The 144,179-nt window shown below is 37.5% G+C and overlaps 4 protein-coding genes and 1 pseudogene across 5 annotated transcripts; 2 read left to right on the forward strand and 3 right to left on the reverse strand.

Moving 5' to 3' along the window:
• Positions 1–33,798: 33,798 nt before the first annotated feature.
• LOC116131708 (protein DYAD-like) lies at positions 33,799–35,831 on the reverse strand. Its single transcript, XM_031417373.1, is given in 6 exon segments — positions 33,799–33,957; positions 34,064–34,343; positions 34,345–34,469; positions 34,720–34,803; positions 34,891–35,008; positions 35,101–35,831. Coding segments are annotated over 6 exon segments (1,497 nt in total).
• A 683-nt stretch (positions 35,832–36,514) lies between these two features.
• Positions 36,515–39,264, reverse strand: LOC116131747. Of its 2 annotated transcripts, none has more exons than XM_031417419.1 (3): positions 39,120–39,264; positions 38,407–38,651; positions 36,515–37,620 (listed from the first exon to the last, which is right to left on the reverse strand). In XM_031417419.1, the coding sequence occupies exons 2-3, from the start codon at positions 38,542–38,544 to the stop codon at positions 37,387–37,389; spliced, it is 372 nt and encodes a 123-aa protein (XP_031273279.1). In that variant the 5' UTR covers positions 38,545–38,651; positions 39,120–39,264; the 3' UTR covers positions 36,515–37,386. The 2 variants fall into 2 exon arrangements, with proteins under 2 accessions (XP_031273279.1, XP_031273278.1); XM_031417418.1 differs by having other exon boundaries at positions 38,407–38,719.
• A 909-nt stretch (positions 39,265–40,173) lies between these two features.
• On the reverse strand, positions 40,174–40,688 carry LOC116131709. The gene is made up of 2 exons (XM_031417375.1): positions 40,442–40,688; positions 40,174–40,358 (listed from the first exon to the last, which is right to left on the reverse strand). Exons 1-2 carry the CDS (start codon positions 40,686–40,688, stop codon positions 40,174–40,176), a joined length of 432 nt encoding a protein of 143 aa, XP_031273235.1.
• A 6,241-nt stretch (positions 40,689–46,929) lies between these two features.
• LOC116131710 lies at positions 46,930–47,636 on the forward strand (annotated as a pseudogene).
• A 20,433-nt stretch (positions 47,637–68,069) lies between these two features.
• LOC116131711 (probable E3 ubiquitin-protein ligase XERICO) lies at positions 68,070–68,570 on the forward strand. Its single transcript, XM_031417376.1, has one exon. The coding sequence runs from the start codon at positions 68,082–68,084 to the stop codon at positions 68,568–68,570; it is 489 nt and encodes a 162-aa protein (XP_031273236.1). The 5' UTR covers positions 68,070–68,081.
• Positions 68,571–144,179: the final 75,609 nt, after the last annotated feature.

Raw genomic sequence — 144,179 nt, forward strand, 5'->3', positions numbered from 1 at the left:
ATCTTTGGATTATACTCAAGTCAGAAAAGAAATTGTATATCCTTGAAAAGCCATACATGGTTGAGCCTAATCCTGATGCCACTCAGGAAGTAAAAGATACTTATCGAAAGTTCCTTGATGATGCTGATAGCGTTCAATGCTTGATGTTAGCATCGATGACACCTATGCTGCAAAAAATCAGAGAATATGGGATGCTTTTCCATTATTCTACCTCAAGGAGCTTTTCGAGACAAATGTCGACATGAAAGGTACAAGGTGTCGAAAGCCCTGTTTGGGAGTGTCTGACTGAGGGAGCCCAAGTTGGTCCTCATGTACTCAAGATGATCGAGCACATAGAGAAACTTAAGAATTTGGGATGTGGCTTGGATGTAGAATTACAAATGGATTAATTCTGCAATCCTTGCCTGACTCTTATGCTCTGTTCATAATGAATTCAATATGAACACGATGGAGAAAACCTGTTAGAACTTTTGAACATGCTGAGGACTACAAAGTAAGACTTGAAAAAGTCCAAGCCTGTTTTACTGGTTGCTGCCAGTAAAGCAAAGGGTAATGGCAAGGGTAAGGCCAAGGCCAAACCCAAGCCTAAGCCAAAAGACAGGTTGCTCTTGGTCCTGAGAGTGGCATGGGAAGGGCAAGGTAGTCTGATTCTTTTGTGGCAAGCCTGGCCACTGGAGGAAACACTACAGCTTTCCTCGCAAGCAAGAAGAAGTCAGATGCTACGACTTTAGGTATTTTTATGATTGAGTTAATTCTCTCCCTCAACATCTTGGGTCATTGACACAGGATGTAGTACTACAATTTGTACTGATGTACTAGGACTAAGGCAGAGTAGAGATGGCTCACCAAGGGAGAGGTGGACCTACGAGTTGGAAATGGAGCACATGTGGCTGCATTAGCTGTAGGGACTTACTGTTTATCTTTGACATGGGCTTGTTATTGGAACTACAAAATATTATCCACGTCTTCTATTTTTAGAAATATTATTTCAGTATCTGCTTTGGATAATATGGGTATCATTTGAGAATCAATGAGTGTTTGTCTTTAGTTTGAATGGTATCTATTGGAATTGCAAGGTTATATAGGATTATATGTTATTGATTTAAACAATAAAGATATTCTCAATATGGAACCAAGAAAGCTAAACATAGCGATCAAAACTAGACATATCTCTGGCAATTTAGATTGTGTCATGTAAAGACTCGCATTGCAAAGCTTCAAAGGGATAGATTTTTGGACCCTTTTGACTTTCAGTCATTTGAGGTATGGAGTCATGCCTGTTAGGCAAGATGACCAAGTCTCCTTTCACATGACAAGATGAAAGGGCTATTGAGCTGTTAGGCATCATCATGTGATGTATGTGGTCCACTAACAGTTGGGCCAGAGGTGTATATCATACTTCATCACATTTACTGATGATTTCAGTAGATATGGTTATGTCTCTTATGAGACATAAATCTGAAGCCTTTGATAAATTCAAGGAATTCAGGAATGAAGTACAGAATATGTGGGCAAAGTATTAAAGCTCTTCGGTCGGATCGAGGAGGTGAATACTTAGCTCAGGGTTTTTAGAGTACTGAAGGAATGTGGGATAGTATCACAACTCACCCCTCCTATACACCCCAACACAATGGAGTGTCTGAAAGGAGGAAACGACCTTACTTGACATGGTTAGGTCCATGATGAGTTTTAGTGATTTACCTACATCATTTTGGGGTTATGCCCTAGAGGCTGCGATCACGTTTTGAACTGTGCCATCAAAGTTTGTAGTAAGACTCTATATGAGTATGGAGTGGGCGAAAGCCCAACTTGTCTTATCTAAGGATTTGGGGTTGCGAAGCTTATGTTAAGAAATTGACTTTGAACCAGCTGGACCCAAAATGCTGCAATTGTTTTGTGGGGTATCCAAAGGAGACCAAAGGATACTATTTCTACACCCAAAAGAGCGCAAATTTTGTTGCTCGATTTGGTGTCTTCCTAGAAAAGAAATATTTCTAAGAAGTACTAGGGGGAGAAAAGTAGAACTCAATGAAGCATGAACCACAGATATACTAGACGAAGACGAGATGAGATGTGCCACAAGAAGTGGTTGACATCAAGAGGAGGTTACTCCACAACTGTGGATCAAAGCGAACCACCTCAGGTAGCACAGGAGCTATGTAGATCTGGGAGAGTATGCCATGAGCTCAAGAGTACAGTTATCTCATGTAACAAATGGTGAGTACTAGTCTACTAAGACATGAACCCAGAACCTACGAAGAAGCTATATCGGATCCAGATTTCATTAAATGGCTTGAAGCCATGAAATCTGGATGGACTCTATGTACCCGAACAGTGTGGTCTTTGGTGGAATTACCTGAAGGGGTAAAACCCATAGGGTGTAAATGGGTCTTCAAGAAGAAGACTGACATGGATGGCAAGGTGCATACTTAAAGCACGACTGGTTGCCAAAGTTTCAAACAATTCATGGCATTAACTATGGAGAAACCTTTTCGCCGGTTGCCATGATTAAATCCATCCGGATTATGCTTGCGATTGTGCATATCATGACTATGAGATTTGGCAAATGGATATCAAAATAGCTTTCCTGAACGGAAACCTTGAGGAGGATGTGTATATGACACAACCTGATAGTTTCGTTCTTGATGGGCAAGCTGATAGGGTATGCAAGTTGCAGAGATCCATTATGGATCCAAGCAAGTTCAAGGAGCTGGAACATTCATTTTGATGAAGCCGTAAAAGAATTCGGTTTTATCAAGAACGAAGATGACCATAGTTACAAGAAAGTGAGTGGGGACGCGCAAGTAGTATTCCTAGTGTGTATGTCGATGACATACTTCTATCAGGAATGAATACCGAAATTGCAGTCGGTAAAGACTTGGTTATCCATGAAGAACTTAGGGAAGCAGCCTACACTCCTTGGAATAATGATCTATCGTGATAGATCGCGTAAGTTGCTTGGCCTAAGTCAAAGTGCATATATTGACAAAGTACTGAAAAGATTCAGTATTGGAAGAATCCAACAAGGGATTTCTTCCAAGTCACATGGTGTTTACTCTTAAGGAATTATGTCCTAGAACACAAGATGAGAGAGAAAAGATAAAGAAGATCCCATATGCATCAGCAATTGGATCCATCATGTATGTGCATGCTGTACTTGGATTAATGTCTCATGTGCTTTGAGCATTGTAGTAGATATCAATCGAATCCAGGTGAGCATCAAGGATGGCTGTCAAGAATATTCTTAAGTACCTAAAGAGGACTAAGGATATGTTCTTGGTTTATAGAGGGGAAGATGAACTATTGTAAGAGGATACAGTGATGCTAGTTTCCAAACGGACAAAGATGATTATCGATCACAATTAGGGTTTGTATTTTGTCTCAATGGCGGTGCAGTGAGCTGGAAGAGCTCCAAGCAAAGCACTATAGCGGACTCTACAATGGAGGTTGAGTATATTGTGTCAGATGTGGCCAAGGAGGGAGTCGGATTAAGAAGTTCATTACTGAACTTGGTATGGTTCCATGATTGTTGATCCTATAGACATCTATTATGACAACAATGGAGCAATTGCTCAAGCCAGGGAAACACGGTCTCATAAAAGTCCAGACACTACTCAGACGATTCATCTCATCAGAGAGATAGTTGAGAGGAAAGACGTGCAGATTAGTAAAGTGCATACTAACGACAATCTTCAGATCCACTGACAAAGCCTTCGTCACAGCAGAGCATGAAAGGCACTTGATATCATTGGTATTAAATACATGAAGATTGGGCACTAGTGCAAGTGGGAGATTGTTAGAGTGATGCCCTAGAGCCAATCAATTATTGTAGAATTGACTCTTTGTAATAATGTTCTAATCAATAATAAATGGCATTTTATTCTATATTGTGTAAATCAATATTATTGCAATATGTATTGATATATGTCCTTAGAATGGTAGAACCGTGAGGGTATCAAGTGTTCAAATCTTGATAGTGAGAACCTGTGAGCACATTGGTGTCCATTCTGAAACGTTCGTAGCCCCAGTATTATTCTAAAGTAAGAGCACAGATAATACAGTAAGGCTATCATAGTGTTGAACGTCCCTCTCGAAAGGCAGTGACTGGATCACGTCAAGGTTGTTTGGTGACAATTTGGTGCAACATATGGGTGCTTGCTGTAGGCGAATACACCGTAGAGTTCACTGGACTGACCACCAGGGATTCCATGGATGGTAAGCCCAATGTTATGAAACAAATCCTCTAACGAATGGTGGTGCATGTGACCTTAGACTTTAAATCACCGGAGCGCCTTGTGCACTGATTGGTGTAGTTTTACACTAGCCTAAACACGTTCTTTTCAAAGCTGTCAATACGGTGGTGATTGGCTACATCAAGGAGTGTATCAGACTATGGTGGATAGACAGAGGATTCATCACTCGGGTATGGGAGAAGTTATCTCACGACGCAATTCCGTATTTGGCAATGACACTAAAACTGTGGCCACAGTGGGATTGAGTTGTTGCTCTATCCAGTTTATAATACAGCTATTGGTTAGAAACTGAATACATAATATCGAGAGTAACCGAAGGTTGACACCATTTCTATGCCTTCGTCTCATCGGATAACGTATGATGAAAGGATCTAATTGTACGGTAACCAACGTTGACAGGTAGCTACTCTAGAATCCGAATCTATCGGGTGGCCATGATGCCCTGCTAGGGGCCAATCTTGGTCTGTGTATTAGTGAGACGATTAATTGGTGTTAATAGCGATACTACATTACAGTATGATGAGGAGCTATGGGTCACACACATAGAAGATAATTTAAGACTCAGGAAGTTAGAAGGGCGTTTTCGTCTTTTAGGCAAAAGGGTATTTTGGTAATTATAATACAATTAAATTGGTGAGGTCGTAGCCTTTTATTTAATTTGTTAGAAAAATTAAATAAGTGAATACATTTAAATATGTGTTAGCATTATTTAAATAATTATCATATTGTTAAATGTTAATATATATATTAATATATATTAATGATTTTTAATTGAAGATAATGATGAATTAAAATAAATATCTAATTGGGAGTGTTTGGAAATACGGGGTGTTTGGGTTGGAGCCCAAGCCTATTCCATATGGGAATAGGGCAATTAAATTTTACTATAAAAGAAAAAGGTTATTTGTAAAATGAAAGAGTTTTTCATACACTTATTTTTCATTGAAAAAGAAAAACACACACCCTCATTTCACTCTCTCACGCCAAAATTGATTTTTGCCTAAAATCAATTTTTTCATTTCTTCTTTGTTCTTAGGCTAAAGAGGGATTCTAGCAAATCCCTCTTAGTTCCTTGCGATTGTCTTCGTGGGGACTCCGTCGGTTCGACCCTACACTGGGTCGGTAGCAAAATACATTCAGAGACAAATTTGGAGGAGCCTCAAACAACGTATGGTTTCTTACACTCTAGATTAATTTCTGCAGATTCTTATTACGATATAAACTGTAAATTGTACCTTGATCTTGGTTCTATGGAACGATCCTGTTATTAATGTTTGTTTTTCCGCTACCTCAATAGATCGTTTCTAACATAACATCCTCTATAATAAACCATTATATGATCCAAATGCCCCTAAATGTAACTTCTTGCTTGTTTTGCATAACAACAAGATTGGTTCACGACCGAATCTAATAGACTTTCTCTCACAATCTTGATGTGAATACCCAAGATGTCAAAGGTATGTTCCTAACCAAAATAGTCATTTAGATGTTAATTTGTGTAAAAGCATAAAATCTAACTAAGGGCAAAATAGTCGATTCATTTAGAACGATATGAATCAATTATCCATAGAAAGGCATTAGGGGCAAAATGATCATTTTGCCTTGGATAAGCATTAAAAAAGTCAAGGATGAGTAGGCTTCATTGCATTTAATGGCATTAATTAAGTATAATTTGTCGTATGAAGACCCAAATTCCCTTATATGAAAATTATGGACTATGAGTTATACAATTAAAATATGGGCCAATAGCATAATTTTGGAAATAAATGAAATATTTTCTTATAAATGAGATGAAATTCGTTCAAGCCAAGGGAGAGAACATTCTTCAACATTTCTTCCATTTTCTCTAAATCTTCCATGAAACAAGCTTTCTTTCTCTAAGTTTTAAAGGAGTTTTGCTCATTTTTTCAAAGAGGGCAGATAGGAGCCTTGGATCTTCAATTTGAAGGGTTTAAGGTAAGGATTAAAAACTTTACTTTTGATGTGATTTGAAGATTTGAAGTAGATGTTGAGGTATAATGTATATATGTAGGATTAAGGTGTAAAAAAGACAAAGGCAAAGGATTGTTGCAGGAATTCTTAAAAAGGTAAGGAAGAACCTCCCATGACTTTAAGGTTTATGCTGGGTTGTAGATTTTTATGAAACCTTAAATTAAGGCTTTAAGGCATAGAATTGTTGGTGGCAAGTGTAGTTGAACTCATTTATTCTACTTATGCCTTGAATCATTATACATGAAGTTATTGCTATTTAGTTATGAGCTGTTATGTTGATTGAGAAAAAGAAGGTGGATGTTGATGTGGCAAAACTTGTAGTATTGGGGGTCACATGGTGTTGAATGGTTGCTATTAGAAGTGTTGAGGTGTTGTTGCATTAGCTTACATGTTATAACAATAATGGATGATTATGGGAATGAGATTTACACTTCCTTTAAGAGTGTAAAGACTATTAAGGGAGGTTTATTGATCCATAAGTTGACCTATTGGTTGATTGTCAATGGAATGATGTGGCATAGTTACTATGAAAATTCGGATTTAGTAAGCTTAGGGGTTTTGTTAAACTGCTTCAGTATTTCGACCATAAATTGAGTTATAACAATCAGAATGGATGATTCTTGATGCATTAGAATCTAAGACACAGACCTATAACTTTTTGTTTATGCCAAGAGCCAATTCGTTTGAGAAATGGATGGAAAACGGCCTGAAGTATAAACTGGTTATTAAAGTTTAAGATTTAACATGATCAATCTTATGATTAGAATTGATTATTACTGTATTATTGAATTATGCCAGTCTAAGGTTTACCCATTAGTTAGATGATCTTTGAAAGATATACATGGTCATGATGTCAATGCATGATTAATGTTATGAAATGGCAAGAAGATGCAATGTAATGCATGTTTTTAGAGATGTTGATGTGAGCAAGAGGAATGTAAATGGATTAATAATCCATAGATGAATTAAAAGTATTAAGCTCACCAAAATATGTATTTACATGCCATAAGATGTTAGAGATGCATATAGACATGATGGGAAACGCGTAAGCATATCCTCGTATACCGGTTGAGGAAAGATGAATATATGCTTTAGATGTTAAATAACGCGTAAGCACGCCTCTCGATGATATGAGCTCTAGATGAATTGAGGCTAGATGATATGAAGTGCTTAAGACGCTAAGAAAAGTCCGATCAGTTACACGTTAAATGCTTCATATGCATTTAGTTGCACTACATGAGTTATGATGTTATTTACATCATGAGATGATTTATACTCATGTTATATTATATTTAGATGTTATATCATGATATGTAATGTGCGTGTACTATCTTTACATACTTAATTGTACGTGTATGCATTGATGTTTATATAGCCATGGGATAAAATGATGAAAGACATATGAAATAGAAAGGAAAAATAAAAAATAAAATAAAAGGGGAAGTATCCCTAGATGTAAAAGATAAGTGATGTGTTAACAAATATATTTAAATAAATGTCAAATAACACATTCAGAATGAAACGGATCATTCCTTACTGAGCGATTAGCGCTCACCGTTTTATTGTTGATTGCTTTGCAGGTAGACCATAAGCGAAGGATGCTAGAGACAGCAGGGCTACATGTGAGGGGAGATAATTTATTGTCATCTCGATGTTTTTATCTTAATGTAAATAATGTAAATGATAAATATTTGTGAAACACCTTTTGAAATCTTCCACCCTATAAATATGTTTCGATTGTGTATTTTACGGATAAATTCTTAAAGTTTTGAAATTATATGTTTGGATCCTGCATGACATTTTATATGCATGTTTCGGATATTATTATTATTATCCTTACACAGGTGTTTTTTTTTTTTTTCTAAATACAACTCATTCTCCAAACATGTATCTCCGGGATTCTCATTGAGGGATATTCAGAGGATACCTGATTGGAGGGGGGTTTTACACTTGACGTAGAAATTCTTAATGAAGTGTGGTGTGTAAGTTTTGGTGGATGAGAAAGAGCCAACCTTGACTTTGGTTTCATAAGGGAGGTTGAAGGTGTGAAACTGGGAAAAAGAAGGAAAAATACTTGTGTATTTCATGTATTATTGATGAAAAAGTACATCTATATATACTTGTTTACACTTCTCTATAATTATAAACATAATAACCTATAATAATCTAATTTCCTCTTCTATTGATTCATTCCTATTATACATATATTTTACAAATTCATTCCTTGTATAACTCAACACTCCCCCTCAAGCTGGAGCATATAAATCATATGCACCAAGCTTGCTCCAAATAAAACCAATGCGAGGACTCTTGCGAGATTTAGTGAGAATATTCACTAGTTAGTCGTTTGAGCTGACATGACTAGTGGTAATACAACAAGACAAAATTTTCTCTTGAATAAAATAACAATCAATTTCTATATGCGTAGTCCTCTTGTGAAACACTAGTTGGAGGCAATATGGAGAGCAGCTTGATTATCGCAAAGTAACTTCATCAGTGATACTTATGCAAATTTCAACTTTTGGATTAGTTGCTTCAACCAAATGAGCTCACAAGTTGCTAAGGCCATTGCACGATATTCTACCTCTGCATTTGACCTGGCAACAACATCTTGCTTCTTACATTTCCAAGATACAAGGTTTCCCCCAACAAGAACACAAAAACCTAAAGTAGAATGTCTATCAGATGGAGCACCTTCCCAATCAGCATCAAAATACACAACAATCTGTGTATGACCTTTGTTTTCATATAACAAACCTTTGTTGGGTGCACCCTTGATATACCTTAGAAGTCAAACAATTGTATCCCAATGACTATCACATGGAGACTGTAGGAACTGGCGAATGACACTAACAGAAAAGGAGAAATCAGGTTGTGTGATAGTGAGATAATTAAGCTTACCAACCAATCTTTCGTATCTTCTAGGGTCAGCAAGAGGCTTTCAATGTCCAGGTGAGAGCTTTAATTTAAGATCCACAAGAGAGTCTATCGATCTGCAATCTGACATCCCTGTTTCTTCTAGAATATCCAATGTATACTCTCTTTGAGAGATAATAATACCATAACTGGATTGAGCAACTTTTATGCCAAGGAAGTATCTAAGTAACCCCAAATCTTTGATCTAAAAATGGCTGAACAAGTGTTTCTTCAACTATTTAATACTATCTTGATCACTTTTTGTAATGACAATATCATCAACATAGACAACCAGATAGATGCATTGCTCTGGTGATGTATGTTTATAGAAAACCGAATGATCAGACTCATACCGCACCATACTAATTCTTGGATAACGTAAAACATCCAAACCAAGCATGAGGAGACTGTTTCAAGCCATACAGTGAGCGAAGAAGTTTACATACTAAGGCAAACTCCCCTTGAGTAACAAAGCCAGGCGGTTGCTCCATGTAGATTTCTTCCAGAAGCTCACCATGAAGAAATGCGTTTTTAATGTCCAATTGATACAAAGGCCACTATCAGATGGCAGCCATAGATAAGAGCAAGCAGACTGAAGACATCTTAGCGACAAGGAAAAAATTGTCATAATAATCCAACCTATAAGTCTAAGTGTACCCTTTTGCTACCAAACAAGCCTTTAATGGATCAACCTAGCCATCTGGACCAACTTTGACAGTATAAACCCAACAACAACCAACAATCTACTAGCCTAGAGGCAAAGAAACCAGTTACCAAGTGTTATTATTATTCAAAGAAGTAATCTCCTCAACCATTACATGACACCATCTGGGATTAGTCAACGCCTCATGAATATTGGAAGGAACATAAACAGACGAAAGTTTGGACACAAAAGCAAAATATGGTGAAGATAAGCGATGATAACTAAGGAAATTATAGATCAGATGAGGGTTGCGAGTGGACCACATACCTTTACGAATGGCAATGGGAAACTGATCATCAAGAGAAAGGACCTTAGTTATAGAGGCATGTTTTGGTGGAAATAAAGAGAAGAAAGGAGAAAACTAAAAAACTGTAACATCGGCAAATATGAAATAACGATGTGTTGTGGGAAAGTAACACTTATAACTTTTTTGCAGATAAGAGTAACCTAGGAAAATAAATTTGGTAGACTTGGCAGACAGTTTATCCTAACCAAGGGAGAAGACATGGACAAAACTGGTGCAACCAAAGACACGGGGCGGAAGAAAGAATAAAGACTGGTCAGGGAACAAAATAGAATGAGGTACCTTGTTTTGTACGATAGAAGAAGGCATCCGATTGATCAAGAAACAAGCAGTCAGCACAGCATTTGCCCAAAACTAAAAAGGAACCTGATTGTATAAAAGCAAAGTGCGGGCAGTTTCAATGAGATGTCTATTCTTACGCTTAGTAACCCCATTTTGTTGTGGAATATAAGCACAGGATGACTAATGGAGGATTCCCTGGTAGGACATGAATTTTGTAATGGGGGAAGAAAAGTATTCACGAGCATTATCACTCCGCAACACACGAATAATAGTATTAAATTGAGTCTTAGTTTCAGCACAAAAGGATTCAAATATGAAAAATAATTCAAAACGAGTTTTCATTAAAAATAACTAGGTGCAACAAGAATAATCATCAATAAATGTAACAAAATACTGAAAACCCAAAATAGAAGAAACACGACAAGGACCCCACACATCAGAATGAACTAACTCAAAAGGGGATGCAACCCGTTTGTTGACATACTTAGGAAATGAGCTATAAGAATGTTTCTCAAGCTAACACGACTCAACTTAAAGACAACAAATTAGATAGACCTGGTATCATCTTCTGAAGCTACAATAAACTAGGATGACCCAAACGATTATAAAGGAGAACAAGAGATTCAGAAGCAGTGCATGCTATATGGGCAAAAGGTAAATTGAGATAGTGGAAGCCCTGTGACTCATGTCCTACGCCAATCATATGTCCCATGTCTAAGTCCTGGATAACAACAGACACATTATCAAAAGTGATAGAACAATTTAAATACCGTGTAAGTTTACTGACAGACATAAGATTAAAAAGACAATTAGGAATATAAAGAACATAGTCTAAGGCCAATGAGGGAAGTGGATGTGCACGACCCACTGCTTTAACAACTGTTTTGGACCTATTAGCCATAGTAACAGAAGACATAGATGTAGCATTAGTGAGATGAGAAAGTAAACGAGGGTTACCAAAAATATGATCAGAAGCACTAGAATCAAGTACCGAAAGCCTTATAGGGGAAGGCTAAGTGAGGCTTGCAACTGAATTACCCGAGTAAGCTATGAAGGCAATAGATAAGGAAGATTGCTTATTGGCTTGATACTTGAGATATTCTTCATAATTAGCACCAGTGAAAGTCAAGGATGGCTGAATGTGTCCTTCAGATGATTATGAATGAAGATCAGGGTGATAAGTCTAAACAACATTAGTGGCCTGAAAAGGGTGGTCATTCAACTTATAGCATTTCTCTCTCGTATGCCCCCATCGATTACAGTAACTACACTTGGGTCAACCTCCCCTAGCACTATGGTCTCCCTGATCCCTTTTCTAAGTATTCTGAGACTAAGAAGCCAAAACTGAAGAGTCAACAAAGGGAGATCCTGTCACAACACTAGGCGAAGAGACACTAACTAATCGAGAGAACACTTCATTAAGAGAGAGCATAGTGACACTAGCCAAAATCTGATCTCGTATAGGAGCAAGATCAAGACTAACAACAATAAGAGTTAAAACCATATAAAACTTACTTGTTGTGTCAAATCTTCTGTTGCAGACTTACCCGTAGGTAGCAATAAGTTAAATTCTACCTTAAGAGAGGCCATCTTACCAAGGAATTCTGACATGCTAAACTCTTGTTGCTTCAAATTAACAAGGTTTGACACAACATAATATAGTCATCGAATATCATTAGTATAAAGTAATTTGGCCTGACTCCATACCTCAACATAGGTTCTGTAGGTTTTATAAATAGGATGAAGTTGAGGGTCAATAGTCTGCCATAAGAGACTACATAACCAAAGCATCAGTTTTAACCCAATTAGAACTATCCGATTTTACATCTGCAACCTTAATGGTCAAATGATCCTCTAAACCTTGTACCATACACCACATTTCAACAGAGGTAGCCCATGAGGCATAATTAACACTCCCTATTAATTTATCAGTTGTGATTGGAGGGAGAGGAGAGATAAAAAGGAGAAGGAACTTGATTTAGAGCTAGATCCGTCGGATTCCATTATGAGATAAAGGAAACAGATCAGAATAGTAACAGAACAGTAGCGTGATGACACAGTGACGGTGACGATGTCGGGCTGTGTTGGATGGAGATGGAACCTTAGGGGTTTTGCTTGCCGGAGTAGATTGAGTATGCTGGTGCCGAAAGTGAGAAGTCACGCTCGCCAGAGAAGGAGATCGGAAAAGAAAAAAATTCTGCCAGAAAGATGATTGACTCCTGGGGCACATGCGGTGGTGAATAGTGTTGATCTTTCTGAGGTTTTGTTGGCAAGAGACAGACGATCAGGCTGGTGTGGTCAGATTTTTGGATTGACACTAGATGGAGGCGGCCTTAACTTCTCGAAAAAACAGACACCGGGAAATACACGGTTTAAAATTTCTAATTTCCCAACTCTGATACCATGTGAACCAGGAAAAAGGAGGAAAAATACTTGTGTATTTCATGTATTATTGATGAAAAAGTACATCTATATATACTTGTTTACACTACTCTATAATTGTAAACATAATAACCTATAATAATCTAATTTCCTATCTTACAGATTCTTTCCTCTTCTATTAATTCATTCCTATCATTAGGGATGGGCACAGGTCGGGGTAGGGCCAGGGACCCCTCTCTCCAGTCCTGGCCCTAGCCCAAAAGCCCAAGGGGATTCCTTGATCCCGGCATGTATCCCGAACAGGGAATTCGGGGAATCCCCAAATTAGGCCCAATCCCCAAATGGGGAATTCGGGAACCCCCAAAATCCCCGTTTGGGGTTTTACATTATAATTTTTTTTAAAATTTTTAATGATTAAAAAAATTATAATGAATCAAAATATCAAAATTATAATTATGATACATTATACACATATGTAAATATATTATATATTAATGGTATAATATTATGTATTATTGTATTAAGTAGCAAGTATTAACATATGATATTATGATTACAGATAATAGTATATTATATATAATGTATAATGTATAATATATAATATATTATAATAAATTCTAAATAAATTATACCATATATATTACAATGTCTCATTAATATTCTAAATATTACATAATATTATAAATAATGAATTACATATGATACATTATACATATATATTATAACAAATTCTAAATAAATAACTACCATAATATAACAAGGGCAATTAGGTAATGGAATTAAAATAATGATTCAATGAGGGACAAATAAAAATTTATAATGATTTATTGATTTATTATAATCAATCAAAATATCAAATGATACATTATACATAAATAACATATACATTATGTATATTAAATGATACATTATACATAAATAACATATACATTATGTATATTAAATGATACATTATACATATATAACATATTTATTATGTATTACAAATATTTATAATGATTTATTATATTTAATCTACTTTTATTTATTACCTATTTGTATATGGTTTCGTAAAACACTCACACAATTATAATTTGTTCTTGTATAATTTATGGTTTCATTGATTGATTTTCAACTATTAAAATTAATATAGGATTAAATGTTTAAAATTATATATATATTGTACAAGGCGGGGACAGGTCGGGGTAAGACCAATCCCGTCCCCGAATTTGGGGACTGATTTTCAGCCCAGGCCCGACCCAAATCTCGAATAATTTGGGGAAACGACACCCCGTTCGGGGCGGGGCAGGACGAGTCCTCGCGGGGACGGGTATTATGCCCATCCCTACCTATTATACAGATATTGTAGAGATTCATTCCTCTTATATTGATTCATTCCTATTATACAAATTCATTCCTTGTATAACTCAATAGAAGAGATGATTTGAGAAGGAATGAAGTTTCCTGTAAAGATCTTTGGAGACTCTATGGTTGGTGATATAGAAGAAAGCCTATTCTTTGCAGGCTACATAGAGGGTGGACAGGTTGGAGAGGCTTAAAGGCTGAGAAATATCAAGTACAAGAAGCTCTACAGTAGTCTATGATTCAGCAATTAACTAATTTATCAAGATATGAAAATGATGAGGTAGTTTGTTCAGTTGAGATGTGGTGGCTTTTATAGGTAGTTGGTTACCTCAAATTTCTTAAATTATAATATGTCGGTTTATTTTTTAATAAAGAAGATTTTATTAGAAAAACTGTTTTGATCACGTCTTACACATCAAATCATGAAGACTACGTGAGCGTATTTTTAGACTTAAAAAACCAACGTTAACTTTTATTCTCTTATCCAATAGTAGATTTTTATGGGATATATTTTATTTTTATTTTATTTTTTAGAGAGTTGAATAAGAGAAAAACTTCTCTTCTTAAAGGAACAAGTTTAAGTAAAACAAAAAGTTCTCTATATGTTTATTATTGATTTTCAGGTATTAACAAGGTAGTTTGAAGTTCTATATTCTTGCGTTGTGTAGACGTAAAAAGAGTACAAAGATAGTTTGGACTATTGTATCCATAAGACCAGGGGCGGATTCAGCCCCTTTGAGGGTAGGCCCAGGCCTACCCTCAAGTTTTAAAGAAAAATTATTAATATATAAACCCACAAAAATTGATATTAACATATATACCCAGGCTATCCTCCAATTTTTAAAAAATGAGAATTATTATACATATATCTAAACCCACAAAAAACTACTTATTAATATATATATTCCAAACCCACATCATATTAAAAGTTTAAAACTCTCTCCACTCTTTTTTCGGCTCCACCTGCTTTTTATGATTTTATCCCCAAAATTCTTTACTCTCTCATTCTCTCTTTCTCTTCCTCATGCTATTCAATCTTAAAACTTTTAAGACTGAAATTATTGAAGCTTTCACTACTCAAGATGTCACAATTAGCTCTGTTTTCTATTTTATCAGTTTTAGGTATGTATATTGCTTATTTCAATTTAGTTTATTTTAGGGTTGAATCATTTTTTTTTTTTGTTGTTTTTTTTTTTTTTTGAGGTTTTTATTCTAATTGAGGGGGAAAGACATGGATTGCGAGTTTATTTTGGTGTTTGTGTCTAAGAATGAACTTGTTTCCAAATTAAAACCTTAAATATATTTTAAAAGACGTTATTCTTCACCCTTCACCCACCACTTTTCTACATTTGAAACATTACCATCCTGCTACTCAAAATAAATAAAGAAATTTGAGTTACTATTTATGTTTATATCAAGAAGTTTTTTTTTTTTTTAATTAATTCATATTAAAAGCTAACACAATATTGACTTGATTTAAATTTTGGTTGACTTTAGCTTAGGTTAGCTCTGGTCAAAGTTATGAAAATTTATATTATAATCTTTAGAAACCAAAAAAAAAATTAAAAAAAATTAAAAGAAGGTTTTGCTCAAGGTTTACATAACACATTTACTCAAATTTTTACTTCTCCTGAATTTATTTAAATAGGAAAGTATTGCGTTATTGTATTTTTTTTTCTCAGGATTTTGATATTGTATTATTTTCTTTGCTTAAGGTTTCATGATTTTTTTTTTAGTTTTTACTAGTTGTTTAGCAAACAATGACGGAGCCGCGGAGGCCCCCCTCGACAAAAATCCTGGATCCACCACTGATAAGACGCGTGCCGAGGAGTCTACTACACTGAAATTTCAACCGCAGAGGCACAAAATCGTCTTAAGAGAGTGACGTCTGTAATGTGCCTAATCTGTCTTTGGTGGTACTGTTTCAGTAACTTTTTTGGGTTCAAGCGATTGAGGTAAATCTGTATCACTCCATAGTTTATTATTATTAAACTAACGATTTAAGACGATTTCAAGATGGCTATGGAGAATTCTTCTACAAACATGACCACATCCAATGACCAAAATAAACCTTTTAAGTTTTCTGGAGTAAACTTCAAACGTTGGAAATTAAAAATGTTCTTTTATTTAACATTGATGAAAGTTCCTTATGTGTTGGAAGGGGAGAAACCAAAAACAAAGCTTACACCAACTGTTGCTAGTGCATCAGACATTGAAACTGCCACCGTGACTCCTGCGTCCACAAGGTCTGTTGATGATGGAAAAATGATAAAATGGGGAGTTGATGATTACTTGTGCAAAAATTATATTCTCAATTGTTTGACTGATGATTTATATGATTATTATAGTCGAACTTTTACTTCTACTAAATCTATTTAGGAAGGTCTGCAAAAGAAATATGATTTAGAAGATGCTGGTAGTAAAAAATATCAATAATACTATACTTACAAAGAAATCTTACAAAGATTTTCATACAAAGTGAGGTGACAAAAAATAAATAGAAGAGTGAAACAAAAAGTCAAACTCATTAAATTAATTCTTTCATTCATTTTTTGCCACATCACTTTATATGGAGATTATTGTAAAATTTATTTGTAAGTGTAGTATTACTCAAAAAATATATTGTATCAAGGTATTTTAAGTTTCAGATGGTAGACCATAAATCAATCGTGACCCAAACTCATGATCTTCAATTGATTGTGTATAAATATTTTGATTGTAATAAAGTAAGCACTCCTTTTGACCCTAACATTCAACTTTTTCTTACTGAGCATGAATATGAAATTGTTTATCAAAATGGATATGCCAGCATTGTTGGTAGTCTTAGATATATTGTAGATTGTACTAGACCTGACATTGCTTATGCTATGGGTATGCTTGGTAGATTTACTTCTAAGCCTAACTTGAGTCATTGGAATGTTGTTAATCGAGTGATGAAATATTTGAAAAAGACTATGAATTATTGTTTGAATTATAAGAGGTATCCCGTTGTACTTGAATGGTATTGTAATGCTGACTGGAACACCTTATCGGGTGATTCCATGTCAACCACGGGTTATATCTGTACCATGGGTGGTGGGACTGTAACTTGGAAATCCAGAAGCAGCATATTATTTTACAATCGACTATGGAAGCAGAATTAATCTCTTTAGCTTTTGCTAGTGAAGAGCCAGTTGGCTTAGAGATCTCTTATCTGAGATGGCTATGTGAGAAAAACCAATTCCATCTTTTTTAATTCATTGTGACAGCATTGCTTGTACAGGAAGAACACAAAATAAATATTATAATGGAAAATTGAGATCCATTAAGAGAAAGCACAATACTGTGAAATCTTACCTAACGAATGGTACCATAAATGTAGATTATGTAAAGATTGAATGAAAATTTTGCTGATCCATTAACCAAAGCTCTATCTAGACATAAGGTTTGGAATACATTAAGGGAGATGGGACTTAAGCCTGTTAAAGATTAAATTACCTATGAGGATACCCAGCCTGGGACTGGAGATCCTAAGAACTAGGTTCAAAGGGAAAAATGAATCATAGAGTAATTTGTAATACTATGCACATATGACTTTATTATATGTCCATCCCTACTATGCACATATGACTTTATTATATGTCCATCCCTATGGTGTGGTGCATAGGATCCTGTGATGGTAGTGAAAGGTAGAGTATAATCTCTTGATAGTGTCTATAGCTCATTATAGTAGGATGTTGGATTACAGGAGCATCCTTGATAGACAACTACCTATATGAATGATGAAAGTGAGGCCGCTTTCCTTGAGAATCGGGCTAATTTTCTTAGACATTCATGAATTGGATAAAGCACGTGGCCGTAAATGTGCTAGCTTAAAGAACTCCTATGATACCTGAAATTTTATGTGTTCCAAGTAGTTGTTGTGCCCTCAAGTTGTCTTGGTTCAAGAATTGATCACCTTGGCACTAGTGCAATAAGTTCTTATTGACTAAGCAATGGTTCAAGCCATTGGCACCATTGTTATTCATAACATTTCTGTTTATACCCGGTTAATCTATAATGTTTTTTTTTTTTTACAAATTTGTCTTTATTAAATAATAAGTGGGGGATTGTTGGTTTATTTTTTAATAAAGAAGATTTTATTAGAAAACCTATTTTGACCACTGTCTTACTCCTTTAATCATGAAGACTAAGTGAGCGTATTTTTAGACTTAAAAAAACCAACGATAACTTTTATTCTCTTATCCAGTAGTAGATTTTTATGGGATTTATTTTATTTTTATTTTATTTTTTAGATAGTTAAATAAGACAAAAATTTCTCTTTTTAAAGGAACAAGTTTTGGTAAAACAAAAAGTTCTCTCTGTGTTTATTATTGATTATCAGATATTAACAAGATATTGTGAAGTTCTATCTTCTTGCGTTGTGCAGACGTAAAAAGAGTACAAAGATAGTTTGGGTTGTTGTACTCATAAGACGCGTGCCAGGGAGTCTGCTGCACCAAAATTTCAATAGCAAAGTCACCAAATCGTCTTAAGAGAGCGACATCTGTAACGTGCCTCATCTTAATCTGTCTTTGGTGGTATTGTTTCGATAACTTTTTTGGGTTCAAACAGTTGAGGTAAACTGTATCACTCTATAGTTTATTAGTATTAGAGTAACATAATCTGCAAATTTGGAATTACTGGAGTGTGAAAAGAAAAGCAGAAAAAGAAACAAGAATTAGTTATGCAAAACAACATAAACACATGCTTAATAAATTAATTACATTGGGATTAATTAGAGTAACATCTCTGAATTGTTAAGTTACCTTATATTGAGTTTCAGAAAGAGTTTACACGGTTGTAGAATACTCCGACAACCAATTTTAATGAAGTGTTGACTATCTCTTATCTCTATCTCCATGTCAAACAAACATCAAATTTTAGTAAACTAGCCAACTGTTCTTGTTCTCAGAAGAGACAAAACCAGTGTTGTATACTTTAGGTTAGGCAAAAAGTCAAAAATTCAGCTAGATGGACTAGCCTGTATACAATGAAATATTCAGAAGTTGCGATGTCAAATACCATTAAAGGTTTTGACCTCCAAAAATTCATAGACATGGCTGCTGCAGCTGGCATTTAGTACAATGTATAACTGCAGAAGCTTGAGGCTATACTGAGTAATGCTTATTTTGAAATATTCCGTTCGTTTAATTATCTTTTCCAACCCTATTAATACTATTTCTAAAATATACGTTTATTTCTCTATTCTAAAAATATTATTATATTTTATTTAACTATTTTAAATCCTTTAAATTTATTAATTTAACTAAACACCCCTCGAAAAAAAAGTTTAAAACACTATCGTTGACGATCAAATACGGTCAGATCTGACCGTAGATCTGGTCTTTTTCGACCAGATCTACGATGGATCTGGCTAGAAAATGCCATCTCGTCACACAACCGGCCAGATCCAGTTGATCGTGGGCCGTAACGCCAGATTTTGGCCAGATTTCAATAGTGGTGGTGAGAATCTAGCAACTAAGTGTGATGGGGTGTTTTTATTATTTTACAAAATTTTATACATTGGGGTTTTTAGTTAAATTAGCAAACTTAGGGGGTTTTTTGTTAATTTTTAAATTCTACCTCGTAATAATCACCCAATTCTATCTACCAATAGTATTTCAAAAATACTATTCAAAATAATAAAACAAACACACCCATGTAGATCATGCTTGTTAGATTGCATATGGTTGCTACTAGTTCCGTACCAATTTGACATTGATATTAGTAACAGAGAACCACGTACATCATACAAGAATTAAGATTATTAAAGAGATATCCTGCAGAATATATAAATTAAGGCAATTGTCAATTAATTGATCATTTATGGAATAATAGTGTATGGTTTTTTCGTGGAAAGCATATGCATTTTGAGATTGACAATGGCAGAAATGAATTCAGGCGATAGCCAGGGAGGATGTAGCAACAATACAGCCATGTGACTTGATCAAGCAAAAGGAAGAAGAAGTAGAAGATCCATTAAAGTACAATTTAATTGATTACAAAAAGAATAAAACCTTGTTATATAAAATTAACAACCTGTGGCTGCTAATATATATGTATTGTCTCCAGATGTTAACGAAGGGCAAAGTTGCATTAACAGGCAGCATTGAAAACCACAACCACAGGCAATGTGCGAAGCTTCGTAATAGTATCAAGAGATATAGCAAAATGCAAGATGAAGAATGAGAATTGTGTTACCATTAATGAGTTTGCTTTTATGTTTGCTGTTATTATCTAGACCTTGTTGCACAAGATTGTATAGATTGCTGCAAGATCATATATATTCAAACACATGAAAACCATCAACTTCGATTGTGATGAATATTTATAATAAAGTGTTAACTAGGTTGACATAACATTTATAATAACTCATGATTGTTTAAATAAATAAAAAAGTATTTGAAATGTTGGCTGCGTTTGGTAAGTATTTACTATGTAGAGCAGTATTTTTGAAAAAGTTAAGTTGGGTCCTTATTATAAGAATAGAATTTGAATTTGAAAATATATTTGGTAAATTTTTAGAAAACATTTATATTATTTTTTTTATTCTCATACATTTGTTAATTTAACTAAACATCCCCTACAATAAAACATTAAAAATTAATAAAAACACCTACACCCATCCATTAAATGTTGGCAACTGGCCACCATTGCCGAAAGATGGCTGGAAGTCACCGAAATGGCGTATGACCTACCAGATCTGGCCAGCCATGTGCCATTCCGGTGACTTTTGGCCACCCTCCAGCGGTGGTGGCTAATTGTCAGGAATATGTGGGTGAGTGGGGGTATTTTTGTCTATTTATAAACTTTTATTGTTGGGGTGTTTAGTTAAATTAACAAACCTAAGGGGTTAAAAAAATCTAATATTTTGAATTGAATAGAATATGATTGGATTTTGAAAATATTGAAACAAATATGTATTTTAAATAGGATTGAATAAGATAATATTTAGAATAATGAAACAAACACAACCTTAACTTTTCAGGAAATATTAATAAACTGAGTACAGTTGAATAAACTCCAACACAATTTCACCTTCTTCAAATGAAGTATAAATGTTAACCACTTGGTTGTGACCGGATGACAAGACTTTAGGTTATCTAGAGGTTTTGTGTTCGAGTCCTTTCAAGTAGTCACCTACTACATTTGTGACTTCCTTAACCCATTACTCTTGTAAGGTGTTCATTGTCCAATAAATCCTGAGGATTAGTCGAGATGCTCGTAAGTTGACCCGAACAACTTGGTCACAAAAGTAGGGTGTTCGGGGATTAGTTACCGATGATTAATTGAAGTACGCGTAAGCTGATCTAGACAATCTGGTCACAAAAGTAGGGTGTTTAATAGATCTCGAAATTAATTGATATATACGCAAGCTAACTTGGAGACTTTGATCACAAAAAATAATAAATAAATAAATGATATTAAGAAATGATAAAGGGCTTGTACGATTTTATATAGGAATTGTATTGACACTGTACCCAAAACCCCTAAAAAGGATCAAATATGTCTCTCATACTTTTTATTAATATTATAATGCTACACTTTTAGCAAGGGTAATACAAGACTCGAGCCCTTCAATTTATTTAATCTTGCTCGAGTTTGCTCATTATATTCGAATTTTCAATTCCATTTGAATTAACACAACTGTTCTTGTTTTCGTTATACACAAAATACATTTTCGACATTTTATGTTTTTTAATATTATATCATTTAAAAACAAAAACAAAAACCACAATAATTACTACATTTTAATCTTAAATCAGATTTTTTTTTTCGCTTGTATATTGAGGATAAGGATTTTGTGTTATTTGGTGATAAAGACAGAGATAAAATTTAAAATAATAATAATAATAACATAAGACGTCTTACTTAAAATGTTTATTAAATTTGGGTAATTTTTTATTTAACTAATAAAAAAGTTTAAATAATTAAACTATTTAATGATCTGATACAATTTATTTCTTATAAACAGATGTGACAATACATCATATTGATGGATAATCTCTTCTTATTACTAATTTAAAATCAATTAAACATTATTGAACCAAAATATGAACCTCTATAAACCAAGTCAAACATGACAAAGTGAGAATATTTGACTCCACATTAACTTGCGCTGACCCTGACGCGGACCTGGACTCGGCCCAACTTGCAATTACCCAGTTCGTGTCTCCGTCTTTGACAGTTAAGTATGAAAAATGTTATCCTTACAAATGACTTATACAAAAAAAGTTACAAAATAACATCATTCAGAAGAAAAAAATTAAAAAAAAACAAAAAAAGAGAAAAAAAAATACAAAAAAAGTTACAAAATAACATCATTCAAAAGAAAAAAATTAAAAAAAAACAAAAAAAGAGAAAAAAGAAATTATGAAAATCAAGGATGATAATTATCTTTGTATGTGACTATGTAAAACTACCATTGCTCGTCGAGTAAACAGCAGCCAACTCTAACTAAACTCATGTCGAGTAAACAGCAGCCAACTCCAACTAAACTCATCTCTAATTCTTAAACTCTGTCTCTGTTCCGTCCCATTCGTTCTCCATTCATCGTATTTTGCGAAATGGAGACGAACTTGTGGGAGTGGGACCACTGGGTCGAAGCAGCACTCTCAAAGCTTCAAATTTAAAAAGTGCTTCGCTCCCTAAGGCCCATTTACGTCTCCTCCAATGAACGACAGAAAGAACAATCTCCACCCGTCGAAGAACGTGACGATGATTACGAGGTGTTCGATGAAATGCAACCCTGGGATCGATCTGCCGTTGAAATATCAATCTCTGACTCCACCTTTCACAGATGGCTCCATGGCATTCCTTGTTCTGGCACTTTTGCTCCCTTTCTTTGTCTTATATTGATTGGTTTTAATGATATTCATTATACTTGGTTTTGCTTGTTTTTAGCCATTGGTTTTTTGGGGATGATATTGCCAAGATTTTAGTTAACGTTTTGTGGGATTGTACAATGGCCCCATATTCATAGTGAATAAATTAATACATATTGTATTAATTAATACCGTGTATACTTAATGTATATACATAATTCTGTACAATAGGTTTAGGTTGTAAAATTTATTGAAATTAATCAAAAAATACTTTATGATTAAAATATACCCAATATAATATTCATTATAGTATTGCAAATGCTACAGGACAGTTTGGCTTACCAAACATTATCATATAGTTATTGGTGAACGATTTATGCACTAGTGTCGCTCCTTGGATTTTACTTGGACAGGGCTATTAACAATATGAGTGGAGACATGGCTTAGTACTTTATTTGATACCTAACCGTTTCTTTTTGGATTTTCAGGAGATGAGATTGTCTCCAGAGATGAGTATCTAATGGTAAGGCCACCACATGCTCAAGGCAGTTCAAGAAGCTACTTCTGTTAAATCTCCTAATAGGATTGTAAACTTCAGATACATGGCTGACACCATTTATGAGTGTATTATACCTTGGATATTTTGCATCTTGTCTACGAAACCTTACTGCTCTGTGGTTCACAGTCCTCTGAGTGACTTCAACGAGTCTTTTGGAAATATTTGCTAGGTGTTTTGGTAATAAACCATATGTGTGACAGATTGCTGGTCTTACTTTGTTTATATGTTGTGTTATTTTTTTATTTTTTAATGTTTTTACTGCTGAAAATCCTGATGTTTTAACTTCTGGCATATTTTCTTGACGATGTGCTTAATTCTCTTCTTTCTGCAGCTTGTTTAGTATGGATGGAGACCTTACACCAATGGTTGAACTTGTGAAGCTTCGCAAGAAGTATGGCTTTTTGTTAGTCTTAAATGATGTAAGTTGTCTTGATTGTCCAGTGTTCTACCCTTTTGTTTGACTTCAAGGGTTGGGTTAAGCGGTTTAGACTTTTGGAATCAACCAAGAGGTTGGGGGTAAAACACTCCCGAAAGCACTTACTTGGATACATCCAATAAGTTTCTCGTAATCCCCAGTTTAAAATTCATGAACATTTAAGAAAGGTTGGGGAATTTCTAGGCATAAAAGAAAATGTTCAAGTATTTATCACTTGAAGAAATTGTTGAGTTTGTCTTTTACATGACACTTGTTGAGGAATTGGACTACATACTCATTTATCTCTTGCACACTTAAAGCCTTTAAATTATGCTACATAAAAAGGTCTAACATTTCAGTTTTTCAAAAACTATTCTAATTATATTGATTCTTCAATAAATCATTTTTAAGTTGATATATATATTCTCTTTCCTCTCTTTCATATGCTAAAAAGCTTGTCCAAAATTTTATAGTGTATGGCATAGGGAAAGATGTGCATGCCAGCACCAGTACTATTCCTTAACTATTTCAGGCTCATGGAACATTGTCTGTGGCAAAGTGGTGGAGAGTGGCTGAGAATTCAATTGCGAAAGAGATATAGACATATGCATTGGCACTCTGAGAAGGCGGCAGATTGTCATGGTGGTTTCATAGCATGCAGTAAGTACAGAACCTGGCCCTTTTTGTTCTGTTAAGAACAGAAGGCAGAACATTCCCTTACATTGTGCTTTTTTGCTCAAATGTAGGCCCACAACAAGGTTATTTTAGCACTTCAATAGATTTCCTTCGAATTTTCTCTTTATTTTCGCTTTTGGGGATTGAAGAATTGCCTAGCATATTGTCGCAGTGTGACGCGACATCTGGTGTTAAACTATTACAGAAACAAGTGCAATGAAATTGCTTAGAAGAACGACTTTAATCAACTTAATGCTTAAAAAAAATTGCATGAGTTTCCCCAATTTAGTTTACGTGTTTCCATTGTTGGTATCTCAACAGAAGCAGAAGCCATTTTAGCTTGAGAGTATAAGTATTGAAGGTTTTTGTAGGATCAATGATGAAGGAACATAATTCGTTTCTTTGATACAACAATAAAGATATCTACTTCAAAATTTTGGTTTTGATTGCTTCTTTGCAGATTGATGAACTTTTTTTTTTCTTTCGGTGGGACATAGCTTGAAAGTTATTGATTTTTGCACAAAATAGTTACTGATGCATTTTATGATTTCCATTTTCTTTGTTGCTATAAGAGCATTTTGTGCATATGTAATATTTATATGATGATGGTTAGAGATGTATAATACATACAATATTCTGAATGTTTCTATACAGCAAAAGGTGGAAGCAGTTTCATACATCTAGGGTCGTTCTTTTATATTTTCAACTTCTACATCAATTCCTTGCTGCTGCAGCACATGGTACAGACAATACTTTTCCTTGAGTTTATTTAAAGAAAATTAGTGGCTTAACATTTCTGGTTGTCTTACTTAGTTTCCCATTAATGGGTACTAGCACTATGGAATGTAAATAGATGTTTTAAGGAAAGCAATCGTATGATGAATGTTGTGGATAACCAGTTTTACCACTAGATGTGAGTTCCATGACAAGAGTTAATAGTTATTCCAAATTGAGTGAATAGAAGGCCCTCCTAGCTAGCAGGTATCTCCTCTCTTCTCTCTCAGCTCTCTTTCGGGTTTGTGTGCTTAAAGCCATGGCTACAACACTTCATGTCGTTCAATTTTTAAAGCAGGCATCTCTTAGAATCTGGTTTCCATGTGACTACAATCAGACGGCCAACAGTCCCCTCTCACTCATGCAGGTTTGTGCAGTTCCTTATAGTACTTTTTATACTTTCTGTTACATGTCTAACTTAGTTTAGTTGCATGAGTCTTTCTGATGAGCACCAATAAAGATAGTGTACCAGAGGAAGCATGGGAATAGGCAGTAAGGAACATGGCCAATTTTCTGCAAGGCTGAAGTTAGGATCTGTTTTGATTTTGTTTTACAAGAATATTGTTAGGACAGATGGCAGGTGATGGGAACGTATTGGAAATTAGTTAGAATAAAGGATGGCAGGAGAATAAAAGGAGGGGAGCGAAATAGAAAAGGGGAGTTTTAGAAGTAAAGTAAAAAGGAGGCTACTGACCCTCGAAGTCAGTAATTGGAGGTTGTCTGACCCTCGAGTCAGTCTTGTGATTTTCTTTTCTGATTGTATTTTTGCATTCTGTTTTTTCTGAGTTGTTTGCTTGATATTGAGGATAGGACTAGTGGACTCTGACGGTGACTTAATCTGTAATGCTTGTTGAGGTTAATACACTGGGTTCTATTTCTATTTTGGGAAACTTAACTTGTGAGTGCAGATTGTTTGGTATTTTGCTTGAGTTACAGGTCAGGTCTTATCAAGTGGTATCAGAGCGTGAGATCTGGGTAATGGTCGTGACAAGAATGGATTCCAGACTTGATAATGTGGAAAAAGAGGTTACTAAATTGGGCGTTGAAATGGGTACCATCCGGGAGTGTTTGGTAGAATTGCAATCTGGGTACGACGTAAATGAAGAGAGGTGAATACACAACAGAAATTCAATCTCACAATGACGAAATATAAACGGGGCCAGTGGGTCAGGGAGCAGTAACCTAAACCGTGTGAAATAGGGGGAAGGAAGTTGGAGATGCCAATCTTTTCCGGAGAAGACCCTTATGGGGGATATAGAGTAGAAAGGTACTTCAACATCAATGAAATCAGAGGAAGGAAAACTGACAGCAGCTGCAGTCTGCATGGAGAGAAGCTATCAACTGGTTCCAGTGGACAGAATCCGAACACCAGCAAGTTCATGGGCTATGTTGAAATTAGCACTACTTCAGAGTTCAGTGGGTCCCAAGAACTCAACCCTTATGAGTCCCTGATGGCGATGAAGCAACTGGATCAGTGGTGGAATTCCGTCGTCATTTGAAGCAGTAGCAGCGTTGTTGATAGGAGAGAAAGAAGAAATTCTACAAGCTGCGTTTAAAATGGGTTAAAGCAGAAATTAGAGCTGAAGTTAGGCTGGCCCAACCAAACACGTTAATCCAAATGATTGAACTGGCCCAAGAATTGAAAGAACCAAGCCTTAGAAGAGGCCCAAGTGGGTATAAACCGGGTTTCACGCACACAGTGGGCCTGGATTTTCGTATGGATCCGGGGGCTAACCCGATTTGATAACCCTAACCCGACCCGATTCAATTTTAGCCCAAAATTTCCCAATTCGACAGTTTCAACCGAATCCCTAAAATCTAACCCACTTAATTTCTCCCAAAGTACTCGACGACACCCGGAAGCTTCCACGCAAGGATCGACGACGAACTCTCACCCACGCGAACAACGACGACTTCCAGGCCATTCGAACGACACGGATTTCCACGACGAACTTACGTTTCGTCGAATGACAGATGCCGAATCCAGATGAAGCGCAGAAGGAATATGTTTTAAGTGTGATGGGAAATATTCGATTGGGCACAGATGTGGGGAGAAGCAATTTCAAATCCTCCTGATTGATGATAAGAAGATGATCCAGATCCAAATTAGGGAGGAGATGATCGAAACTGAACCGAAAAACCACAGGAAAATGTGGAGCTTTCGCTGAGTTCGGTGTTGGGCATCCAAGGTCCGAAACAATGAAACTCAAGGAAAATCAAAGGTAAGGAATGGATTGTGTTTGATTGATAGTGGGGCTTCCCACAACTTTATTAGCTCAAAAGTAGTGGAACAGTTGGACAACCAGTGGTAAGAACTCAGTCTTTCGGAGTCAGAGTTGGTGATGGATACAGTGTGAGATGTGAGGGAATGCAAGGTGTGTGCATGGAGTTGCAAGGGGTGATATTATCCAGAATTTTTTTCCTTTTGATATGAGCAGCGCCGACGTGGTACTAGGTATCGCGTGGCTTGAGACCTTGGGTGAAACCATTACGGATTGGCGGAAACAAACTATGAGGTTCCAATCGGACACAAAACATCTGTTTGTCGGGGGATCCCTCTCTTACCAAGACACTGGTTTCCCTCAAACAATGATTAGGACACTACAGAACAAGGCAGGGTTGTTTGATGGAATTTGGACAGCTACAGACTCAGTCAAATGTGGGCATTATCGATGGTAAGCTGCTGCAGGTACGGCAGGTTTAGCCAAGTGTTCGAACCACTCTCCAGGTTGCCACCCGTCAGATCCAGAGACCATGCCATTCAGCTAATCCCCGGCGACACAGCCACCAAACCTCGACCATACCGGTACCCTTATTACCAGAAAAATGAGATCGAGCGTTTTGTCAAGGAGATGTTGGCTTCGGGAATTATAAACCCCAGCATCAGTCCGTTTTCCAGCCCTGTTTTATTGGTGAAAAAGAAAGATGGAGGATGGCGATTCTGTGTCGACTACCGGGCAGTTAATAAAGTGACCATTCCGGATAAATTTCCTATTCCAGCTATCGTGATTTTTTGATGAATTAGAAGGGCAACCGTTTTTTTCAAAACTGGTTTGAAATCCGGTTACCATCAGATTAGAGTGCGGTCAGAAGACACACCAAAGACTGCCTTTCGGACACACGAAGGGCACTATGAATTCCTCGTCTGCCGTTCGCCCTCACCAATGCACCGGCAACCTTTCAAGCTGTCATGACGATGTATTCAGACCGTATTTGCGGAAGTTCTTGTTAGTGTTCTTCGATGATATATTGATTTATAGTAAGGAGATGGTTGAACATGCACAACATTTGAGTATTATTTTGCAGGTGTTATGGAGAACCAGTTAGTTGTCAATCAAAAAGTGTCAGTTCGGACAACTACAGTTGGAATTCTGGACATATTATATCAGCTAAGGGTGTGGCCGTTGATCCCAGCAAAATTGACAGCATCACGAAATGGCCGACACCAAAGGACATCCGGGAACTTAGGGATTTCTCGGGTTAACCGTTTATTACCGTCGTTTTGTTCGCGATTAGGTAAGTTTCTCTTCCACTCACTGCCCTGCTGAAAAGATTCTTTTGGGTGGAATCCGGCGGCTCAACAAGCCTTTGACACTTAAAAGAATCATGACTAGTGTCCCGGTATTACGATGCCCAACTTCAATCAAGAGTTTATTATCGAGACCGATGCTTCGGGAAGTGATTGGGGGCAGTGTTGATGCAAGAGGGGAGGCCTATTGCTTTTCTCAGCAAAGGATTGTCTCTCAACTCCAAACTGAAATCCGCATTGAAGGGAGTTAATGGCTGTGGTTTTAGCAGTGCAAAAATGGCGACATACCTTCTGGGCCGACCGTTTTGTTATCCGAACTGACCAGCGGAGCCTCCATTTTTGACGGACCAAAATTACTAGGTGAAAGTCAGCAAAAGTGGGTTAGCAAACTGTTAGGATTGGATTTCCTCATTCAGTATAAACCGGGCCCACAAAATAGAGCAGCAGATGCCACTTTCCAGGATGCCAGATACAGTCGAGCATCATGCCATCTCTATGGTTGTTTTCTGGGTTACAGTTTCGAGGAGGCAGTCCAGCAGACAGTAAGCTACAAAGTCATCCAACACCTTCTGATTGACCCAAACAGTCATCCTTATTTCCGGTTGGTGGGACGCCATTTGCTGTTTCTAACAGGTTGGTTTTACCCAAGTCTGGACCTCATATTCACCAGTTTTACGGGAATTTCACACTTCACCGATTGGGGGCCATTCGGGATTTTTTCGGACATACAAAAGACTATCGAATGTGGTGTTTTGGGAAGGAATGAAGAGGATATCAAGGCCTTTGTTGCTGCTTGCGTATTTGCCAACAAAATAAATACGAGGCTTAAGCCCCGCAGGGTTATTGCAACCCTTACCTATCCCTAACCAGGTGTGGGGGACGTTTCTATGGATTCATTATGGGGCTGCCCAAAGCCCACGGAGTCGACACTATTCTGGTTGTGGTCGATCGTTTCACCAAATACAGCCATTTCCTCACTCTTAAACATCCATACACAGCCAAGATGGTGGCAGACCTTTTATCAATGAAGTGGTCAGGTTGCATGGGTTTCCACGCACTATGTGTCTGATAGAGATCGAATTTTTATGAGCAAATTCTGGACTGAATTGTTTAAACAGTCAGGGACCCATCTGCACAGTTGGCCTATCATCCCAAACGGAGTGGTCAAACAGATGGTCAACCGTTGCTTGGAGCATACCTTCGGTGCTTTGTCAATGGCTGTCCACAGCAGTGGCCAAAATGGTGCCATGGGCAGAATTTTGGTTTAATACTATTTACCATACTTCCACAAGATGTGTCCTTTTAAGCTCTCTACCCCCCGGCAGTGCTACGTTATTCGGATCATACTTCTCCAGTTAAGACGTTGACATACAACTCAGCACCGAACCATATTATTGAGGATTTAAAGGACAATCTTTTAAGGCTCAAAACCGCATGAAAATGTATGCAGACCGCCGTCGCCGAGAGTAACATTTGAACTGATTCGGTATATTTAAAGCTGCAACCATATCGATTACGTTCCTTAGCTCGTCGCTACAACGAGAAGTTGAGCCCGCGGTTTTACGGTCCTTTTGTCATCACAGACAAGATTGGGGCAGTGGCTTATAACTGCCCTTCCTTCTCAGCTCGTATCCACAACGTTTTCCATGGTCCCAACTAAAGAAAGCAACATTTCCAATCCCTAATAGCCAACCTCTACCAGCAGAACTTAATGAGGACCTCCTTTACAATTGAACCCAACAGTTTCTCAAGAAACGGAAACTGCTGAATGGTCAGTGGAGGTATTAATTCAGTGAAAGGGTTGCCCTCTATGAAATACGTGGGAAGATGCAACATTATTCAGCAACAATTTCCTTCTTTTCACCTTGAGGACAGGGGATTCTCCTTGGGGAGGGTAATGATGAGCACCAATAAAGATAGTGTACCAGAGGAAGCATGGGAATAGCAGTAAGGAACATGCCCTTGTCTGCAAGGCTGGAAGTTAGGATCTGTTTTGAGTTGTTTTTAACAAGAATATGTTAGACAGATAGGTGATGGGGACGTATGGAAATTAGTTAGAATAGGATGGCAGGAGAGAATAAAAGGAGGGGAGCGAAATAGAAAAGGGGAGTTTTTAGAGAGTAAAGTAAAAAGGAGGCTACTGCCCTCAGTCAGTAATTGGGAGGTGTCTGACCCTCGAAGTCAGTCTTGTGATTTTCTTTTTGATTGTATTTTTGCATTCTGTTTTTCTGAGTTGTTTGCTTGATATTGAGGATAGGACTAGTGGACTCTCGACGTGTGACTTAATCTTGAATGCTTGTTGAGGTTAAATACACTGGTTCTATTTCTATTTTGGGTAAACTTAACTTGTGAGTGCAGATTGTTGTGGTATTTTGCTTGAGTTACAGGTCAGGTCTTATCACTTTCCAACTTTCCTATAATGTTTCCCTCCTTTCCAACTTTCCTATAATGTTCACTCCCATCTGGTACGGTTGTATTTCCCAAGTGTTCCCTCTAATATGCCTAAAAACGGTTGTTGATATTGTCAGACAACTTTTCATATGTAGAACAATTTTGGTTTGCCAGTGGCTGAACCAAAATTGTCCATTTAGATCCTCGTGAACAATGCATGGTGGAAATACTTCATTGTAACTTATAATGGTACATGTAGCTTTCAAACATATGCAAAACATGTGTTGGGTTAACAATATACCGCAGATTCCTTTAGTCTCCTGTCTCACACACTGAACTTCCTGGCTATGGGTCGTGTTAGAGTTAGATCATGTTCAGTATTCAGTTTAGCGAAGTTGTTCATCCATCAACTAACATACCAAAAATAGATATTGGAAGTATGTATAGAAAACTGAGAACTTATTAAAGAAATCCACGGAGATTCATATTATGTTCTATATGTTGTTGAAGATTGGACCAACTTGGGTTGATGTCTATCAACATTGTCAGTTATATTGTAATATTTTTGTATCGAAATGTTTAAGCGAAGACATCAACCCTGTCAGTTATATTGTAATATTTTTGTATGGAAATGTTTTGCTGATCGCTTACTTTTCTTTTACTTTTTCAGATGAAGGGTAACTCTAACTGCAGTGCATACTACAGATGATATAAAGAAGCTCACGACTGTACTCTCTCGTCACATCAACCTTGAAGACATTCCCAGCAATAGTTCAAATGTATATTCTAAGCTATAGAATTTGATTGATTGATTGATTGATTTATTTATTTTTGGGTTACAAAGGTTTGTTGTAATCTATACTTGAAAAAGTATCTTCCGAAAAGGGAAGTACATTCACCAATAATGCTAGGGACACCGAAAAACCTGCACCGAAATTTTGTACCGGCCTACGTGTAATGCATTTCTAATTTTTTTAACAATTTTTTTCTAGTGAACGGCCGTCCATCAAATTTGGACGACCGTTCACTCACATGGACGTCCGTCCATATACAAGGGACGGGCGTCCCCATGTAAAGGACGTCCGTCCATAAATAAAATTTTTTATAAATATTTGGGACGCCCGTCCAAACATAAGGGACGGGCGTCCCAAATATTTATAATGGACGCCCGTCCCTTATGTTTGGACGGGCGTCCATTCATAATGGACGCCCGTCCATTCACGTCCATTATGAATGGACGCCCGTCCATTATGTTTGGACGGGCGTCCATACTTAAAAAAAAAAAAAAAAAAATACTGCTCAACTTCTACACTTTCGCTTCTCTTCTTCTTCTTCTTCTTCTTCTCTGATCATCTAATAACTGCCCACGACTTTTAACTAATCAGTCTTTTAAGTAAATGCATGTAGATATGCATATGGACCTGTACATCTCCATACTCAATACTGATTAAGATAAGAATACATTATTATTATTATTATTATTATTATTATTATTATTATTATTATTAGCTCGACTTTGCCGCAGTTGCTGGATCTTTTCTGCATCCTTGGACATGAAAGCATAAGTTTTTCGTGGAGTGGGAGTTCTTGTATCAATGGAAGGTGGCTCGTCCTCATCTGGGATCACAAAGCTGTCTTGTACAGGCCAAGCAGTTGAGTACTTTTGCTTTTGAGGGTGCTGGTATAGGCTTTGATATTGATGGTTCAGTGGCTTCTTCCTAAAACCTGGAAATATTCCTCTCAAAATTTTCATAGCAGATGATTCAGTGTTGACAAAAAGCTTTGCAAAGGATCCAAAGAAGCCTTCTTCTTGCTTCTTCTGTTCATCCTCCGTAGGGATTAAAGGCGGCCTGACTGATTTCAGAGCCACTTAGGAGAAAGCTAGTTTTTAGAAAGAAAAAAAAAAAAAAAAAAAAAAAGGAAGAGTATGGACGGTCGTCCATCAGGACGACGACCGTCCAAAATTTATGGACGGCCGTCCTATTGTTTATAAATTTTTTTTTATTGTATTTTAATGAGGGACGGACGTCCTTTACATGGGGACGCCCGTCCCTTGTATATGGACGCCTGTCCATATAATATGGACGGGCGTCCATGTGAGTGAACGGTCGTCCAAATTTGATGGACGGCCGTTCACTAGAAAAAAATTGTTAAAAAAATTAGAAATGCATTACACGTAGGCCGGTACAAAATTTCGGTACAGGTTTTTCGGTGTCCCTAGCATGATTGGTACATTCACATTCTTCAAATAATTTTAATTTGTTCTTTATGTCTTGTCTTATATAAGTAAATCCTAAAAAACCATCTTGCATGCATGTTACCTCTAAATATGATATAAGAGCCAAATTATCATTCTTTCCTTGCTAAAACAACAAATATAAATATGGATTGGGTGGTCATGATGACGATGATAATAATAAATGTTCAACCCCGTTATCGCAAAGGTGGATTCGGGGTGGCTAGAGCCAGCCAAGAAGATGATGATGAAGTTGAGGAGCATCCCCTTCTCTCCTGCTCACAATCCATTAATATTTCCTTTCTTTCACCTCCCACGGTTTGCCTCGTAGCATCCTCTTGCTTGTCAGGTTGCAACTGTAACAAAAAGCGCATGCCAACTTTAATATATATCATCTTCAATACATAGCAAAAAAAACTATGATAACAATGAAATTGAGATAGCAGGTGAAGTTATACATACAAATGAAACAGCAGTGACAACAATGGGGCGCCTCTCAGGCTGTGGCTTGAACAGGGATATTGAATGGTTTTCCATTTGGGGAAGGTTGGGAGAGAGTAGGAGGTGTGGTGGTGAGGTGGAGGAAGAGGAATCTGGGGGAGGTGTTGGGACCATAATGAGATCTTCAAGAGGGACTACATCCTTAGCCGACATTGCCATGTCTGGCCACATCAAACTCCCCTGTGGCCTACAAATCCTGAAGCCGCTCTTCAGTCTTTCTATTTTGGTGGCTTTCTCTTCTAGCTAGTATTATTGCTTTTGTCGTAGCCGCAGGTGATATTGTTGATCCCATTTGTATTAAAGGTGCTGGGGTTGATTTTGATTTGTTTGTTTCCTCCCCTGATGATTTTAGCTTCTCAATTAGAACCTGCATGATTATCATTAATTTATGCAATATATGAAATTAATTAAAGCTTTAAACAGAGACACCATAAATAAACAATCATCACTAAAATATTAACTAATTAATACTAACGAATGTTTGTTAATCATGTCCAGCATTAATTATTGTACCAATAATCACTACATGTTTTCAATTATCGGACAAAGATTCAAAAGCAGATAAACATATCAGAAATAAAAGGAAACTCAGTAATTGAAGGTTTAATAATTGATACCTCCATTCCACGAAGAGAACGTGAAACTTCCATCATTTGTCCTTCAATCTTAGCTTTCTTATTCACCAAATCTGTATACATCTCCTGCTAAAACAATCCAACAAACACCGAAGGAGTTAGATTGACATCACTCTGGGGATCAAATCCCCTGTTCACTAGTTAATCATTTACCTTCAATGGAAGCAAGAAGTTGTCATGATCAAAGTTCTGACTTGTATTACAAGAACTTGGAGTGTTTACAAGAGCCACATCATCCTCTTGCTTCTTTAACAAGAGCTCCTGCATGTTCCTGTAGATTTCCAAACAAACACAGATATATATCAGTATTATTCAACATCAATTTGTTATAAGGAAATTTACAAGCCTCAGGCACGTAGTAACCTTTCCATTTTGGCCATGGCTTCCTTGAGCAGCTTGAACTCCGTGGCACAAACAGGATCCTGAATCGGGTTATCACCAAGGCTCCAACCAGGCGGTGGAATCCAATAAGGATCCTCAACTCCGGCCTCTTTGCGAATATTAACCAAATCAGCCCTCTCCAACCAGTACTCCATGGCTCCGTCGGCGTTATGCCTCCTTCGAAACCTCTCCTGTCCCCCTGGCGCCACCTTCCCCACCATGTGTTTCAACAAATGATCCAACAGACCGGTATCACCGATCAGTTTCCTCGCCTCCATTCTCAACGCCGGCCTCAATATCGGCTTCCCAAAAACCGCTTCTTTCTCCTTCATTATCTTCAACATGTTCACTTCAGCTATTTGATACCTCTCTTTCGACCATCTAGAACTTAAGTTGTTTGTCCCTTTCTTCTTCTTCTTCCTCTTCTTCTCACAACTAGTAATAAATACGTGCGCCGCGCTCTTTCTCTTCCGATTCTCCTTCATCTCCTCAGGTGACCGATCTAACTTCACATCTTCTTCTTCACCGTCTAGTTTCTCCGTCTCATCATTGCTGAGGAACAGAACTTTCTTCCTATTACCCCAGTTGAGCATCCCGCTACTCTTAAGCTCAGTCAAGCAGTGGCCGTTCTTGGAAGGTTCCAATGAGACGTGAATCTCAACAGGTGATGATGAGAGTTCATGACCGGCTTCCTTTTCGTCCAGTGAAGCCATATTCGTCTTCGGCTCTTCTTCAAGGTTACTGTTAAGAGTGTTAGTCTTAAGTGTGTGTGTATGGGGCGAGAGAGATAAATGTGATTTCACTGATTTGTGTTAGTAGATATAGATATAGTGCTTGTCTGCCCAAATGCATCATTTATGCGGCGTCGTTTAAATAACATGATTTTGCTGCCTCCTACAAAACGATAATATGAATTAATGAAAATTGAGAATAAAACTGCAGAGAATAAAACCAAATCGTATAATAATAATTATGTCTAAAAGTGCTCATGCGGCCGCACGTAAAACAGAATCAAAACAAAACTGATTTGGGTAAAACAGGGCAGAAGACGCGCTTGATATTTCAATTTGATGGGGCCCTAGCGTGAATTTGATTGATGTATCCTTGAGAGCGCGTGGGATGACCGTGCGAGTAACAGAAGAAACAGAGTTGTGAGCCCATGGGGTTTAATACTTCAAGCACTAAGATGGCAAAGCTTCAGAGTTGAGAGGACAGAGGTGTGAATTAATAAACGAGAGTGGCAAAGCGTTACTTATAACATGGATACTTGAATTGAATCTTTTTCAAATTACAAATTTAACACAGATTTTCAAGCCTTTACTGTCAAGATGAAATATCACATTTACAAATATATTTGCAATGAGTTTATATGGAATGTCAAAATCAATTGCTTCATCTTCTATATTCACAACCACACTCCATACTAGTACCAAAAGCAAAGTATCATCAACATGATTACAAGCAGAAAAACAAGTCAAATGTCCAGAATTCTACATTTTTATTGCTACCATACTGCAAACACGACTTCTCTTGGTGACCACGTATAGTTACTGTGTTGGTGTGATGGCTTTATACGGTGACGTTTCATCATTAAATGGAGTGACGTCGTTTTAAGCTAATGGTGAGATTAATCCTGAGCGTTGGCTGGCTGAAGATCCAACGGTGAAAAGGAGTCCTCTGGTCAATGATATAAAAGCAGGCAAACAGGGCAGAATCGAAGCAGAATAACAATTGTATCTCTCTCTTCTCTATCGAGCAAAAATTGAGTCTGCTAGGGTTTGGGTTTTTGTGGTCTTGAATCTTGTAACTGTTAATCAAGTGATTGGTTTCAAGTCATTAGGGATACAGGGAATAGTGTCTCTAGGGAAGTTACTGGATCTTGAGAAGATTTGAGGGGGTTTTGATATTCGGTTTGTAATCTGTACTGTGATCTTGATAAATATAGTGTAGCGAGCTCGCTGGTTTTCCGAGCTCAATGTGGACGTAGCTTGTTGAGCAAGTGAACCATGGTAATTCTTGGTGTTTTGTGTGTGTGTGTGATCTGTGTTGTTTGAAATTGCTGTGTGTTTTTGGTTGGAGTTGAGGCGTAGGTTATAACATAATGGACATGGATCTTTGCATACATAGCAAGGCTGACAACACACTTGACCAAACAACCTCTATCTATTCTGTGAAAGATGAAACAGACTGCTCAACTTCATGGTATTAGCACAACCGATCCAGATGTTTTTCGGCTCTCCAGGTCTGCATGTGCCTGTGCTGCTTGTGCTAATGGGCATGTATGATTTGCACGAACCCGCAAGACACCTGATGCAACGTTGGCAAATACCTCCCCACAGTTTCCAGCAACTCATCCCGAGTTGTCGTGTATTGCATGAGAGAAGGCCTCGTCAAGAACAGAGATTTTGGTGCCAGTGCTGATAAGGGAACTGGATTTGGTGTACCAGAAGACTGCCCAAAACTCACCATGTAACCCTGAAGCTTTAAGCATGCCAGTGATCCCTGAATATGGTAAAACTTGGATGTTAGAACTGACTCCCAACAAATTTAAGAGAACAAAGTAGCAGACCTTTTAAACCCAACAACCTTTTACGTCAACCAAAACTCGTAATGGATTCTGGATTACATTTTAGCAACATTTTACAAAAACAACTTCATTATTGATTTAAATTCTTCTAGACAATTAATCAGAATCAGTTCTAGCTTGTGGATCAAATTGCTTTCAATAATATAACTAACGAGCTCCATGTCCATAACCTTATGGGACAACTAGGAAAGATCCCCCGATTTGTCCTCAAGTGGATACAATAAAGTTTTGGTTGTTTAAATTCCAAATCAGTTATCCTAACACAGATGCACTGTTGGCGACTAATATAACACATCTTTACATAATAAGTAGAATAAAGTCACGTCATGCCCATATGCCAAACTTTTTTGTTTTTGCTAGCCATGGAGACGTCCAATTCAAGGATAACCTACTTAAAAGTATGTTTTTCCTAATATAGTTATATTAGCTTACAATTAATAAATCAATTGTTTTCCTCCAGAAAATCATTTTTTATTGCTCTCTTTTCTATGTGGCTCATTCTGCACACATTTATGACAACAACTTTGACATGTACAATCATTGATAAAATGCCAAATATCAATCCTCTTGATACAAGCAGGAATTCTTAAAAAATAGCAACCAACATGAGTTTTTCGTACCATAAGTTTTCTGGCCAAGAACTATTTCATACCCTGGTAATGGAACTTGGAAGAGCAAATGCTCATGCACATGATACCTACCTTGAAGCAACGGCGAAGTAGAAACTGAGCTGTCATTCCCTTAAGTATGACAGAAGCTGCAATAACTGGTGAGATAGAAGAAGGAACAAGAAACACTTTGTTTGCAGGAAGGCTCTGCTCTTCAGAATATGAACCCATTGGATTGCCAGCATAAGCCACGATATCTCCAACTTCCCTGCCTTACAGTAAGCCCAGGGCCCAGAGCAATTACCTCTCCAACAGCCTCCATACCTACAGCCTTGCAGCTGATTTATTCACGATACTGCATGAGCAAATGCCTAGCACCCTGGCTCACCAAGCAGGTATACTTAATCTAACATCATAAAAAACACAGCAACCTAGATTAACTTAGAATCAAATACAGAAAGTAACTTCTAATACCAAAGGAGTTTGCTTGCTACTTGCTTGAAGAACATAAAGCCAACTGAATGTGGCAGTAGGTTAGACCAAAAAGATCACATAACAAAAATGATACTTTAAGAATTGTCATAATCTTCTAGCGGTTATTAATCACATAGCATCTTGCACTAACTTGCACATCACTTACAGTCTACAGAGAAGAAAATAACAAGGGCTATGCCATACTCAATAACTTGCACAAGGTAAATTTATAAAAATTTCATATTCAACGGTAGTATAATATAATAAAACAACCATAAATTGGAATCAATAATACAACAAATTGATCAGGAAATAAGGAACAGACTACAAACCTCAGGTCCGCCAAGCCAAGTTCATGAACGCTTTGACCATATTTGATATTGGAGATGCAGAGTGCTTTTACTTTAGTATATCTAAGTAAGGTGGAGAGGTGAAAGTGGAAGAATCGTGAGAAAGAAGAGGGTTGAATTTTGATTGAAACGGTGTGGAGCAGAAGCTAAATATGATAGTTTTAAGTGACGTTTAATATTCCCATTATTATACCAAAGTATTGACGATTACTAGTGCTGTTGAATACCCATTTTCAGTTTACGTGGATGGAATATAGGGATAGTGAAGACCATCATCTCCATCACTGGGCTTTCGATTTAGATGACTTTTTTTTTTTTTTTTTTTTAAATCCTTCCAACCTAAACATATTGATTTGACACTATCATCTTCGAAAAGATGTTTATACGTCTTTAATTACATTAAATTCATAATAGAAGCTAATAAGACAATATATTGAAATAAATGGCATTACTTTTTTTCTTTAAAAAAAAGCCGTTTGTGTAATATTATACTAGAAATTATTAATTATTGATAAAAATTGTTATTTTTTGAATAATTAATATTTGTCAACAAAATAATTATAAAAGCCCTTAAAAATATAATAAACTTGTAAAAATATTAAAAACCTTTATATATGGTGTTTTTCATTCTTTATAAAAATTGTTAGATCAATTGTATGATAAGGTAAATGAAATTAACCCATACACAAAAGAAGAGTCATATTAATTTTACCCATTGTATATATATATATAGAGTCGTTATTCCATTCCTAAACTAATTATTAAAACTGAATTAAGGGAATATGAGTACATAAACTAATGCAAATGGCAAAAACATGCTATTCAAACCTTCACGTCTACCTCTGATATGGATCTTCAAACTCTCTTTCGAGGAAATACGACTTGCATCTAATATGGCAAACTGGGTTCAAAAACAAAATTCCACAAAAGGAGGGCATGCAATTAAGAGCTAATTATATCTTCAAAATTTGATCATATATAAACGTCCCAAACTTAATTTGATATACGATCACTTGAATGATCTATGTATATACATTCACAGATTTCCCCTCAAAGCTTTCTTTGGTAATTTGGGTGCTGGTTTGTCCATATCCCCCAATTCCACAGGTAAAATGCTCGTTTGAGTACCGTCTACACTATCTGTATCGATGTCTCCTTCGATCGTCAATCCTTCAATTCTTGCTGCCACTGCATCTGCTTTATTTACTCCCACATTTACAACTGCAAATATATTTAAAACTAATTCACTCAAATCAATTTAATTTTTATTAATTAGTGGATGTATGATGAATGGTAAGCCTTACTTGGATTAGATAAGAACCATAGAACTAAAGCACAAAGAAGTAGAACAAATGGAATGGCATGTACAGCATTCTCAGCAAACTTGATACGTGACTTCTCCTTCTTAGCCATCTCCTCAACGGGATCATACGCAGCCTGCTCATCCACTTCCATCGGCGACGACGCCGTTCTCATTCCCGGAACCGGCTTTGGTGATGTGTGCATGAAGTAGTCATTGGCAACTCGGGTAAAGCTTACCGATCTATACATATTCCTTTGATGCGAAGGAAAAAAAAAAAAAAAATTCAACGAAGATCGATCGAGAAAGAAAAATGATTTGAAGTGAAATTATGAAATAATTTAATTTGCAAAAGTTTATGATGTTATGGTGTAAGAAGAGAGCAAAAGTTTGGAGAGAATTCAAGGAAAGCGGCTTGGATAATGGGTAAATCTGTTGGTTTTGACTGTCGCATGTGTTAAATGGTTCTTTTAACTCCCGAAATTAAGGCCTGGTTTTTGGCTTCTTACAGTTATCACTCGACTTTGTCTTATATATTTAGTTAGGACATTATTTTATCATTTGATCTCTAGAATTTTCCTTTTTAGAGATAGACCACTTGATTTTTAATTAAAAAAATATCGGTTTTATCTTATTTTTGTTTTTAATATTTAAAATTAAAAAAAAAAAAAAAAAGGTTTATTGTTTAAGCACATATGTCATCACGATTTTGTAAATTTATATAGAGTAATTAAGAAGAGAAGATAAAGCTTAAATCTAAGGAAAAATAAAGTTTCTTTAAATCATAAAAATAAAAAGATCTAGAATTAACACAAAAAATACAAAATATAATCTTTGAAACGTCACATATGTATGTTATTTTAAGGTGAAGAATGAAATTGATACCAATCCTATCTAAAAAAGTATCACGTCATTTTGATATTGTTCAAATTCATGCATTTTGGACATAGAAATAGTGTAACATGAATGAACAAGATGATAGATGCAAGGTAGAACTTAAACATAATACATAAGCCTAAAAAATTTCAAGGTAAGAATAAAACATTACATACTCCTTTGCTATTCAACACTTGAATCTTCTTTCTTAGAATCTTAGTTCTTCAAATGAACTTGCATAACCTCAAAATGTGATCCATACAAGTCAAGGAAGAAAGAGCTGAGAGAGTGAGAGAGAAAATGAGAGAGTGATTTTGCTTTTAATTGATTCAATTGAATTAAAATTGTATAAAACTTAATTTATACACCATGGGCACAAAGTGTAATTTTAAATTGTTTTGGGAAGGCCTCAAACAATTTAAATTAACTTGAGAATAAACATTTATCTCAAGTCCTTGGTTTTATGGTTAATTCATAATTAGACCAAATTTTAATTCCATTAAATATTCTAACCCTTTAGAATAAAACCAATACACTTTTGCCCCTATCATTGAATCCAATTCAATAATAATATTTAATAAATCCTTATTATCCTTGGTTAGTGCTAGCTATTCATGGATAATCATTTCTCATCAATACATTAATTCGGACGCAACCGTTTACGTACGAACATCATTAATCTGATTAATGATATGTATTACTCTCTCTCCTTGAGTTTGGTTTTATGTGTGACCATTTTGGTTTACTGTGATTTAGCCGTGGGCCCAATATCTGATTTTGATATGTTTCATTATAATTCTTTATAATCGAAACTCCCACTGATTATGGTAAACGTCTAGCAATGTTCCATAACTCCTAAACCACAATGAAATGTAAACTCCAATGAACCTATTATGATCGTATGTACCTTGTAGTCAAATCCTTCTGTTATCTAATCATGATTAAGAATGGTTCATGGTATGTCAAAACCTTTAACTTAATCTTTAATCGAATTGTCAATCGATACAATGGAACTCGTTAACATGAAACTACTTTTCATTTGACATTCATTATACTCTGGCCAGCGATTTCCCTTTTTCAATGTTTATTGACATTTGTTTGGGAACTCAAGGTTGGACTATTTTGAGTTAATGGATCTCATCTTGACCATCACTTGTCCTCGCATATGAATAACATATGACCAAACCGGCTTATTACACAAGACATGACTAGTCTCGTGCTTATACACCATATGAACCATATGCATCCTATGTTGAATCCAACCGTGATGTCTCAGGTCTAAGAATCAGTGGTACACTAGTACGATCCTACGATGCATCATTGACCATATCCATGTGATTTATCGTAATCGGTCATATTCGATAAACAGTTCACTAACCGTTTATCCGTGCTAATGCCTTAGTGACATACCTTTTATAATCACCCACACTAATACCATCACATGATATTCGATGGAGACATTCAGCATGCCTACTATGCAATGTTATTGTCCAATTAACATTACTTGCATAGGGAATTCTTTGATGATTTGATCTTCTGAAGATTCGTGTCATCCAGACATTTCACATGCAATATTAAATATAATATAATATAAATGAAGCAGAAAATCAACATGTGAAATAAGAACACTTTCTTTTATTCATAATACATTTACAAGGTATAATGTCCTGAAACCGACAACACAATTGGTTCTTAGGGCATACACTAACAGATATAAAAGATTTAGAGGAAAAAAATACCCTTTTGGGAGCGTTTAGATCATATAATGTTTTATTATAAGGGTATGTTATATTAACGGAAAGAAAGATCATCTTGAAGATTAGTAGGAATGTTTAGAAAATGTATTTGGTTAGTTCGAATAAATTAGTGAATAATATGTTCGGTTGGGAGGATAAATGAGTGGGTATATAATTGCCCTCCTTTTAAATATTAATATAATAGTATTTTTTATTATTTTTTTTGAATCATTTTTTTTTAACTCCCTACATTTGAAATTTTGCTAAAACACCCCAACCATATGAAACTTTAATTTATTTTAAAAAAAAAAAAATCACCCTCACCCACCCCAAGGCACTACCGACAGCCAACCACCACCGCCAGCCGTCTCCAGCAGTTGACGGAATGGTGTACAACTGGTTGTATACAGTCAATCATGTGTCAGCAAAGCCGAAAATGGCCATGGATCATAAATCCATGGTCGAAAAATAGTCAGATCTATGGCAATTTCACGGCCACATGTTTGGTCGTGAAACAGCCATAGAAACGCCAGATCTGGCCGTTTTCGGCCATGGATCACCGTAAAAGGCCTTACTGGAGCATGACTGGCCAGATCCTGTCGGTCGTGCACCATTACAGTGATTGACGCCAGCAGCTGGCGATGGTGAGTCACGGCCAGCGGTGGTCTTGGGTGGCTGGGGTATTTTGTTAACTTTTTTGTGGTTTAGGTGTTTTAGCTAATTTCTCAAATGTAGGGGGGCTGGGTAATTATTATTTGGTAGATATTTGAGGGCAATTGTGTCTGAAATGGTTTTTAATTAAGGGTAAAATAGGTAGAAAAATCATATTACCTCAATAATATTTTAATAATACCTCTTAACAGGTAATAATATTACTCCCAACATTACCGGCTGCGTTTGTTTCAGTTTTGGAAATACTACTTTTAGTATTCCCAAAAAAGTTAAACAGTAAAATACCCAAAAACTCAGAAATTTTGGAATACTACTCCCAATATTATTCAACTTTTTTTAAACCCCTTAAATTTGATAATTTAATTAAATACCCCTAAATATTTTTTTTAAAATTACAAAAACACCCCAATAATCCACATTTACCAGATTCCGGCCACCACCACCGGAAAATGGCCAGAATCTGGTGGGATGGCGCACTACCGGCTGAATCTGGCCGGTAGTGCGCCGATCTAGCCTTTTCCAGCCATTATCCACGTTGATCTGGCCGGATGCCGGCCAAAAAAAAAATAAAAAAAAAAAAAAAAAAAAACAAAAAAAAAAAAAAAAATTGTCGAAAGATCTAAGCCAAAGATCTGGCCGTTGACGCCAGACTTTGGCCGTAACAGTCGGTCACGACGGCCAACAAACGGTCATCGTTGACCATCAGCGACACCATTTTTTGGCCGTCGTTGAGAGCAAACTGCCAGATTTGGCGTGTGACCAGATCTGGCCGTAGATCTGGCCTTTGTCGGCCAGATCCACTGTGGATCTGGCCGGAAAAGGCCATTGGCGCATGACCGGCAAGATCCAGCCGTCATGCGCCCATAAGGTGACTTCGGCCACCTCCGGTGTGGTGGCCGACTGGGTGTTTTGAGGGTGGGTTAGGGGTATTTTTGTTAACTTTTAATGTTTTATTATAGGGGTATTTTGTAAAAAATAAATATAAGGGTATTTTATTAATTTATAAATCCTACACGTAATACCCGCCCAATTCAACTTTTTTTACTTTTTTCAAAAAACTTTTCCCAAAACCCCCAATTTTGAACCAAACGGAGCCACCAATAGTAAACATTATTTGCAATAAAAAATTATTATAATTTATACTTATAATTAAACACCGGAACTTACAAAATAAACCAAGATTATCCCGTTATCTTATATACCCCAGATCCAAAGAGCCCCTCTATAATAATATTATTAAACTGTTGTGTATGTTTGTGTGTGTCTATATATAATTTTTTTTTTTTTTTATTGCTGGGCGAGACTTTGACCATTAAAAGTTTAAAACTATTGTTTAAAGTTATCCATATGCCTTATTATATTTTTTTCACTATTTAGTTAGGACATTGTTATATTATTTGATCTCCTCGATTTTTGTTTTTAGAGATAACATTTGATATTTTTAAGTAAAATGTCAATTTTATCTATTATTTTTTATTCAATATTAAAAAAAAAAAAAAAGGTTTATTGCTTAAGCACATATATCATAAAATTTTGCCTTTCCTTTGTTGTGAATCAATATACTACAAATACATGCAGTTAAGTTGAAGACAGAAATCAGGACATCTTGAAAACGAGATATTAAGGAGAAGATAAAGCTTAAACTAAAGAAAAATTTCTTTATTAAAAATAATAGTGAAAAACAGAAAGAGAAATGACGTGTTCCCAGCTGTGGTTTAACGAAATCCCAATTCTATAGGGGTGACACGGGTACGAGTAGAACCAGAACCAGGGTAAGAACCGGAACCGAACCTACCCAGAACCTGCACTGTGCGGTAGATCCGGTTCCAATTTTTTGGAACCGCTACTGTGCGGTTTCCGTTTCCGGTTCTTGCATGTGGAGTAACCAGAACCGGAACCTGTAAAAAGGTTACCCTGTTGGAACCTGTAGGGACCCAGTTTAGAACCTGTTTTGGAACTGTTTGGAACTTGTTTTGGAACCTGTTGTGAACCTGTTTTGGAATCTGTTTTTAGAACCTGTTTAAACCTATTTTGGAACCTGGACTATAATGAAATATTTGTGAAATGTAAATAATGGGAGAGTTTCATTTTTTACATATAAAAAATTTAAATAAAAAAGTTAAATTTTTAGATAACCTAATTAAATATATCCGAATACAATTATACTTATTATATATAATTACACCATATTAAAGCTTAATATATTATATCACAGTAATATTAAAGTTTTGATCAATTAAGTGAATAATTGGAATTATGATCCAATTAAAAGTGTTTTACATTTTTAATGTTATTAAAAGAATTATTTTTGAATAAAATAGTATATTTGATTGAGTAATAATATATTTAGTTATTTACTTCAATTATCAAGTTCTAAGTATATCTATAATAAATTAGTAATTAATTAATTATATATGATAAATTGATAAATATTAATAAATTTAATTACTAGTTAAATATCATACTTAATTAATTATAACATTACATTATAGTTAAATGATTACTTAATTAATTATAATTTTATAACATTACTTAATTAATTTATAGTATAATTAATTATAGCATTACATTAATTGGTTACTACTTAATTAATTTACTTATAAGTTATAACATAATTAAATAGTTAATTAATTGACTTATAATTAGAAATTTAATTAATTATAGCATTACATTATAGATTTATAGTATAATTAAATAATCAATTATAACATTTTATTATAAACATTAAAAAAAAATTAATTAAATAATTAAAAATTTAATTAATTATAATATTACATTAAAAATTTATAGTATGATTACTTAATAGTTAATTCACTATAACATTATATTATAGTATGATTATATAATTAATTATAGACCTGGCAAACAGGTGGGTGTACCTGCGGGTCAACGGGTACCCGCACCCAACAGGCGGGTACGAGTAACATATATTTTGACCCGTGAGAATCTGACCCGTACCAGGCCCGCCCGTGACTTTTGTGGATGGACCGGGTACTATCCGAGGGTACCCGTGGACCCGCAAATTTGAAATTTAAAAAAAATAAAAATAAAACTTATCACTCGATATTCCATATCTTTCCACAACCTTCCTATCTTCCTGTGCGCTACCTTATATCTCCTTTCCAATTCTCTCCCCACAATTCCATTATTCACTTATTCAGATTTCTCTCCACGTTTTCTTCACTTCTCTGATCTTTCGCTTGCTGCCATGGCCTCTGAAGCTGAAACTCTTGAGATTTCTTCTTTGTTTGAGCGACTCTTGAGGCACAGAGATATGTCTTTGTTTCTTCCCTTTATTTTGGGTTTCACGGGTAACATCTCCACGAGAGAGAGTAATCCTGAACACACAGATCAAGAAACAACTACGAATTCGAGTGGGAGAATTATTCTAATTAACCCTTTGACTCAAGGAATGGTGGTGATTGAAGGAACGTCAAGTTTGGATTCTTTGATGAGGAACTTAGTATCCAAAGATGGTCAACCGCCAGCTTCCAAGGCGTCTGTGGAGGCTCTGCGGAGTTTCGAGATTGGTGATAGTGAAGATGAAAAAGAAGGGGAAGTGGGTAAGTGTGTAGTGTGTTTAGAAGAGTATGAGGTTGGTGAGATGGGGAAAGAGATGCCATGTAAGCATAGGTTTCACGCTAAGTGTATAGAGAAGTGGCTTGGGATTATGGGTCATGTCTTGTTTGTAGATACAAGATGCTTGTTGATGAAGAAGAAATTGGTTACAAGAGAGATGCGCAAAGGAGAGAGGTTTGGGTCAGCTTTTCTTTTAATAGTGGTAGGAGAAGTGGGGATTCTGATTTTGAATCTAATCAGACTCAGAATCAAACTTCTCTTGCAGCAGATTTTAAGTCTGCTGATGTCTCTTCTTCCCCAAGTGGGAGAGAAAGAGAAAGAGAGACTGTGATTTGAAACAGATTATAGAAAAATAAATTTTCACGGGTGACCCGTACTTGCACGGGCGGGTACGGATCATGAAAATGTCGACCCATGAGATTTTTTCACTCGTGAACCCGCGACCCGTTCCACCCATGACTCGTTGTTACCCAGACCATACCCGCCCAACCCACCTGTTTGCCAGGTCTAATTAATTATAACATTACATAATTAAATGATTACTTAATTGATTATGACATTATATTATAAATATTAGTAATTACTAATTTACTACATAAACATTAATATAATACTTAATTAAATGATTAAAAATTTAATTAATTACAACATTACATTATAAATTTATAGTACGATTATGTAATTAATTGTAACATTATATTATAATTAAATGATTACTTAATTAATTATAATATTCTATTATAAACAAATTAATTATAATATTATATTAAAGACTTATAGTATGATTACTTAATTCATTATAACATTTCACTATTTCATTATAATATGATTAGTTGATTACATAATTAATTATAACATACTAATTAGATAATTATTTAATTGATTATGACATTATATTATAAACATTAATTATAACATTACATTATAAATAATGATTACTTAATTAAATGATTAGAATTAATTAATTAAATATTACATTATAGTTAATAATTACTTAATTAAATTATAACTTATTACATTGCATTATTATGATCACTTAATTAATTATAGTATTGCATAGTTAATGATTACTTAATTAGTTATAAATTTATAACATCATATTATAAACATTAGTAATTTACTACATTATATTTATTACATTACTTAATTAAATGATTAAAATTTAATTAATTATAATATAACATTAAAGATTTATAATCTGATTACTTAATTCACTATAACATTACATTATAGTATGATCACATAATAATTTAATATTACATAATAATGATTACTTAATTGATTATGAGTTATGATATTATGTTTTAAACATTAGTAATTACTAATTTACTATATAAACATTAGCACAATACTTATTAAATGATTAGAAATTTAATTATATAATATACCTTATAAACATTTCATTATCACTTGATTAAGCTTACATTATAATTAAATAATACTCAATATTATAATATTATTATATTACATTATATTATGATCACTTACTTAATTATAACATTATATCGTTTAATGATTACATAATTAGTTATGAATTTATAACATTATATTATAAACATTAGTAATTTACTATATTATTACATTATTTAATTAAACGATTAAAACTTTAATTAATTATAACATTACTTTATATATTTGTAATATGATTACTTAATCAATTATAACATTCCATTATAAACATTAGTATATTAATTAAATGATTTGAAATTTAATTAATTATAATATTAAATTATAGATTTATAATATGATTACTTAATTCATTATAGCATTACATTATACTATTATAGTATGATCATATAATCAATATAACATTACATAATTAAATGATTACTTAATTGATTATGACATTGTATTATAAATATTAGTAATTAATCTACTAATTTACACAATACTTAATTAAATGATTAGAATTTTATTAATTATAACATTGCATTATAAATTTATGGTATGATTACTTAATTAATTATAACATTCTATTATAAACAATATTACAATACTTAATTAAATGATTAACAATTTAATTAATTATAATATTACATTATAATTAAACCCTAAACCCAAATAGTATATTTGTTAGGGGTGTATTTGTAAACTTTTAAGGTATTTTTGTCATTTTTTAAACTAATAAGGGGGTAATTGATTTTTTACAGGGTACCCCGGAAAGGAACCGGAACCTGCATTTTAGGTTCCGGTTCCTTGAATTAAAGAATTTGCACTGTGCGGTTCCGGTTCCTTTTTTTGGGAGCCTGCACTGTGCAGTTCCGGTTCCCCCGGAAAATGGAGGGTACCAGAAACCGCTCACCCCTAGTGCATCGTTTCAAGCTAAGCTAAAGTTTTAGCTTCTTCAATCAAGCTTGAAAGCTTCTTCGATCAAAGATTCCCAACTTCCCACTTCTTCAATCGAAGATTTCCAACTTCCCATAGCTTAAAGCTTCTTCAATCAAAGATTCTCAGCTTCCCGTCTATAATCAAGCTTAAAGCTACTACGATCGAAGCTTCTTGTCTTTAATTGAGCTTCTCATCTGTTCGACTCGTCTTCAATCGAGCTTTTAATTTTTTCGAAACTACTCACGTCTTTAAATTGAGCTTCTCATTGTTCAAAGTTGCTTTCTTTAAGAACCACCACTCAAATGGCGAATGTGACAGATTCAAATTCACTTCTTTATATCCATCCATCAGATACGCCTGGATCAGTGTTAATTTCAGAACAATTGGTTGGAAACGAGAACTATGGGATTTGGAGTCGAGCGATGACTATGTCTTTGCGAGCAAAGAATAAGCTAGGGTTCATCGTTTGTACATGTGAGAAATCGAAATTTGATCCATCTTTACATGCACAATGGGAACGATGCAATTCTTTGGTCTTGGCTTGGATTTTTAATGCGGTCTCAAAAGAAATTTTCAACAGTATTGTGTACTCAACAAGTGTTCATCATGTATGGCAAGATTTACTTGAGCAGTACAATAAAGTCAATGGAATGAGAGTTTTCGAATTACATAGGGAGATTGTCAATTTAGTTCAAGGGACAAATTCAGTAGCTATCTATTATAATAAACTCATCAAGTCACGTTTGTGCCACGACATGCGTTTATTTCTTCTTTGTTTCTTCAACTTGAACCATGTTTGCACGCACCAAAATAGTTTCATTTTTCAACAAATACAAAGGGAAGAAGCCTTACAGTGAGTGTGAACACTGTCACTTGTCAGGGCACAAGAAGGGAAATTGCTATAAATTGCATGGATACCCTGCCGATTTTCAATTCACAAAAGACAAAACTGGAACAAAGGTCAAAGTTAATCAAGTGCAATCACAACAAAACTCAAAGTCTTCAAGGGTGGAACCAGTCTTGGGAATGTACTGTCAACCGAGTAATATAATAAATTACTACAATTACTGGGCAATGAAAATGTAGCAACTCCATTGGAAAATTTGGCAGGTAAAATCGTTTTCCTATATTCTTGTCTAAATGGTGAAAATTGGATATTAGTGTTACGGGCTACTGACCATATGACTCATAACTTTCATAATCTAGAATCTCTAATTGCTAGTGATTCATCCATGACAACCTCTGTAGGCCTTCCAAATGGAACTAAAACCCCTATTGGACATGTTGGTTCTGTCACACTGGAAAATGATTTGTGTCTTGACAAGGTCTTTCATTTACCTGGTTTTAAGTATAATCTTTTGTCATTATCAAAGTTGACTTCATCACGTAATTGCTCTATTACCTTTTATCCTAATTTTTGTGTTATTCAGGATCTTTGGAGTGGCAAGTTAAAGGGGATTGATGAGCAAAGTCAGGGATTATACTATTTTCTGCCTTTTTCAAAAATAAATTCGAACTCCACATTTAGGAATTAATAAAAGTGTTTGTACACCATCTTGTAGTACTAATGTTGTATCTGCTGCTTCATTAATAAAAAAGACCTGTTTTTCTTCAACACCTCCTATACATTCTATAAAAGGTGATGCCACAGTTTGGCATAATAGGCTAGGGCATGTATCATATTCTGTTTTACAGAAATTGCATCATGGTTTACATGAGAAGGACACACTTCATTGTTCTATTTGTCCAATAGCCAAGCAAACTATGATACCTTTTTCAATAAGTAATACACTCACTTCTCATATCTTTGAACTTTTGCGTTTAGATGTATGGAGGCCTTATAAGACACCAACACAAGGTAATGCAAGATTTTTCCTTACTATCGTGGATGACTATTCTAGGATAACTTAGTTATTTCTCCTGCAATATAAGTTTGATATTTTCCAAACTTTTAAAAATTTTCTTCACATGGTCCAGAATCAGTTTAACTAGACCCCCAAATGCATTTGGATTGACAATGGTTTGGAATTTTGTAATAAGCAATGCCATGATTTATTTCTTGAAAAACGTATCATACACCAAAGTACATGTGTTTATACCCCACAATGAAATGGAGTGATAGAAAGGAAACATAGGCATATCCTAGAAGTTGCTAGAACATTCAAATTTCAGTCTCATATTCCAAATTATTTTTGGGGGTATTGTGTTAAGGTTGCTGCCTACATTATAATTAGGTTACCTACCAAAGCTCTTCATGGCATGTTACCTTATGAAAAGTTTTTTCGGTAAACAACCTAAAATTGATCATTTAAGAGTGTTTGGTTCCTTGGCATATGCTACTACTTTGACACCTAAAGATAAGTTATCTCCAAGATCCACTCCTTGTGTCTTCATTGGTTATTCTTCCATATAGAAAGGTTATATATTGTATGATTTACATTCTAAAACTGTTCACGTCACTTGAGATTTGATTTTCCATGAGACTATCTTTCTCTTTACTTGGAAACAGTCTAGTAAACAACCTTTTTTTTTTTGTCAAAAACCTTCATGGAAGATGATTTTTCTACTTTATCTAATTCTGATTTTACTGCTTGTCCTGAAAATACATGCATTTTACTAGAATCAGAACCAACTTCCTCTTTATCTCCTTTGGATTCCTTACCTCTTCATCCTCACAACAACCTATAACTCATTATTCACCTAGAAAGTCCAATAAAACCTCAAAACCACCAATATGGACCACTGATTTTATTTGTCCAACCTTACCTAAATCCAACCTTACTTCTTTGACTCAATACCCAATTCAGAATTATATTTCCTATGCTCACCTTTTCTCATCATATCAAAGCTGTTTGTCCAAAATTTATGCCCTTACTGAACGTCATACTTTTACCCAAGCATTTAAAGATCCTAATTGGGTGGCTGCTATGCAACAAGAGATTCAGGCTTTAGAAAGAAATGACACTTGGTCTTTAGTTCTCTTGCCTCCTGGTAAGAGTCCAATCGGTTGTAAGTGGATTTTTAAGCTTAAATATAAGGCAGATGGTTCTTTGGAGAGATACAAGGCAAGATTAGTTGCCAAAAGGTATACTCAACAGGCTGGAATTGACTATGAAAAGACTTTCTCTCATGTGGTAAAAATGATAACAATTAGACTTGTTCTAGGTCTAGCTTCTATGAAAGATTGGCCTCTTTACCACATGGATGTGAACAACGCTTTTCTGCAGGGTGATCTTCAAGAAGACATTTATATGACTCTTCCTCAAGGATTTTCTAAACAAAATGATAGTCCTTAGTATGTAAATTACACAAATCACTCTATAGCTTAAAACAAGCTTCAAGGGCTTGGAATTCCAAGCTTACTACTGCCTTGATATCTGGGGGTTTTCGACAGGCTTCTTCGGATCATTCTTTCTTTTTCAGAAAATTCATTCACACATTGTTATTTTACTTGTATATGTGGATGATTTAGTTATTACCGGAAGTGATTCTTCCTTGATCTAGTAGACTAAAGACCTGTTGTATTCTCATTTTAAACTCAAAAGACTTGGGTTCCTTACGTTACTTTTTAGGTTTTGAGGTTGCTCGATCCTCTAAGGGTATTGGTTTATGCCAAAGAAAATATGCCTTGGAATTAATTGATGCCTCGTGTTTGCCTGCTGCTAAGCCTGTTGTTGTTCCTTTGGATCAACATTCGAAATTTACTTCTATAGAGTATGACAAGTTGTTTCCTTGTAATGAAGATCTTGCTCTATTTGATCCTTTTGTGTATCAAAGACTTATTGTCAAATTACTATATTTGTGTTTAACTAGGCCTGATCTAAGGTACTCTGTTAACCTTTTGAGTCAGTTTATGCAGCATCCGAAACAATCTCATCTCACTGCAACTCTAAAGATTGTTAGATACATTAAAGCTTCTCTTGGTTTGGGTTTGTTTTTTCCAACTCATAGTTTTATGCAGTTGCAAGGTTTTTGTGATTCAGATTGGGCATCTTGCCTTCTTATCTGCAAGTCAGTTATAAGTTACTGCATTTTTATGGGAAATTCACTTATTTCCTGGAAATCTAAGAGACAAGCCATTTTTATGGGAAATTCACTTATGAGCAATGACTTATGTCGTTTGTGAGGTAGTTTGGCTCACACAACTTTTGACAGATCTTGGTTTTCCATTATTGCTTCCTATTACTCTCTTTTGTGACAATCAATCTGCCCTTCATATTGCTTCAAATCCCATGTTTCATGAGCCTATGAAGCATATTGATATTGATTGTAACATTGTTCATACTAAAATTAAGGAAGGATTGATCAAGACCTCTCATATCTCTACAAGGTTGTTGGTAGTACCCTTCATCAATGTCTCTTATGCAAGTTGGGAGTAATTGATATTCATCACCCGTCAACTTGAGAGGGGTATTGGCATATTGTTTATTTATTTAATTACTGTTAAGTTTGTTAATCAAGTTAGTTAGATTGTGTATCATGGTTAGTTATTGTGTATAAAGCAAAATTACTCTCAATTCATTAACAAGAATTAGACTTATTCTTCTTTCAATATTCCTAAATCTAACAACATAAAAAAAAAAAAAAAAAAAATAGAAAATTTGAGTTGAGTTATGGAATTGAAGTGAAATCTGATTTCAATGATTTATATTTAGAGTAAGTATACTGTTGAAGCAAGATTATAAATGACTTTGGACTTACAGGGAGATGGCCGATGACGTGAAGGTTTGCGGTGGGAGGAGTTTCGTACGGAACCGGAGCAAAATTACCGGAGAGATAGTAAAGAGGCAACGAGGAATTATTATACATGAACTTAACGATCACAGTTTCCAAAAAATCAATGGCTTTAGAAGCCAGACCTTTGTGTGGCTTAGGATTCACCAACACTACGCCATCATCTCCTGCTCCGCCGCTGTACTTCAGCTCCTCCTTCTCCTGCGCCTTCGCTTGTAGTTGTACGGCTCTGTCTAGAGTGCCGTAAGTGGTGGTGAAAACTGGGCTTAACAGACGTTGATTCTTGGAGCGGCTTCCTGCAAAATGATGAGTCATAGTCATTGTAAACTTATCAAGTACAAATGGATGAAGCATTATGAACTTCAATGATGTGCTCTCTCAGGAGCTCTGTAAGTGTAACTCTTGAAGCTCAAAATTTATATTAATAATCCAAATCCATGATTAGTTATGCCACATTTAGGGGTGGAAAAAACTGGTTAACCGAACCGGTTTATCCTATATTTGAACCGAACTGGATTCCGATTTAGGGAAAAAACCAAACCGAAACCGAACCGGTTTTTCACTTAAACCGGTTTGTAACCGAACCAAAAATTCGGTTCGGTTAACCGGTTTTAAACCGGTTTTCAAAAATGGTCTGGACCAGTCGGCCTAATTCAATAAAACCTTTCAATTTGGCCTAATTTACTATAGCTCAGAATGCCACTCACCCACTCCAAACGGTCTTTGATCGGACCAATAAAAAGGAGACCATAGTTTTCTAGGATTTTTCGGATTGGAGGTTAAGTGGCAAGTTGAGATGGTGAAACCAAAGACCAATAAAAGAGAGACCATAGTTTCCTAGGATTTTTTCGGATTGGAGGTTGAGTGGTAGGTTGAGATGGTGAAACCGTGGTTGATGGTGCTTGTACAGATGACTTATGGTTTTGATGATGAAGTTTTATGTGGAATATGGAATATTGGAACTGAAGTTGCAGAGAAGGAAAAGATAGAGAAATTGTGGATGCCTATTTGCATAGAGAGTGACAGAGAGAGGAATTTAATAAAAGAGAAAGTTTAAAAATCAAAGAGAGAGAGAGAGAGAGAGAGAGAGAGAGAGGGGTATTTAATAAAAGTGAAAGATGAAGAAATCGAGAAAGAGAGAGAGAAGTATTTAATAAAAGACAAAGATAAAAGAAATAGAGAAGGAGAGAGAAAGGCATTTAATAAAAGAGAAAATGAAGAAATCAAGAAAAAGAGAGGCATTTAATAGGAGAAAAAGGTGAAGAAATCGAGAAAGAGAGAATAGTATTTAACAAAATAAAATATGGAGAAACCAAGAAAGAGTGAGGGATTTAATGAAAGAAAAAATTATTTTTTCTTAAAAAATCGGTTTAACAATCCGGTTTTGGTTAACCGGTTTATTTTTTTTAAAAACCGAATCGAATATTCGATTTACCCATTATTCTAAACTGAAACCGAACCGAATTCCTAAAAATCCTAAAAACTTATTAAAAAGAAGAAGATTGTCAATGAAGAATTATGGGCGTACATTCACAACATGTTTATTAATATTCTAAATCTTGATAAATTAATATTTGAAGAGTATCGCACATGGTCCGTACATTAAGTTAAAACAAGAGAAAGAGGAAAAAAAAAAAAACAGAGTGTGGGTTCTTCTTGCATCACTCTCCTCTGTGCATGGTAGATGAAGAATTCATTGCATCATGTAGAAAAAAAATCTCTCTCTTCTAGAAGACATTAACTCCTCCATTAAACATTCAATTAATGAGTTTGAACGTAGGTCCGTTTCATATATAGAACGAACATGTGATCGAAATCGATCATTTTCAAATATATACAGATAAATCTCTGACCAAACCCAGAGACTTACTAGTACCGACGTTCTAATGGTGACATTGCCCTGCTGGCCAGCTGGATTTTTCTTTTAGTAATTAAGCTTTAAATAAAAAACGAAAAAGAATTTATGATATAGTCGGTCAACCTATCACATCACAGGATAAATCACTGGGATAAGATCAAAAACAAAAATCTAACTAAAACAAAAGAGTTACACAAAACACTATCTCTCAGTGCACATCTTACCACATGATAAATCCTAGATTAAGACGAAAACAAAAGTTTATACAAGACCATCTCCAAAACATACACAAGACAACCATCACTAAAATAAAACCAAACCAACAAAAATTCACCCTTTAAAAAAATATATTGATAACCCCTAATCCTGAGCAAGACTCTTATTACTAATGGTTCTCTTCGTCTTCCTAATTCATTAATAGAGAATTGGCATATAAGAAATGCAATTAAGAAACTTAATGAAAAGATTGCTTCTATGAGAGCTGATAATGCAGGGACCTTGTTCACAGGTGTGTCATAGACTCATAGTTCTGTAACAGTCCAAAGCTAGAGAGTATATTATAAATGAGGTTAGATTACTACATATGTGTACATATTAAATGTAATTGTGGCAATTAACTTAAACAACCTATAATGAAACATGCTAAATGCAATTAAATTAAGGAGATTATAATGGTGTAAGAGCTGTTAAGACAATAACTGCAAAGCAAATTATTCCCTTTAAATGTGATCCTCTTTTATATATATGTAATATTTTGGATAATTTAATCATTGCTGAACTAATTAATAATACAAGTCTTTGTTGATTTAATACATATGATTTCATGTCATAATCTTAGTTTAGACACATTTTATATTAATTAAAGGTTAATCATTATTAGACTTTACGTGATTAGTGATTATCTCACTTAGAACGAGTAAATTTTAAACATCAATTAGAGATGTAATTAATCTATCAACAAATAAACCTGGGTTTTTAATACACTTTGTTACACATCATAATAACAATAATAATATTATAAATAAAAAGATTGTTTTCCCATCAATGGACCATTTTTTATAATAATAACGGATGAAAACTTTTTAAACGTAACCAAATATCAAATAAATTACATGATAATCATACATTAGTATCATATCACTTTATATATATACATATAAAGAAAAGTGCTATAGACACCTGGTACCGAAATTTTGCACCGATCTATGTGGCATTTGACTCAAACATGCCATGCAGGACACAACACAGGTATTCAGTAAATGAATAGTTGTCCAACAATTATGGATGATCGTTCATCACGAATGGACGAGAGTCCTAAAAATATCAATGGACTCCCATCCATATATTATAGACGGAAATCCCTTTACTATGGACGGTCATCCATATATTATAGACGAGAGTCCATATAATTTTAGATGAAATATTCATTCCTAAAGCATGAAATTTTTAGATGAAATAAAAGAAAAACAAAACTTTGATTTCAAGTATGGATGCCAGTCCATCAAATGAGGATGGCCATCCATATATCAATGGACTCCCATCCATATATTATGGACAGGAATCCCTTTACTATGGACGGTCGTCCATATATTATAGACGGGAGTCCATATAATTTTAGATGAAATATTCATTCCTAAAGCATAAAATTTTTACGTGAAATAAAAGAAAAAAAAAAATTTGATTTTAAGTATGGATGCCAGTCCATCAAATGAGGATGGCCGTCCATATACAATGGACAACCATCCAAATGAGTGGACTATCTCAAGTAATTTTTTTTTTAATTTTCAATTTTTTTTTTTCATTTATAAACAAAATGCAAAGCAAGAGAGAAATGAAATATGTTTTGGGAGGCCTAAATTTTTAAATTCTAATTGAAAATTTTACAGAAGATTTTTTATTAAACTAGAATTTGGGCATGGACGGCCGTTCATCTTACACAGACAACCGTCCATTGTATATAGACGCCCGTCCATATAAGATGGATGACGGACATCCATTTACAATGAACGGGCATCCATATATGGAGATGCCGTCAGTATGAATGTAGACAAAGCAACAAAGGGATTAAGAAAATTCCAACAGCTAGCTAAAGGGAGGAGGAATCTAACCACATTCAATGGCAAACATGAAAGAATATATCAATTAATATATAGTTAATCATCAATGAATATATAGTTAATCCATTATCAATTAATATATAATGCCATTGACATTGAACTCTTTTTCATTATCAATTAATATAAAGTTAATTATCAATTAATATATATTTAATCCATTATCAATAAATATATAATGCCATTGACATTGAACTCTTTGTCATTATCAATTAATATATAGTTAATCCATTATCAATTAATATATAGTTAATCATCAATTAAAAAGCTCTTTGGCATTTCCTCGAAATCATGCTCCATTATCAAAGTTCAATAAATAGAAACATATATGTAGGCATGCTGATATAAATGTTAGTTTAGATTAATTTTATTCTGGTTATGGTATCCTTGATGTTTGTTTCTTTATTTTATTGTATTATTCTTTGATTGTGTGTGAAAGACTTTACTACTTGTAATTATGAAGAATATAATTAATGCGACACATGCATACCTTTCATGAAGTCAATGATAATGTAGAATATTCAATCTATCAACCGAGTTATAATATTCAATGAGTTATAATACCATCGACCTTATTTTTCTAAAATTATGATAAATTCTTTAACTTAACCTCTTAAAGTTAATTCCTGATTTGTCCTTGTATTGGAAATTCCCAGATGTATAATCGTATCCGACGAGTTGTAAAGCCTTCCTTGAATATGCATTGTTTTAAAAACCGGACCAAAGGGCAACCCGCTCTAATGGCCAGGTCACGGTTCAACCAGTCCAACCGGTTGGACTGCCGGTTGGACCGGTGACATCATCACACATCATGATGACGTCAGCACATTTTTAAAAAAACTTTTTTTTTTTTTTTTTAGATTTCTATTTTTTAATAAGAATGTCCAACATGATTTAAAGTTAAAATTCAACAACAATCCTAACATAATGTAAGTATTTAACAACAATTCAAAGATCAAAAGAAGATTAACATCCATTGCAAGAGCAAAATAAAGTTAAATTTGGTCCCCTAGTACAGTTACTGGACCACTTAAATGAAAAATTAAGGAAGTAAAGGCAAAATGGGTTACACAATACTACCAAGTAGAAAGATTTAATGCTCTTATAAGTAGAATTTTCAACTCTAAACAATGAGAAAAACGTGATAAAAAGCATCAGATTCATATCACTTTAAATTATTCCTGTACATTTTAAGGTTAGTGCCTGAATCTTGATCAACAAAATTACTCAACAAGTCATAAAAGCATGGCGTGGAAATTTCAACATTATTGATAATTGCAAAGATTTTAAAGAGATTAGAAAAAATCTTTGGTATTTGAACACATGGCAATCCAATAGCTCTTTCGGATAATGCACATTACCAAGTACTGTAGAGTAGCCCTAAAGTGAATTCTGACTTTTCAACAAGGAGATGAGAACAAATTCAAGTGACAAAGTGATACTAAAACATCCACCTCTGCAGGACCAAAAATTTACCACCCAAGGTAAGGCGAAGATAATTTTTCCGCCCAAAATGTTTTAGAAAAACAATTTCCTAAAACATATATATAGGAATATAAATTATTAGTTTGTCCCCTCTCTTCCACTGCCAGCTTCACCTCCAACCTCACTTTCTCTCCCCGATTCCCATACCTACCCACTTTCTCCGTTTCCTTGCTCCTATCCCCACACCCACTTCCTCCACTTTTGCTCTCCCGAAGTCGTCGATGGCCTTGCAAGGTTGGTTGTGACCTTGCAAGGCCACTATTGTGGCCACAATGGTTGCTAAGCAAGGCCACCATTACCAATCCCGAGAGGTCGTCCACACAAGCCAAACTTCATTTTTTTTTCTCAACCTAATCAATCAGAAACAATCATCAAACAGTCCAAAATCAAAATTAAAAAAAAAGCTTTGTTGATTGTTCTTCTTGGTCAAATGGGTTTGACTTGGTTTGGCCGAGTTTGACCATCACGCACTCCAACCCTACCAATCGTCGTGTTCTTCACAAGTCTCTAAATCCCCTCCTCCAATGCCTCCTCCTCTACCACCACCAAAGCCTTCACCTCCACCTTCACCTCCACCTACACCTCTAGCACCACCACCAACATTTTATTGACAATTTAGATGATCAGTATTAGAATCGCAACCGACCTAGTGTAATCCGATAGAAATCCTAGCCGCCCTAGTGCAATCCAGCCGAAATCGAACCTAACCAAGTGCGATTCGGTCTTAGTTGCACTCTACGAGGGAGGAAGACGTTGTTGATTTTCGATGATGGAGGAAGACGTCGTCGTCGATTTCAGAGAGTTCAGTTGCGATTTGGGTGGGATTTCAGAGAGAAATTTTCGTAGAGAACATAGAAGAATGTGAGAAATTTTCGCTGAGAACAGAGAAAAAGCTGAGAAATTTTCATAAGAAAAAGAGAAAGAGAAGAAGCTGCGATGCATATTAGGGATTTAGGGGTTCTTAAAATTCGATCGGTTTATCTGCAGGTCCGGTTGGACCGACTGTTCACTGAATTTATCCGGTTTTAAAACGGTTTAAAGCGGCTCATTACATTATAGCGGTTTTGGTGTTGACTTGAACCGGACACGTGACCGGTTCCCAGTCCAACCGGACGGACACGTGACCGGTTCCCAGTCCAACCGGTTGGACCGTCCGGTCCGATCTGGTTCAAGTCAACAGTGTGAATATGATTGCTTGTCTTGTCTTCTTCATGATAGGTTGAAATTAATGCATGGATTTCACCTGTCTATAAATATAAATTTGAGATCAAGTATTAATATGAGAATAATACACCCGTTTGCTAGTAATCTAGAGCTTTAATAATATAGTTCATGGCGAAACTGAAACATTTCTTCTTCTTCTTCTTCTTCTTCTTTGTATTGCTTAAGAAAAAAGTGAAAATTAAATATCAAATTAATTTTAACATAAAGTCTATATCGATTGGACTCCACTCCAGCAAATGTAACACAAGAACAAAACTAGACCCCAGTAAGATTCATGTTGGGCCCAATCTAGATTTTATAGAAATATCACCTTTAGTTATACATTTTTTAACACATTTTCTTGCAAAATATATGGAGACGCCGTCAGTATGAATGTAGACAAAGCAACAAAGGGATTAAGAAAATTCCAACAGCTAGCTAAAGGGAGGAGGAATCTGATCACATTCAATGGCAAACATAAAAGAAATTGAAAATAAACAATAAGTAGTCTGGTTCAAAATCTCTTTCTAAAAAGCAGATCAAGTACTACAGAGTAAGAGCATCACTTTTGATTTTGATGTAAACATGTTATAAATGCTGCATTGCATTCTATCTCTCTATTGTAATCAGTTTATCTCCTTTGAAAGATCCAGCTTCTCATTGTACATTAGCCTGGAAGCTTCATCATAACAATTCACAAACTTCTGCAAGACGGTCTTTTCACATAGCTTAAACAGTGTAGCCGAGAGACGTTTATTCTTAAGCAAACCATTGGTTGACAGATACTGAATAACTGAAGCACGAGGAATAATTCTCTTCTCCATGCTCAATTGAAAAAGATCTGGCCGCTCAGCAATGGCAGAAGTCTCCCAACCCATTTTGTTCACAAAAAAGTCCATCACTGCCATAATCTTATTCTCAGATGTCATCATACACCAAGGCTGTTTCTGATATGTTGTTAGAATCTCTTCTTCAGACCAACCCCACCTCTTGTAAACATCAAACTTCTTATCCCACTCAGATTTTCGCGTAATCGACATTATACAAAAAGCTATAACAAACTGTGACATTGAAGGAGTGATACCTAGTTTCTTTGCAAAGTCCACAGCCTCTTTCAAACGAGGGGAGCTTACAAAAACCTTAGGCCAGTTATAAAGAAACGTAAGAACTTTTGGTTCAGGCACACCATTATCTAGCAAATAATTGATTTTAGGAGGAAGACCATTTTGAAGATCACAAGAAATAATAGGTGGAAAACGTTTAACAACCGTAATAGTCTTTTCAGTAGATTGAACCAAGTTACTAAGGTAAGTAAAGGAAGGGATTATACGATTCTTTAAGCTACTTTCCAAGATACGATCGAAACAAAATATTTTTGCAAGATCAAGACTTGAGAAGCCTTTAGAGCAAAAAAACTCAAGTTTTGGCAAAAAGGTTTTCTCAGGATTATACAAAAGCAGTCGTGGACGGACTCTGATGAGATCTGAAATTTGGGTTTCTAAGAAGCCATTGTTCCTGAACCAGGTGAGCACTAAATCTGGTTTTTTTGAAGTTTCGAATTGCACTTTTTCGGATGCCATTAAAGCAGATTCTGGAGACAACCCACATGAATTAATGAGGTATGAGACTGTAAAAGATTGTTCTTTTGAGTTGGTTGCTATGTATTTGACAACTACTGGACACACGAAATCTTGAATTTTATTATGGTTCAGTGAAAGAAAGTAAGTATCTCTACCACGATTGTGAAGTAAAGTTCTGTAGAGAAAATTAAACTATTAAACAATCCAAAGAAATAATAATAAAAAAGAGGAGGCTAGGGTTTCATTGATACTGTACAATTCAATTGAATACAAAAAGTATGATTTAACCTAAATACAAAGATATATATAGGCTAAACAAAGGAAATAATGAAAAGACAGATCTTAATAAACAATAAAAACAAAATAACTCATATTTCTTAACATCTCCCCTCAAACTCACGATGCGGCAGCTACAAGCATCGAGAGTTTGCCAACTAGAAAACGAAAATGGGAAATAGAATGCGACTTGGTAAAGAAATATGCAATCTGCAAAGAAGAAGAAACAAAGGGCAAGGAAATGGTGCCATGTTTGAGATGATGACGAGTAAGGTGACAATCGATCTCAATGTGCTTATTTCGATCATGAAAAACCGAGTTGTAGCAATCTGAATAGAACTCTGGTTGTCACAATACATAGATGGGATGAGAAAAAGAAACGCCTTATCTGCAAGTAACCAATGTAACCAAACAATCTCTTGGTAGTAGATGCCATAGCATGATATTCTCTTCGGTTGAAGATTGAGAAACATGGATTGTTTCTTGCTCTTCCAAGAAATAAGAGAATCACCCAAAAAGATACAAAAACCAGTAACAGACTTGCGATCCGTGGGATCACTGCCATGATCACATCAAGTGTGCACACAGCTCCAAGGAAGAGGTGGATGGAAGTAAAAGACTCTGAAAACTGTACCTCGAGATACTGCAAAATACGAAAAACAGCTACCTAATGAACTGTAGTAGGAGAAGTAACAATCTGACTAACAACATGAACAACATATGCAATATCTGGACAGTAATAGTGAGATATACCAAACTCCCAACAACAGTACGGTATAAAGTAGGATCTGACAAAGGTAAACTTCAGAAGAAGAATACTTTGCATTAACCTCAATCGAGTATCGACAGTCTTATTATCAGTAAGTCTAGCTCCCTCAAGAATATCTGCAACATATTCGACTGAGAGAGAAGATAACCTCTAGGTGAGTAGGCTACCTCATATACCCAAGAAATATCGTAGAGAACCAATCCTTCATTTCAAACTGTTAGCTAACTCTGTCTTCAAAACTGAAATACCACAATATCATCACCAGTATAATCATGTCTCAACATATAAATAGAATGATACGACCTGCATCAGTGCACTTAACAAAAAGAGCAGAATCATGACTACAAAGCAAATCCAAGGGAAGAGATCACAATAGAAAATTTCTCAAACCAAGCACGAGGTGCTTGTTTAAGACCATATAACGCTTTCTTCGTTTGCAAACATACCCGAATCATGTGAAACACCAGGAGGGGCGCCATATAAACTTCTTCTTGAAGATCTCCATTCAAGAAGGCATCTTTAATATCAAGTTGAGAGATATGCCACTAACGAATCGAAGCTACGCAATAAGAGTACGAATAGTAGTTCATTTTTGCAACAAGGAGCAAATGTCCCTCATAATCCATACCAACTGTTAGAGTACCCTTTTGCAGCCAACCTGCTTTGTATCGCTTAATAGATCCATAAGAATTAGTCTTGATCTTATACACCCAACGCACACCAACAACAGTCTTACCAGGAGGTAGAGGAACCAAATCCCAATACCTGTCTTATGCAAAGTAGAAAGTTCCTCATCCATGCTTGCTGCCAAAGAGGATCAAGAATTGCCTCTTTATAGGAAGAGGGCAGAGAGACATGAATAAAAGCTAAAAAGAAGCAAAAGATGAAGAATAACAAGAATATGCAAAATCTGTAACTTTGTGGACTTCGAATGCGTATGGATTGACGTAGAGTGGATCCACAATCTCAGACGAAGCTTGAGTGACCATAGGAGAAAAGGAGCTTTAGGTGTGCTGAGTAAAATGTCAGTACCTACATAATGATCAGTACTAGGAACCTGAGATGACAAACTATCAGATCCTCAGAAAAAGGATCTATACGATTAAGCAAATCTAGTCAAGGTATGAGTAGTGGATGGAATAGAAAAGAAGGTATATACTCAGAAAAACAACATGACGAGACACATAAAGTTCTGAGTTATTGGATCAAAACAACGATACCCCTTTTTACCTTCACCATAACCAAGAAAGACACAAATAACAATCGAGAGATAACTGCTGCGTTCTACATGAGGACGAAGAACGATACAAGTACAACCAAAAACTTTAAAGGAAGAATAATCAGGGGCATACCCCATACAACTTTTCAAAAGGAGAAAAACCTGAAATATGAGAAGATGGAATTGATTAATCAAACCTACAACAGTAAGAACAGCTCACCCCCAAACACACTAGACAGAGGCAGACAATAAGAGAGAACGAGCAGTTTCAACAATGGCCTATGTTTTCTTTCAGCAACACCATTTGCTCAGGAGTATCTGTACACGATGTTGGTGAACAGTTCCATCTAATGCAAGCAACTCACAAAATATTAGAAGTGTATTCTCACCCAAATCACACCTAAAACATTTAATAGCAGAATGTTGGTTTTGACAAGAGCTCGAAGCTGTATTATCTCAAAAATTCAAACGATGTTTCATTAAATAAACCCAACAATAACGAGTATGATCTCAATAAAAGAAACATAATATCAAGACCCTCCTTTTGTGGCAACAGGAGAAGGTCCCCATACATCAGAATGAATCAAATCAATGGAGAAGAAGAATAAATACTTCGATTAAAGTTAAGCTGAAAATTTTGACAGTTATCATCCCTACAATCAAATATCACAAGTTTGCAAATTCCTAAAGCCCCTGTGGATCCAAAAATCTCAAACAGAAGACGAAACAGACCTAAAGAAAATGCCATAAATAAAAACTAGAAGAAGAAGGACTCAAATGAAAATAAGACAAATCACACTAGTAGCGGTAGCATCAGCACTAGTAGCAGCAGCAACTGGCACTTTTAACTCATCCAAAATATATAGTCCCCCCTTCCTACGGCCTGTCCCAATCAGCTTCTGAGACTGTAAATCCGCACATAACAAGAAGAAGAGGAAAAGGTGACTAAATTACCAGAATCACATAACTGACCAACAGAAGCAAGATTTAATGTAAGTTTTGGAATATGATAAACATTAGAGAGAGACAAGTGAGGTGTGACAACAGAACCAACACCTGCTAAAGGCATAGGAGTGCCATCAGCCGTCATGACAGGAATAGAAGACGAAGGAGACACAGAAGTAAAAATGAAGAATCTGGAGACATATGATGTGAAGCACCAGAATCCAAAACCCATACAGAATGTGACACACCTGAAGAATTATGAGGTAACTGACCTACGGAAGAAGAAGTAGACATAGCTTGTGGCTGTAAGGAGAAAAACTTCTGAAATTGCTCAGCCAGAGTACTAGGATCGGTGAAAGGACCTGATGAAACTACTGCTACAGTATTAGACTGTGGTGGTTTGTAACCCTGAGGTGGTCTATAAGCATTAGATTGTGACTGGTTGTCAGGCTTCCAAGCTTGAGATTGCTGCTGCGATTGATTCTGCTGCCTCAACTTAGGACACTGAGCCTTCCAATGACCTTTTTGCTTACAGAAACTGCACTCGTCAAAGGCAACCCTTGTGTAAGGTTTATTCTGATTATTAAAGACTGACTTCGAAGGTACTGCTAACACATAAGGATTAGAAGTAGAAGCAGAAAGAATTCCCTTTTCAGAATGAGACTTAAGACGTATTTCTTCAGCCAATAACTCACTGACAACTGAGTCAATAGAAGGCATTGGAGAACGATGCAAAATTGAACCTCTAAGTCCTTCAAAATCACTGCGAAGTGCCGTTAAAAATTGTACCAACCGTTGCAGCTCCCTATGAGCAATATAGGCACCACATGCCTTTAATTCTGCAGATTCTGTAAGAGCCAATTGATCCCAAAGATCTGTCATAGCTGAATAAAACTCATGAACACTCATATTCTTCTACTAAACAGCTCGTATGTCATTCTCCAATTGATACTGCTTTGCAAAATTTGACTGAGTAAATAACCTTTGTAGATGATCCCAAACCTCCTTTGCTGTCTCATACTTCGCTAATTGTGTACCTATGGAATGCCCAACAGAATTGTTAATCCAAGTACTAATTTTTGCATTGTTTGCTTCCCAAGTATCTATCAAAGCATCATAACCCTCATCAGTATTCTTAGGTTTCACAGAAGTTCCACTAACATATCCCCACATCTTTTTACCCTTAAGAAGATATCTCATCACATAACTCCAATACGAATAATTCTTGTCATCTAACCTCACACTTACAGACTGAAGCGAATCGTCTCTTTCAGTAGCCATATTCAAACAACAAAGAAAACCAGAATGCAAAAGAAAGAAAAACGAAATACCAGATTACCGAAATTGAACGAATACCAACAAAATACCAGATTGCCGAAATTGAACGAATACCAACGAAATACCAGATTGCCGAAATTGAATGAATACCAACGAAATATCAGATTGCAGAAACTAAACGAATACCCTCTCCAAAAATTTTGCTTAAGCTATATTTAAGATTAAGCCTCGTCCCATGAAATTTTGCTCTGATACTATGTTAAACAATCCAAAGAAATAATAATAAAAAAGAGGAGGCTAGGGTTTCATTGATACTGCACAATTCAATTGAATACAAAAAGTATGATTTAACCTAAATACAAAGATATATATAGGCTAAACAAAGGAAATAATGAAAAGACAGATCTACCCTTAATAAACAATAAAACAAAATAACCCATATTTCTTAACATAAACATCACTATTGCAGAAGTTATAGAATATACTTACCTAAGCTTGGGAGTTGAGACAATTTCTTCATTAATCTCGCATACTTGGAGAGCCGTCGAACAAGCTAAAGTGAAACCCTGGTAAGTTGCAGATTTGAAGGCACGCTAAACATACTTAATCTATCCCAAAACGACAGCGTCTCGTTAGAAAGAGCTTTGAGTTTTTTAAATACGACTTTTCGTTCTGACTGTAGACTTGGCAAACGGGCAAGTATGGTTCGGGTCACCCGTAAAAAATTCTGATGAGTCGACATTTGCATGATCCGTATCCGCCAGTGCGGGTACGGGTCACCCGCGGGTCGATATGTTGACTATTTATCATTCAACTCCAAGTTGGGTTCTGTTAGTAAATTCTTCTTTCAGACTGTTTTGTGGAAGTAAATTGCTTGCTTCTTTCTTTTTTTTCTCCTTCTCTGTATCCATACCCACCCACCCACCTCTTCCGAAAAATTTAGTAAATATTTGTTTTTTCTATCTGGGTTTTTGAGAACAAAGAAGAAGAAGATGGGGCTTTCAAATTTTCCTAGTGCAGCCGAAGGGATGCTACATGTGCTAGTAATGAACACGGTTTTATCAGTGGCTTTGTTGAAAAACATGGTGAGATCTGTGATTCAAGTGATGGGTGGTACATGGAGTAATCCTTCAAATCTAGAGGATGAAAGTAGTGATGGATTTAGTAACTTTAACTCCCTAAAGAATGCAAGAGAAAGAAGAATATCAATAACACAGTTCAAGTCTTTGTGTATTGGAAGAAATAATAGGAATACTAGTGTTGGTAGCAGTGTTACAGTGGATTGTTGTGTTTGTTTAAATGGATTTGAAGCTGATGAGGAGGTGAGTGAATTGTCCTACAAGCATTTCTTCCACAAAGGTTGTTTAGACAAATGGTTTGATAATAATCACACTACTTGTCCTCTTTGTCGATCTATTCTCTACTTATGTATATTTAGCTGCCGTGACCTGACTGCTGCTGCTGTTGCCATGAGAGAATGAGCTGTCGTGAGAGAATGGGCTGCCGTGACCTGCTGCCGTGCTGCTGGCTCCTACTGCTGTAGTGAGAGAAGTGAGAGAATGAGGGAGAGTGGAGCTGCTCTGCTGTTGTGAGAGTGAGAGGAGTGGTCGTGGAGCTGCTGTGAGAGGAATGGTCGTGGAGCTCCTATGGCCTGTGAGAGAAGAGAATGAGCTGCTGCGTTTTTTGTTTTTTTCACTGATAATTGATAAGTTTTCGTTTAGATTAGGGTTTGAGAGTGAGACTTTGAGACTGAGAGTGATAAGTTTTATTTTATTTTTTTTAAATTTCAAATTTGCGGGTCCGCAGGTGGTACCCGGTCCACCCGCAAAAGTCATGGGCGGGTACGGGTCAGATTCTTATGGGTCGAGAGGTATGTTATCTATACCCGCCCGTTGGGTAAGGGTACCCATTGACCCGTGGGTATGGATGGGTATTTGCCAAGTCTAGTTCTGAGGCAATTGGGTTTGGGCTAATTCAATATCTTGGCTTGTTTTTTTATTTTGGATTGCACTTTGTGAATAATATTGGGTAGTTGAATAAGGGAGTATTACGAGGTAAAATTTAAAAATTTATAAGAAAACCCCATAGGTTTGCTAATTTAACTAAACATCCCAATATATAAAAATTTTGTAAAATAAGAAAAACACTCCCACCACCCGCAGTGTCAGATTCTAGCCACCACCGTCGGAATCTGGCCAAAAAATTGCGTAACGACACATACCGGTCGAATCTGACGGGTATGACGTCGATATGGCATTTTCCGACCAAATCCACCACGGATCTGGCCGAAAAAGGCCAAATGTGGTCGTCGACAACCGCAAAAGTCTATCTTTGTCGTCAGCAACGGTCAAAGATATGGCCGTCGTTGTCGGTCAACGACATCGTTGACCGTCAATGACGACTAGATCGGTGAATTACCGGCCAGTTTCGGTCATGGTGTAAGCCGTTGTGACAGATAACGATGGTGGTTTTCGGAATCTGACAAGTATAAGTCAATGGGGGTGTTTTTGTTAATTTTTAAACTTTATTTCTAAGGGTATTTAATGAAATTAATAAACTTAAGGGGACTAAAAATAATTAAAAAAATATAGTAATATTTTTCAAATAATATGCCAAACAATATTTGGGGAATAGGATTAGGAATATGGGTAGATATATGCACCCAAAAGTTCTTATTAGCATCACATAAAGGATGGGGGCAAATTTTACAGGAATATACAAAGTATTTTGGACGGACAACTATATTTCATCAATCTATAGTTCCATTCTTTTGATTTAAAATCAGCAAAAGAAATCGATAAATGGTGAAAATAATTGAAAGGTTGCCTGAGACTATCAGACTTACAAATTTCTGGCACCTTTGTTTTACCACAAAATGCATGAATTTGAGTTTATGTAAATTCTGTTGGGGAGGAGATTTAGCTCCACCTCCCATCTTTTCTACTTCTGGGTGCNACATCAGAACTTGTTGCAGTTGAACTCTTCAATGGCGGCAACAACAAACTCTCCTCCATATTTTTATTCTTCTCCGAGTCTCCCGTGGCACAAACCTCAAACTCCTACTACGTACACTCCACAGCCTCCTCAGGCTAATTTAATTTCCAGCCGCCTCTTCTCTCTAATAATTATGTATAGAGAGAGAGAGAGAGGGAGAAGAGTTGTATGACTTCAGCTTTCTCTTCAATATATATGTATATATTGAAAAAATATTTTGAAAATTTTAACGCAAGGAATGTTAAGAAGAATGTGTATAATGGGATCTGTCTGCAGTCTTTACAAGTTTTAGTTTAGCAATTAGGGGCACTTTGTAATCTTTACAAGTAATGATGTAACTTCTGCAATTTGTAAAAGAGCAGCTAATCCGCTGCGTTTTGTAATAAGGGCAATATAAATTGGCCGCCTGGTTTCTGTTTTGGCAGTTAGTGAAATATCAAGTTTCCAGAACTCTTTCTACTTTACTCTTTTGCTTTTCGTGTTTTTCGTTTCTTTTTCTTCCTTCGGTGATCCTGAAATTAATCAAGGAATAAGATATTTAATATGAATCAAACTTATATAGTATTTCATGTGTTTTATAATGAGATTGATACTATTTACTTTTTTGTAATGGGGTAATTTATAGGGATGGGCACGGGCCGGGGACCCCTGTCTTCGGCCCCAACCCGAAAGCCCAAGGAGAGTTCTCGATCCCGGCTCATAGTCTGTTCGGGGAATCCCCGGATAAAGGTCGTTCCCCAAACGAGGAATTCGGGGGTTCTCCGAATTCCCCGTTTGACCCCCGAATTCCCCGTTTGGGGGTTTTGTGTCCTTATTACCATTTTCTCCAAATTATAATATACTATTCAAAAAGAAATTAAATTTATAATGTACATATTAAACATAAAGACCATCATACTAAATTGATAATATATTACAATATGTGACAAATCTATAATCAAATATTCAAGACATGAGCTGCCAAAAAGACTCCCACAATCTACATAAGTAGATTCAATACATCACACTATCAAGATTCAACAACCAGCAAACAGCACCTAACATTCCATTTCCATGTGCAGCCCACGAACAACCTGTAGACAAATTTTAGATTATTACAAACCTAAAAAAAATCTAAACCATATTAAATTGCATACAATTAAAATATGAAGAAATAAACCTATTACATATGAAATCTAAAACTTTTCACCAAAAGTATCCATATCATCAAAATTATACCACTTCAATTTCGTCATAAACAAGTGAAAAATATAAATTAGATGATATTTAAGTAACATGTACACAAATTTTAACTATCATACAAATGACTAAAGAAGAGGAAAGAAAAAGAATATATTACAAACTGCACTGCACAGTAGATGCAAAAGCAAACTACAGTGCAGTTTGCTTGTGCGAACTGTAGTGCAATTTCCTTATCAATCTGCAGTGCAGTTTGCACTTTGCATAGGCAAACTACAATGCAGGTGCAAACATAAATTGCACTGCAATTTGCATAATTGCACTTTACACAATGCACAGCAGGTGCAAACATAAATTGCAAATACAAAATTTTCAAGCACATAAAATCATCAATCACACGAATCAATCTAAACCCTTAAACCCCACATAAAATATTCAATCATAACTCAATTAATCTAAACCCTTAAACCCCACATAAAATCTTCAAGCATAACTGCAATGCATAACTCAATCAATCAATCTAAATGGCACATAAAATCTTCACTCATACAAACCAAAACTGATGAAAGCTTGAAACTTTAAAGGAAAACAAACCTATTTTTCGTGAATCTTGATGCAAAGGGCACAGAGAAAGAAGAGGTGAAGAGCCACCGATGAAATGTGGAGGCCGAAATCGGCGAAGAGACGATGATATTCCGGTGAAGGTTTGACAATGAAAAGGTACACCAGGCGACTACGTTTTTACTAGATAAGGGATTTAGGGTTTCAACTTTCAAACTTTGATTACACTATTCCATCATGAGTTGAGTTGAGTTGTGGATTTGGGCACAATTTGTGTTTATAAATAAAGGGCAAAACTGTTATTATGAAAACATAACAAGGGAAAATGATAATTACGTAATGGAAATATGGAATTGAAAATTTGAAATAATGATTAAATCATTTAAAATGAAGGACAAGGTCCACACTCCACAAGGCATCAAGGACTTTATTTATAATGATTAAAAAAAATTATAATGATTTATGCATTTATTATAATCAATAGCGGATCTAGAAATTTCTGTTAGGGTAGGTCAAAATAAAAACTAATTACACATTAATATTTTTTTTTCAATTAATAATTCTATTAGGATGGGTCAAAGTCCAAAAAATGTACATATTAGTATTATTTTGTTAAAATATCCACCCTCAACTAAGTATTGGATCCACCCCTGGTTAATGATTATAATGAATCAAAATATAAAAATAATAATTATGACACATTATACATATATACAAATATATTATATATCAATAGTATAATATTATGTATTATTGTATTAAGTAATAAGTATTAACATATGACATTATGATTACGGATCATAGCATATTATGTATAATGTATAATTTTTGTTTTATAGCATATTATGTATAATGTATAATTTTTGTTTTATAACATATTATGTATAATGTATAATTTTTGTTTTATAACAAATTATGTATAATGTATAATTTTTGTTTTATAACATATTTTGTATAATTATAATATATAATGTATTATAATAAATTCTATAGATTACCATATATATTATAATGTCTCATTAATATTTTAAATAACACACACACACACACACAGAGATATATATATATAAAAAATAATGTATGATAATACATAATATATAATGTATTATAATAAATTATACCATATATATTACAACAAATTCTAAATAAATAGCTATCATAATATAACAAGGGCAATTAGGTAATAGAATTGAAATAATGATTTAATAAGGGACAAAATAAAAATTATAATGATTTATTGATTTATTATAATCAATCAAAACACCAAATGATATATTACACATATATAACATATAGATATATATTGTGTATTAACATATGATTATAGATAATAACATATTATGTATAATGTATAACATATATATGTTATATACATTATACTTATATATCACGTCCATTTGTAATCTTTACAAGTAATGATGTAACTTCTGCAATTTGTAAAAGAGCAGCTAATCCGCTGCGTTTTGTAATAAGGGCAATATAAATTAGCCCGCCTGGTTTCTGTTTTGGCAGTTAGTGAAGTATCAAGTTTTCGTTTCTTTTTCTTCCTTCGGTGATCCTGAAATTAATCAAGGAATAAGATATTTAATATGAATCAAACTTATATAGTATTTCATGTGTTTTATAATGAGATTGATACTAATTACTTTTTTGTAATGGGGTAATTTCTAGGGATGGGCATGGGCCGGGGACCCCTGTCTCTGGCCCCGACCCGAAAGCCCAAGGAGATTTCTCGATCCCGACCCGTAGTCTGTTCGGAGAATCCCCGAATAAAGCCCGTTCCCCAAACAGGGAATTCGGGGGTTTTGTGTCCTTATTACAATTTTCTTCAAATTATAATATACTATTCAAAAAGAAATTAAATCTATAATGTACATATTAAACATAAAGATTATTATACTAAATTGATAATATATTACAATATGTGACAAATCTATAATCAAAAGATTCAAGACTTGAGCTGCCAAAAAGACTCCCACAATCTACATAAGTAGATTCAATACATCACACTATCAAGATTCAACAACCAGCAGACAGCACCTAACATTCCATTTCCATGTGCAGCCCACGAATAACCTGTAAACAAATTTTAGATTATTACAAACTTAAAAAAAATCTAAACCATATTAAATTGCATACAATTAAAATATGGAGAAATAAACCTGTTACATGTGAAATCCCAAACTTTTCATCAAAAGTATCCATATCATCAAAATTATACCACTTCAATTTCGTCATAAACAAGTGAAAAATATAAATTCGATGATATTTAAGTAACATGTGCACAAATTTTAACTATCATACAAATGACTAAAGAAGAGGAAATAAAAAGAATATATTACAAACTGCACTGCACAGTAGATGCAAAAGCAAATTGCACTTGTGCGAACTGCAATGTAGTTTGCTTATCAATCTGTAGTGCAGTTTGCACTTTGCACAGGCAAATTGCAATGCAGGTGCAAACATAAATTGCACTGCAGTTTGCTTGTGCGAACTGAAGTGCAGTTTGCACAATTGCACTTTACACAATGCACAGTAGGTGCAAACATAAACTATAAATAAAAAAATTTCAAGCACATAAAATCTTCAATCACACGAACCGATCTAAACCCTTAAACCCCACATAAAATATTCAATCATAACTCAATTAATCTAAACCCTTAAACCCCATATAAAATCTTCAAGCATAACTGCAATGCATTACTCAATCAATCAATCTAAATGGCACATAATATCTTTACTTATACAAACCAAAACTGATGAAAGCCTGAAACTTTAAAGGAAAACAAACCTATTTTTCTTGAATCTTGACACAAAGGACACGGAGAAAGAAGAGGCGAAGAGCCACCGATGAAATGTGGAGGCCGAAATCGGCGAAGAGACGATGATATTCCGGTGAAGGTTTGACAATGAAGAGGTACACCAGGCAGCAACGTTTTTACTAGATAAGGGATTTAGGGTTTCAACTTTCAAACTTTGATTACATTATTCCATCGTGAGTTGAGTTGAGTTGTGGATTTGGGCACAATTTGTGTTTATAAATAAAGGGCAAAACTGTTATTATGAAAACATAACAAGGGAAAATGGTAATTACGTAATGGAAATATGGAATTGAAAATTTGAAATAATGATTAAATCATTTAAAATGAAGGACAAGGTCCACACTCCACAAGGTATCACAGGACTTTATTTATAATGATTAAAAAAAATTATAATGATTTATGCATTTATTATAATCAATAGAGATCCAGAAGTTTTGTTTTGGTAGGTCAAAATAAAACTAATTACACTTATATTTTTTTCCAATTAATAATTCTTTAGGATAGGTCAAAATCCAGAAAGTTCATATTAGTATTTTTTTGTTAAAAGTCCACCCTCAACAAGCGTTGGATCCACCCCTGGTTGATGATTATAATGAATCCAATATCAAAATAATAATTATGATACATTATACATATATACAAATATATTATATATTAACAGTATAATTATGTATTATATATTAAGTATAAGTATTAACATATGACATTATGATTACGGATCATACATATTATGTATAATGTATAATTTTTGTTTTATAACATATTTTGTATAATGTATTATAATAAATTCTATAGATTACCAATTATATTATAATGTCCATTAATATTTTAAATAACACATACCAATAATATATATATATATATATATATATATATATATAAATATTATAATATATATATATATATATATATGTATATGTATATGTATTAATTATAATGTATGAAATACATAAATATATAATGTATTATAATAAATTAACCATATATATTATAATGTCTCTTTAATATATAATGTATACATATGATACTATACATATATATATAAGTCTCATTATATTATTAATAACAAACACACACACACACCCACACACACACACAACACACACACACACACACAACACAACACACATATTATATATATTATATATATATATAATATATGTATAATTATAATGCATGATAAACATAATATATAATGTATTATAAAAATTATACCATATATATTATAATGTTATTTAATATATAATGTTACATATGGACATTATACTATATATTATAATAAATTCTAAATAAATAACTACCAATATATTATAAAAATTCAAAATAGCTATCATAATATAACAAGGGCAATTAAGTAATAGAATTGAAATAATAATTCAATGAGGGACAAAAAAAAATTATAATGATCTATTGATTTTATTAATCACATCAAAACACCAAATGATATGTACACATATTAATATATTGATATATATTGTGTATTAACATATGATTATAGATAATAACATATTATATATAATGTATAAACTATATATGTAATTTACTTACTTATTTACCATATATAATGTATAATATACAATATATAATATAATGTCAAATGTATAACTTTGTTTCGTATCATTAACATATTATGTATAATGTATAATACATAACAAATATATAGATTTATTATATTTAATCTAGTTTTATTTATTACCTATTTGTATGTGGTTTCATAAAATATTACACAATTAAATTTGTTATTGTATAATATACGATGATTTTCAAATTTTAAAATTATATGGATATATATGATTGATTTAATTATTAAAATTAATATAGGTATAGGTATATAAATATATATGACTAACTTTTTAATATATATTATATATATATATATATATATATATATATATATATATATATATATATAATTATAATATATATATATATAATATATATATGGCGGGTCGGGCCGAGCAGGGCCGGGGTGAGGTGAGGTGGGGTGGGGTGGGGACAAAACGGGGGTGGGGCAGGGCAAGACCTATCCCAACCCCAACCAGTCCCCAAATTTCGAGACTAGTTTTGGGCTTGATCTCGGCCCATATCCCGAATGATTCTGGGCGGGTCCCTGCAGGGCTAGGTTTTATGCCCATCCCTAGTAATTTCAATGGATATTAAAGCCGATAAAATTTACTTGGAATATTTATAATTAATTACTAGAATTATAATATTCAATGGGGTTGAAGAACTATGTCAAAACTTTAGTTTATCAATTATAATATTGATGCATATTCTATGTGAACCTCACATATAATAAGAGTAAACGAAATGTTCTCACCTAAGGTTTAGCGAAATATCAAGTTCCCACCCCTGGCTTCATAAATTCCAAATCCCCACCCATAAAGTAACACTATTAGTAATTGTTGGGTTCTGACACAGATTCCCACTCTTAAATGAGTGTGAGTTTTGTTTCATAGCCATCCGGATCACATTTCATTTTCAATTGTAGTAATGGTAAGCTTAATTTCTCAGAGCTTCAGTTACTGGGTGTAGTGGCTAGGTGATGGCGTTGTTGTTGGCTTGCCATGAACAAGAGGATACGGTGGCGTCGATTAGGCGGTGGGTGAGAGATGTTTTTGCAGAAATGAAAGTATTAAAATATAATAAATGATCATTTTAGCCTTTAACTATTAAAAGAAACGAAGTGATATTAATTTAAGGATGAGAATCTGAAATTTAGGAATCCAAAGGTTGAAACTTGCCGTTTCGTTAAACCTTCGGTGGAAACATGTCGTTTACTCCATAAAACAACCTTATTTGAGATTAAAAAATGATGATTGAAGTTTGAAAGATTATGATTATTCAGTTTATTAATTTAAAAATCATATTTTAAGTATCTCATCTCAACTACAATAATATTAATGAGTAGGATTTGAAATGCATCGTAAAGGACAAATATATTAATCTCAAAAACGTTGAAATCCTCTTTATAGACAAAACTCCAAAAGGGTAGATGTCTAGATGAGATGTTGTCTAATGAAAACAAAGATTAGAGTACACATAAATGAATAAATAAATTAAAGATGAGCTCAGCCATGTTGTCACTTGTCATTGTGAATCTATGATGCATGTTCTTGGAGTCATGTTGTTTGCCACATTCACTTGTTCTCATCTATTTACTTTTATTAATCTCATCAGTCGACAATATGATATCTACAAGGAAGTTTGTGTTTTGGTCTACAGTCTTACTATTTAATCCTAATAATCTTTTTTCTAAGTTGCTTGGACAAAGAGAAAAGGGAATGAAATAAAAGGTAAGAAAGACATAAGAGGAAGTAAAAGGATAAAAGAAAATTGGGGAGCTGTTTTCATGTCATCCTATTTAATATTATTTACCCTTTTTGAAATGCTATATTATATACAATTTGTATGTGTAATCTTACTCTTATAATTATCATCACGAGTTATTCAGTGATCAATTGTAAGGATAATGAAATCTTGAATAGAGACAATTGTGGATTTAATTGTTATATGCTTTAGGAAACATACAATCCTTTTCGATTTTTCTTTTTCATTGATTCCCCACTAATGCTATCAACTCATAACTTCTTTTAATATTCCAAATTGATTGGAATCCTGAAAGCATACACAGCCTCAATGATAACCTATATGAAAGTATAGTGGGTTTAAGAGTTTATTTCTCCATAATTATGATATAGAAAGGCCTCAACTAGATCATAGAAAAATAATGGCCTAAGAAGACTCAATACTTATATATTAAAAAGCCACGAGGTGTTCCCACACCCAAAGGTATGGGACTAATCCCCGTTTCGGGGTTCATGGGATGCCCTTGGTCACAAGCTGCTTCCAATAAGATTCGAACTCTAGACATTATAGGTAGAGTCTGCCTATTTGAGAGTCCATTTACCATCTGGACCACACCCTCGAGGTTAGATTTGTATTTACTTGTACAACGTAGAATCATATAAAGGTAATAATAAGAAAAAAAAATTATCTCCTGATGACTGTTATCTTAATTTATTTGCTTCCACTTGATCATGATACTTCATAGGACAAATTTTCAACCTAGTGCTACAATCTTTTGTTTAGATATGAAGTTATGCTTAGTCTCCACTAGTTTGCAAGTATAAATTATAATTACATGTCAGTTTGTTCTTTCATGAAGCAAATTATTTTGGATTATTGTGTTGTGTTGTGGTGATTTGATTTGATTTGCAATATATATAACACAATCTGAAAGTGCTTTCTTAAGTACCACAGTTATCAATAATTTTCTTGGCTTGATTGAGGTTTCGAGTCTTGGAAAGTTTTATGAAGATTAAATTTAGTGTTTCAGAGGTGGGTTTTGTTTTGTTATGGTATCGGTTGATTATCATGAATTGAAAGTACTGAGTTATTATAAGTTTTTTATTGGTATCTTGATCCTTTATGGTGATTTTTTTTCTTGGTATGATCTTTTTTATGCTGAATTGGAGCTATTAGATTCTCATATTTACATTTATTCACGTATTTTTTATGCATAAGAGTTAATTAATTTTCTTGAATAACTTAATCTATTAAACAAGTTAAGGTGAATGGTTAAATTTAGACAGTTTTATCCGAAGTTATTGCTAAGGTTCCAGAGAACCAAATCCCATGTGTGCTAATAAATGATCTATAAAATGGGTACGTGGATTCTTGAAGTAGTTTTGATTTGTTCTTGGATTGGTAATTGGTTAAATTATATATATATTCATTGTTCATACATATTTTCATTGTAGACATTTTTATTTAGTTAAATGTTAATTATACATATTTTCATTGTATATTGATTGCTTAAATGTTGCAGGAACAATGTCATCAATTAGAGAAAACATTGAAATTGAGGATAGCCTAATATGGGAGAGTCAATATCAAATAGAAATACGCATGAACGGGGTAAGCAATTTGGAGTGTGGGACCATTTTGAGAAGATTTATAATGAGAGAACCCACAAAGTAGACCAGACAAAGTGTTTCTATTGTGAGAAGTTGTTGGCATACAATGTGAGTAATGGAACTTCCTCTATGCGTAAGCATTTATCAAGTTGTAAGAAATACCCCCCACAATGTAGATAAAAGCCAAACAAATCTCTCATCTTTTAGAAGCACAAACAAAGAAGATACCAAGGAATGTAGTACAGTTACCACTTGGAGATTTAATCAAGATGTCTCTAGACAATTGCTTGCTGAGATGATAATTGTTGATGAAGAACCATTTACAAAGGTGGAGCACCCAAGTTTTAGGAAATACGTAAGTTCATTGCAACCTTTATGGAAGCATATTTCACATTATACAGTGCCTAGGGATTGTTTGAAGATTTATAGGATGCGTTTGGCTTATTGATTTTATCCATATTCCCAATCTTATTCTTCAAATGTTGTTTGGCATGTTATTCCCAAAATATTAGTCTATTTTTTAATTACTTTTAGACCCCATAGTTTATTAATTTCATTCAATACCCCCAAAAAAAAGTTTAAAAACTAACAAAAACACCCCAACCACCAATACTTTCCAGATTCTGGCAACCACTGCCAGTGGTAGCCGGAATCTGTCACACGACCACCGAAAATGGCCGGTAATGGCCAGATCTGGCCATCGTTGACAAACAACGACGGCCATATCTTTGGCCATCGCTGACGGCCAAAGATGGCCTTTTTCGGCCGTCGAAGGCCATATCTGGCCTTAGATCTGGCCTTTTCCAGCCAGATCCGTGGTGGATATGGCCGGAAAAGGCCATATCGATCTAATACTCGCCAGATCCGATCGGTATGTGTGGTTATCCAATTTTCTGACCAGATTCCGGTGGTGGGGGCTGGAATCTGACACTGCAGGAGATAAGGGTGTTTTTGTCATTTTACAATATTTTAATATATTGGGGTGTTTATTAAATTAGCAAACCTTGGGGGCTTTTTCATAAATTTTTAAATTTTATCTCGTAATACTCCCCTATCCAACTATCCAATACTATCCCCAAAATCTTACCCAAAATAATAAACCAAACGCACCCATAATTATCAAAAGATTCCATTGAAAAAACATTTGAGTTCTCTGAAGTCTAGGATTGCTCTAACGACTGCTATATGGACTTTCATTCAGAACTGTAGCTATTTATGCCTCACCACTCACTTTATTAATGAGAACTGGGAGTTACATAAGAGGATTCTAAGTTTTGTGACCATTAGTAGTTACAGGGGTAGGGAGATAGGGAAAATGGTAAATAAATGCATTTTTTAATGGGGTATTGAAGATCACGTGGTCGCTTTAATGGTGGATAATGCTAGTGCTAATGATGTGGCAATCAATTACTTGAAGGATAGATTGGTGGATAGGAATGCCTTAATTATGNAAGATTCCATTGAAAAAACATTTGAGTTCTCTGAAGTCTAGGATTGCTCTAACGACTGATATATGGACTTTCATTCAGAACTGTAGCTATTTATGCCTCACTACTCACTTTATTAATGAGAACTGGGAGTTACATAAGAGGATTCTAAGTTTTGTGACCATTAATAGTTACAGGGGGAGGGAGATAGGGAAAATGGTAGAGAAATGCATTTTTTAATGGGGTATTGAAGATCACGTGTCCGCTTTAATGGTGGATAATGCTAGTGCTAATGATGTGGCAATCAATTACTTGAAGGATAAATTGGTGGATAGGAATGCCTTAATTATGGATGGTTAGTATTTTCATATGAGATGCACTGCTTATATTATGAATTTGATTGTGAGGGATGGTCTTAGGGAGGTAAAGGATAGTATTAGCCATATCCGTAGTTTAGTTAAGTATGTGAGGAGTTCTGCTGGTAGAGCCCTAGCATTTGAAAGATGTGTGAAAGAGGAAAGAATAACTTATAAAGGTGGTGTGTGTCCAAATGTGGCCACTAGATGGAACTCCATTTATCCTATGCTAGATACCGCAATTAAATTCAGGAAAGCTTTTTAGAGTTTGGAAGATGAGGACCCCAACTTTGCTATTGATTTGTCACATGAAATTCCTTCAGCTGATGATTGGGAAAAACAATTGTGTTTGCCAAATTCTTGGAAACATTTTATGAAGCTACTAAGAGGATGTCAGGGATGAAATATGTGGCTTTTAACTATTATTTTGATGAGATATTTTCCATTGTCTTTACTTTGAAAGATTGGGAGAATGACCCTAATCGTTGTCTTCACAACATGTCTAAGAAAATGAGAGAGAAGTTTGACAAGTATTATGGGAGTCTTGACAAAGCCAATGTGATGGTGTTGATTGCAACAGTATTAGATCCTCGGTATAAGATGATATATGTGAACTGGTGCTATAAAAGGATTTATGCCAATTACTTGGCAAAAGCTGAAATGATGACTGCAAACTTGAGAGATGTATTATAACTACTGTTTGGAGTTTATGACCTACTTGTCTCAAGTGTGGAACAAGGTCAAACTTCTAGTTCCTTTCCACCAAAGGGAACTAATCAATCTTCAAATGGTGGTGTTACTTCTAATGCTACTATCAAGTATCACCCATTCAAGGACGCATTTTTGGAGGAGATGGACGTAGGGGTAGTTGATGTTAACAAATCAGAGTTAAAGCAGTACCTTAAGGAGAAACATGAACCCGTGAAGTGTGAGTTGAGTATCTTGGATTGGTGGAAAGCAAATAAAGGGAAGTATAAGGTTCTCTCGCATATGGCAAGAAATGTCTTTACAATTTTGGTGTCCACAGTTGCTTCCGAGTCAGCTTTTAGTACATCAGGTCGTGTAATTGATCAATTTCAGAGTTCTTTATCTCTGAGTGTTGTACAAGCATTAGTTTGTACACAAGATTGGTTAAGATGTGTACCCTCATTTGCTCATTCTAAAGATTACTTGGTGGATGCAGAGACTTATGATTTAGGTAACTTATTAATATGAATGTCTTATATTTTCATTTAGTTAATGTAGTTTTATTCAATTTTTTAACGTACTAAATTACTAATTGATTGATTGACTTCCTTTTTTGTTTTCTTTTTTGTAGTACTGAAAGTATTACCACTGTAGATTTTGGGGGTGAAACTTGATATGTTATCATTTTATTGTGCTTGTGTTATTTAAAATGTTATTTAACTTTAATGTTGGGAGTTTGAACATTGATATGTTATTCACTAATTATGAGATGTCATTGTTTTATTTAATGTGTTATGTAATTTTAATTTTGGGAGGATGAAACTTGATGGTTGATATGTTATTATGTTGTTGTACTTGTGTTATTTAAAGTTTTAAAGTGCTATGTAATTTTAATTTTGTGAGGTTGAAATGGATATTGAAATAGTGCTAATTTTTATAAAGTCTGCAGGATGTATTTGTCATTTTAGAAAACTAATAGGGGTGTAAGTATAATTTTTTAAGGGTTTATTATTTTTAAATTAGGGCGGTAACTGATATTTGATAGGGTACCCAGAACCAGAACCGGAACAGTTCCGATTCTAGTTCCAAATTAAAGGAACCGGCTGGTTTCGGTTCCGGTTCCGATTCCGGTTCCTTCAAAAAATAGCAGGTACCCAGACCCGCCCACCCCTACCTATGGCTGTAAAGGGGCTCCTATTTACTAGGTAAGCAGCTATGGTGAGGGCTTCTCCCCAGAAAGTTTTTGGAAGGTTTGAGGTAATCAACAAGCATCTAACATTTTCTAATAGTGTCATATTCATTCTCTTAGCAACCCCATTTTGTTGAGGGGTGTTTCTCACTATTCTATGCCCCAAGATCCCCTGTTCACTACAGAAACTATCAAACTCCAATGTAACGCCCAACATGGAGGTACATGATTTAAATTATGTTTTATAGCTCTTAGTTAATTTTTATTGAAGTTATTTTAAGAGAATATGAAGAAAATGCCTTAAACTTACATTAAGGGTAAAATAGTCTTTTCACTCAAAATTAGTTAAAAAAGTGAGGAGTGAAAAGAGGTAGAATTTCATAAAGAATACAATAAGAGTGAGGGCATTATGGTAATTAACTAAGGGACAAGGATGGAATTTCTACAAAAGTGTAAGGGCAAAATGGGAAAGTGAGTTTATAAAATAAGATGATAAGGGTTTGTAACCCTTATTTCCTTCATTCCGCCGCCACACTACTCCCCCATTTTCTCTCAAATTTTCATTCAATCCTCCAAGGATTTTGAGGGCTTTTGCATGATTTTTAATAGGGTTTTGATTCAAGACTTCAAAAGGTAAGAATTCATGCTCTTTATGTATGATTTATTTGTGTAAAAGTTGAGTTCTTATGAAGTTTATGCTTAGGGTTAGAAGAAGTTTTGAATCCAACAAGAGTAAAGAGCTTAATAGAGAAGACTCAAGCATAAAGTAAGTAAATTCCACTAAAAATCCAACTCAAGTTAAAGTTTAAGAATTCAAGTGAGTAGACATTTTTTTTAAGTATGCATATGTTATGGTTATTGAGAAATTGAGATGAGATTGATGATGAATTATGTTTGTTGTTGGATATATTTGAATATGAGAAGTGTATGTGATGGTTTGATGATGGGTTGAAATTGGAAGAATTGGAGGAATTTTTGGGAGTGTGTTTGCTGTGTAGGTATGGTGATGCTACAAGAGAGATTTTCTCTCATTTTTGGATGGTTGAGAAACAAATTGAATGATAATTAAATTAGGGTTTGTTTATGCACAAGTAATGTTTGATGAAATGCCTAAGAGAAGTATAAGTTTGAGTAGAAACCTTAATTGTATACAACATTGCATATTTGCATTTCAAGAGTGCAGCCAAGTAAGAATTTCAAGCATGAGCCATCCATATGCATATAATTGTATATGTGTAGAAATTTAAGAAAGAATAGAGAATAAAGACATAAAGAATAAAGAATAAAATACTCTAAGAATAAAGAGAAAGGAAGAATAAGCATTAAAGAATTAAGGAGTGGTAAAGAAGAGAAAAGAATAGGTTGTTCTAATGGGGAACCGTGAGTGCTAAGAAGAAATTCCCATATACACGCCACCTTAATTGAGTGGCATAAGAAGAAGAAGAATTGTACGACCCGTAAAAGTGTATGTGGATGAAGGTTATACCAAGAAGAATTTCCTGCATGCACGCCACCTTAATTGAGTGGCCTAAGAAGAAAGAAGAATTTGTACGGTCCGCAAGAGTGCATGTAGATGAAGACTGTACTCACTCACACAGCCAAAGTTTCAAATTCATACATCAACCGAGACCGATCGGCAAAGAATAAGAAAAGAAAGAATAAGAGAGAAAAAGAAAAATAAGAATAATAATGAGAAAAGAAAGAATGAGAAAGAATAAGAATGAGAAAGAATAAGAAAAAGAAAGAATGAGAAGGCTTGAACAAGCCAAGAAAAGAAAAGAAAAGAAAAGAGAAACAAGAAAAGAAAAAACAAGAAAGAAAAGAAAAGAATAGAAAGAAAAAGAAAGAAAAAGAAAGAAAAAGAAATAGAACAAGAAAATGGAAATAAGAAAGAAAAAGCATTTTATGCATTATTGCATATGCATTTTATTCATGCATATTGCCATGAATTTCATCATAGTTAGGAAGAATAGAAAGAATAAGAAAGAAAGAACAGAGAGAAATAGAAAGAAAGAAAAGAACAGTGAGAAATAGAAAGAAAGAAAAGAACAGTGAGAGTAAGAAACAGAGGAAGAAACAGTGAAAAAAAAAAGAAGGAATTAAGTAAGGAAAGAACCAAAGAAGGAGAAGAGTTAAAGGATTTACTTTCTGAGCATTTTTATGCTCACTCCGTTGTTTTTCCATGTTTTTACAGGACATAGGTGAGCAGCGGTCGAAGGGACGTCGACAAGCGGAGAGGATTGGCATAACTGTCCACCGTTGCTAAGTTTTTGTACTGGTTATTTTGATATATGTAAAGAATTATGTTTTGTAAGTAAAGAAAACTTTGGGCCCAACTATTTTCATATACTAAGTATGTATGTTTTATTGTATATGTTATAAAGAATACTAGTAGAAAGAAGTCATTACATCCAGGTTACAGAACTCAAGCCCATTGTCAGTCCTCAAAGCTTTAACCCTTCTACCTACCTGATTTTCTACTAACACTTTCCAATCTTTAAACCTAGCTAACGCTTGATCCTTTGACTTTAGTAACTAAACCCACACTTTCCTACTATAATCATCTACAATAAAGAGGAAATAACTGTTTCCTCCATGTGATTTTACCTTTTTAGGCCCCCATAAATCAAAGTGTAAGTAATCAAGGCAATTTGTAGCTAAGTGGGTTCCCTTAGAGAAGCTATTTATATGTTGTTTACCTAGAACACAATTCTCACATAATTCTAAAGTAGTAATAGAGTCTTTCCCAAACTGCCCTTGACTATTCAGAACATCCATCCCCCTTTGACTCATATGACTCAACCTCAAATGCCACTTTTCAGTCGCAGATAAATTTGAAGAAATAAGAGCAGTATTATTGCAATCATAATAGAAACTGTTAGTGTATGCCCTAGGAACCAATCGTGTCGTCGGTTCCAAGGCATTATGTTTCGTATATATATGTTAATGTATATATTTTGTATATACATTTTATCTTATCAATAGAAGAAATTGTTTTTATTTCACATGTGGTTTATTACTTCATTTATATATATGTATTATATGTGAAATATCCGGATGAGACAAATCTTTAGAAGATAAAAATCATCAAAGTATTTCCTACATAGGTAATATTAATTGGGCAATAATACTACATAATAGGCATGTTGAATGCCTTCATAGAATATCATGTGATAGTATTAGTGTGGGTGATTATAAAAGTTATATCACTAGGGCATTAGCATGAATAAGCGGTTAGTGAACTATTTATCGAACATGGCCATTTATGATGAATTACACGGACATTTAAAATGTAGTCAATGATTTATCATAAGATCGTACTAGTGTATTATTAATCCTTAGACCTGATATATCACAGTTGGATTCTGCATAAACGCATATGGTTCATATGGTGTATAAACACGAGGCTAATCATGTCATATGTTAATAAGCCGATTTAACCATCTGTTGTTTATGTGTGAGGGCAAGTGATAGTCAAGATGGGATCCATTGACTTGGTATAGATTGATATCAAGTTTCCAGACAAATGTCAAGATACATTAGAAAAGGGAAATCTCCTACAGGGGTATATAAAATATTACTTGAAAGGTTGTTTCATGGTGACACATTCCATATGTATTGATTGCCAATTTGATGTAAAATTAAGATAATGATTTTGACATCCCATGAATCCATTCTTAATTGGGATTAGACAACGGAAAGATTTGATTATATAGTGTATATGATTATAAAAGGATTCGTTGAAGTATATATTCATTGTGACTTAGGGGTTATAGAGTATTGCTAGATGCCTACCATAATCGGTGGGAGTTTTGTTCATAAAGATTTATGACAAAACATATCGAACAAGACTATGATATTGGACCCACGGCTAGGCCACAGTGAACCTAAGAGGTCACACATAAAAACTAAGGAGAATGGAGAAATAGCCAAAGAGAGTTGACTATCCAAGGTTGGCTAGCACCTACCAAGGGTAATAAAGTTATTTATATTATTATCATTGAATTAGATTCAATGGAGGGTTATATTAGTTATTATGAATAATTTAAGAGTTAAATTGCTAATTGGAATTAAATGGAATTCCAATTCATAATTAATCATTTTCTTTATATTAAATTGGATTTAATAATGGGTTGTAATTCTAAACATATGANGAGAGTATATGTGCTATTTCCAAAGAGAAATGAGCTAATCCCACAAACGGTAGAGGAGCCCTCTATTTATAGTGGGATGAATTAAGGTAATGATTACTGAATCTAGGAGTGGGTTAGACTGTCGTGCAAATCCTTCCTTGTGTCCCATTGCTCACCTGCTCGAGTGATTTACTCGACGTGTGCAGGGATTAGACACGTGGAGCACCTCTAGCCTTTTGTCATTCTAGTGCACACCCACTGCACTGGCAGGAGCATGCTGCTCATGTCAGCACACGACGTGACTGCGTCTGAAAGGCTACAGGATCTACCTAAGCTCTGACTGCTTGCACTGATAGGGCTCTGCGTTAGCCCTACTTTTCCAGGCATAATAGAAGTCCCCTAGTTTTTAAGGTTTGAGAATCGAACCTTGGAAACTACATAATTATGCCTTGATTTGATGTGTTTTAAGAGATACTGGTCGATCTGACCTAGTTGCAAAAAGGTTGGGAAAACACTCCCATGCAAGCGACCTGAAATGATATTTATTTTAAGGGTCAGTGACCTACTCTTCGACCTTATTCAGTGCCATAACGATGATTCTGGTCTTAACCGAGGTTCATGACCTGTTTACACTTAGCAAGATTTTCGCTGAAGGCAAAGGATCACGTTGCTTCGCAACTGATATACGTCGAGGTCGAAGAGTCACATCGCCTCGCGACTGACATAAGACGAGATCGAGGAGTCACGTCACGGTGCGACTAACATAAGATGAGATCAAGGAGTCACGTCGCCTCGCGACTGACATAAGACGAGATCAAAAAGTCACGTCGCTTCGTGACTAACACGAGATGAGGTCGAAGAGTCACGTCGCCTCGCAATTGACATAAGATGAAGAGTGTTTTATGTAACAACCTCTTCAGATTTTATCTGTTGCACTTTTGTAGCTGATGCATTGATGGAACACCTTTTGTTCTAACAGACGTGTCTTGTGCACAATAAGTGCTAGCCATGCTTAAAAGACATTCCCTATCAGAGCATTAAATGTGGACGTGGGCGCATTTAATGTGGAGGAGGGAAACAAGTCATTGCTTGAGTGTTTCAATGGAAGAGAACAACAATTTGGTTTCTTGAAGCGTGATGGTCACTCTTCTTCACTGATTTGTGACACGTGGTCACGATCAACGGTGAGATGCATTTTCCGCCCAAACGTCCTTTGACTTCGGGAAACCAAAGCGCCACTTCCTTCGCTATAAAAGCTCAAGCTCACTTTAGGTAATGTCACAATACTCACTTTCTCACAGAGAGCAAGAAACTTTCGTGAGCCTTGGTTCTTTGTCTTTTAGACTAGTTCGCGCTTGATATTTGGAGTAGGAGGATTAATCTTCTCATTCCAAGAGGTAAGGATGGTTCCTCTGCCACTTTTATTATTTTTTCTTGTTTTCGATAGTTGCCATGCGATGACAGTCTTCTGGTAGTTGATCGGAGATGAAATCTTCTCCTTGGGTTTGAGCCATTGATGGTGGCTCTAAAACATTCTTTTAGGGTTTTTCTACAGTTTAAGGGAGGAAACTTTTATTTTTTCCTCCACATCATCGTACTAAATAGTGTACGATGACTGAGTGATTCCTGTATGTCGCTTTTTTTAGACCGCAGAGGAATGTATTCTCCAATGACCAGGACAAATGAAGGGACCAGCTCGCCTATGTAGGATGCTCCTACAGGTCCCCTTCAAGAGATTCTTTCAATGATTACCGCCGAGGAGATTTAGAAGGTGGTAGACCAATATGCTCTCAGTGCAGAGGTCTTCCAACATAGGTCATAAATAGCTCGGAATGCGCCAAAAGGAATTGCTGCGATCTCCGAGAATATCTTTAAGAGTGGAGGTTTGATCCCTTTCCACCCTTTTGTCAGGTTAGTCCTTGATCATTTCTAGATCGCACTGCTATAGCTCACGCCGAACGTGTATATGATAGTCGTGGCTATGTATATCGCATGCGAAAAAAATGGATTAGGCAAGCTAACTGCACTAGAGCTCGGTTGCTCGTACATCCTGAAGAAGAGCAAGGATAAGGACTCCTTTTACCTTTCCAAGCATCCTATGATCGAGCAAGAATACCTAGTTACCCGAGCAACGTGGGGACGTACGAGACGAAGTTCTTTTTCTTTCGATATGATGGCATTTGCCACTTTTAGGAGCCGAGTAGGTTCTCCTTTCTTTTGAGTTCCCGAACTTATTTTTGTTCTTCGCTAATGAGCTCTTTATTTCTTTGTAGTTAACAAAACGACCAGGTTATCGTTCCTCGAGGATCTAGACAGAATCACTACATTTGGTTTTCTACCCAAAGAGAGTTGCGACGCAAGACTGCTCGTGACAACAGCAAATTTGCGGAAGTATGGTTTCTTCAACTCTGAAGCGACCTTAGAGATCACATCAAGTAAGCTTCTTAGCCTGTCTTGACTTTTCATGCAGTGAACTGTTTTGCTAACGATGTTCACATGCAAAGACCATGCCTCCCAAGGTACCCAAATTGCCACGCCTAAGGCAATTCTCCTTCCCCCGACTAGGCGTCACCGGATCAACTAGAGGGGCTCCCAACGGTCCCCCTATCGGAGGGACATTGGCGGGCGCTCCTGTCTGACCTAGGGCCAGCCTTTGGCTGCTCACCGGAAGCAAAAGACCATGGCTCAGAAGTCCAAGAAGCGAAAGCAACTTTGGGCGGAAGAGTCGGAGTCTGAGACTGAGGGTCTGGGCGTCCAGCTCAAGAGCTCGCGGCCTTACTAAGCGTTCCGCTCGGAAGGGCCATCCAAGGGCACGACCGACATCTCCATTGCCCTAGAGGGTCTGCAGACGAGGCAAAGGGAGGTCACAGGTCTTGGGAGAAGGTCAGGCAAGGAGCCCAAGGAAGAGATTCTACCTGCTGCGGGCACGAGCACGGGCACAGGCACGAGCACGGGCATGGGCACAAGCATGGGCGTGACTCGATGGGCCAACTTCCAGACCATTTGCAGCCAGTAGTTTTCACTCTACTGGAGTACGGGCTTGCAGAGGAGTTCGAGTAGTTCGTGGCCTCTAACCCATGGACTTGATGTCCACGTCCTTCCAGCACTTGAGCTAAGTAAAACAAGCTGTCCTCGGCGAAGACTTATATTTGCTTTTCCAATAGAAAATAAACAAAATCTTTATTCTCTTTGTTACGCAGGCCCTGCTCTCTATGCACCTGTCCTTGTAGAAGGTTCAGCTAGGGGAAGAGAATGTGTGGCTTACATGAGAATTAGAAGAGGCACGAGCAGAGAGAGACTTGTCCACCGTTCAGGCGAACCAGTATTTGTTTGAAAGGAATGCTACTTTTAACACGGTGGACTTGAAGAAGGCCGAGCTAGAGAATCGCAGAGAGGAAGTGAAGGAGCTCTAGAGGACAGTGGCCAGACTTACCAAAGAGGCTTGCGAGAAAGAGCAAGAGCTGTAAACTAACTCCGAGTGGGCCTTACGAGCAGAATGGGAAAGGGCCAAGCTATGGGAGACCACCGAAAAGCAGCAATGTAAACTTGAGGCTGAGCTCCAATTCACTCAAGGTCGCGTTACTTCGCTGACCGTGGAGATGCAATAGTAGGAGTTGGAGATCAAGAGGAGGGCTGTAGAGTGGACAATTCAGTCCATTTTCGACCTTCTCGATGAGTACCGGGATTCCCTTGTTGCCATAGCCCGAGCTGAGGACGAGGAAGCGGCTCAGGGACCTAACCTGGAAGAGGAGCATCTGAAGTATGTCCCAGAGGAGCCCGCACCCAAACAGGTGATTGGTGACCAGTCCGAGGATGTTAAGATCACCCCTTCGGGACCTGGGGACAAGGACCAGTGATCTGCTCTTATAGTCTTTTCCCTGTTTACTCATGTACTTTCCTTTTTTATAATAAATAAAGACATCGCTATTTTAATCTTTCATGAGTACTTACAATTTTCGTACCCTATATATGTTACACATGAGATCGCATTCTAACTGTTTCCAATAACATTGGTACAAGTCTATGCGAACAGAATTATACATGTAAAAATGATTACAAAAGAACAGAATCATACACTTGTTATTTAAAAGAATTAAGAAAAGTAAAATCTTTACAAGGAAAAATGAGTTCGAAATTACTGATAATATGGTCAGAGATGTTTAGCATTCCAAGCTCGCGGTACTTTGGAACCATTCAGCCTTTTGAGATGATAAGTCCTCGGTCTTATCACTTTGGCAATGCAGTATGGGCCCTCCTAGTTCGGCCCTAAAACTCCCGCACTCGGTTCTCTTGTACCGAGAAGGACTTCGTTTAGAATGAGGTCGCCGACCTGGAAGTCTCTTCTTTTGACCTTAGAGTCAAAGAACCTTTTCGCGCGTTGCTGATAGGTTGCTATTCTTAGCTGAGCCTTGCTGCGATGTTCTTTAACTAAATCTAGACTTGCATGCATAAGCGCCTCGTTGTTTGTCTCGTTGTACAGGTCTCTCCGAAGTGAACCAGTCCCTACCTCCACAGGGATCATTACTTTGTAGCCATATGCTAGCGAAAAAAGGGTTTCTAAGGTAGAGGTTCTCGGAGTAGTCCTGTATGCCCACAGGACTTTAGGAAGGTCGTCGGCCCAATTTCCCTTGGCTGTGCCAAGCTTGGTCTTCAGAGTGTGCTTGATGGTTTTGTTGATAGCTTCAACTTGACCATTTGCTTGCGGTCTTGCGACTAAGGCAAATTTTTTATGGATACCTAGCTTGTCACAAAACGGCTTGAATTCCTCATTATTGAACTACTTTCCATTATCAAAGATGAGGATATGAGGAATTCCATAGTGGCACACAATGTTCTTGAAGACAAAGTCCTTGAGCTTTTTGGTGGTGATCGCAGCCAATGGCTCTGCTTCAACCCACTTGGTGAAGGAATCTACCGCGACCACTGCATACTTGACTCCCCCTTTACCAATTGGCATGAGACCAATGAGATCGATTCCCCACATGGAGAATGGCTAGGGGCTGGTCATGGTTATCAGCTGGTGGGAAGGAGCTCGCGGTATGTTCGTGAGCCACTGGCACTTGTCACACTTTTTGACAAAGTTGTAGGTGTCTTTTTGAATCAAGGGCCAGTAATACCGTTGACGAACAACTTTGTTGGCGAGAGATCACGTGGCCGTGTGATTACCATAGATCCTTTCATGTATCTCCCTTATAATGTAGTCTGCTTCCTCATCGAATACACATCGAAAGAGAGGGGTGCTGAACCCTCGCTTATACAGTTGGTCTCCTATAAGTGTTTAACGAGCAGCTCTGGTTCGCAAGGTCCTTGCTTCGACCTTGTCTTTGGGCAAGGTCCCATCTCGGAGATATTGGATGATGAAGGTCATCCAGGAAACTGATTCTACCACATTCACGGCCTATTTTGTCGAGCTGACACTGAAGGCCTCTATGAACCGAACAAGAATACTTTCCGGTGCATTTGAATCTAGCGATGAGGCTATCCTTGTTGAGGCATCTGCCACAGAGTTGCTATCTCTATGAATCTATGTGATCGTGAAGTGCTTGAACGACTCGAGTGCGACCTTAGCTTTCTTCAAATAGTTGATCATGTTTTTTTCTTTGGCTTGATATTCTCCCAAAATCTAGTTGACGACCAGCATGGAGTCGCTATGGATGCTAATCGCGCTTGATCCCATTTCTTTGGCCAACCACAACCCAGTGAGCAGAGCTTCATACTCAGCCTCATTGTTGGTCGCTTTGAAGCCAAACCAGAGGATGCCGTGAATACTGTTAGTGTATATTAGTGTATGCCCTAGAAACCATTCGTGTTATCAGTTTTAGAGCATTTTGTCTTGTATCATAAATAATAGAAGAGAGAGTTCTTCAATTCATATATGTAAATTGCTTCCTCTATTTAGTCATGCATTTAAAATAAAGTACGCATATGAATAGTCCAGATGATTCATTTAATCGGTAAATGAATTATCGTTTGAGTTCGCCAACTTACTTTTGTGCTTCGCTAAGAGAGCTATTTGTTTCTTCGCAGTTAACAAAATGACCAAGTTATCGTCCTCGAGGATCCAGACAGAATCACTACCTTTGGTTTTCTGCCCAAAGAGAGTCGCTATGCAAGACTGCTCGTGACAACGCAAATTTGTGGAAGTATGGTTTCTTCAACTACGAGCGACCTTAGAGACCACATCAAGTAAGCTTCTTAGCTTGTCTTGATTTTTCTTGCAGCGAACTGTTTTGCTAATGATGTTCGCATGTAGCGATCATGCCTCCCAGGGTGCCCAAATCGCCATGCCTAAGGCATTCTCCTTCCCCCGACTAGGTGTCACCGAATCAACTAGAGGGGCTCCCAGCAGTCCCCCAGTCAAAGGGGCACGGCGGTGTGCTTTGTCGACCTAGGGCGCTTCCCAGCCTTCGGCTATCACCCAAGCAAATACCATGGCCCGAAGTTTAAGAAGCAAAAGCAACTTCAGGCCGAAGAGTCGGAGTCTGAGACTGAGACTGAGACTGAGGGTCTGGGCATCCAGCCCGAGGGTCGCAGCCTTCAAAGAGTTCCGCTTGAGGCCATCAAGGCCGGACCAGCATCTCCTTGCCCTAGAGGGTCTGCAGATTGCAAAAAGAGGTCGCAGGTCCCGAGAGGAAGTCGACAAGGAGCCCGAGGAAGAGACTCTACCTACTGCGGGCATGGGCATGAGCACAAGCGTGCTCGGTGGGCCAACTTCTGGACCATTTCAGCTGGTAGTTTTCACCTACTGGAGTGCGAGCTTGTGGAGGCGTTCGAGCATTTGTGGCTTCCACCCTATGGACCTGATGTTCATGTCCTTCCAGCACCTTAGCTAGGAAAAACGAGTTGTCCTCAGAGAGAACTATTTTGCTTTTCCAGTAGAAAATAAACTAACTCTTTATTACTCTTCATACGCAAGCCCTGTTCTTTATGCACCTGTTCTTGCAGAGTTTCAGCTGGGGGTCGTTGAGGGATTAGTCGAGCTGTGGGAAGAGAATGTGCGGCTTACGCGAGAATTAGAGTCCAGCAAGAGGCAGAGATACTTGTCCACCGTTCAGACAAACCAGTATTTGTCTGAAAGGAAGGCCTTGCTCTTGCGCACGGTGACTTTCAGAAGGGCCGAGCTGGAGAACGCAGAGAGGAAGTAAGGAGCTCTAGAGGACAGGGCCAAATTTACCAAGAGGCTGGCAGGAAGGAGTAGAGCTGCAAACTAACTCCGAGCAAGCCTACGAACGGTGGAAAAAAAAAGTGCGTTTCTAGAATGGCCACCATATGTGCTCATAGGGTTCTCACTATCAAGATTTGAAACACTTGATACCCTCGTCACGGTTCTACCATTCTAAGGACATATATCAATACATATTGCAATAATAATGATTTACGCGATATAGAATAAAATGCCTTTTATTATTGATTAATGAACATTATTACAACGAGTCAATTCTACAATAATTGATTAGCTCTAGGGCATCTACTCTAACAGTATTAATATATGAGATCAGATCGCGTCCAGTGAGCTGATTTACAAGTGATTACAAGAGAGAGAGAGAGAGAGAGAGAGAGAGAGAGAGAGAGAGAGAGAGAGTATATGCTATTTCCAGAGAGAAATTAGTTAATCCCACAAATGGGAGAGAAGCCCTCTATTTATAGTGGGATGAATTAAGGTAATGATTACTGAATCTATGAGTGGGTTAGATTGTCGTGCAAATCATTCCTTGTGTCTCATTGCTCACCTGCTCAAGTGATTTACTCGACGTGTGCAGGGATTAGACATGTGGAGCACCTCTAGCCTTTCGTCATTCTGGTGCACACCCACTGCACTGGCAAGAGCATGCTGCTCATGTTAGCACGCAACGTGGCTGCGTCTGAATGGCTACAAGATTTACCTAAGCTCTGACCGTTTGCGTGGACAAGGCTTTGCGTTAGCCCTACTTTTCCAGGCCTAACAAAAGTCCCCTAGTTTTTAAGGTTTGAGAATCGAACCTTGGAAACTACATAATTATGCCTTGATTTGATATGTTTGAAGAGATACTGGTCGATCTGACCTGGTTGCAAAGAGGTTGGGAAAACACTCCCACGCAGGCGACCTAAAATGATCTTTATTCTAAGGGTCAGTGACCTATTCTTAGACCTTATTCAGTGCCATAACGATGATTTTGGTCTTAACCGAGGTTCACGACCTGTTTACACTTAGCAAGATTTTCGCTGAAGGCAAAGGATGACGTTGCTTTGCAACTGATATATATCGAGGTCGAAGAGTCACGTCGCCTCGCGACTGACATAAGACGAGATCGAGGAGTCACGTCACCTCGCGATTGACATAAGACGAGATCGAGGAGTCACGTCACCTCGTGACTGACATAAGACGAGATAGAAGAGTCACGTCGCTTCGTGACTGACACAAGATGAGGTTGAAGAGTCACGTCACCTCGTGACTGACATAAGATGAAGAGTGTTTTATGTAACGACCTCTTCAGATTTTATCTGTTGTACTTTTATAGCTGATGCATTGATGGAACACCTTTTGTTCTGATAGATGTGTCCTGTGCGGAATAAGTGCCAGCCATGCTGAAACGACATTCCCTATCAGAGCATTAAATGCGGACGTGGGTGCATTTAATGTGGAGGAGGGAAACGAGTCGTCGCTTGAGTGTTTCAATGGAAGAGAATGACGATTTGGTTTCTTGAAGCGTGACGGTCACTCTTCTTCGCTGATTTGCAACACGTGGTCGCGATCAACAATAAGATGCGTTTTCAACCCAAACGTCGTTTGACTTCGGGAAACCAAAGCACAACTTCCTTCGCTATAAAACCCCAAGCTCACTTCAGGTAATGTCACAATACTCACTTTCTCAAAAAGAGCAAGAAACTTTCGTGAGCCTTGGTTCTTTGTCTTTCAGAGTGGTGCACGCTTGATATTCGGAGCAGGAGGATTAATCTTCTCATTCCAAAAGATAAGGATGGTTCCTCAGCCACTTTTATTTTATTTTTTCTTTTTTTCAATAGTTGCCATGCGATGACAGTCTGCCAGTAGTTGATCGGAGATGAAATCTTCTCCTTGGGTTTGAGCCATTGATGGTGGCTCTAAAACATTCTTTTAGGGTTTTTCTACAGTTTAAGGGAGGAAACTTTTATTTTTTCCTCCACGTCATTGTACTTAACAGTGTACGGCAATTGAGTGATTCCTGTATGTTGCTTTTTTTAGACCGCAGAGGAATGGATTCTCCAACGACCAGGACAGATGAGGGGACCAACTTGCCTGTGTAAGATGGTCCTGCGGGTCCCTTTCAAGAAATTCTTTCCATGATTACCACCGAGGAGATTCAGAAGGTGGTAGACCAATACGCTCTCAGCGTGGAGGTCTTCCAACATAGGTCATACACAGCTCGAAATGTGCCAAAAGGAATGGCTGCGATCTCCAAGAATATCTTTAAGAGTGGAGGGTTGATCCCTTTCCACCCTTTTGTCAGGTCAGCTCACACCGAACATGTATATGATAGCCGTGTTTATGTATATCGCATGCGGCGAAAATGGATTAGGCGAGCTAACGGCGCTAGAGCTCAGTTGCTTGTACATCTTGAAGAAAAGTAAGGACAATGACTCTTTTTACCTCTCCAAGCATCCTACGATCGAGCGGGAATACATAGTTACCAGAGCAATGTGGGGGCATACGAGACGAAGTTCTTTTTCTTTCGATATGATCTCATTTGCCACTTTTAGGAGCCGAGTAGGTTCTCCTTTCTTTTGAGTTCGCCAACTTACTTTTGTGCTTCGCTAACGAGCTATTTGTTTCTTCGCAGTTAACAAAATGACCAAGTTATCGTGCCTCGAGGATCCAGACAGAATCACTACCTTTGGTTTTCTGCCCAAAGAGAGTCGCTATGCAAGACTGCTCGTGACAACCGCAAATTTGTGGAAGTATGGTTTCTTCAACTACGAAGCGACCTTAGAGACCACATCAAGTAAGCTTCTTAGCTTGTCTTGATTTTTCTTGCAGCGAACTGTTTTGCTAATGATGTTCGCATGTAGCGATCATGCCTCCCAAGGTGCCCAAATCGCCATGCCTAAGGCAGTTCTCCTTCCCCCGACTAGGTGTCACCGAATCAACTAGAGGGGCTCCCAGCAGTCCCCCAGTCAAAGGGGCACCGGCGGGTGCTCTTGTCCGACCTGAGGGCGCTTCCCAGCCTTCGGCTACTCACCCGAAGCAAAATACCATGGCCCAGAAGTTTAAGAAGCAAAAGCAACTTCAGGCCGAAGAGTCGGAGTCTGAGACTGAGACTGAGACTGAGGGTCTGGGCATCCAGCCCGAGGGGTCGCAGCCTTACCAAGAGTTCCGCTTGGGAGGGCCATCCAAGGGCACGACCAGCATCTCCATTGCCCTAGAGGGTCTGCAGATTAGGCAAAAAGAGGTCGCAGGTCCCGAGAGAAGGTCGGACAAGGAGCCCGAGGAAGAGACTCTACCTACTGCGGGCATGGGCATGAGCACAAGCGTGACTCGGTGGGCCAACTTCTGGACCATTTGCAGCTGGTAGTTTTCACTCTACTGGAGTGCGAGCTTGTGGAGGCGTTCGAGCAGTTTGTGGCTTCCAACCCTATGGACCTGATGTTCATGTCCTTCCAGCACCTTAGCTAGGTAAAACGAGTTGTCCTCAGCGAGAACTTATATTTGCTTTTCCAGTAGAAAATAAACTAACTCTTTATTCTCTTCATTACGCAAGCCCTGTTCTTTATGCACCTGTTCTTGCAGAAGGTTCAGCTGGGGGTCGTTGAGGGATTAGTCGAGCTGTGGGAAGAGAATGTGCGGCTTACGCGAGAATTAGAGGCCACACGAGCAGAGAGATACTTGTCCACCGTTCAGACAAACCAGTATTTGTCTGAAAGGAATGCTGCTCTTCGCACGGTGGACTTTCAGAAGGCCGAGCTGGAGAAACGCAGAGAGGAAGTGAAGGAGCTCTAGAGGACAGTGGCCAAACTTACCAGAGAGGCTGGCAGGAAGGAGTAAGAGCTGCAAACTAACTCCGAGCAAGCCTTACGAGGAAAGTGGGAAAGGGCCGAGTTGTGGGAGACCACCGAAAAGCAACGGTGGGCACTTGAGGCCGAGCTCTAACTCACTCAAGGTCGCGTTACTTCGCTGACCGTGGAGATGCAATAGCAGGAGTTAGAGATCGAGAGGAGGGTTGCAGAGTGGACGATTCAGTCCATCTTCGCCCTTCGGTCAAATAACCCATAGATCGATCTGTTCGACCTCCCCGATGAGTACCGGGATTTCCTTTCTGCCATGGCACGGGCCGAGGATGAGGAAGCGGCTCAGGGACCTAACTTGGAAGAGGAGCATCCGAAGTATGTCTCAGAGGAGCCTGCACCCAAACAGGTGATTGACGACCAGTCCGAGGTTGTTGAGGTCACCCCTTCGGGACCTGGGGTGAGGACCAGTGATCTACTCTTATAGCCTTTTCCCTGTTTGCTCATGTACTTTCCTTTTTTATAATAAATAAAGACATCGCTTTTTTAATCTTCCATGAGTACTTACAATTTTCGTACCCTATATATGTTACACATGAGATCCCATTCTAACTATTTACCATAACATTGGTACAAGTCTATGCGAACAGAATTATACATGTAAAAATGATTACAAAAGAATAGAATCATACACTTGTTATTTAAAAGAATTAAGAAAAGTAAAATCTTTACAAGGAAAAATGAGTTCGGAATTACTGATAATATGGTAGAAAATGTTCAGCATTCCAAGCTCGCGGTACTTCAGAACCATTCAGCCTTTTGAGATGATAAGTCCCCAATCTTATCACTTTAGCGATGCGGTATGGGCCCTCCTAGTTCGGCCCCAAAACTCTCGCACTTGGTTCTCTTGTACCAAGAAGGACTTCCTTTAGAACAAGATCGTCGACCTGGAAGTCTCTTCTTCTGACCTTAGAGTCGAAAAACCTTTTCGCGCATTACTGATAGGTTGCTATTCTTAACTGAGCCTTGTTGCGATGTTCTTCAACTAAATCCAGACTTGCACGCATAAGCGCCTCGTTGTTTGTCCTGTTGTATAGGTCTCTCCGAAGTGAACCAGTCCCTACCTCTGCAGGGATCATTGCTTTGTAGCCATATGCGAGCGAAAAAAGGGGTTTTTGAGGTAGAGGTTCTCGGAGTAGTCTTGTATGCCCACAGGACTTCAGGAAGGTCGTCGGCCTAATGTCCTTTGGCTGCGCCAAGCTTGGCCTTCAGAGTGTGCTTGATGGTTTTGTTGATAGCTTCAACTTGACCATTTGCTTGCGGTCTTGCGACTGAGGCAAATTTTTTATAGATACCCAGCTCGTCGCAAAACGGCTTGAATTCCTCGTTATCGAACTGCTTTCCATTATCAAAGATGAGGATATGAGGAATCCCATAGCGGCACACAATGTTCTTGAAGATAAAGTCCTTAAGCTTTTTGGTGGTGATCGCGGCCAATGGCTCTGCTTCAACCCACTTGGTGAAGTAATCTACCGCGACCACTACATACTTGACTCCCTCTTTACCAACTGGCATAGGACCAATAAGATCGATTCCCCACATGGAGAATGACTAGGGGCTGGTCATGGTTATCAGCTGGTAGGAAGGAGCTCACGGTAAGTTCGTGAACAGCTGGCACTTGTCACACTTTTTGACAAAGTTGTAGGTGTCTTCTTGAATCAAGGGCTAGTAATACCCTTGACGAACAACTTTGTTGGTAAGAGATTGCGCGGCCGTGTGATTACCACAAATCCCTTCATGTATATCCCTCATGATGTAGTCTGCTTCCTCATCAGTTACACATCGAAGGAGAGGGGCGCTGAACCCTTGCTTATACAGTTGGTCTCCTATAAGTGTGTAACGAGCAGCTCTGGTTCGCAGGGTCCTTGCTTCGATCTTGTCTTTGGGCAAGGTCCCATCTCGGAGATACTAGATGATAGGGGTGATCCAGGAAACTGATTCTGCCACATTCACGGCCTGTTCGGTTGAGCTGACACCAGGGGCCTCTATGAACCGAACAGGAATACTTTGCCAAGGCATCTGCCACAGAGTTGCTATCTCTAGGAATCTGAGTGATCGTGAATTGCTTGAATGGCTCGAGTGCAACCTTAGCTTTCTTCAGATAGTTGATCATATTTTCTTCCTTGGCTTGATATTCTCCCAAAATCTAGTTGACCACCAGCATGGAGTCGTTATGGATGCTAATCGCGCTTGATCCCATTTCTTTGGCCAATCGCAACCTAGTGAGCAGAGCTTCATACTCAGCCTCATTGTTGGTCACTTTGAACCCAAACCGGAGGATGCCATGAATATTGTTAGTGTATATTAGTGTATGCCCTAGAAACCATTCGTGTTGTCGGTTTTAGAGCATTTTGTCTTCTATCTATATATCATAAATAATAGAAGAGAGAGTTCTTCAATTCATATATGTAAATTGCTTCCTTTATTCAGTCATGCATTTAAAATAAAGTACATATATGAATAGTCCAGATGATTCATTTAATCGGTAAATGAATTATTGCAAAAGGCTCCCTACGGAAGCAATATAATTTGGGCAACTATATTGCATAGTAGGCATACTGGATGCTTATGAAAGATATCATGAGTTGATATAAGTACGGATGACGATGATAGTCATGTCACTGGGGNAGAAGAGAGAGGTGTGGTCCCCCTCAAAAACCCTAATCTGATCCCTTTAGCAAAAATCCACATTCAAGTGTTTGAATCCCACTCAATCTCCTAAAAGAAATATTCTAATATCCTAAATTAATCCTAAGTTGATTCTAATTAATTAAAAAAATAAAGATAAAGTCCTAAAATAAAATAGGAAAGTGGTGATTCTGAGCTGTAACTTGTGTGCCACATGTCCTCAAATCTTCCAATAATAACCTGCCCAATTGATTTGCATGACAAGGCAGAATGCTCCACGACGTCCAGTGCAGATGTGTCAACTTCAAGCGCGATTACAACCTTGATGCAGTGTGTATCTCTCAAAACTCAAAACATGAACATTGTAGATATATTTCTTAGCGTTCCACATCATTTTGAATCATCTCAATCGGAGCTCGGATGAGAGAGTTATTCCCAGGTTACAAAACAATGTTGAAACTTTCCGAATTCACTTAATTAGTTCCGTTTTGCACTTAATGCCTCCATTTGCATCCTAAATCAAAATAGAATAATAATCAGTACATTTAGGCAACAAATATGTATAAAAGACTAAACATTAAGGGGGTAAATATGATATTTTGCATTTCCATCAAATGTGGTTGAATATCAAGAGGAGGTTACTCCACAACTTGTGGATCAAAGTGAACCACCTCAGGTGGCACAAGAGCTATGTAGATCTGGGAGAGTACGCCATGAGCCCGAGAGATACGGTTATCTCGTGACTCAATATGGTGACGTACTAGTCAACCAAGACGATGAACCCAAAACCTATGAAGATGCTATATCGGATACAAATTTTGTTAAATGGCTTGAAGCCATGAAATCTAAGATAGACTCCATGTACCAGAACCAAGTATGGTCTCTAGTGGAACCACTTGAAGGGGTAAAACCCATAGGATGTAAATGGGTCTTCAAGAAGAAGACTGGCATGGATGGCAAGGTGCATATTTATAAGGCACGACTGGTTGCCAAAGGTTTCAAACAAATTCATGGAATTGACTATGAAGAAACCTTTTCGCCGGTTGCCATGATTAAATCCATTTGGATTATGCTTGCAATTGCTGCATATCATGACTATGATATTTGGCAAATGGATCTCAAAATAGCTTTCCTGAATGGAAACCTTGAAGAGGATGTGTATATGACATAACCAGATGGTTTTGTTCTTGATGGGCAAGCTAATAGGGTATGCAAGTTACAGAGATCCATATATGGACTCAAGCAACCTTCGAGGACCTAGAACATTCATTTTGATGAAGCCGTAAAAGAATTCAGTTTTATCAAGAACGAAGATAAGCCCTGTGTTTACAAGAAAGTGAGTAGGAGCGTATTGGCATTCCTAGTGTTGTATGTCAATGACATATTTCTTATCGGAAATGATATACCGAACTTGCAGTCGGTAANGTATAAGCGCCTCGTTGTTTGTCTCGTTGTACAGGTCTATCCGAAGTGAACCAGTCCCTACCTCCACAGGGATCATTGCTTTGTAGCCATATGCTAGCGAAAAAGGGGTTTCTGAGGTAGAGGTTCTCGGAGTAGTCTTGTATACCCATAGGACTTCAGGAAGGTTGTCGGCCCAATTTCCCTTGGCTGTGCCAAGCTTAGCCTTCAGAGTGTGCTTGATGGTTTTGTTGATAGCTTCAACTTGACCATTTACTTGCGATCTTGCGACTGAAGCAAATTTTTTATGGATACCCGGCTCGTCGCAAAATGGCTTGAATTCCTCGTTATCGAACTACTTTCCATTATCAAAGATGAGGGTATGAGGAATCCTATAGCGGCACACAATGTTCCTAAAGACAAAGTCCTTGAGCTTTTTGGTGGTGATCGCGGCCAATGGCTCTGCTTCAACCCACTTGGTGAAGTAATCTACCGTGACCACTGCATACTTGACTCTCCCTTTACCACTGGCATGGGACCAATGAGATCGATTCCCTACATGGAGAATGGCCAGGGGCTGGTCATGGTTATCAGCTGGTGGGAAGGAGCTCGCAGTATGTTCGTGAACTGCTGGCACTTATGACACTTTTTGACAAAGTTGTAGGTGTCTTCTTGAATCAAGGGCTAGTAATACCCTTGACAAACAACTTTGTTGGCGAGAGATTGCGCGGCCGTGTGATTACCACAAATCCCTTCATGTATATCCCTTATGATGTAGTTTGCTTCCTCATCGGTTACACATCGAAGGAGAGGGGCATTGAACCCTCGCTTATACATTTGGTCTCCTATAAGTGTGTAACGAGCAGCTCTGGTTCATGGGGCCTTTGCTTCGACCTTGTCTTTGGGCAAGGTCCCATCTCAGAGATACTGGATGATAGGGGTCATCCAGGAAATTGATTCTACCAAATTCACGGCCTGTTCGGTCAAGCTGACACTAGGGGCCTCTATGAACCGAACAGGAATACTTTCCGGTGCATCTGAATCCAGCGATGAGGCTATCCTTGCCAAGGCATCTGCCACAGAGTTGCTATCTCTAGGAATCTGTGTGATCGTGAAGTGCTTGAACGGCTCGAGTGCGACCTTAGCTTTATTCAGATAGTTGATCATATTTTCTTCCTTGGCTTGATATTCTTCCAAAATCTAGTTGACGACCAGCATGGAGTCGCTGTGGATGCTAATCGCGCTTGATCCCATTTCTTTGGCCGACCACAACCTAGTGAGCAGAGCTTCATACTCAGCCTCATTGTTGGTTGCTTTGAACCCAAACCAGAGGATGTCGTGAATACTATTAGTGTATATTAGTGTATGCCCTAGAAACCATTAGTGTTGTCGGTTTTAGAGCATTTTGTCTTGTATCTATATATCATATATAATAAAAGAGAGAGTTCTTCAATTCATATATGTAAATTGCTTCCTTTATTCAGTCATGCATTTAAAATAAAGTACGTATATGAATAGTCCAGATGATTCATTTAATCGGTAAATGAATTATCAAAAAAGACTCCCTATGGAAACAATATAATTTGGGCAACTATATTGCATAGTAGGCATCGCGACAACGTAAGACTGCGTTTTCGCCCAAACGTCGTTTGACGCAGGAAACCAAAGCGCCACTTTCTTCTCTATAAAACCCAAGCTCACTTAGTAATGTCACAATACTCACTTTCTTAGAGAGAGCAAGAAACTTTCATGAGCCTTGGTTCTTTGTCTTTCAGACGTGTGCGCGTTGATATTCGGAGAGGAGGATTAATCTTCTCATTCCAAGAGGTAAGGATGGTTCCTCTGCCACTTTTATTATTTTTCTTGTTTTCGATAGTTGCATGCGATGACAGTCGCCAGTAGTTGAAGGAGATGAAATCTTCTCCTTGGGTTTGAGCCATGATGGTGGCTCAAAACATTCTTTTAGGGTTTTTCTACGTTTAAGGGAGGAAACTTTATTTTTTCCTCCACGTCATCGTACTAAACAGTGTATGGCGACTGAGTGATTCTTGTATGTCGCTTTTTTAGAGCAGAGGAATGATTCTCCACAAGACCAGGACAGATGAAGGGACCAGCTTGCATGTGCAATGCTCCTGCAGGTCCCCTTCAAGAGATTCTTTCAATGTATTAAGGAGATTCAGAAGGTGGTAGACCAATACGCTCTCAGGGCGGAGGTCTTCCAACATAGGTCATACATAGCTCGAATGCGCCAAAAAGAATGGCTGCATCTCCAGAATATCTTTAAGAGTGGAGGGTTGATCCCTTTCCAACCTTTTTGTCAGGTCAGCTCAGCCGAACATGTATATGATAGTTGTGGCTATGTATATCACATGCGAAAAGGATTAGGCAGCTAACCGACATAGAGCTCGTTGCTGGTACATCGGAAGAAAGTAAGGACAAGGACTCTTTTACCTCTCCAAGCGTTCTACGATCGAGCAGAATACATAGTTACCGAGCAATGTGGGGGCATCGAGACAAGTCTTTTCTTTGATATGCTGCATTTGCCACTTTTAGGAGCAGTAGGTTCTCCTTCTTTGAGTTCGCGAACTTACTTTTGTTCTTCGCTAAGAGCTCTTTGTTTCTTTGCAGTTAACAAAACGACCAGGTTATCGCCTCGAGGATCCAGACAGAATCACTACCTTTGGTTTTCTCTGACGAGAGTCGCGACCAAGATGCTTGTGACAACCGCAAATTGTGGAAGTATGGTTTCTTCAACTCCGAAGCGACCTTAGAGACCACATCAAGTAAGCTTCTTAGCTTGTATCGATTTTCATGCAGCGAACTTTTTATAACGATGTTCGCATGCAACGACCATGCCTCCCAAGGTACCAAATCACCACGCCTAAGGCAGTTCTCCTTTCCCTGACTAGGCATCACCGGATCAACTAGAGGGGCTCCCAGAGGCTCCTCCAGCAGAGGGACACCAGCGGGTGCTCCTGTTGACCTGCGGGGCCCCAGCCTTCGGTTACTCACCCGAAACAAAAGACCAGTGCCCTAGAAGTTAAGAAGCAAAAGCAACTTCAGCCAAAGAGTGGAGTCTGAGACTGAGGGTCTGGGGGTCTACCACGAAGGTCGCAGTATTACCAAGCGTTCCACTCGGGAGGCCATCCAAGGGCAACGACCGTATCTTCCATTGCCCCAAAGGGTTACGGACGAGGCCAAAGGGAGGTCGCAGGTCCCGGAGAGAAGGTTGGGCAAAGAGCCCGAGGAAGAGACTCTACCTACTGGGGCACGGGCACGGGCACGGGAGGGAGCACAGGCGTGACTCGATGGGCCAACTTCCGAGACCATTTGCAGCCAGTAGTTTTCACTCTACTGAGAGTGGGCTTGGAAGGCGTTCGAGCAGTTTGTGGCCTCCAACCCCATGGACTGATGTTTAGTCCTTCCAACACCTCAGCTAGGTAAAACGAGCTGTCCTCGGCGAGGACTTATATTTGCTTCCAGTAGAAAATAAACTAACTCTTTATTCTCTCGTTTACGCAAGCCTCTTTATGCACCTGTCCTTGTAGAAGGTTCAGCTGGGGGGTTGGGATTGGTCAAGTGCGGAAGAGAATGTGTGGCTTACGCGGGAATAGAGGCCGCACAAGTAGAGGAGATTGTCCACACGTTCAAACAAAACAGTATTGTTGAAAGGAATGTTGCTCTTCACACGTGGACTTTCAGAAGGCCGAGCGGTGAGAAACGCATAGAGAAGTGAAGGAGCTCCAGAGGACAGTGGCCAGACTTACAGAGAGGCTGGCAAGAAAGAGCAAGAGCTGCAAACTAACTCCAAGCGGGCCTTACGAGCAGAGTGGGAAAGGGCCAAGCTGTAGGAGACCACCGAAAAGCAAGTGTGGGCACTTGAGGCTGAGCTCCAATTCACTCAAGGTGCGGTACTTCACTGACACGGAGATGCAACAGAGGAGTTGGAGATCGAGAGGAGGGTTGCAGAGTGGACGATTCAGTCCATCTTCGCCCTTGGTCGAAAAACACAGATCGATCTGTTCGACCTCCCCGATGAGTACAGGGATTCCTTGCCCCTGGCAGGCGAGGATGAGGAAGTGGCTCAAGGACCTAACCTGGAAGAGGAGCATCCAGAGTATGTACCAAAAGGCCCGCACCCAAACAGGTGATCGGGACCAGTCGAGGTTTTGAGGTCACCCCTTCGGGACCTGGGGATGAGGACCGTGATCTCTTATAGTTTTTTCCCTGTTTGCTCATGTACTTTCCTTTTTATAATAAATAAAGACATCGCTTTTTAATCTTTCATAGTACTTACAATTTTCGTACCCTATATACGTAACATGAGATCCCATTTAACGTTTACAATAACATTGGTACAAGTCTATGCAAAGAATTATACATGTAAAAATGATTACAAAAGAATAGAATCATACACTTGTTATTTAAAAGAATAGAAAAGTAAATCTTTACAAGGAAAAATGAGTTCGGAATTACTGATATATGGTCGGAAATGTTCAGCATTCCAAGCTCGCGTACTTCGGAACCATTCAGCCTTTTGAGATGATAAATCCCCAGTCTTATCACTTTGGCGATGCGGTATGGGCCCTCCCGTTCGGCCCCAAAACTCCCGCACTCGGTTCTCTTGTACCGAGAAGGACTTCTTATAACAAAGTCGTGACTGGAAGTCTCTTCTTTCTACCTTAGAGTCGAAGACCTTCGCGGTTGCGATAGGTTGCTATTCTTAACTGAGCTTGCTGCGAGTTTCTCACTAAATCCAAACTTGTGAGCATTTTAATCTGACAGCGACCCACGTGAATTTCAGCTGAGAGATGCCACGAACAAAGAATTGGTCTTCTTACTTATCCATTATCTAATTAAATTACACCAAATTAGTAATAAAGTGACAGCCAAAATTAATTAAATTAGGTATCATAAAAATATCAGTAATGAAAATTTGTGATTCCGGTGTTTTCATTTAATGGGAATTAAACCAGATTTTTTTTTTTTTTTTTTTTTTTTTGTCAAGATGAGATTTGGAATTGCTCATTTGATTGTAAGAATTTTAAATTACCAAACAGTGTCACATGTCCACCTATGGCATGTGATGGTTCAGACTCTTTAACATTGGGCAACACCACAACCAGTGGTTGCAGTCAGACGACCTATGCATATGCCAGCTACAACTCTAAAATCTCTCTCTCTCTCTCTCTCTCTCTCTCTCTCATAATTTTATCCAATTTATTGTATCAAGTAGTAATTTCACATATGAATATACTTTTCATTTAACAAAACATTTTTAAGTAAAATAATTTTCTCTCTCTCTCTCTCTCATAATTTTATCCAATTTATTGTATCAAGTAGTAATTTCACAGATGAATATACTTTTCATTTAACAAAACATTTTTAAGTAAAATAATTTTAAAAGGAGATTAATAAAAAGTTGACACATACCAAATAATTTTTTCTTTAAAAAAAAAAAAGGAAAACAAGAAGGTGACCACTATAAACAATTTTTTTTTTTTTTTTTTATAATGATCGGGGGTGTCCGAGCTAGCTTACATGTATCTCAATTAATCCTCCGAGACTTTAAAACTATCAATTGGATAAGAGTTCTCATGACTACCTCTAATATAAGCGAACTTACTTCTACCTAGCGCAACCACCGCTTAGGCGCTAGCATGGCTGCATCGGTTGTGCAGATTTAGACTAACGTTAACTTGATTATAGTCATCAACAACAATGGTTTAATTTTTCAAAATTTTTTGAATTTTTAAAAAATTTTATTTCAAGTCAGTGTTACTTAAAGATATTTATATCATTTCATAATAAGACAATTAAATGTAATTTATTTCCTTAACTATATATATAATTGTTGATGCTTGATTTCGACACCAACTAATCGCACGTGGGAAATACTGAGTTGGCTTAGAAGACACACGTGTAGTAAAAGATGGAGAAACAATGTTTAAAGTGGTTCGGATGCTTGAGTAAGCGAATCCTACGTCCACTGGTATTGTATTAATATATGAGATCAGGTCGCGTTCAGTCAGCTGATTTACAAGTGATTACAAGAGAGAGAGAGAGAGAGAGAGAGAGAGAGAGAGAGAGAGAGAGAGAGAGTATATGTGCTATTTCCAGAGAGAAATTAGCTAATCCCACAAACGGGAGATGAGCCCTCTATTTATAATGGGATGAATTAAGGTAATGATTACTGAATCTAGGAGTGGGTTAGATTGCCGTGCAAATCCTTCCTTGTGTCCTATTGCTCACCTGCTCGAGTGATTTACTCGACGTGTGTAGGGATTAGACACTGGAGCACCTCTAGCCTTTCGTCATTCTGGTGCACACCCACTGCACTGGTAGGAGCATGCTGCTCATGTCAACACGCGACATGGTGGCTGCGTTTGAATGGCTACAGGATCTACCTAAGCTCTGACCGCTTGCGCTGATAGGGTTTTGCGTCAGCCTTACTTTTCCAGGCATAATAGAAGCCCCCTAGTTTTTAAGGTTTGAGAATCGAACCTTGGAAACTACATAATTATGCCTTGATTTGATGTGTTTGAAGAGATACTGGTCGATCTGACCTGGTTGCAAAGAGGTTGGGAAAACACTCCCACGTAGGTGACCTGAAATGATCTTTATTCTAAGGGTCAACGACCAATTCTTAGACCTTATTCAGTGCCATAACGATGATTATGGTCTTAACCGAGGTTCACGACCTGTTTTACACTTAGCAAGATTTTCGCTGAAGGCAAAGGATCACGTTGCTTCGCAACTGATATACATCGAGGTCGAAGAGTCACGTCGCCTCGCGACTAACATAAGACGAGATCGAGGAGTCACGTCGCCTCGTGACTGACATAAGACGAGATTGAGGAGTCACGTCGCCTCGCGATTAACATAAGACCAGATAGAAGAGTCATGTCGCTTTGCGACTGACACGAGATAAGGTTGAAGAGTCACGTCGCCTCGCGACTGACATAAGATGAAAAGTGTTTTATGTAACGACCTTTTCAGATTTTATCCGTTGCACTTTTATAGCTGATGCATTGATGGAACACCTTTTGTTTTGACAGACGTGTCCTGTGCGCAATAAGTGCCAGCCATGCTGAAACGACATTCCCTATCAGAGCATTAAATGCGAACATGGGCGCATTTAATGTGGAGGAGGGAAACGAGTCATCGCTTGAGTGTTTCAACGGAAGAGAACAACGATTTGGTTTCTTGAAGCATGACGAACACTCTTCTTTGCTATTTGCGACACGTGGTCGCGATCAACGATAAGATGCGTTTTCCGCCCAAACGTCGTTTGACTTCAGGAAACCAAAGCGCCACTTTCTTCTCTATAAAACCCCAAGCTCACTTCATGTAATGTCACAATACTCACTTTCTTAGAGAGAGCAAGAAACTTTCATGAGCCTTGGTTCTTTGTCTTTCAGACTGGTGCGCGCTTGATATTCGGAGCAGGAGGATTAATCTTCTCATTCCAAGAGGTAAGGATGGTTCCTCTGCCACTTTTATTAGTTTTTTCTTGTTTTCGATAGTTGTCATGCGATGACAGTCAGCCAGTAGTTGATCGGAGATGAAATCTTCTCCTTGGGTTTGAGCCATTGATGGTGGCTCTAAAACATTCTTTTAGGGTTTTTCTACAGTTTAAGGGAGGAAACTTTTATTTTTTTCCTCCACGTCATCGTACTAAACAGTGTATGGCGACTGAGTGATTCTTGTATGTCGCTTTTTTCAGATCGCAGAGGAATGGATTCTCCAACGACCAGGACAGATGAGGGGACCAGCTTGCATGTGCAATAAGCTCCTGCAGGTCCCCTTCAAGAGATTCTTTCAATGATTACTACTAAGGAGATTCAGAAGGTGGTAGACCAATACGCTCTCAGGGCGGAGGTCTTCCAACATAGGTCATACACAGCTCAGAATGCGCCAAAAAGAATGGCTACAATCTCCAAGAATATCTTTAAGAGTGGAGGGTTGATCCCTTTCCAACCTTTTGTCAGGTCAGCTCACGCCGAACATGTATATGATAGTTGTGGCTATGTATATCACTTATGGCGAAAACGGATTAGGCGAGCTAACCGCACTAGAGCTCAGTTGCTGGTACATCCTGAAGAAAAGTAAGGACAAGGACTCTTTTTACCTCTCCAAGCGTCCTACGATCGAGCAGGAATACATAGTTACCCGAGCAATGTGGGGGCATACGAGACAAAGTTCTTTTTCTTTTGATATGCTGTCATTTGCCACTTTTAGGAGCCAAGTAGGTTCTCCTTTCTTTTGAGTTCGCGAACTTACTTTTGTTCTTCGCTAACGAGCTCTTTGTTTCTTTGCAGTTAACAAAACGACCAGGTTATCGCGCCTCGAGGATCCAGACAGAATCACTACCTTTGGTTTTCTGCCTGACGAGAGTCGCGACACAAGATTGCTTGTGACAACCGCAAATTTGTGGAAGTATGGTTTCTTCAACTCCGAAGCGACCTTAGAGACCACATCAAGTAAGCTTCTTAGCTTGTATCGATTTTTCATGCAGCGAACTATTTTACTAACGATGTTCGCATGCAACGACCATGCCTCCCAAGGTACCCAAATCACCACGCCTAAGGCAGTTCTCCTTTCCCTGACTAGGCATCACCGGATCAACTAGAGGGGCTCCCAGAGGTCCCTCCAGCAGAGGGACACCAGCGGGTGCTCCTGTTTGACCTGCGGGTGCTCCCTAGCCTTCGGTTACTCACCCGAAACAAAAGACCATGGCCTAGAAGTTTAAGAAGCAAAAGCAACTTCAAGCCAAAGAGTTGGAGTCTGAGACTGAGGGTCTGGGGGTCTACCCCGAAAGGTCGCAGTCTTACCAAGCGTTCCACTCGGGAGGGCCATCCAAGGGCACGACCGGTATCTCCATTGCCCCAAAGGGTTTACGGACGAGGCAAAGGGAGGTCGCAGGTCCCGAGAGAAGGTTGGGCAAAGAGCCCGAGGAAGAGACTCTACCTACTGCGGGCACGGGCACGGGCACGGGCGGGAGCACAGGCGTGACTCGATGGGCCAACTTCCGGACCATTTGCAGCCAGTAGTTTTCACTCTACTGGAGTGCGAGCTTGTGAAGGCGTTCGAGCAGTTTGTGGCCTCCAACCCCATGGACCTGATGTTTAAGTCCTTCCAACACCTCAGCTAGGTAAAACGAGTTGTCCTCGGCGAGGACTTATATTTGCTCTCCAGTAGAAAATAAACTAACTCTTTATTCTCTTCGTTACGCAAGCCCTACTCTTTATGCACCTGTCCTTGCAGAAGGTTCAGCTGGGGGTTGTTGAGGGATTGGTCAAGCTGCGGGAAGAGAATGTGTGGCTTACGCGGGAATTAGAGGCCGCACAAGTAGAGAGAGATTTGTCCACCGTTCAAACAAACCAGTATTTGTCTGAAAGGAATGTTGCTCTTCACACGATGGACTTTCAGAAGGCCGAGCTGGAGAAACGCATAGAAGAAGTGAAGGAGCTCCAGAGGACAGTGGCCAGACTTACTAGAGAGGCTGGCAAGAAAGAGCAAGAGCTGCAAACTAACTCCAAGCGGGCCTTACGAGCAGAGTGGGAAAGGGCCAAGCTATAGGAGACCACCGAAAAGCAGTGGTGGGCACTTGAGGCTGAGCTCCAATTCACTCAAGGTCGCGTTACTTCACTGACCACGGAGATGCAACAGCAGGAGTTGGAGATCGAGAGGAGGGTTGCAGAGTGGACGATTCAGTCCATCTTCGCCCTTTGGTCGAAAAACCCACAGATCGATCTGTTCGACCTCCCCGATGAGTACAGGGATTTCCTTGCTACCATGGCACGGGCCGAGGATGAGGAAGTGGCTCAAGGACCTAACCTGGAAGAGGAGCATCCAGAGTATGTACCAAAAAGGCCCGCACCCAAACAGGTGATCGGCGACCAGTCCGAGGTTTTGAGGTCACCCCTTCGGGACCTGGGGATGAGGACCAGTGATCTACTCTTATAGTTTTTTCCCTGTTTGCTCATGTACTTTCCTTTTTTATAATAAATAAAGACATCGCTTTTTTAATCTTTCATAAGTACTTACAATTTTCGTACCCTATATACGTTACACATGAGATCCCATTCTAACTGTTTACAATAACATTGGTACAAGTCTATGCAAATAGAATTATACATGTAAAAATGATTACAAAAGAATAGAATCATACACTTGTTATTTAAAAGAACTAAGAAAAGTAAAATCTTTACAAGGAAAAATGAGTTCGGAATTACTGATAATATGGTCGGAAATGTTCAGCATTCCAAGCTCGCGATACTTCGGAACCATTCAGCCTTTTGAGATGATAAATCCCCAGTCTTATCACTTTGGCGATGCGGTATGGGCCCTCCCAGTTCGGCCCCAAAACTCCCGCACTCGGTTCTCTTGTACCGAGAAGGACTTCCTTTATAACAAAGTCGCTGACTTGGAAGTCTCTTTTTCTAACCTTAGAGTCGAAGAACCTTTTCGCGGATTGCTGATAGGTTGCTATTCTTAACTGAGCCTTGCTGCGATGTTCTTCAACTAAATCCAAACTTGTGCGCATAAGCGCCTGGTTGTTTGTCTCGTTGTACAAGTCTCTCCAACGTGAACCAGTCCTTACCTCCACAGGGATCATTGCTTTGCAGCCATATGCGAGCGAAAAAGGGGTTTATGAGGTAGAGGTTCTGGAAGTAGTCTTGTATGCCCACAGGACTTCAGGAAGGTCATCAGCCCAATTTCCTTTGGCTACGCCAAGCTTGGCCTTCAGAGTGTGCTTGATGGTTTTGTTGATAGCTTCAACTTGACCATTTGCTTTCTTGCGACTAGGGCAAATTTTTTATGGATACCCAGCTTGTCGCAAAACGACTTGAATTCCTCGTTATTGAACTGCTGTCCATTATCAAAGATGAGGATATGAGGAATCCTATAGTGGCACACAATGTTCTTGAAGACAAAGTCCTTAAGCTTTTTGGTGGTGATCGCGACCAATGGCTCTGCTTCAACCCACTTGGTGAAGTAATCTATCGCGATCACTGCATACTTGACTCCCCCTTTACCAACTGGCATGGGACCAATGAGATCAATTCCCCGCATGGAGAATGGCCAGGGGCTGGTCATGGTTATCAGCTGGTGGGAAGGAGCTCGTAGTATGTTCGTGAACCGTTGGCACTTGTCACACTTTTTGACAAAGTTGTAGGTGTCTTCTTGAATCAAAGTCTAGTAATACCCTTGACGAACAACTTTGTTGGCGAGAGATTGTGCGGCCGTGTGATTACCACAAATCCCTTCATGTATATCCCTCATGATGTAGTCTACTTCCTCATCAGTTACACATCGAAGGAGAGGGGCGTTGAACCCTCTCTTATACAGTTGGTCTCCTATAAGTGTGTAACGAGCAGCTCTGGTTCGCAGGGTCCTTGCTTCGACCTTGTCTTTGGGCAAGGTCCCATCTTGGAGATATTGAATGATGGGGGTCATCCAAGAAACTGATTCTGCCACATTCACGGCCTGTTCGGTTTAGCTCACACTAGGGGCCTCTAGGAACCGAACAGGAATACTTTCGGGTGCATCTGAATCCAGCGATGAGGCTATCCTTGTCAAGGCATCTGCCACAGAGTTGCTATCTCTAGGAATCTGTGTGATCGTGAAGTGCTTGAATGACTCGAGTGCGACCTTAGCTTTCTTCAGATAGTTGATCATATTTTCTTCATTGGCTTGATATTCTCCCAAAATCTAGTTGACGACCAGCATGGAGTCGCTGTGGATGCTAATCATGCTTGATCCCATTTCTTTGGCCAACCATAACCTAGTGAGCAGAGCTTCATACTCAGCCTCATTGTTGGTCGCTTTGAACCCAAACCGGAGGATGTCGTGAATACTGTTAGTGTATATTAGTGTATGCCCTAGAAACCATTCGTGTTGTCGGTTTTAGAGCATTTTGTCTTGTATCTATATATAATAAATAATAGAAGAGAGAGTTCTTCAATTCATATATGTAAATTGCTTCCTTTATTCAGTCATGCATTTAAAATAAAGTACGTATATGAATAGTCCAGATGATTCATTTAATCGGTAAATGAATTATCGAAAAAGGCTCCCTACGAAAGCAATATAATTTGGGCAACTATATTGCATAGTAGGCATACTAGATGCTTCTGAAAGATATCATGAGTTGATATAAGTACGGATGACGATGATAGTCATGTCACTGGGGCATTAGTATGAATTAGCGATTGGTGAACTGTTTTTCGAACGTGACCGAATAACGACAAATCACTTGGAAGAGCATGTAGTCAATGATTTATCATTTGGTTATATCAGTGCACAATGTAGTCCTTTGAACTGAGACATTGTGGTCGGATCCGATATGGATGCGTATGGTTCATACGGTGTATAAGTACAAGACTAGTCATGTTTCATATGAAAAAAGCCTATTTGGTCATGCATTGTTCATATGCGGAAATGAACTATAGTCAAGAAGGGATCCATTGACTCAGAAATATAGGATTAGGAGTACCTCTGACTCCATCCGAATTCGAGTTCCTAGTTGAACGTTGATAAATGTCAAAAATCAGAATCTCTGGCTAGAGTCTATTATTCGTCATACAAAAGCAAGTTTGTGATGACGAGTTCTGGACATATTGATCGACTATTCGATAGAAGATCGAGTTTAAGATTTTGACATTCCATGAATCCGTGCTCGATCAGGATATATCAATGGAGGGACTTATCTACATGGTACATATGATCTGAAATGGGTTCGATGAAGTATTTCTTCATCGTTGTTTAGGGACTATGGCACATTGCTAGATGTTTAACCACAATCGTTGGGCCTCTAAACAGGTTTCCAGATTCATCAAGAACTGGCTTACAGCTATTCCACAGTGGACCTACATAGTCACACCAATAGCCTTGAGAAGTTAGAGAAGGATGAGAGAGAAAAATGATTATCCAAAGAGGGCTAGCACCTTCCAAGGGTAATGAAGGGATTTCTATGATAATAGTTACATAGAAAATTGTCTGTGACATTTTAAAGGTTAAAATGGTCAAGCAATAGTTAATTATATTTAATTATTATATCGTAAAACGTTAAGATAAATGAGATGAACTAAAATAACCTTTTAATAGTTAAAGGGCAAAAGGGTAAACTAATGGGTTGTTGATGTAAACTAGTTTAGTTTACATGGACCCTTGAATAATATTGATTATTCAAAGGGTGACATAATAAATACTTGGGCTCCCTTTTAAAATAAGATTTTATTGGGGCTTGGAAGTGAAAAACAAATAATTGCAAAATTGCCCAAGTATATATAAATGCAAATGGTTACATTTTAGTTCATTTATTCACTTGTTCACTCAAAAACAAACTAAAAGCTCTCTCCCTAGCCACAACTACTCTCTAACTCTCTCAAGGTGGTGTTAAAGTGTGGAGGTCTCATCATTTTGAGTCTTGTCTTCATCAACTTAAGGCAAAGAAGTAGGTATAATGCTTTATCCAAGCTTTGTTTGAAAACTGTTTTTTGAAAACCAACCTTTCATGCTTTCAATCTTCATTTCCACCACTCTTCATGCATGTTGTTGTTCTTTCAAATACGAGTCCCTTCGGGCCTTAAGAGGAGAAGGCCTGCTCTGGCCCTTTTCCTATTCGATGATCCATCGACGTACAGGTTCTAGGTCGATCGATTCTGAACAGTTTCCTGGGTGACTTCGCTGGCTTGTTGCTTGGATTCCTTGATCGGATGATATGAAAATTCTGAGATGAAATCGGCAATAGCCTGCCCTTTATGCTTGCTTTCGGTTTGTACTTCAAATCGAACTAACTTAGTTCCATGGCCTATTTGAGCAATTTACTCGATGCCTCTGGCTTTTGGAGGACCCATTTGAGCTGGTATTGGTCATTACATGAATTGTGTGGGCGTGGAAGTAAGGTCGCAACTTTCTGGAAGCAATCAGCAGGGCATAAGCTAATCACTCCATTTTCGGATACCGTATCTCGGCATCCAACAGATGCTTGCTTGCGTAATATACTGGCCATTAACCCTTGCTCTCTTCCCGAACTAAAGCTACACTGACCACGTACTGAGAGACGAAGAGATACAAGAGGAGAATTTCTTGCGAGAAAGGCTTGGACAGAAGAGGTGGCTTTCTGATGTGTTTTTTAATGCTCTGGAATGCCTGTTCACACTCGGGAGTCCACTAAAACTTCTTATTGGTCCTGAGTATGTTTAAGAATGGCAAGCAGCGATCTGTTGCCCTTGATATGAAGCGACTGAGTGCCGCTATTCGCCCATTAAGGCTCTGAACTTGCTTTCGGTTGGTCGGGCTCTTCATATCAAGGAGAGCTTGGATTTTCTCGAGGTTGATCTCTATTCCCCTCTGGTTAACCATATACCCCAAGAATTTTCCTGAGGAAACTCCGAATGAACACTTAAGGGGATTGAGCTTTATTCTGTACTTTCGGAGGATGTCGAACATCTCAATGAGATGCACTATGTGATCTGAAGCGACATGCGACTTGACTAGCATGTCATCAACATAGACTTCCATTGACTTCCCGATCTGCTCAGAAAACATTCGGTTAACCAGCCATTGGTAAGTTACGCTAGCATTCTTTAGGCCAAAGAGCATAACTCTGTAGTAGTACAACCCCGGATCTGTAACAAAGAAGGTATGCTCTTCGTCCGGCGCATACATTGGAATTTGATTGTATCCCAAGTATGCGTCCATAAAGCTCAGTAGCTTGTGCCTAGAAGTGCCATCCACGAGTTAGTCGATTCTTAGTAGGGGAAAGTTATCTTTTGGACATGCTTTGTTGAGGTCGGTGAAGTCAACACAGGTCCACCACTTGTCGTTAGGCTTTTGTGCTAGAACCGGGTTGGCAACCTAGCTCAGGTAAAGCGCTTCCTAGATGGACCCATTCTGAAGGAGATTATCTACCTCAATTTTCAAGGCAACATATCGCTCTTCTCTTCTGGCAGACTAGCCTAGCCTCACTGTCGATGTTCAGGGCATGGCAAATGACATTCGGGTTGATCCCGACCATGTTGGCATGCATCCATGCGAACGCATCGATGTTTTCCCTGAGGAAGTTGGTCAGGTCGCTGGCAAGCTGGGGGTTAAGATTGTTTCCTATCCTCAACACTTGGCTTGGCTCGCTCTGATCAACTGACACTTTAGATAAATCCTCAACTGGCCCACTGAAAGGGCATTCCTAGATACGAGGATCCATATTATCCTCGGCTTAGCCAGGCTGAGGTTCGATCCGACTAATCACCATTGCCTGCTCGGGAATGCCGCGCGGTATGCCTTTCCCTTTGCACGCCATCTGCACTGCCCTTACATAGCAGTCGCGAGACGCGCGTTGAGATCTGCTTACTTCCCCTATCCCCATTGGGGTGGGGAACTTCATCTTAAGATGGTAGATCGAAGTGACTTCCTTGAAGTGTTTTAGTAGAGGTTACCCCAGGATGCCATTGAAAGCAAACGGGCAGTCCACTACTAAGAATTTAGTGATCTTGGTCACCTCATCAGAGTCACCCAGAGTGACCGGAAGAAAGATCATTCCCTTGGGGTCAGGTGATCCCTTGTAAAACCATATAGGGGGATAGAAGCGGGCTTCAGGTCGGCCTCATCCAATTTTATTCTCTCGAAAGCTTGCTGGAACAGAATGTTCACAGCGCTTCCGTTGTCCACTAACATTCTGTGGACGTCGCAATGCCCTATTTGTGGCATAATGACGAGAGGATCATCGTGGGGATGATGCAATTGGACTACATGTTTTTCAGAGAAGGTGATTTCCTCCTCTCTGCGAACCTTTGGTGGTCGATGCATCGTGTTCATCACACTGATGGGGTCATGATGGGCTGTGCGAGTATATCTTTTCTGGGTACCTCACGAATTCCCTGCAAGATGCAGTCCTCCAAATATAACTCCTATGTTGTAGATACCCTTACGACCATGACGCTTCTTGCTCGGTTCCTCCTGATTTTTCTCCCGTACGGGAGCAGAGTCATCAACATACTCTTTGAAATGCCCTTGCTTGATGAAGTCTTCAATTGCTTGCTTGAGAGCTCGGCACTCATCAGTGTGATACCCATTATCCTGATGATAGAGACAGTACTTTTTACTGTTTCTGGCTGAAGGGGGATTTTTCATGGGCTCAGGCTCTCCGAGCAGGCCGGCCTCTTCTAACTTGTCAAGAATGGCCGAGACAGATGCATTCAAAGGGGTATATTGACTCCTGTCGCGATCACGACTAGGAACTGGAGCATAAGACTTCTTAGGCTCCAACTGTGGTTTCTTTTCTTTCCGCTGATTGTCATTAGCCCATCTGCCCAAAGTGCTAGGTTCGTGGCAGTAGAGTGCCGCCACGAAATTCTCACTACGGAGGTATTTCTCCGTAAGACTATAGAAGCGAGTGAGGGAAACATCATCCTCTGATTGCAGCTCTTTCCATATGTCTGTCTATAGATGAACTCTCACGATAATGAGAGTTCGAACGGACTCCTCGGGAGTGTGAGCTACTTTATGGAGCTCCCTGTGGAATATGTCGATGTAAGATTTGAGGGATTCGTCCCTCTCTTGCCCTATGTTGCTGAGGTAGCTCAAAGGCATTGAGAACTTCATGTTTGCTTAGAAGTGTCTCAGGAACATCGTACTCATCTAAGGCCATGAGCTAATTGATCCCGCTAGGAGCGACCTGAACCATCGCTTGGTATGTGAAGTTAGAGTTACTGTCAGGCAACGACACTTTGCTAAGTTAGAAACTTGGTGAAGTTGCATCAGGTCATTGAATTCATACAGATTATCCTGTGAATTAGAATTTCCATCGAACGCCCGCATATCGGGCATTCTGAATCTTTTGGGAGAGGGGCGGCTAATATCGCTGGAGAAAAGGGAGATGCCTCTACGACCTGCCCTTGCTCATTTTGCTGAGCCTTTAGCTGATCTAGAGCTCGCTGTAGCTCCTCAATCTGAGGTAGCGGAGCTACCTGCGGATCACTTTCTGCAACGTGGGTTCGGCCCTCATGGTTACTATTGAGGAATGACTGTAGGTCGGATTCCTCCTTGCCTCTGCCGGCAGTTTTGGCCAATCTCAACACACACTGGGTAAAGCCATGTGATGGCGCTGCATTATTCAGGGAACCTTCCCGACCTCTACAGTGGTACGAATTGACCCGCGGACGGTGGGAACTTCCCCCACGACGATCAAAGTCGTCATTTCGATGGTAGTGGCAATCTTCCTGCCTTGCATTTTTATGGGAGTGCTCACGCGACATGGCATGGGACAACTAAGGTTGCGATATGTCATCGAGCCTTAACGCCACGGGTAATCTACCAGGGGCACGGCCGGTGTTTGCTGGCCCCTCGAAGCCTCTGAGCCCGTTGTTCGACACTTACTTTCCCTTTCTTTGACGCGCGGTATGGGCTATTACCCTTTTCCACGCCTTCATGCGACCTGCAGGCGTTTTTTGCGGTGGCACCGCCTCATTTGATTCGGGTGGCATAACCTGATTCGATCCAACTGGTCCAACCTTCAGTTGACAAGCAGTGACCTCAAAGAGATATCCCCCATGGTATTTTGTAAGACTGAGGGCACCTCGGGAGAAGTTTCCCCTTGTACCTGGGGGATCTCTTCGTCACCATGATTGGTTCACTCAGATTCAAATCGACGAGCCATTTGCTGTTGTGGGACCAATTAGTCAGCGATTCTCCTGATGAAGGACGAATACTAAATCGGGCCCTCCTTCTAGTGCCAAATTTTGACATTAACTAATCGCACATGGGAAATGCTAAGCTGGCTTAGAAGACACACATGTATGAGGGTATTAAAGTGAGTAAAAGATGGAGAAACAATGTTTAAAGTGGTTCGGATGCTTGAGTAAGCAAATCCTACATCCACTGGTATTGTATTAATATATGAGGTTAGGTCGCGTTCAGCGAGCTGATTTACAAGTTATTACAAGAGAGAGAGAGAGAGAGAGAGAGAGAGAGAGAGAGAGAGAGAGAGTATGTGCTATTTCCAGAGAGAAATTAGCTAATCCCACAAACGGGAGAGAAGCCCTCTATTTATAGTGGGATGAATTAAGGTAATGATTATTGAATCTGGGAGTAGGTCAGACTGCTATGCAAATCCTTCCTTGTGTCCCGTTGCTCACCTACTCGAGTGATTTACTCGACATGTGCAGAGATTAGACACGTGGAGCACCTCCAGCCTTTCATCATTCTGGCAAACACCCACTGCACTGGTAGGAGCATGCTACTCATGTCAGCAGCAATGTGGCTGCGTCTGAATGGCTGCAGGATCTACCTAAGCTCTGACCGCTTGCGCTGATAGGGCTCTGCGTCAGCCCTACTTTTCCAGGCATAACAATAATATATTATAGAAATGAGAAATTGGAAAGGAGAGTAATGGGAGGTGAGTGTGGGTTTGTTTAGAGATTTTGGGCAATTGTGAAATGACTGACAAAATAATGTAATGTCCCCATGTGATTGGATTGTGAGGCTAGTTAGCCTCTTTGTTTTTATAAGTCATTCAAATTCACCTGAGGTGACTTTGGTGATTCCCATACTTCACTTCTGAATTACTTTCTATGTATCTATCCTGCTCTAGTCCCCATCTATCTCTCTATCAAAAAAGCTATGATTTCAAACAGTTCCACCCAATAAATTCAATGCTATCTTACCATGTCTACTTTTTCATTTCTAAATCTTAAAGACCCTAACTCCTTACCCCCCTATTACTTCTCCATCATTTTTGCTTTTACTCTTACGGTAAAACTTATAACTCCTCTGCCAAAGTTTAACCAATTCATATTTCAAAACTTTTATCAAATCTTAGGTCTAAGAAATATTAATTGTCCATTTTGGTTCTAGCCTCATAGAATTGTTTTTAGGTTTTACATAAGTGTTTATCATCTAAAACGCATCTACTTACTTTTAGATATTTGAGTCTTATAAGCCGAATCCCAAACTCATATTCACTAAATGATATGGGGTATGACAGGTTCAATCAATTTTTCTGTTGTCAGTGATGGTTTATGTCGAGTGTTTATGGTATCCCTCAAAGTGTATAGATTGACCATTCTTTTTCATTGTCTTAGTCTTGCTTACGCGCACAATAATACTCTTAAATTGAACTCGTAAAGCATGTTCAATTATTTTGCTTTATGAGTTGTTTCCAATAAGTAAATGTAACTTAAGTCCTTACATAATAAAGCATTAGAGTGGTAACTAGCACATCACATCATAACCTACCATATCGGGTGGACCTAGGGCCTTCACTAGGTCGGGTTATCAATTTTACTATTCATTAAAAACCCTAGAAATTAGGACAATGATCGGTGCACAATTGAAGGCTAGGATGTTGAGGCTTTTGAAGAGAAAGGGTCGGTAAGTGGAAAGGTGGCGACATAAGTGATTTTCGGTGAGTGAAACAATCGAAAATAGCAAAAATAAATCAACGGCAACAATGGGCTAGGTGATTGGCAAGGCAAACGAGGTTGAGGTGAAATGGGTTTTGGTCAGAAGGTTGAAGGGAGAGTTTTTGTGGTGATGAGGTGTGTTGTTGACAGTGGAAACAGGCCCTATTTGGCCTAGATTGTCGACGCTAACAATGTAATTTGGGGTGTTTTTGCTTGATTTCAAACTTTTTTACAGGTTGACATCACCGGTTTGATCCTCCGATCAACTCGGGACCCGACCACTTTGCCTGATTTCATGCCAGACCAGGTTTTAAAACCTTGCATATAATACAAGTCTGAGATCAATTATGTATGCAGTCATAAAACTTTATCACTTCAATATACATTATTAGATCAAAAATGTTGAAGAACAGTTAAATTAAATAATACCCATATGAATTTTTATTAACTCGATAACATTATTAAATCAGTACATACGCCTTATAATTAAACACTAACTAAAGAATTGGTAAATATATAAAATAGGGTTTTCAGCAAAAATTTCCAATCAAGAGCTCTATTATTGTTAAATTATCCAATCATCTATTATGACACCATCTCCTCCTACTTCACTATATTTGAAATTGAAGAAGAACCCACCAACCATTGCCCCGTTTGTTCTCTCTCTCACTCAAACCATCACTTAAAAAAAGAATCCAATGTGTCACCACTGGCTATATTTTGCATTATTGGGCCATTCATCATGTGAATTGTGACAAACATTTAGCTCAAAAAGTAGGTACAGTATTTGGATACTCCCTGTCATCTATCATTAATCTTATTATTATTTCTTTAATTTCCAACCAAATTAAACTTCATTAACCATTAAACTCATGACATATATCTAAGCACACATGAGTTTTTGTACCCATTCTGTGGGTTATGTACTCAAAAGAATAATGGATTTGGTGAGAGAGGATAAATCAATTTCATGTGCATAAATTAAAGTGCCAACATTACCACTGTTCATATTCGTGCTTCTAAGACTAGTTAAATTGATTCTCTTTTAAGTTTTTCTCTGTCTCTAATCATGTCGATCATCACCTTGTGTCACAATCAATATTTCTTGAGAATCACCCACCCAATCAATCTCATTTTTTTCCATCTACAGTCTAACAAATTATATCACGTGTTGTAAACATGAATATAATGATGAATCAACTTGAGAATATCCATCAAACATGTTACGAAATCATTGCTATCAGTCTCCTATGTTTTCTCCCCTTATATATTTTATTTCCTCTTTTGTATATTTCTTAGTTGTACATGATAAATTAGGATACCTATAATCTTTCCTTCCTGTAATTAGTCATTCCAGTTCCTAAACTTTAGAAACAAGTCTGTATCTTGTAACTATTTAATCCCATTGTTGGAAGCAAATAATACATAAGTTTTAATTCCCTTTCATTCAACTCTTGCTCTCTGCTATACCCATATTCTTTACTTGGTATCAAAGCAAGGTTCGTACCATCCATACATATCATTACAACTTGAATCTTCATCTATTCCTTGCACCATGACTGACAACAAACTTGAATCACCTACACCAGTCATACATGTGCAATCTGAAAACACTGGCTTCAAGTCTAGTATCATTCTTAATGAAACGAACTATGATGTATGGTCCCAAATCGTGGAGATGCACATTGCAGGGCGTGAAAAGCTTGAGTATATTATGGGAAAAACACCTCAACCAACGGAGATTGATGCTTCCTATGCAAAGTGGTATGCAGAAATCAAAAGGTTAAGGGTTGGTTATTGACATCTATGTCACCTGAAATTATGAAGCGGTATCTCAGGTTACGCACCGCACAAGAAATCTGGAACGCCCTGGCCAAGGCTTTCTATGATGGGTCAGATGAAGCACAAATCTTTGCATTAAACCAACGAGCTTTCTCCACTAAACAGGTTGGTCGTCCTCTATCAACTTATTATGGTGATCTTGTAGAGATTTTTCAAGAGCTAGATTATCATGATAAGGTTGTAATGAAAGATCCAGATGATGTAATAAAAAAAAAAAAATCAGTTAAACGCTTGAGAGTGCACATCTTTCTTAATGGACTCGATGCAGAATTTGAACAACTTAGAGGAGAGATTCTCAGAAAGGATCCAGCACTAGATTTTGAACAAACATATGAGTATGTAGGTCATGATGCTATCCGTAAAACGATATTAAATGGAGAAATTGATCATCATGAATCATTTGCTATGATAGCTCATTGGAACAAACCTCAACAAGGGCGTACAAATCAACAAAACTCTGGACCTTCAAAATAGATTATTGATCAAAACCAATCATCTGAATCACAAAATCGCAACTATGAAATAGGGACTTCAAAATCAGAACGCATGTGTACTCATTGTGGTGGAACTGGACATACCAAGTCAAGGTGCTATGAATTGATTGGGTATCCAGATTGGTGGGATCCTACTAAAGCACCCAAACGGAATTCAAAAACAAAGCCTCATGCTTCTGCTATTGTGGCCGAACCTTCTAGCAACCTTGAAGAATCTTCATCATTAATCACTATTTCAGGTAATATTGGTAAGGCTCTTAATGTCTCCACACTAAATAGTAATAGTACTTGGATAATTGATTCTGGAGCTACGGATCACATGACTTTTGACACTAATCATGTCCAGTCTATGAAATCATCCAAACAATCTAAAGTGTCCACAACCAATGGTACTCCTTCTCATGTGATTGGAGAAGGTTCAATTACTCTTACCGAAAATTTAAACTTGGATTTAGTTTTGGTTGTTCCCTCTCTTAACTATAACTTATTGTCTGTTGCTCAAATAACATGTACTTTGCATTGTATTATGATATTTTGGCCTAATTTTTGTGTTTTTAAGGACATCCGGACTCGGAGGACAATTGGTTATGGTACTAGAAAAGAAAAGCTCTATTATCTTGAGTTGACTCTGGCAAGTTCGAATCAATTATCCCAAGCATTCTCAATTGAAAGATCTGGCAATGTTCAAAACTCTGAAATTTGGTTATGGCATAAGCGGTTAGGCCATGCTTCTTTTGGATATTTAAAAAAATTATTTCCAAAGATGTTTTCCTTTTCAAACGAGGTGTCGGTCCAGCTTACGTGTATCTCAATCAATCCCCCAGACTTTCGAACTATTGATTGGACAAAATGGTGGATTGGTGAGAAACTGTCGTTTTGAAACTTTTCGGTGGGAACTTGTCATTAGGCCAACTTGGGTGGGACCTTTGTTAGTGTATGCCCTAGGAACCAATCGTGTCGTCATTCAAGGCATTATGTTTGTATATATATGTTAATGTATATATTTTTGATAACTTTTACTTATCAATAGAAGAACGTGTTCTTATTTCACATGTGGTTTATTGCTTCATTTATATTATGTTTACATGTGAAATGCCGCAAGATATACAAATCTTTAAAGATCAAAATCATCAAAGTATTCCCTACTAGGTAATATAATTGGGCATATAGATTACATAGTAGGCATGCTGAATGCCTCCGTAGAATATCATGTTGATATAGTGGGTATATCATAAAGTTATATCACTAGGGCTTAGCATGGATATACCGCGGTTGTGACTACTATCATCGAATATGACCATTATGATGAATTACATGGACATTTAAAATTTAGTCAATGATTATCATAAAATCGTACTAATGATTATTAATCCTTAGACTTAGATCATTGGTTGGATTCCATAAACGCATTAGTTTCATATGTGTATACATAGTGCTAATCATGTTATGTGTATAAGCCATTGGCCATGTGTTATTTATGTGTGAGGACAAGTGATAGTCAAGATGGGATCCATTGATAAGGGAGATCAGGTGCTGACCAAGTTGATGTTCCCAAATATCTCAAGATCATTTGCAGGAGATTGGAGTCCAGACTAGGGCAAAGACAAAGACTGATGAGAGGCTTTTGCAAGCTTGATCATGGAAGTGTACTACAAAAGTTGTACTGAAGACTCTAGACTAACTTTGAAGATTTCAAAGCTCACCAATGATGCGATTATCTTTTTATGCAAGGGAAGATTCGGAAGATCAAGTTTGGATGCAAGGATTATTTAGAATTAATTTTCCTTTATATTAATCTTGGGCTTTTTTTTTTTTATGTTTTAATTATCCTTAGATTCTTATCCTTATTTATTCAAGGTTTATTATCTAGTCCAATTCGCTTTTAACTTAGGCCCATCTGTTTTTTCAATTAGCTAGGGTTTTCTTTATGGGTTTGTTGCTTATAAAATTGGCAGCCTGTTATTTTTGGAGGACAGATTATATCCAATAGAAGTTTATTTTCATAACAGCTATTGCTTTGCCTCGCTTGTACTCTTGATTGAATGCTTGAAATCTCGACTTTATCACAGGGATGATCATGTACTGACTTCTTTCTACTATATGCGCATAAAAGATACTTAATAAAAATACATCATATATAGACTAAAAAGTATTTGGGCCCATTGTTTTTTCTTAGTTAATATAACATTCTTCACAGCAACAAAATAACCTATACAAAAACTATCAAAATGGTGGCATTGTTACCTGTCTACTGCTTGCCGCATGTCCATCACCGATGCCGCATCCTCACCGATCCCCTATTTCCTGCAAAACTAAAGCACGGTTGAGCACAAAATGCCAGTAAGTAATCACTCTACTCTCTATCCCGTGCATCACTTCGTTAAATTCTTCCTTACTCTACTCTTTTCCTTCTTTTTCTTTCTCTGATTGTTTACTCTCACTCGGCTCTTTTCGTTATTTCTACTTCGTTTTACTTCTCTCTATTCTTTCTTTCTTATCTTTCCTATGCTTTCCCCCCTCCCTCCCCCCCCTCCCCCCCCCCTCCTCTTCGCCCCCCTCTCCCCCCCCCTACCACCAAATGATGAAATTTCAGCATGTCCATGATAAAATGTCATATTAATCAATACACAAATGTTTTTTTCTTTCTATTCTTTTTCTTGTTCTCATTTCTTTTCCTTTTCTTTTCTTATTCTTGCTTGATTGACTCGTTGAGTATGATTCAGAACCTTGGCCATGTGAGTTAGTACAGTCCTCATCTAGCATGTAACCTCTTTGCGGACCGTATAAATTTCTTCTTTCATTGTTAGCCACTCAATTAGTGACATGCTGTCGAATTCTTCTTGGTACAACCCTCATCCAAAACACACTCTTACGGCGTACATTCTTTCTTCGTCTATGCCACTCAATTAAGGTTACGTGTTGTATAATTTTCTTAGTAACACTCACTGTTCCCCACACACCAACCTATTGCCTTTACTTTTCTCTTTCCTGACTCTAACTAATGTTTCTTCTTTTTTCTTTCTCTGTTTCTTACTCTCACTCGCTCTTTCTTTCTTCTACTTCTCTCTATTCTTTCCGTTCGTATTCTTTCTATTCTTCCTAACCATGATGAAATTCATGGCAATGTAGCCTGAAGAAAAATGCATTGCATAATGCCCAAAATGTTTTTTTTTTCTTTCTTATTTCTATTTTTCTTTTCTATTTGTTTCCTTTCTTTCTTATTCTTTGCTGATCGACTCTGTTGAGTAGGATTCAGAACCTTGGCCATGTATGATTACAATCCTCATCTACATCCTCTTGCGACCGTATAAATCTTCTTGTCTCTTAAGCCCACTCCCATGTAAGGGACATGCATTTAGGAAACTTCTTCTTGTTACACAACACCCTCACTGCATCCCCCTTCCCAAGCTATTAGTAAGCAGACCACCAATTGCTCAAATAGCTGAACGGGTTTTTTTTATAAGAGAGAGAATGTCATTTGACCGATCAAGTTTAGATGATCCCAATGGTGCCCCTCACCAATGGGGTGTCCAAGGAACAAGCTAGGCTTGAAGAGTAATTATATGCTGAGTTTTGGAGAGAAATATAGCTTAGAGTGAAACCAATCATAGGATTGAAGAGAAACCCACCATAGAGTTATGTGTCCGAGACTTAAAACGAGGAAGTTGGGGAGAAGAACCATCCCCTGCATTTTGCATGCTGATAGAACCTTGGTCCTCAATCCCTATATTCGAAATATCATCTAGCTTTAGAAAACTACTAGGATGGAGACATGGTTGAGTTTGTTTTAGACAAGGGCTTGATTGATATTTCCACTGCTAGATGCCATTCATCGCATACCTTCCTAGCCAAGTTCGTAAACGACTTGTGCACACGGAAGGCGTATTAAAATTCAAATAGCCTTCTGGGGACCTCGTGAGACCCTACTTGTTGCTACTGGCCTAGGGGTCATTAATGCCAGCCAACTTTCACCACTTGAACTTGATGTTTTGCATTCAGTCGGCGGAGACTTAACTTAGCACTAGTGGGAGGCAACCCACCTTTTTACCTATGTTGTTTTTTGCTTTTAGTTTTGTTGTTTTTGTCTTTGTAGTAATTGCCTGGTTTTGGAGAAACAGTCATTAACCTAGTCCAACGCTTCACTTACGCATGCTCCACGAACTCCGTTGGTGACCACCCCATCATTGTTCCTCAGTTGTTATCTCTCCACCTTCTATGTTTTATTGTTAGATTTCTTTGTTTCTCCGTTGTTGATCATATTGGCCATTTGAGATCATTTGATTCTAAGTTGGTGGATGTTTGTAGTTGTGGGTCATTGAGGACATGACATTTTAGTGGGGAGGTGATGATTTTTTAATTTTGTGGATATGTTTTGACATATTTTTGTGAATGTTGTTGATGATGCTTTTGTGATATTTGATATTTTTTGTGAAGTCTTGTTGATTATGCTTTTTGTGGAGTGGTGTTGCACTAGTACTTAATTTTGTGCATGATGCTGTAGTTTTTGTTGAAAATAGGTTGAATCTACTCTTGTCAGTCCCAAAGGGTTAAGTGAACTAAAGTGAGTTTATTTTTTAAAATTTTTCATGAATTCTGCATAATGACCATTAGAAGCATTAGTGCTAGTTGAAAGGTTTTGTGAGGTTTTTGCAAAATTGTTTTGTTGCAACATGGTTTTACACAGTGAACTTTGGTTCTGTTTGTGTGCTAGGTTTGTCCATAATTTGTGGTTAGACACCGTTTTGTGTAAAGTCAGTGTTTTATGTTTATGCAAGGTCCACATACTTCCATGCCCATTGAGCCAAATTTTCATTTTTATCTTTGCTTTGTTAACGTGCTTAAATGTTTGCTTAATGATTTGTTTTGCTTTATACCTAGTTGATCAGTAGTATGGGCCCCGAGGGGTGTTTTACACGCTAATCCCCTAAAACAGCTAGCTTGGGAGCGGTTGGCCAAAAGCGCGGTACATGGTCCTCTAGAAAGCTTAAAAATTCATAACCTAGATCCTAGGCTTTATAAAACAAGAATAAAGAAATAAGTCTTGCCTTGTAGCCTAGTTTCGGGGGGTGAATAAGTTCGAGGAGTGTTTTTACTTTAGGCCTATAGCCTTGGTTTGGGATCATTGACTAAAGCCCTTTACACAGACCTTCTAAAAAGCTTAAGGAAGTTAAGACAAGAAAAAAAAAAAAAACAAAAGGTGATGATAAAAAGAAATTATATGTCAAAATCGTGTTTGGAAAATGAGGCATGATGTTGCGTGTACATAAGTTGGGGAGTTTTTTTGCATGAATTTTAACATTTTGATATGATTAAAATGTGTGTTTGAAAAACGTTGACATGGAATCGCAAATCTTGACATAAACTTTAGTTCTTTATTTATGATTGTGTAATTTACTTGTTATGTTCAAATTCTTCACTTTAACCTTTTTGATGACTGTCTTGGTTGGTGATGAATATGGTTGTGTAATGGTTTTTTGTTATGAATGTTGCAATAGTTCTTTAAACTGTTACTCAAGACGAGCAAAGATAATTGGGAGTGTTTTTTAATTCATGAAAGTGCTCTTTTTGGTGGTAAAATACCCCATTTGTGATAATTTCTTGCGTATATGGATCCCATTAAAGATTTAGGAATTATTCACGAAAACCTCTTCCTAATATTTTTCTTATGAATTTAACGTGTTTTTTGAATGATTTTGGAAAGTATTGAGTTGAATATTAGGTTGTGTTTAGTCATAATAAAGGGGGATTTGTCTCTTTATGCTGTTTATGAAGGGGGTAAATGTCATTTTTGTGGAAGGGGCTGGATTTTGTCACTTTTCAATTATGCACATGACTATAAACTATATTTTACAATTATTTCTATAAAAGAAAAGTGCAGATCCGCGTTTCCAGGGAGGCTGTTTCCCCAGTTTTTCCGGACCCGTCGTCTCCCTCCGGCGACGATTCCTCTCCCCTGCATCGATCCGTCTCAGCCACCGCAAAGCCGCCCTTGAACGCCACCCAGACATCGCTACCGCTTCGCCTCCCACCACCCCGGTCGTTGCATCTTCCCCGGCCATTTTGCCGTTTTTTTTTTCAGTGACGATTCAGCTCTCCCCCAAGGGGTCGATCTCACTCCCCACATCTGGATCTACAATTTCCTCTAGCCCCCCCCCCCGCCCCGCTTCAGCCTCCGCGAAACCTGAACCGCCGTAATCCCGATTTCGCCGCCTCAACTCTTCTCTTTCCAGGCCAGATCCTGCTCATTCCCGGCGACTTCTCACCTCCCCCAGGTACTTACGACTCCCCATCACCAAGCTTTCCATCGGTACCCTTCGTATCCCATTTCCCGCCAACGTTTTCCGAAGATCCTCTGGAAAATTAACTTTTTCTGACGAAACCGCGGCTGTTCGTATTCCGGGCTGTCCCCGTCTTGTCTTTTCGCCCTTCATCACGCATAATCGCTGGTCGGTTACCTCCTCTTCACCATGGTCAGCTCCGGTTTCCCACGCTTCAGCATCCGTCCATCAACCACCATGATGCTGAGTTCCCGGTGTCCGTTACGTGTGGGCAGAGCTCGGATTGACTCCACTGATCTGCCTCATACTCTCGCTAGTTGTATGAGCCGAATGTTGGATATGTGGTTAGTTTTCTTGTATTCAGAATTAATTTGTTCGTTTCGTTGTTTGCGATACTAAATTATTCTGATCTCGACTGTGTTTGAATGCATAAATGTCCAATTGAGAAAACGTTATTGATATAAAACTTTGTGCTAATTGAATGTCTGGTTGAGATTATGAATGTTGAGTTATGACTTAAATGTGCTTCGTTACTGATTGCAATCAGTTGTAGTAGCAGTTTATATCATTTCTCACAGGAATGCATTATTGTGTAATTAGTTGATGGTGTGACAGGTTGATAGTTGTCTTGTTAACATTGTACCAACTAGTGGTGTTTTAAGGGTTTAGCATTTTTGGGTTATCAATGATATCTTAAACCAATCGATCTGTATAAAGACGGGGTGACAGGATAGATTATGCCTAGATTCCGGGAGATATTTATCATTGATTTTGCTCTAGCCTTGCTAGATAGGAAATTGAAGAGCGAGGGGAGCATTGTGAGAGTTGGTCTGAGTACAAACCGAACCCGTGCTGAAAACGATTTTATAGTGTGTTTTTTGAGCAATTTATATTAATGCTTTACTTTCCTACAGGTAAATTAGTTTACTTAGTTTTAATCAATCATTTTGCCAATTCTCTTTTCGGTAACTCAAATATACATTAGTCGTTTAGTCTTGCTCCTGTGATTCGACCCGTCTATTACCGCTAACTACGGTACTTAGGTTTTAATTTTGGGACCGTGCCGACCTATACAAAATTTTGTGGCCGCGTACGGGGAATTGCCGGGAGGACGAAGGGTCGCCGAAAAGAACTGGGGTGAACAGTCCTCCCTAGGAAAACGGATCTGCCACTTTTCTTTTATAGAATAATTTTGAAAATATCAGTTAGAGTCCCACACAATTGAAAAGTGACAAAATCAGCCCTTAAACATGACTTTACCCCCTAACCAGATAAATGAGACAAAATCACTCTTACTCCATACAACCACACCTAATATCAACTCATATAACTTTCCAAAATCATTCCAAACCGGTAAATAAAATCATGTCATAGATAAAAATATGTAGAGCGTGATTTGTCTGTAAAATAAATTCATACATTCTGTTAATTATTTTTTTTTTGTGGTTTTTTTTTTTTTCTCAATAACTTCAATTTAATCACAAATGAGTTATTTTTATCAACCAAAGTAGAGTCACTTTCATGACTCTAACACCAACATACACTTTACGGTCGTACAATTCTTTCTTCTTTCTCATGCCACTCAATTAAGGTGATGGTGTATGTGGGACTTTCTTACTTAACACTCACGGTTCACCCATCACACACTTTCTTTACTTTTCTTTAACACCTTTAATTTTAATGCTGGTTCTAATGCTTATTCTTCTTCTTTTTTATCTATAGGTGTTTTATTCTTATTCTTTTTATGTCGTACACATACACAATATATACATATGGATGCACATGTTGCAAATTTCTTTCTTACTTAATGCACTTTTAATGCACAAATGCAATTTGCTCAAAGACTGCATTCTGCCAGGTCATCAAGAAGCATAACTTGAGTTATACACATCGGATTGCTACGATTTTTGGTCTCGTTTTAAAGCTTAGAGACAGGGCTACAACTTTTAGTTTTGGTCTCAACCCAGTTCAAACCGTAAGTCCAAAAATATACTCAGAGTCATGACGGGACAGGCGCAGTTTTCACTTAGGCATTTCAACCAATCAACTGTGCATACCAACCAATTTCTACCATCTATCTCTTTCTCAAACACAAATTGGAGAAACTCAAACACTACTAAACCTCAAAAACAAACTCCCAAAAATTTCAAACCAATCTTCTCCTTCAACCAACTCAAGATCATCAACAACCAAACACTTCTCATTCATTTTAACATTATAATCATAAATCCATATCATCAATTCATCTCAATTTCTCAATAATCACAACATATCAATTTAATAAATCTCTACTCACTTGAATCTTAATTTTAGCTTGAGTTGGTATTTTGAGTGGATTTACTTACCTTTGCTTGAGTAGTCTCTCTAAACTCTCTACTATTGTTTGGATTCAAATCTTCTCTTAACCCTAAGCATAAACTTCATAAGAACTCACTTTTAACAAATAAACATAGACTAAAGAGCATGAATCCTTACCTTTGATGCCTGAATCAAACCCTATGAAAAACACTAAAAAGCCCTCAATTCCTGAAAGTGAATGAAAATTTGAGGAAAAAGGAGAGGAGTGTGGGGGGTGGTAGAAGAAATAATTTCAAACCTTAACACTTTAGTTTATAAACCACCTTTCCATTTGCCCTTACTCTTTCTTAGAAATTCATCTTTGTCCCTTAGTCAATTACCAAAATGCCTTCACTTTTATTGCATTCTCTATGATCTTCTATCTCTGTCACTCCCCAAAAACAACTAGTTTTTGAGGAACAGACTATTTTACCCTTAATGCAATTTAAGGCATTTCTTCACATCTCTTAAAATAATTCTAACAAAATTTAACTAGGGCTAGTAACAACATACATTTAATCATGTACCCCATGTTGGGTGTTACAGATAACCTTGGGTGCGTCTACAAGATTGGTTTTAAGGGAATCTTAGTTTTTCCTTAGGGTTTCTAAATTCGATCATCCTCACGTATCGTTCCGAGCAAAACACTGTTCCTATTCTCATTGGTGTATTAGAGCCACTTGTTCTAATGCTGCCATATTTGAAGAGTTCTCCATAATGCATAAAGCTCTTGTTGTAAGTAGGATATCATTCACGCTTGCCCCACTAGCTTTTCACTAAAATAAGCAATTGGTTTGGAATCCTGCAAATCAAAACAATCCTATTCCATCCCGGATGCATCACATTCTATCTCAAAAGCTTTAAATCAAGTTAGGCAAACACAACAAAGGTGCAATTAGTTAGCTTATCTTCTCAAAGTTTTGAAAGCCCGATCATGCATACATCCCACTTAAAAACAACTTCTTTTTAACAAGTTCATTCAAAGGTGCAGCAATAGAACTAAAATCTTTAACAAACCTTCGATAAAAACTGATAAACCATGGAAACTTCTCACCTCGTTCGCATTCTTAGGTGTAGGCCAATCCCTTATTGCCCTACCTTTTCTCTTCAACACTAATACTTTGTGAAACTAACAACAAATCTAAGAAACACAACAGATTCCATGCAAAACATGCACTTACTAAGATTAGTATACAATTGGTGCTCCCTTAACACACTAAATCAGCATGCAAGTGTTTCACATGTTCATCCAATTTTTGTTATAAATAAAATATCATCAAAGTAAATACCAAAATTTTCCATGAAAGCACGCAAGACATGGTTCATTAACCTCATGAATGTACTAGTGTGCATTAGTTAACACGAAGGCATTACTAACCACTCATACAATCCATTTTAGTTTTAAATGCAGTTTTCCATTCATCTCCCTTTCATGCGAATAGATAATAGCCTTCTTTAAATCATTTTAGAAAAACAATTGAGAGCCATGCAATTCATCAAGCATATCCTCTAATTGGGGATAGGATGTCTATATTTACCGTTATCTTGTAATAGCTCGACAATCCATACACATGCGCATGTTCCATCTTTCTGGGACTAAGAGGACAGAACCGAACATGGCTGAGACTCTCCCTTACAAATCTCTTTTGCAACATCTCATCCACTTGCCTTTTGTATCTCTTCGTTTCCTCGGGATTAGTCTTATAAGCAGGCAATTTGGTAGGAAGAACCAGGTATGAACTCTATTTGACTCTCATTCGCTCTTAGAGGAGGTAATCCATGGGGAATCCTCCTCAGGAAAAGGTCCTCAAATTCCTACAATAACTACACAACACTAGGCAAAGATGAGTTAAAGTGTCGTTAATAAAAGCTAAATTTCCTCTACATAAGTACAAGTACTTTGCCTCGCCATCATACACTCTTAACCTCATGTTTTTTAGCAAGTACACTCATTCTTTTATTTTTCTCTCCATGTTGCGTCACTTTTCTCTCCTTTTTGCTCACTTTTCTCTCCATTTTTCTCTGACCTCACTTGCTCTCTTTCTATTTCCTCTTGCTCACATGTTGTTTCTTCTCTCATTTTGCACTCTCTGTACTATCCTAATCGGTCTCATAAGCTTGCAAAGTTTAGGGAGCTAATACAACTTTTCGGTTGTTCATTACAACAGAAATGATTTTTGTACCCATCATGCGACCCCCTCATGTAACTACCACGTTGGTCAAGGTAATATGACCAAATACTCGTGCCACATCACAAAGAACCCCATACCCATACTGGCTATTGAAAAGGAACCGAACTTGCTTGTTTACTTCACTTTCTCCACATTATTCAGCCATTGTAGCTTGTACGGTTTAGGATGCTTCTTCTTTTCACTTCAAATTACACTTTTCTTCTACAACAAATCTAGCAACAATCCCATCAGTATAACTCCCACTAGAATAATAACATCATACCTTATCCTTCTGGCACTTGTGTGAAAAATATGCTCACGTCTCCTCATCCCTTCAACTTAGGAGGTGTATACTCAGGGCTCCTGCTGTAACAAGTAGTCACATGCACGTTCTTCCACTTTAACATCAGAACATCTCTAATGTGGCATCTCATCATCAATTGAGCTAGCACTTTCGACTTCTCCATTTGCCCTACAACCATACCTTTTTGTTTTGGCATTCGAAAGCAATATGTCCGAATCCTTGGACACCTAAAAACACTCATACAATGACTTAGTAAGAGTTTTGTTTGGGTTTACCTTTAGGAACAGCAACCCGAATTCTTCAATCTTTGCTTCTTCTTTTGTTCTGAAGGTAGCTTTGTTATCCTTCCATTTGATCTCCACGGAGACCTAGAGGACGAACCAGATCTAACCTCTTGGACTTGATTGCTTCTCCACTTAACGCTTGTGCAGTAGCTCCTCCATTTCTATGTAGTGTTGCAACTCACCCGCTTACAATCTCTTGTTTCAAATCCGGCAAGTGAATCTAGCCATTGTGTCTTCGCCGTCTCCTTTGATGTTTGCTCAATCATGGCGAGTTTCTTAAATACTTATAATAGTACCTCTACACTCATGGAACCTTGAAAACCACCCGTTTGCAACTCTATACAAATCTTTAAGTAATGGTCTAGGTATAAATCTCTGCGCATCACCCAACTTCATCTCTTCCACATAACGAATAGGCCTCTCACCCATTCCTGCGCGTATTGGCTCACCAATTGATCCCACCTATACCTGCATAATTGTAAACTCCACGGCGATAGTTTACTTTCTTTTCCCGAGTAATATGACATCAAAACTACGTGGTCACACCTTCTTTTCCACTCCAAGTATAGCTCAGGATCGATTCTTTTCTTGAAAAGTCGAATTTCATCTTTATATGCACCTATATTGTTTTATCTCTTTTGGAGTCAACCTTTCTTGGCCGTTATAACTTGTTACTCCTCCACTCCGGAACAACTTCGTCTCTCTCAACGAACTCATGTCTTCTATGTGATTTAGAAGCTGGAAGAGCGACTCCAATCATTAATCTTGCATTCAGTCAATTAAATTGGTCATTAACAAGCCTTGATGAAGAATTCATGTCGCCCTGTTTTCTGGTTCTCTCCTTCTCACTTCCGTATCATGTTTAACCTTTAAAATTAAATAAAATAAAGGTGTTGTTTCCTCAACCACACTCCATCTCACATGTTTGCACTCAAACTTAGATTGTTATACTCGTGTTTCACACGATTTGTTTCTTTTTCTTGATGATGAGTCTTCTCTTGGCCCCCTGTTTACCACTCCACCAAGCCAAGCCCCTTTATGTTTTCTTCACAGAGTCAAGATTCAACAATCTCAAGATAGCAACCGATTTAGATGAGTGACATCTCAAAAATCAAAAACTTTAAAAACTTACTTGGGCAAAACGGTGAACAGAAAAAAAAACCCAAGTATACTCTAAGAACCAAGGAAAATAAGAAACCTCTAAAAGGAAGCAAAAGACATGTGAAAGACTCACTGGAATTGATGCTAAATGATAAGAAAGCAAAAGACACAAAACACCTTGTATATGCTCGAAACAATCACTAGAACAAAAATAGGACAGGAAACTATAACAAAAGAAAAGAAACTAGAACAATAAAGAACTAATTCAACAAAAAATAGGATATTAGCAAAGAGAACAAGAAGTGGAAACTTAAACAACACGAACATTGCCACTTTGTTCTCTATTTTTTTTTCAGCCTTTTTTTTTATGCAGAAGAACTATGAAAAGACGAATTCAATTTTTTTTTTTTTTAATAATCAAGAACTCAAACAAAGAGTGTTGGAGATAATAACATGTTTCCACAACCAGCTCTGATACAATGATGAACAAGACAACAAGTTCTTTTGCTAGGAACGTGTTAAGGATGATGGAATTAGAACCCTAAGGAAACTAAGTCCTTAAAACCTAATCTTGAGATGCCACAAAGGTTAATCATTGTTAGGGCCGAAAATCGTCTGGGTTCTTGACGAACCCAATAACGAAATAAAACATGTCATGGCCTAAGGCCTCAACCCAATCCCGATTGGGCCATGCTTAAAATCACCTTGGTGACTACCCATTCTATGTGGGCTTATCCTATAAGTTAAACTAAACTGGGTTTCAGCCATTAGCCTGCAACAGTCTATAAATAGGAAATCAGAATCCCATTCTATTTCCTCTCTACTAAGATTCCAAATTTTACTCAAACTATTACACTGATCTGATAGGTCAAAAAAATAATATCTTTTCATGATAGGGATTATCTCCCAGAATAGGACTTAGTGTCTACTAAGATTCCCAATCTTATTTAAACTATTAAAACTTATTGATAAGGTCAAAGAAATCATATCTCTTTCATGGATAGGAATTACTCCAAATATGACTAGTGTCCTAATAATATCTAAATCTTATTAAACTATTAAACTTAATCTGATACGGGAAAGAAATTATATTCTTTCTTGATAGGGATTATCTCCCAAAAAAGAGGACTCAATGTCTTACTAGGATCCAACCCTTCTGGGTTCACTATAAATCGAGGTTTGCCCTCTCATTAAGAAAAAAATCTCCGATAGTCAACTACAACTACTCAAAACCATCTATTTGCTCCTAAAGTTACTTGCCCCAAGAACCCAACGCCTCCGTCGTAGTCCTAGCTTCGACAGGACTCCTGTAATTCTTCATCTCCTTAATTCTTATCAAATAGTCTCGTTCAGCTTGCTGACTTGAGTCGAGGAGTGCCTACAGCAAACACCACCCGGTGTTTTTCGGAAATTTCACGCTTGCCTTTTATGTGTGTAGGTCTGGCGGATTGTCAGTGGCCTCAACCTCATGGGATCAGACCCTATTTTCATGACGGTAGAGTTTTTGCATCTACAATCACGCCCTTGATAAGTCGAGATTCAAGCATTCATCAAAGCACAAGAAGGCAAAGCAAAATAACTTTCTAAAATAAACTTCATTGATAAAATCTGTCCTCCAAAAAATAACATGGTTGCCCTTTTTATAAGCACAAAACCCTAAAAGAAAACCCTAGCTAATTGAAAAAACGGTTGGACTAAGTACAAGCGAATTGGCCAAAAATAAACCTTGATAAATAAAAGACTAAAAAATCTAATGATAATTAAAACATAAAAAAAACCCCAAGATAATAAACGAAAAGTAATTCCAAATTAATCCTCCCATCCAACTTGATCTTCCGAATCTACCCCTGCTAAAAAGAAATAGGCCATCCTTAGTGAAGCTTTGAAATCTTTGAATTAGTCTTAGAGTCTTCTAGTACAGCCTCTTGTATTGCACTTCCATGATCAAGCCTTGCAAAGCCCCTTTCATCCTCTTTTTGTCTTTGCCTTATTCATTGGACCGCTAATTCCTTGCAAAGGATCTTGAGAATATTCGGGAACATCAACGGTCAACACCCTCGATCTCCCATTAGTTGACTTGGTAAGATTGTATCGAAGCTGCCTAGACAAATGTCAAGATACATTGAAAAGGGAAATCTCCAGCTGGGGTATATAAATGTTACTTAAAGGTTGTTCTTGGTGACACGTTCCATATGTATGATTGTCATTTTGATATAAAATAGATAAGATTTTGACATACCATGAATCCATTCTAATTGGGACTTAGACAGCGAAGGATTTGATTGTACAACGTGTATGATTTAAAATGTTCTTAGGCTATGAGCTTCATTGGATTCGGGCTTATTGGGCAGTTCGCAATGCTTACCAATCCAGTGAGAGTTTTGTTTCATAAAGATTTATGACAAAATATCGAAAATAGATTGTGATTTGGGCCCACGGCTAGGCCACAGTGAACCCTAAGAGATCATACTAAAAACTAAGGAGAATGAATATAGCCAAAGAGAGTTGATTATCCAAGGTTGCTAGCACCTACCAAGGGTAATAAAGTTATTTATATTATTATCATTGAATTAGATTCATGGAAGGTTTATCTTAGTTATTATGAATAATTTAAGAGTTAAATTACTAATTGGATTAAATGGAATTCCAATTCATATTAATCATTTTCTTTATATAAATTGGATTAATATGTGTTTAATTGTAAACATATGAACATTTCGGTTAAATTGTTATGTGAATAATTTAAGAGTTAAATTGTTAATTGTGCTAAATGTTATCCATGTTTTTATTAAAGAGTGTAAAAACTTCAATATTATGGAATTATTTACACTCCAAAAAAATTATGGATTGTTTAAGGAATCCAAAACACTTATTGAATTGTTTACAAGCTACATATATACAGAAAATGATATATCAATTTTTGTGTAGAGATCAAATCTCTAAGACTCCCTAAATTCTCTCTTGGCCTAATTCTTCTTCTACCTTGGTGTGGATACTCTTTTGTTAATTCTCTCGAAATTAAAAGTCTCCAATGTTGCTAGGACTAAGGTAACATGTTATATCTTACTTTTTTCAATTGATTGAAATTTTTTTTTCAAACTATGAATATACATGTATAGTATTACATGCATCATTCTCCATGTATTCCTCTACAAACTTGTCGTTCGCCTAATAGTTTGACTTTTGTTGGTATATTAGTATGTTACCCCGAACAACTTCTCATCCTAATCGTTGTATAGTGATAGTTTAATTGTCATGATATCGATCGATAACATAGAATTTAAAAAAATATTTACGTGTTTTTAATTTAATGAAGTAGGTATTTAACCAATAACATTTCTAATTATTAGATAAAGAGATTGCTTCGCGATATGTCCAAAATCTTCATTAAAAATTTGAATTTTTGAGCAATTCATATTTGAGGAGTTTGCTTTTCTCTCCCCCCAATAATGGTTTAATAACACTTCCTACCCCTACAGATTTTTAAAATATCATTTTACTATCCAAGTTTATATTCCTGCAACAAAACCAGCAAGAGCAAACTCAGTCCAGGTTGTTTGAGGCTTTTGATGAGGGAGGCCGATGAGTTTTTTGGTGGTGGAATATTGATTTTGGTGATGGGATTGATCAGAATTTGACTTAGGAGGACGGTGTGCAAACCTTAATCATTCGATTACTTTTTGGCGGTCGACGAGTGTAGGGTTTAAGAGTTTGGTGAGTGTGATCGCAACGATACCGAAATCGGAAAAAAAAATATAAATTTGGGTAATAAAATTTTTTAAAATATTAGGTGAAAAATGTCATGAAGCCTCATTGGGTGGGAAAAAAATCGTTTACTCCCATATTTGAGGGAAGCACGTCCCTTTTGATTATAAATGCTTCTTGGTGAAGCTACTTAATCAAATAAAGTGCTTTTCAAAAATGTTTCTTGAAAATATTTTGCTACAACTTGTGTTTCAATATCAAATATCCCAATGGAGTAATACATACATAAAAAATTTTATTCAATATTTTTTATACAACTTATTGATTAAATATGATTGATTGATTAAAATTAAAATTAAATTTTTACTAATCATTTTTGTACATAATGTTGTATGAAATGTATATATGTATATATTCTATCCAATATCATCATAATCGAAATTCATTTTGCATTATTTAATCTTGATTATTTTTGTGTCAGGGTGATATGGGTTGACCCAAATCTATATAGTTTTATTTGTCAGAGACTATTTCAAGAGAATATGTTTTGCCTTTGGATTCCTACTCTTTAAGCTTACTTATAATAATATTTAAAAAAAATAAATTTTATTGTTTGTTCGATTTGCTTGGTTGTTTTAATCTGACACCACCCACTTGAATTCAGCTGAGAGATGCCACGACAAAGAATTGGTCTTCTTACTTACCATTATCTAATTAAATTACACCAATTAATTAATAACTAGAATTAGTAATAAAGTCAGCCAAAATTAATAAATTAGGTATCATAAATATCATTAATGAAAATTTGTGATCCGGTGTTTTCATTTATGGGAATAAACCAGATTTTTTTTTTTTTTTTGGTCAGATAGATTTGGAATTGTTCATTTGATTGTAAGAATTTTCAATTACCAAACATGTCCATGTCCCCTATGGCATGTGATGGTTCAGAATCTGTAACATTGGGCAACCACTCAGTTTGCAGTCAACGACCTTGCATAGCCAGCTACACTCTAAAATTCTCTCTCTCTCCTTCTCTCTTCTCAAATTACAATTTATATATCAGTAGTAATTTCCAGATATATACTTTCATTAACAAAACATTTAATACAAATAATTTTCTCTCTCTCTCTCTCTCTCTCTCATAATTTTATCCAATTTATTGTATCAAGTAGTAATTCACATGATAATATACTTTTCATTTAACAAAACATTTTAAGTAAAATAATTTTAAAAGGAGATTAATAAAAGTTGACACATACCAAATAATTTTTCTTTAAAAAAAATGGAAAACAAGAAGGTGACCACTAAACAATTTTTTTTTTTTTTAATGATCGGGGGTGTCGACTAGCTTACTATATCTCAATTAATCCTCCGAGACTTTAAAACTATCAATCGATAAGAGTTCTCATGACTACTCTAATATAAGCGAACTTATTCTGCCTAGCGCAACCACGCTTAGGCGCTAGCATGGCTGCATGTGTGTTGTAGATTTAGACTAACGTTAACTTGATTATGTCTCGACAACAATGGTTTATTTTTCAAAATTTTTTGAATTTTTAAAAAATTTTATTTCAAGTCAGTTGTACTTAAAGATATTTATATCATTTCATAATAAGACAATTAATGTAATTTATTTCCTTAACTATATATAATTGTTGATGCTTGATTTACACCACATCGCACGTGGGAAATGCTGTTGCTTAGAAGACCACGTGTAGTAAAAGATGGAGAAACAATGTTTAAAGTGGTTCGGATGCTTGAGTAAGCGAATCCTACGTCCACTATATTGTATTAATATGAGAGTCAGGTCGCGTTCATGAGCTGATTTACAAGTGATTACAAAAGAGAGAGAGAAAGAGAGAGAGAGAGGAGATAGAGAGAGAGAGAGAGAGATATGTGCTATTTCCAAGAGAAATTAGCTAATCCCACAAACGGAGAGGAGCCCTCTATTTATAGTGGGATGAATTAAGGTAATGATTACTGAATCTAGGAGTGGGTTAGACTGTCGTGCAAATCCTTCCTTGTGTCCCATTGCTCACCTGCTCGAGTGATTTACTCGACGTGTGAGGGATTAGACACTGGAGCAACCTCTAGCCTTTGTCATCTTGGCACACACCACTGCACTGGCAGGAGCATGCTGCTCATGTCACACACGACATGGCTGCGTTTGAAAGGCTACAGGATCTACCTAAGCTCTGACCGCTTGCACTGATAGGGCTGCGTTAGCCCTACTTTTCCAGGCATAATAGAAGTCCCCTAGTTTTTAAGGTTTGAGAATCGAACCTTGGAAACTACATAATATGCCTTGATTTGATGTGTTTAAGAGATACTGGTCGATCTACTTTGCAAAAGGTTGGGAAAACACTCCCATATGAGACCTGAAATGATCTTTATTTAGGGTCAGGACCTATCTTGACCTTATTCAGTGCCATAACGATGATTCTGGTCTTAACCGAGGTTCAGACCTGTTTACACTTAGCAAGATTTTCGCTGAAGGCAAAGGATCACCGTTGCTTCGCAACTGATATCTACGTCGAGGTCGAAGAGTCACATCGCTCGCACTGGACTAAGAAGACGAGATCGGAGTCACGTCCGTGCGACTGACATAAGAGAGATGAGAGTCACGTCGCCTCGCGACTGCATCGAGAATCAAAAAGTCATGTCGCTTCGCGACTGACACGAGATGAGTTGAAGAGTCACGTCGCCTCGCGATGACATAAGATGAAGGTGTTTTTGTAACAACCTCTTCGATTTTCTGTGTGCTTTTGTAGCTGATTGGTGATGGAACACCTTTTTTTACAGACGTGTCTGTGCCAATAAGTGCTCCATGCTGAAACGACTTCCCTATCAGAGCATTAAATGGGACGTGGGCGCATTAATGTGGAGAGGGAAACAATCTTGCTTGAGTGTTTCAAGGAAGAGAAACACGATTGGTTTCTTGAAGCGGATGGTCTCTTCTTCTATTGGACACGTGGTCACGATCAACGAGATGCAGTTTCCGCCCAAACTCGTTTGACTTCGGGAAACCAAAGCGCCACTTCCTTAGCTATAAAACCAAGCTCACTTTAGGTAATGTCACAATACTCACTTTCTAGAGAGAGCAAGAAACTTCGTGAGCCTTGGTTCTTGTCTTTAGACTGTTCGCGCTTGATATTGGAGAGGAGGATTAATCTTCTCTTCCAAGAGGTAAGGATGGTTCCTCTGCCACTTTTATTATTTTTTCTGTTTTGATAGTTGCCATGCGATGACAGTCTCGTAGTTGATCGGAGATGAAATCTTCTCCTTGGGTTTGAGCCATTGATGGTGGCTCTAAAAACTTCTTTAGGGTTTTTCTACGTTTAAGGGAGGAACTTTTATTTTTTTCTCCACATCATCGTACAAAAGTGTACGATGACTGATCTCTGTATGTCGCTTTTTTAGACGCAGAGGAATGATTCTCCAACGACCAGGACAGAATGAGGGACCAGCTCGCCTATGTACAGGATCTCCTACAGGTCCCCTTCAAGAGATTCTTTCAATGATAACCGCCAGGAGATTAGAAGGTGGTAGACCAATATGCTCTCAGTGCGAGGTCTTCCAACATAGGTCATAAATAGCTCGGAATGCGCCAAAAGGAATGGCTGCGAATCTCCAGAATATCTTTAAGAGTGGAGGTTGATCCCTTTCCACCCTTTTGTCAGGTCTCGATCATTCAGACCACGTACCACGCCGAACTGTATATGATAGTCGTGGCTATGTATATCGCATGCGAAAAATGGATTAGGCGAAGCTAACGCACTAGAGCTCGGTGCTCTACATCCTGAAGAAGACAGGATAGGAGCTTCCTTTCCTTCAAGCGTCCTATGATCGA

Source organism: Pistacia vera, unplaced genomic scaffold (genome assembly GCF_008641045.1).
Source record: "Pistacia vera cultivar Batoury unplaced genomic scaffold, PisVer_v2 Contig240, whole genome shotgun sequence".
NCBI lineage: Eukaryota > Viridiplantae > Streptophyta > Magnoliopsida > Sapindales > Anacardiaceae > Pistacia > Pistacia vera.

Coding starts and splice junctions, on each gene's coding strand:
- LOC116131747 (XM_031417419.1), bottom strand. CDS start 38,544: ATGGGTTCATATTCTGAAGAGCAGAGCCTTCCTGCAAACAAAGTGTTT. Junction 37,621..38,406: donor TACTTCGCCGTTGCTTCAAG/GTAGGTATCATG, acceptor TACCATATTCAG/GGATCACTGGCATGCTTAAA.
- LOC116131709 (XM_031417375.1), bottom strand. CDS start 40,688: ATGTATAGATCGGTAAGCTTTACCCGAGTTGCCAATGACTACTTCATG. Junction 40,359..40,441: donor ATGGTTCTTATCTAATCCAA/GTAAGGCTTACC, acceptor ATATATTTGCAG/TTGTAAATGTGGGAGTAAAT.
- LOC116131711 (XM_031417376.1), top strand. CDS start 68,082: ATGGGGCTTTCAAATTTTCCTAGTGCAGCCGAAGGGATGCTACATGTG.